This window comes from Erpetoichthys calabaricus, chromosome 1, assembly GCF_900747795.2.
Source record: "Erpetoichthys calabaricus chromosome 1, fErpCal1.3, whole genome shotgun sequence".
In the NCBI taxonomy this organism is placed as follows: Eukaryota; Metazoa; Chordata; class Cladistia; order Polypteriformes; family Polypteridae; genus Erpetoichthys; species Erpetoichthys calabaricus.
The window spans coordinates 184,324,925-184,469,103 of NC_041394.2; the positions used below are offsets into that span (position 1 = coordinate 184,324,925).

The 144,179-nt window shown below is 38.4% G+C and overlaps 2 protein-coding genes across 3 annotated transcripts in view; both read right to left on the reverse strand.

Moving 5' to 3' along the window:
• Window positions 1-2,500, reverse strand: part of atg2a (autophagy related 2A) — a 124,050-nt gene extending 121,550 nt beyond the window's left edge. The window contains exon 1 of the mRNA XM_051923210.1: window positions 2,050-2,500. Within this exon, the coding sequence (XP_051779170.1) occupies window positions 2,050-2,220 (171 nt within the window). The 5' untranslated portion in view covers window positions 2,221-2,500. The remainder of the gene's footprint in view (window positions 1-2,049) is intronic.
• Window positions 2,501-14,464: 11,964 nt separating this feature from the next.
• nxf1b (nuclear RNA export factor 1b) lies at window positions 14,465-111,734 on the reverse strand. 2 transcript variants are annotated; one of them, XM_028809795.2, is made up of 22 exons: window positions 111,625-111,734; window positions 101,406-101,459; window positions 66,685-66,886; window positions 66,414-66,558; window positions 65,791-65,874; window positions 65,508-65,612; window positions 64,333-64,419; window positions 64,168-64,237; window positions 48,019-48,107; window positions 39,323-39,430; window positions 38,898-39,007; window positions 35,199-35,235; window positions 33,943-34,011; window positions 32,651-32,706; window positions 31,082-31,189; window positions 25,203-25,261; window positions 22,698-22,813; window positions 22,579-22,621; window positions 22,409-22,481; window positions 20,113-20,295; window positions 19,945-20,005; window positions 14,465-15,039 (listed from the first exon to the last, which is right to left on the reverse strand). In XM_028809795.2, exons 1-22 carry the CDS (start codon window positions 111,686-111,688, stop codon window positions 14,989-14,991), a joined length of 1,974 nt encoding a protein of 657 aa, XP_028665628.1. In that variant the 5' UTR covers window positions 111,689-111,734; the 3' UTR covers window positions 14,465-14,988. The 2 variants fall into 2 exon arrangements, with proteins under 2 accessions (XP_028665628.1, XP_028665644.1); XM_028809811.2 differs by lacking the exons at window positions 101,406-101,459; window positions 111,625-111,734 and adding an exon at window positions 101,513-101,692.
• Between the last annotated feature and the right edge of the window lie 32,445 nt (window positions 111,735-144,179).

Sequence of the window (144,179 nt, forward strand, 5' to 3'; positions counted from 1 at the left end):
GTTTCTTTGTGCTTCTTCAAAAGAGCTTGAACAGCACATCTTGAAACCCCAGTCAGCTTTGAAATCTTTCTCTGGGAGAGACCTTGCTGATGCAGTATAACTACCTTGTGTCTTGTTGCTGTGTTCAATCTTGCCATGACATGAATCTGTCTTCCACAGCCTCACCTTGGTAGCAGAGTTTGGCTGTTCCTCACCCAGTTTTAAGCCTCCTACACAGCTGTTTCTGTTTCAGTTAATGGCTGTGTTTCAACTTACGTGTGACATTGATGATCATTAGCACCTGTTTGCTATAACTGGTTGATCAAACACCTGACTATAATCCTACAAAATCCCTGACTTTGTGCAAGTGAACCTATAAGAATTGATGCTGGTTTGAAGGCAAAAGGTAGTAACACCAAATATTGATTTGATTTAGATTTTTCTTTTGTTCGCTCACTTTGCATTTTGTGAATTGATAACAATAAACAATCATTATTTATATTTCTGAAAGCATTCTTTGTTTACAGCATTTTTTCACACCTGCCTAAAACTTTTGCACAGTACTGTATGTGTGTGTGTGTGTATATATATATATATATATATATATATATATATATATATATATTTAAAGAGATTCTGTAAAACGCTAAATTTTCCCCTAGGGGCAAATAATAAAGTTCTATCTACATATGAATAATGTTCTCTAAAAACAAAAAATCTGCTGTGTGATAAAGATTAGTATTGGAAGATTGAAAGCACTACCAAGCCTTATAATTAAATTATCGTCAAAATTAAATTAAATGAAACTAAAATACACTACTAGCACACTGATGTATCCTAGCTGGAGGAATCCCAACCCACCCTCTCTAACCCAGTAGGTAAGTAACATTTTATTTTACCTCATTATATAGAAAATCAAATTCTCTCTTTGGGAACATGTCCACAACTTTTTTAAAACATGGTAAATACTCATTAATATAATTTTAGAATAAGGATGCTGGGCCTATGAGTAACGCTCTGATTTTATTAATGGTTTTATCATTACACAAACAAGATAAGATTTTTTGCCCATTTTGCCTGTGCCTCTTTTCCTTTATCTTTTAGGTGGTGGTTGAAACTTGTCTTGCTTTTTTTTTTTTTTTTTCTTTTGTATTATTGTATTTAATTCAAACTAAATGGATGTATCTGGTATGTTATTATTACGTTTGATTAGCAGACTACTGCTGTAATATTCAGGATTTTGAACATCATACATTAGTATGAAAAAAGCCAACTCCCTGACTGTGATATACTATACAAGTCACAGTTAAGGACATCCTAAGTGTAAACAGAAACAGATGTACAGATTTAGGAACTCTTTTATTGCTTAGAACAATAAGCATTTTGAATTATGCTACCTGTAGTGGCCCAGCAAAATTCTGAATTACTCTTCAGTGTACGGTTAAAAGTAATTATTCTTTTATGTATTGATCTTGAGTGTGTGTGCTTATGATAACACTGGCTGTCAACTGTTGTGTCTTGATACATATTATCTCTCTGGGATAATAAAGTCTACCTAATCAAAATGATCTTGACAGCCAAAGATAAACGGGCAAAAAAGTGTGAACTGTTTGGGAAACGTCAGCCAAAGAAGGAGTAGGATGTTGACTTAAGAACACCTGAGGACTTCACAAAGATGGACAAAATCTACAGAGCAATGACTCGCTACTTGATCTTATATTTATAAACTCAAGACTCGCTTTTTTGTTATAATTTATGCGAAGTGTTCTGTCATGGTAGTCACGACTGTCGCTATATGACCAAATCGACATGATAAAGGTCGAATACATAAATCATCGTAACCTTGAGCCAGCCTACTTCTCGTTGTAATGTTCTAATACAACACACATAAGGGTAGAGGACGTGATGTTACTCAAACCGGGCACCCCGTAGATTATGTAACAATGGGGATACGCGCGTCCCCTATGCTCTGTGCATCCAGAACTCGGAAGTAGTATCCACATTACTTGCCTCTTAACTACATTCTTGTCACTGGCAAGAACAGTGACGATTAAGATATCAATGACTTACCCACACATCGAGGTGAATATCTCGTATGACCCCACTGCCGTTGTACAAGTCCAGACTGAGTTGATCAAGGCTGAGTCGCTCCTGCAGGAAATGACCGAGGTAGTGTTGTAGCAAGTAGCGACATGCCCGTTTCTTGATAGAGCCGGACCAAGGAAAGAGCCAACGGGACATGGGGACGGGTGACAAGGGGACAGAGTGGGGGACGGGAACCTCAGAAGGTGGTCGTACCACAACGTATTCGTTCCAGCTTCCTCGACCTGCATAACAGGGTTAGTCAGATAGAGCAAAAGCAATTTTTTTTTTCTTGTTCCTTTTGCCGTCTCGTCTTCTCCTTCCTTTCTCTTTTTTAACTGTACGTTTTGAAAGGTCCGACAATTTGCTGTCGCTGTGTGTTTATTGTTTTCATCCACACTAACAGACGCCCCTGCGTCTTTACGTCACAAGTCAGGCGGTATGCGACGGAAATGACGGAGCAGGAGATCCGCTGATAGGCGGGATGTTCTTCATAACCCCATCCGCTTTTAGTTCTGGGGCAAGGGTTGTGTTTGAGGAAGCGGATCATTGGAACTGTAGGCAGTTTTTGGTTTATGAATTGCTTACCGAGGCACATTGTATTGGATTTAAGCAACGTTGTTGTTGTTTTTTTGTATACTTTACCTACCAAGACACACTGTAGAGAAAATTACATTTTGAAGCCCTAATTATAACCAACTCTCACCCTAGGTTTGGCTACTGGATAAATGTGATAACTATCACTGCAGCTGAATGTTTTCTTATACATCAAATGTAGCCTTTATAAATCTGCAATTTTTGCCACGCATTTAGTGCCTCGTATTGTGTAATTTTCGGTTCCTCTTAGGATAGTCAGAAACGTCCAACAGTCCGCATTTTAAGCGAACGTGAATAGTGATAACCATCTAGAAGAAATCTATAGGTAGTAATGTGATGCGTGTAATTGAGCAAGATATAACCAAAGATTCTTTTATTGTGTATATTTCGCCTCCTTTTGGTTAAATCTTTTTTTTAGAGTTGAAGAAACACACTGGTAAAGACATAGTATACTGTTAATGTTTTGATAACATCTTCAGTTCAGAAGAACGCTATTTTAGAACACCTCCGTTTTTCATTTTGTATGGAAATGCACGTAGTTTAATGTCTTAATGTTTCACAGGCATAGAAAAAAATATGCCAAGGAATCGTTAAGTTTGTTAAAATTTTTGATTCATCAAAGTAGCCACTTTTTGCTGATATAACAGGCATAGCCACACATGGCATTCCTTCTATAAGGGAAATCAAACACTGGTCAGAAAGCTCTTCCAAAAACTGTTTGAGAGGTTCCCACAAGTATGCTGTACTTGTAAGTTGCTTTCCTCCTGTCCCAGTTCAACTGGAGACTGTGCTGGCCAGTCCTTGTTCTTTTCTTTGTATTTTTTAACGTAGCTCTGACATAGCCTGGAAGTATTTTTTAGGTCATATTCTTGCTGAAGAATGAACTGCTGTGCAAAAATTGCCGACCTACTGGCCGCAGACCAGAAGATATTGCATGGTGCTGCAAAATGCTGTGGTAACCATTTTGATTCAGAATGCCAGTCACTCTGTGCAAGTCAACAACTCTGTCTCCAGCAAAAGAACCCCAGACCATCACACTTCCTCCTCCATGTTTGATAGTTGGTGTCACACACTGAGGAACCATCCTTTCACCAACACAATGGGGTACAAACACCCTGTGTAATCAACTGAAGATTTCAAATTTTGACTCATTGTTCCACAAGACTTTCTTCCAGTCTGCAGTAGTCCACAGGCTCTATTTTGTCCTTTAAGGAATGGCTTTATTACTGCCACTCGCCCTGTCAAATCCACAGCACAAAGTCTCCTCTTCAAAGCAGAAACTGAGACTTGCTTTATTCGACCATTGTGAAGCTGTTCTTGAAGCTGTTGTGCTGTAAGGTGCCTATTACCTAAGCTGGTGACCCTCAGAAACTTGTCTTCTGATTGGGTTGTCACTTTGGGTCTGCCAGATCTCTTCTTATCAGAGTTTCTTCCAGTTTCTAATTGCCTTTGGATTGTGTAAGATGCCATATTCACTGACATTTTGATTTTTTTGCAATGCTCTGTCTCATTTCATTTGTTAATTGCTGTTTTTTTGTCATTATCACTGTAATATTGTCCAAGTAGTACTTCAGAGGGTGTATTAACACAGTCTGTTCCAACTCTGCTTTAAGAGGGGAGTTTTGAAGTAATCAACAGAAGCTGGGACACCTGTGCAAATTGTTTGTATCAACTTCCAAGGCTTGATTTACTTTAATTGCTGCAGAACACCTGTAGGTTGTAATCTATTATTTGTTCCCTGAAGAAGGCTCTTTTGTAATATTCAGAAATTTCCTTTTTTTCTAACCTAAACTTTAAACTTAAACCTCTGGCAGTTTACTGATTGTCTTTTCACCATTTTAGGTCATTCATTGCATTTCAACTGATTACATTTGAAGAAAAACTGGAAACACTGAGGCGTTCTAAATCTTTTAACTGGTAGTGTAATTAACTAAATTATTATACTCTCTAAATGTTACATACATAAGGTGGGATTCTCCAGAAGGATACCATCATTTATATCTTTTGTACATACTGATTTTTTGAATTATATAAATACATTTGTAGTTTTGCAATCTCGACAAAACAAAAAGTTAAATAAGATTATCACTTAAGGCTTTTCAGCTTCATTAATTTAAATATTTTCAAGAGGCTCCTGAAGGCACGAGTGAGTGTGGAGCCTACCTGCACCATCACACTATACCTGTCTGCACAATAAGTTTGACTAGGATAAAACCTCCAAATAGGACCTAAGAAGTATTTATTAAGTATCCTATTCTTAGTGTCCCAGCTAGGAGTAGGAGTTAACGCTTGAGAATGAATAACAACACAATTTTACAGTAACCTGAGCCAAAAACTGGCACTCATGATGATGTTTTGTAGCTTCCTTAGACATCATGATGACACTTTGTAGATTTGTGATACTAACCTCTCTGTGGGAATGGCCACTTTATTGTGATGGAGAGGTTTGTGTGACTCAGGGAGTTGTGTTGACAAACTGGAGTCTGGGCCCTAAATTAGAGGGAGAAGCACAGACATCCAGGAGAGGCTCAGAATGGAGCCACTGACCCTCCACATCAAAAGAAGCCAATTCAGGTGTTTTGGGCATCTGATATGGATGCCTCCTGGACACCTCTCTGTGGAGGTTTTATGGGTATGACCAACTGGGAGGAGACACTGGGACCACCAGGAGGATTTTATCTCACAGGTGGCCGAGGAACGCCTTGGGATCCTACAGTATGAGTTGACAAGTGTGACTAGGGAAAGGGACGTATGGGCCTCAAAGCTAAGACTGCCCTAGCGATCCAGTCTTGGAGAAGCGGTGGAAAATAAGATATGAGAAATTATACTAATATGAAGGCTTCACCATAAAGGTGATAATATTAGTAGTAGGAGAAGAGGAAGGAGGAGGAGAATATAATATGGTAGGATATGGTGCTAAACTGCATGTACAAATTGTTGGCACTTTGAGATGGAAAAACTGAGACACAGAAACACAGTAAATGACAGTTAATCTTGATAACAGACTTGTTTACCGTATATACTCACGTATAAGTTGGGTCTTGAAACCCAAAAAATCGATCATAACATCAGACTCTGACTTATACGCCCATTTAAAAATGCACCACTTAATTTTTTTTTACATCTCCTTGCCTCCTCCAATCTCACACGTTTCTCTGACACATCAAATTTTGTTGCTGCAGTGCCGTTACCAATTTCTTTTGCCACTTCAACGACTTTTAATTTAAAACCAGCTTCATATTTTCTTCTGATCGAACGCTCCATTGTAGATAACTTGCCTCCACTTAGCTAGCGATACCTTTTTGGTAATTGATTTTTCAAGTTTGTCCTGTTTCACTACTACACAGGCGGAGCCGCAGGGAATGGCTAGTTTATTATAAACATGATTTTTATAGTGAAGTAGCTGCCCTCCTTTAGTATTCAGTGTCATTTGCAAATGTGTCCGTGCTGTTCATCACCAATCATCAGTATGTGCATACAATTATGGGAGCAAACTCCACAGGAAAAGGTGAATTAAAAAGAAGATGGTAAAGGAAAGTTAACATTTAGAGATATGGAAAAAAAAAATATGAATTTCTGAAATTTGTTAGCATGTAAATATACTAGCACATATTTCTGAATGCAAAATAAGAGAAGAAAAAGACAAATTAAAAAACGAGATCATTTAGAAGTAAGACTGAATCATGTATTTGTGAAGCTGGTTGAAAAGAAACCCGCAGCTAACTGGGTACCCCAGTGCTGATCTTGTAAACCCCTGGCTAGAGGACCATAGAATTTCTGAACGCTACGTGGAACAAGTGTGTGGAGCTTTGTACTGTACAGTATATGAAAAGAAAAAAATCACTATCGAACTGGTGTAATCCAATCCATGGCCACTTCATCCAGAACTACTGTGACGACTGGACACAAGGCAGGAAGTAACTCTATAGTTTACAAAGCCAACACTGCCAACAGACACAATACCAGCATCAGTGGCAGGACAGGCTCCATGTTGCTATCCTTACAACAGGAGCGACTTGTCAGTGGCCTCCTTCTTCTCAGTCATCTGCTGCCATGGTCAGTCTTCACTCTTGACCCTAGCAGAGTCCTGCACTTTATGATTCCCTGGATCACAACATCCATGGATGTTACCCTCTGCCACTCAATAGTCAAAAGGTTCATTAAACCCTTCTGGAGTTAAGGTGGAACAGCAGAAAACTGCAGTCGGGCTTGCTGTCTGTGTGCCACAAAAGTGTCAAGCAGCAGCGGCCCTAACACGATGTACTAAAAGACTGCAACACAACTGTTGTAAGCTTTCACAGTCATCATTTTAAAAATTTTCCCATTATTACCTTTTGTTATTTCAGCAAGGAAGGTTGACGATTTACCCCTCCTTTAACCGCCACCTTACCGTGGTGGAGGGGTTTGCGTGTCCCAATGATCCTAGGAGCTCTGTTGTCCGGGGCTTTATGCCCCTGGTAGGACCACCCAAGGCAAACTGGTCCTAGGTGAGGGATGAGACAAAGAGCGGTTAAACAAACCTCCTATGATGGAAAACAATTTTGGACGGCGTTTTCCCTTGCCCGGACGCGGGTCACCGGGGCCTCCCTCTGGAGCCAGGCCTGGAGGTGGGGCTCGATGGCGAGCGCCTGGTGGCCGGGCCTGCACCCATGGGGCTCGGTCGGGCACAGCCCGAAGAGGCAACGTGGGTCCCCCTTCCCATGGGCTCACCACCTATGGGAGGGGCAAGGAGGTCGGGTGCAGTGTGAGTTGGGTGGTGGCCGAAGGTGGGGACCTTGGCGGTCCGATCCTCGGCTACAGAAGCTGGCTCTTGGGACGTGGAATGTCACCTCTCTGAAGGGGAAGGAGCCTGAGCTTTTGCGTGAGGTTGAGAGGTTCCGGCTAGATATAGTCGGACTCACCTCGACGCACAGCTTGGACTCTGGAACCAATCTCCTTGAGAGGGGCTGGACTCTGTACCACTCTGGAGTTGCCCCCGGTGAGAGGCGCCGAGCGGGTGTGGGTATACTTATTGCCCCCCGACTTGGAGCCTGTACATTGGGGTTTACCCCGGTGGACGAAAGGGTAGCCTCCCTTCGCCTTCGGGTGGGGGGACGGGTCCTAACTCTTGTTTGTGCGTATGCACCGAACAGCAGTTCAGAGTGCCTGGAGGGGGTGCTAGAGGGCATACCTTCTGGGGACTCCCTCGTTCTGCTGGGAGACTTCAATGCTCACGTGGGCAATGACAGTGAGACCTGGAAGGGCGTGATTGGGAGGAATGGCCCCCCCGATCTGAACCCGAGTGGTGTTTTGTTATTGGACTTCTGTGCTCGTCAAGGATTGTTCATAACGAACACCATGTTCAAGCATAGGGGTGTTCATATGTGCACTTGGCACCAGGACACCCTAGGCCTCAGTTCGATGATCGACTTTGTGGTTGTGTCGTCGGACTTGCGGCCACATGTCTTGGACACTCGGGTGAAGAGAGGGGCGGAGCTGTCAACTGATCACCACCTGGTGGTGAGTTGGCTTCGATGGTGGGGGAGGATGCCGGTCAGGCGTGGTAGGCCCAAACGTGTTGTGAGGGTCTGCTGGGAACGTCTGACAGAGCCCCCTGTCAGAAGTAGCTTCAACTCCCACCTCCGGCAGAACTTCGACCACATCCCGAGGGAGGTGGAGGACATTGAGTCCGAATGGGCCATGTTCTGTGCCTCTATTATTGAGGCAGCTGACCGAAGCTGTGGCCATAAGGTGGTCGGTACCTGTCGTGGCGGCAATCCCCGAACCCGTTGGTGGACACCGGCGGTGAAGGATGCCGTCAAGCTGAAGAAGGAGTCCTACAGGACCCTTTTGTCCTGTGGGACCCTGGAGACAGCTGATAGGTACCGGCAGGCCAAGCGGAATGCGGCTTTGGTGGTTGCTTAGGCAAAAACTCTGGCGTGGGAGGAGTTTGGGGAGGCCATGGAGAACGACTTTCGGACGGCTTCGAGGAGATTCTGGTCCACCATCCGGCGTCTCAGGAAGGGGAAGCAGTGCAGTGTCAACACTGTATATGGTGGGGATGGTGTGCTGCTGACCTCGACTCGGGACGTTGTGGGTCGGTGGGGGGAGTACTTCAAAGACCTCCTCAATCCCAGTAACATGCCTTCCAATGAGGAAGCAGAGCCTGGGGACTCAGAGGTGGGCTCCCCCATCTCTGGGACTGAGGTCACCGAGGTGGTCAAAAAACTCCTTGGTGGCAGGGCCCCGGGGGTGGATGAGATATGCCCGGAGTTCCTCAAGGCTCTGGATGTTGTAGGACTGTCTTGGTTGACACACCTCTGCAACATCGCATGGACATCAGGGACAGTGCCTCTGGATTGGCAGACCGGGGTGGTGGTCCCCCTCTTTAAGAAGGGGGATCGGAGGGTGTGTTCCAACTACAGAGGGATCACACTCCTCAGCCTCCCTGGAAAAGTCTATTCAGGGGTCCTGGAGAGGAGGGTCCGTCGGATAGTCGAGCCTCGGATTCAGGAGGAACAGTGTGGTTTTCGTCCTGGTTGCGGAATAGTGGACCAGCTCTACACCCTTAGCAGGGTCCTGGAGGGTGCATGGGAGTTTGCCCAACCAGTCTACATGTGTTTTGTGGACTTGGAAAAGGCATTCGACCGTGTCCCTCGGAGAATCCTGTGGGGGTACTCCGAGAGTATGGGGTACCGGCCCCCCTGATAAGGGCTGTTCGGTCTCTGTACGATCAGTGCCAGAGCTTGGTCCGCGTTTCCAGTGAGAGTTGGACTCCGCCAGGGCTGCCCTTTGTCACCGATTCTGTTCTTAACTTTTATGGACAGAATTTCTAGGCGCAGCCAGGGCGTTGAGGGGGTCCGGTTTGGTGGGCTCAGGATTGGGTCACTGCTTTTTGCAGATGATGTTGTCCTGTTTGCTTCATCAGGCCGTGATCTTCAGCTCTCTCTGGATCGGTTCGCAGCTGAGTGTGAAGCGGCTGGGATGAGAATCAGCACCTCCAAATCCGAGACCATGGTCCTCAGCCGGAAAAGGGTGGAGTGCCCTCTCAGGGTTGGTAGCGAGATCCTGCCCCAAGTGGAGGAGTTCAAGTATCTTGGGGTCTTGTTCACGAGTGAGGGAAGAATGGAGCGTGAGATCGACAGGCGGACCGGTGCGGCATCCGCAGTAATGCGGGCGTTGCATCGGTCTGTCGTGGTGAAAAAGGAGCTGAGCTGCAAGGCGAAGCTCTCAATTTACCAGTCGATCTATGTTCCTACCCTCACCTATGGTCATGAACTATGGGTAATGACCGAAAGAACGAGATCGCGAATACAAGCGGCTGAAATGAGTTTCCTCCGCAGGGTGTCTGGGCTTTCCCTTAAAGATAGGGTGAGAAGCTCAGTCATCCGGGAGGGGCTCAGAGTAGAGCCGCTGCTCCTCCGCATCGAGAGGAGTCAGATGAGGTGGCTCGGGCATCTGATCAGGATGCCTCCTGGTGAGGTGTTCCGGGCACGTCCAACCGGGAGGAGGCCCCGGGGAAGACCAAGGACACGCTGGAGGGACTATGTCTCTCGACTGGCCTGGGAACGCCTTGGGATTCTCCCAGAAGAGCTAGAGGTAGTGGCCGGGGAGAGGGAAGTCTGGGCATCTCTGCTCAAGCTGCTGCCCCCGCAACCCAACCTCGGATAAGCGGGAGACAATGGATGGATGGAGGTTGACCATTTAGTACAAGTGTTTGTTGATTAGTAAATGGAAAAGCACATTAGTCCGTGAGCATGGAATGCATGGAAAATGCAGTCAAATTTGACCAATTAACTTTTCAAATTTCCATAAAGCCAAATTTTGGTGAAATCCTGTAAACCTCAAATGAAAGGGGTAGAGTGAGGCTGCACTGGATATCTGAGGTTGTGTACTCCCCACAGCACCTAAAACCACTCACTTAAAATGACCGAGGGGCATACATTTTGAAAAAGCTCAAATTTACCTCAGCAAACTAAATTTTACATTCAAATAAAAATGAGCTGCTCACAAACATTCCCAGGGCATTGATCCTCTTCAAAATGAGAGCAACATCAAAAAGGTATTATTTTAACCAGGCTCAAAATTAAATGCAGCAGTGCGCTTGTAATAAACAAACCGGGTATTTGAGGAGTAGGATTGAAAACTCCAGTTAACCTCGTATACAAATGCTAACATACTTTCATTTTCTAGCCTACTTACTGTATAACTGTGTGTATGATTACCATATTTTATAAAGACTAGAATGCAATATTGTGTATATGGTTTATTTTGTTACAAGTTCCATATAATGATTTTTAAAACAAAGCTGATAACTCTGTTGCGCACACAGGATTTCAGGTTTGTAACATTTCAGTTACTCACTTGCGCCTGCACTGGTCCCCTGCCAAAAATAAAAAATAAATGCTAAAGGCGACATTTCTTTTCAATTTTTGTAGATCCATTCTAAACTATAAAATGACAGCATTGCGAAAATGCACCTATCGTCCCAGTAAAAATGACCTCTTCCCAGAAAAAGTGTTTTGAAAGCATATACACAAACAGATTAATAATAAAATAAGGTTAATATTGTTTAATTTTGATACTGGTGCTCCAGGAGTACCTAACCAGCGCAATGAGACTATATAACTGTTAGAAAGGAAACCCGATGACTGAACAAAATGATGGAAATAAGATTCTTCCTTCAGTAATAATTAACTTGAATACTTCGGTTTTAACACACCAAATCAAGTTTAGGTTTATATGTAATCTGAGGCCTATCTGGGCAGAACAAAGAGTGGATTGGAGTAATTTGTAATTAATGAGATTTCAACCAATGGCTACTTATAAGTGGCAGTACCGGACTACTGTACGACATCAATTGTAGTAGTGTTGATCACCTCAGAATAAAATAAACTCCCTCTGAAGGATTTCACTACTAGTAGCGGAAGATTCTAAAAAAGAAACCAACATTGTTGGGGAAGGGTTGTCTAAAGGCCTCTAGGATAAAATTGTTGAAAAGGCAAAGAGTAGGAGAAGGCTACAAAAAGACTTCAAAGGTTTACTATCCCTCAGCGTACTATTTAGACTCTAAAATTGAGCATCATTTAGAATCGGAAAGTGTATGGCACCTCAAAACGTTACCCAAATTAGGCCACCCATGCAAACTGGATAACCAAACTAGGAGTTCATTCCTCAGAGAGGATACCAAGAGGCCAAAAGGCATCTTTGAAGGACCTACAAGATTTCATGGCAGGGACTGGTACCTGTGCATATGACAGCAATCTCTCAAGCTTTACACAAAGCTGGCCTGTATGGCAGGGTGGCAACAAAAATCTTTTCTAAGTGCGTGCCACTTTCAGTCTTGTTTGCTCTATGCCAGTGGTTCCCAAACTTCTGTCTTGGGGACCCCCTGGGGTGGCAGGTTTTTGTTCCAACCAACTTTGGTTTTTAATTGGACTCCTAGCCTAATTAAGTGAGTTATTTCCCAGTTTCTATGTTTGGGGTCGATGAAATTACAAAAGTGCGTCTACTTTGCTTGTTTTTAATTAGGATACAATGAAGGAAGTAAGACTACACAGAATAAGGGGGGAAAAATAACAGGAAAACACTCGGGGGGGGGGGGGGGGGGATAAGCATTTAAAGCTATCCAAAAAAAACACCGTACTTCTAAATGTCTTATGAGTAAAAATCATACCGATGTGCTTTTCTGAATGCAGAATAAGACAAAAAAAGACTAACTAAATGAGATCAATTATTGTGAATTTGGTTGAAGCAAAAACCTACAGCCACAGGTGGTTCCCTAGGACCAAGTTTGGGAACCACTGCTTGATGCAGAAATACATGTGGGAGATTCTGCTGCCATATGGAGAAAGGTGCTATGGTCAGATGAGGCAAAAACTGACCTTTTTGGATTGAACTCCAAGCGCTATGCTTGGCAATAAGCAAACGCAGCACACCATCCCCACAGTGAAGCATGGTGGTGGCAGCATTATGTTGTAAGGGTGTTTTTTTTTTTCTCAGCAGGACCTGGGTGATTGGTCAGAATTGAAGAGAAAATGGATGCTGCCATGTACAAATTCTTGAGGAAAACCAGCATCTCTCTTCTGGACAGCTAGGTCATTCACCTTCGAACATGACATCGATCCTAAACATACCACCTACTGAACAACACAGTTGCTTAAAGATGGGAAGGTGAATGTCCTGGAGTGGCCAAGTCAGCACCCTACCTTAAATACAATAGAAAATCTGTTTATGAACTTAGAGTTCAGTCAACTTCCATGGTGAATGGCAGTGGACTGCTCTCTCCAACAATTCTGCAAAGAAGAATGGGCAAATTTTCCCCAGTGTGCAAAACTAGCAGATATATCCAAAAGGATTGATGGCTGTACTTACAGCAAAGAGTGGCTCTATAAGTATTACATCAATGACTGTTTTAAATTTTTTTTTTTTTTTAAATTTCTAAGTTGGTCACTTTTTCTTTTCAATAGTTAGATGCTGCAAGGCAGCACTTGCAAATAAAGCTGGTAAACATTCTTTTGAGCATGGTTTTTGAATTCAGGATATATGATAAAGTAACTACTTGAAAAAGGGTATGATGACTTTATATCTACTTACAGGGCATCCAGAAAGTATTCACAGCGCATCACTTTTTCCACATTTTGTTATGTTACAGCCTTATTCCAAAATTGATTCATTTTTTTTCTTCAGAATTCTACACACAACACCCCATAATGACAACGTGAAAAAAGTTTACTTGAGGTTTTTGCAAATTTATTAAAAATAAAAAAATTGAGAAAGCACATGTATGTAAGTATTCACAGCCTTTGCCATGAAGCTCAAAATTGAGCTCAGGTGCATCCTGTTTCCCCTGATCATCCTTGAGATGTTTCTGCAGGTTAATTGGAGTCCACCTGTGGTAAATTCAGTTGACTGTGTTGTGTGTAGAATTCAGAGGAAAAAAATGAATTGAATCCATTTTGGAATAAGGCTGTAACATAACAAAATGTGGAAAAAGTGATGCGCTGTGAATACTTTCCGGATGCACTGTAAGAATGGAGGTGTGAAAGGTATTCTGGGGGAAAAGGTTGGGATCATGAATTCCATTCCCTCTAAAATAACCACACCCATTTCTCACTTAATGTCGTTATTTTTTTAAAAATGACAAGGGATAAAAGTAGTGTTTCTTTAATACTTGTGGCAATACAATAAAAAAAAAACAAACAAAAAAAAAAAAACAGTAAAACTATAAGAGAGGTAGTCTTCAGAGGTAGCAAAGAATCAAGATTCTCCAAGACCTGCTACTGTCTGTGCCAATTTATTTGAAACTGGTAGTGTTTTACATGCAGAAGTGGAGGTGAAGTTTCATTTCTATATGTGCTATGTAAAGAGATGGAGCCACTGAGCACAGTAAAGCAAAGTAAATGTGGTTAGCAAAATTTTTTTAAAAGATTGTACATGTCCAAATAATACATTAGGAAAACTGTGAAAAACTGGATAGTTTCACTTAGCGAGAGGAAAAAAAGCAAATAGCCATTAGATCATCACACCAATAGAAATGAGACAAGAAAACAGCTGTATAATATGCAAACATAGTTTGTAATTCAAAAAAAGTTAAATAAGGCAAGGGTGCATGATCTAAAGAAATATAATAGGCTGCCTCTCTCTTTAAAATTAAACATTTCAGTATGGCTCAGAAATTTTTAAAATGAACTCAATTTGTGACTAAAATAAAAATAAACGAGATCCTTCCTTAAAGTAAATAAAAAATATAATGAGAAAATTAAGCTGTCATTATTTAATATGCTAATAAAATGCACAATAAAACTTTTTTTTTATTTTATATATATATACACAAGACCCATTTCGTAATTAAAATCTGCACAAATCAATCTATAGTCTTTGTACTGAGGATACTCAAAGACTTTGCTTAGCTTAACAATGGAAGGAAAAACTGGATAAAATTAAAAGGATGGGTAGATGGAAATTTATTCCACATAGTGGAGAAAATTCAATTCTGCAGATTTTGCACTACTGCAATGAGCACCCTCAGTGGGAAAGCCAGAATATATGTACATTGTTACGAATCAAAATCAAGTTCGTCTCTGAAAACTTTCTCAGCATTATACTGTATATACATATACACAAACAACAAGACACATGGGAGATTAAAAAAAAAAAAGAAAAGATTTTGGATTTTAATAATATACAACTACATATCAATGCTCTTAAATGAGCTGTAGTGAACACATCTTAAAAAATACAGTTAGTTCACATTTAAACTGCTAGAACAAATATATTAACAAAAAAAAAAAAAAAAGGTGAATAATTAGAGAGTCCCAAGTTCTTCTTTCCAGGTCAATTTAAGTTGGCCTACTGAAGCTTGTATTGTTTGAAAGCAACTTCAGGGATCTTTCCTTCTGCCTAAAAGTAAACACGAGAAAACATATGACATACATTAAAATGCAGGTAAATAATTACGCTTGCATTCAATAACTGCTGATCATGGCATTGCACCGCAATGCTGAACACTTAAAGTTGTCCACTCTGTGCAAGTGACAATAAACTTTAATTTAAAACATTGGTAGGTGCTTAAAGAAACATATCCTCTACATATCCACACTACGGAAGTATACAGGTACCTAATACACTATCAAATCGTTTTGAGCACACAAGAATTAGACATTACTCATAGGGGAAACTGGGATCATTAATAAAACAGTAGTATTTGCTTCTTATAAATACCAATATACATACATTTAAATAAAATGGATTACTGTTGGGACAAAATTAACAGTCAAAACAGAAAATAAAGGAAAACAGTCAAGTTCATCATATTCTTGCCGTTTAAAAATAGAAATAAAGTTTCACCCATAGAACTTAAATTGCATGCCATAAGTCCCTATAGAAATGTATATACCATAAAAATGGAATTAAACCATTGTACAAGACTGTCTTTTCATTAAGAAAAAAGGCATTGGTTAAAATCAATTGTCATTTTTGCATTTACTGTGAATCAGTTTTGTTTATCCTTTGACAACATTGTTCGAGACACCAGACCTGAGGTGTCTGACTTATTTTAGCTTGTTAAAGACAAATGAAAACAACTGCCATACCAGATTTGCTTTTATTTCAACAAGGTTGAAGTCTTCGCTTTAAGAATGTTTTCAACGTGAGAAACACTTTTACAGTTCTGCCAACATTCAATTTCACACTAATTCAAGTACAGTACTTGGTGTAGCAAGAGTGTGACATACTGCGCAGTTGTGCCCTCACTGGCTGCTATTTTGTCATGTACTTCTTAAAACTAGAGATACAATAGTTGCAATTTATATGGCTGAATCTGATCTTCAATCTGACATGAGAAACAAAGGAAATTTCGTAATCTACTTGCAGATTTTCAAGGTACTATATCCACTGTAAATGTCATATGTGCAATTCAGATTAATAAAAGCTAAAAATCTTATAACGTTTTATGCAATGTTGAAAACATTATAAACCTGCAGCAATCTAAAAGCAATTTTGTGATTTATATAAATTACTGTACATTTGTAAAAGTCTAATAACCTGGATTGCATATTAAATTATATCGTAAGAAATGTAACTATACTCAATAGAATTCTAATTATTGCTGGTACTGTCTGAATCATTCACGTGACACAACTTGGAAGAAATATGGTCTTAAACTGGATTCAAACCAGAAGAGTTCTTGTGGAGGGAAAAAACCCAAGCACACTGGGGATCGGGACCAGCTTCTAAAAATCCCAATCAGTGCATCATAGGTGTCTGCATATGTGAGCAAAAGAGAGCAGGCAAGTGAGCATGCAGCAGCAAATGTATAAATAGGTAACACGGCTGCTCCCACAGTACCAAAGCAGCAAGAAAATTCTGCTTCCTCATGCTCTGAGATAATGATTCAAACTGGATATTTCTGACTTTGAACCCCTAGTTACATGTTAAGTGTTGATTGCTAGTCTCCTTCCAATTAATCATTAACTCCACTTTAAATAAAGAAAGGCAGAATAGCAAAACATACTGCCTTTAAAATAGGACACAGTTCTGTGTTATCAGGGTAAAATGTAGTAATGCACAACTTTTACAAGTGTAAGGATTTCACAAACTTAAAATTTGCCCTTAATATTCCTGGCATGTGGAAATGAACCCAAGGAAAGGAAGAATAGATAAACACCTCAATCAGTGCCCACACTAGGATTTCTATCTAAACACTTCTTGAGCTTGCTATATATTTAATACTTTTACATACCTGTACAACAGAAATATCAAGTGTGTTTACATTAACTTCTTACTTTTACATTACTGTCATTGAAGATTTTATTTTCTGCTTAAATTTTACCTCCACATACAACTTTTTTAATACAAATTTAACATTACCCAACATTTTACATTTTTGAATGGTTAGAGCTGGTGATGGCAAAGTTTGCAAAAGAGGAGAAATCAATGCTTGTATTTGATTTCATTATATATGAATATCAACAATTTACTGAAATATAAAGCTAGTGCCAAATAACTAACAAGTGTACAGTATAAAAAAAACATTTTGCATTTTTCAATTTCATAACAAATCTGTAGTGGTTCCTTGGTAAATGGAGGTTCCACTGTACTGTATCTGTAGATCACAGTATAAGCAAATACACCGATCAGCAACAATGTTAAAATCCACCAAAATACCCCTGACCTATCAAGACATGGACTCCATAATATCTCTGAAGGTGTCCTGAGGTGTCTGGCAACAAGAAGTTAACAGCAAATTCTTTTAGTCCTGTAAGTTGTGAGGTGGGGCCTCCATGGATCAGACTTGTTTTTTCAAGACATCTCATAGATACTTGATAGGATTGAGATCTGGGGAATTTGGAGGCCAAGTCAACAAACTGAACTCTTTGTCATGTTCCTCAAACCACTCTGAGCAATGAGGTGGAGTAGGGTGTTCTGTCCTGGTGAAAGAGGCCAGTGCCACTGCAGTATATGTGGTTTGCAACAACCAATACATCCTGCTGCCATGTCTTTCCTAGGTAAATGACACACATGCACAGGGCCATCCACCTGAGCTAAAAGAGAACATGACTCATCAGCCAAGCCCAACTTCTTTCATGGTTCCACGGTCCAGTTCTGATATTCACGTGCCCATTGTAGGCACTACTGGTGGTGAACTGGGATCAGTATGGGCACTCTGACTAGTCTGTGGCTATGCAGCTCCATATGCACCAAGCTGCAATGCACTAGGTGTTCTGACAGCGCTCTCTTCATGTCCAAAATCAAGTTTTTTTCCAATTTGTGCTACAGTAGTTTTTCTGTGAGATTGGACCAGACATGTCTCGATGAGCCTTGGGTTCCTATGACCCTTTCGCCAGTTACCTAGTTGTCCTTCCTTAGTTCACCTTTAGTATAGGTACTAACAACTGCATACCAGGAATAACACAAAAGACCTGCCATTTTGGAGTTGTTCTGATTCAGTCATCTAGCCATCACTATTTGGCCCTAGCCAAAGTCACTCAAATCCTCATACTTGCCCATTTTTACTGCTTCCAACACATCATCTTCAAGAAAGGACTGTTCACTTTCTGCTTAATATGTTGCACCCCCCGATAGGTGCCAGTGTAACAAGATAATCAATGTTATTCATGTCACCTGTCAGTGGTTTTAATGATGAAGCTGATCAGTATATATATTTCATTATAGTGATATTAATTGAAATTAAAAATTTAAAATTATAGTTAAAGGACAATAGTCTTCAATTAGGACTTTTGTGGTAATTATGCACCAATTATATTTTTACTATTAATTGCACCACAAATCAGTTCTTTTTCAGGTGCTTTCCTCAAAGAATAATGGGATGAGAAGACGACATTGAGTGCCAATTTAAAAAAAAAAAAATCATTTTGCTGTTAAAATATATTAAAGAAACCTGTATTAAGTAATTCATCACCACATATTTATTTATTTATTATTTTTTTTTTTTTTAAAAACCTGAACTATTGGCATCACAATTTTATTAAACAATTTAAATGTAATTTTTTAGAAAGTTTGATTTTATCTATATGTGCTAATGATGATGAAAAATGGTTAGGAGAGTAGCAAAAATGCATGTGGGAAAAATGCGGAAAGTACATCTGCCTTGCATTAATGTTTACTGAAACTTTGCAGTTGGAGAAACATTTGCAATGTACAAGAAAATAAAAAGGTTCACATATCCACTTACCCTGTGCTCTGACCCCCAAATGTCATGCGAAAAAGAATTTCCCCTCGAGGATTAATAATGTATATCAACTCAAATACGTTGACTCTAAAAACATAAAAAACTAAGGGAAGGAGAATTTCTTGCAGATTAGGCATTGTACACGTGTAGCTGATTTATTGTTTAGTTTCAGAGACGGAAAGGAATTACATGTGTAGTACACGTTTTTCACACTTCGTAAGTGATGCTGCATGGTTCCTCCTTTTTTCAGAGGTCTGTGGAATGGTTCACAAAAAGCTGACTGTGTGCATTTGTTTTCAGGCGAGTATCTGTAAATTAAATGGCGTGCATCTCAAAAAGCTTGAAAAGGATCTATTACCTTTCCTGAAGTATATTTTATCAGCGGTAGTTAAATGTTTAACTATTCATACTAAGCAGTAGAGATCTAGGTGAACCTTTGGAGGAGCTCACTGCTGATTATCTGAGTATTTGTTTTCAGTTGTCATCGTGTCTCATTGCTGCTAAATTAAGAGGTGAATATGAGGAAAATCAAATACACTGATCATCTGTGCAACGTAGAATATGCTGCTTCTTAGTTTGGGCACAGGTACACTCTCTAACTCAATTTAATTTAAGGAAGTTATGTGATCACATGCACAAGTAATTAAAATTTAATAGGGAAATTAGCAATATAGCCAAGAAGTGTATCATACAAAATTTTAAAGACAGCATGTGTGTAATAAATTAAACCTGAAGTGAACGCTGCCTTCTGCACCAAACCTATCATGTCCCTGTATTACATCTAATGCTGCCATGACCAATTCTAGCAACCTTTGACCATGTATTTGACTAAGCAGTCAAGGATGGATGGATGGATAATTCACATTTACTGTGTTAAAACTTTAAGACTGAACACATTTTTCAGTACATTTATTGATCTGAGTCTTTGATACATAATATGCCCACTTCCCGTCACAGAACGTAGATAAGAAACATTGTTTCAAAGACATTTCCTATAAAATGACTGTACAACACATTGACAAATTCAAACAATATAATATGGAAACACAAAACTTTTAAAATGCCACATGGAAGCAAAATAGAAATTGAACTTCTTAGTCTTTAAATCAACTCACATTGAGCTTCTCAAAAACCTGTCCTGCCTGGGTATAATCCCAATCATTATCCAGAAGACATCTACAAATAAGATAAGTCACGGTTATTGTGGGGGTAAAAAAAACAAAACACACACAAGTAATGTCAGAATCAAAGGATGGAGGAGGAAGAAAAAAAACACTACTTACTTTTGGGACCATTCAAGGTTCATACCAGATCGTTGTGAAAATTCTGTCAACATCTCTTGCTGCCGTGCCGTCAATGTAGGTACAGGACTGCTAGAAGGTGTAGGTGCTGGAGTAGCAAAAGCTTTTCGAATCTCTTCCGAGGATGCTTTCCTTACAAACAACTCATCATTTACAATGCACAGCCTTTTGGGGAGAATAAAACAAGAGTGAGAGAAAGTGTAAATTTTCTGTTCTCGCTTTAAGTGACAGGCATACATGACCGGATATTTTCATACTAGAACTTAGCAATGAAGAACAGCTAGAGGCAAATAGACCAGCGTTTCTGAAGCAGGGATGGCTGTGAAGCGGTTGTATGAAACTCCATAAATACTGACTAGATAAATTCACTACTAAATTTTATGTACAGCACTGGTTCTGTTACCAGACTCCTCAACTGAAGGAGGTCTCTCTCCTGTTTTGTAATTTTCCTATAGAAGAGTCCCACACTGTGTGCAGTATAGGTGGAGTGTGTACTAATGGACAAAACGGTCACCTCAATGATATTTCACATTGTACAAAGGAAAGGTTACCTGTTTACATGTATGCAGCTATTAAGAATAATAGTGTGTTTTGAGAGCAACTGTATTCAGTGCTTAAAAGTGTTTTACTTGTATGTTCTGCAGAAAGAATTCAAGTTTCACCATGAGATGAGAGATGCATAGAAAGGTGAGTCGAAGAAGAGCAACTTTTTGGTCTAAGTCAGAAAGGTAAATTGTTACTGGATTCTTCCGATAGTCCTGCATTGTCCAAAAAATAAAAAAATAAAACTTTTTAAAACATATGGTTGCTTATATGTTCATTTGGTTAAAAAAAAAAAAAAAATACTGGAATATAGGTAAATGTATTTTGAAATAATATCTGATTTAAAGCCATATTTTCAAAAAGCTTGGGCAAAAAGTTTCTGAGCAGCCATTTGATTATCACTTGAGAGTGAGATTAAGCCAGAAGAATAGTGTGCCTGCCGCCGACTGGAGACATAAATGGGGAATGAGGGTGTATTGTGAGGTAGGTGGGGGGAGATAAAAGATTCAATTTGGAATGTTCAGTGCTTACCTCCAGAACAGCCTGGGCTGGATATTGGGAAAAATCAAAGACCTGAAGTGTGAAATTACCCAATTTAAGAACTGAGTAATTGAGGGAGTTGTAAAAAGTTGTAAATCTAAAGGAGGTCAAAGCTTGTCTCATGATTAATCCATGAACATGCTGGTGGACAGCAGTGGTAATAATAATTCTTTACATTTACAGTATATAGCACTTTTCTCAATACAAAGCACTTCACATACAAGAGTTGTTAAGCTGACCCCATGGTACAAATAGGTAACTGGGAATTGCAGCAGCACAACAAAGACCTACGTGCAAGTAGTTTGATTGAGACCACAGAGAATGACTGTCTGCCAACCTTAAATAGTTTGCCAGAACATTTTCAACAATTTAGAAACTTAAGGTGGAATGAGGCGGAAGCTGTTCTCCACAAATGTGAGCACCCATGTTTTACTTCATTTTGTCTGAGAAATTGGTTTACCATAAGTCAAACAGCAGCTGTAAAATGTAATGTTGTGGCAGGTGCACATGACAATACAACTTGCAAGAGTAAAAGGCTTGCATATACAGTAGCTTAATCTTTAACCCTTAAAAACAGATGCCGCCTGACACAGTGACTGATGAAAGAAACTCATTGCCTATACATCTCATCGTAGATTTGTAACAGTTGAGAGAAGTGGAGAGAACATACCCAGATTTAATTTCTCACTGGTGACAACTGTTGTGTGAATGGACAATCTTCAACCAAATGGCAGCAGCTCCCCAATCACCCTATGTGAATCTAGCACATCTCAGCAAAATTCAACTGCTTGCCTCTCAGTAATTCCTCTTGTCACAGCCGCATTCTGACTTTAATAGCTCATTAAATTATTACTTTAAGGAGTCACTGGATGCACCAATTCAATCATTCAGAAACTTCAAGCAGCTAATGAATCTGCTGTGGCTGTAGATTTACCCAATATGGATAATATGCAGAAGCCATAGATAAACCAAAGTCATAGGGTGGAGCTGAGTTCTTGCTCTGTGTGTCCCTCCACTGACTATATTCAGATTTTTAGAGAGCAATTAGTATATTTAAGCAGATTACTTGTTCTTGTTTGAGACTGGCTTAAGCAGGACATGGCATACTATATTTAAAGTTCTACAATATATTATACCTATGGGTGTTTATAAGAAACAACACTTTTGCATAGGCTTGACGCTTGGTTCCACTTACCCTGAATTTCCAGATGGTACAGCAATAAATGCTCGAGTAAAAGCTCTCACAGAATGGGGAGATTTGTCATCCACTTAAGACAAAATAAAAATATTAGCATTTATCAATTTGTGTTTCACCTCAAGACATATGACTAGAAGCTTTTAAAAACAAGAAGTCACAAGTCGTACCTTCTTTGAAGACTCCATTCACAGTAAAACTTAGTAACATATTCTGAAACAAAATATTCATTTTATAAACTTGAACATAAAAGTTTTAAAATAAAGGAATATAAGAGAGTAATACTCACAGTATATGCATGGACATCCACCACAAATGAATTGACATCATGCTGTGTCTTCGGGAGTTCATTAAGAAAAGCAACAACATTGAGCCGGGTGTGCTTCAACATCCTGAATCGATTGGCTTGTGACAGTAATTTGGAAAATTGGGATGGGATAGAGAGAGAGGTAAGGGGGGAGGAAAAAAAAAGGATTAAAAGATGTTGTGACATCTAGTATTAATTGTATACTTATTATACAAAGATGGGAAACAAAAATTATACCCATTATGCTTCTCTTCAAAATATTTGGCCATTATTGGTTCATCGGTTTTTGAATATCACTTAATAATTATTCATTCCATTTATATAGCGCTTTTCTCAGTACTCAAAGCAATATCCACACAGGGAGGAACCGGGAAGCGAACCCACAATCTTCCACAGTCTCCTTACTGCAAAGCAGCAGCACTACCACTGCGCCTGTCCATTACAGAAAGATGCTGTATATTTCATAATATGGTTTAATAATAATGGGCATAATAAGTTTAAGAACACCCCAGAACATGACACCAGTCAAACTTGGAGAAGGAAGTGTGACGGACCTGGGGGTTCTTTTGCTGGAGGCACGGCTGGTGACTTGCATAGAGTGACTGTCATTCTGAATCAAAATGATTACCACAGTCTGGCTGTTACATCAGCAAAAGGTGGCTGGCTACTTTGATGAATCAAAAATCTGAGTAAAATGTTGTAAACTTAATGATTCCTTGACTTAATTTTTTTTTTTTTTATTTGCCATTGTTTATTTGTTCTGTTCCACTGTAATACTGTCCAAGTGATACTTCAGAGGATGTAGTGATAAAGGCTGTTCCAACTCTGATTTAAGACAGACAGAGGTTTTTAAGTAATTAACAGAAGTTGGGACATCAGTGGAAATTGTTTGCTTCAACTTGCAGGGCCTACATTTACTTTAAATGCTACAGAACATCTGAAGGTTTTAACCTATTTGTTGTCTGGAGAAAACCCATTTGTAATATTCTAAAATTTCCTTTTTTCAGTTTTTGCTAATCTAAACTTTAATTTAAACCTCTGTTAATTTACTGCTTACCTTTTCACAATTTTAGGTCATTCATCGCATTTCAACTGATTAAATTTGAAGAAAGACTGATGTTATAAAACTTGTGTATTCAAAAAAAATGAAGGCAGGGGAGTGGTACTGGAGTAACCATACCACCACGTAAGTGGAAATTTGAACAGAAAGTAAGATGTGAAAAAATTCTCTTCTGAGTGCCTGGTACCTTTTTGCATGACTTTGGGAATGCCCCAGGGTGGCGAAATTCCGGAATAATGTTGCTAGTGCCATCGAATATTTAAATACCAGGATCAACACAATTACTGATTTTTATTACATTTCTCCATTTGCCTTTTGACGATAACTTAGCTAAACAATTTTTTTTTTAACCTATGGAGTGTTTAGGATTTTGCTTCTATTCTTTGTACAGTCATTATGTATTTTTCCACATTGCTATGTATCATATCTTAAATCTCAATAATTAATTGATCACAAAAAACCTACACTTCGGCAGCATAGGAGACAGAGACACCAAAATTAAAATTAAATGATTAAATTGCAAGATGACTAGGTGTTTAGCTTTGGATAAAAAACCCTCTACCATCTATACCAAGGATACTCCACATTCAACCCTTGAATTTGAGGATCTCCTTTGTTGATTTTTCAGGAGAAAATGAATGCTTTGTTTATATGACGTCATGGGCATTATGAGTATATGTTTAAAGACAATTCACTACTTTGGTTGAATTGAATTTTATGATTTAGGTTACTCAGTTTGTGTTAGGGACTTAAACTTGCTTGTTTATAGGGCTCTCTCCACAGCTGTAATTATATCATCACAATCACCATAGGTAGGCTAGTGGTCTCAACAGAGTAACACCTACAAGCTAAAATCAATGTTTAAGTTTCTTCTGGCTGTACTGAAGGAACCACAATTTCATTTCAAATCATGTTTAAAGCTACATTTACTTGCTTTGTAGATAGTTTTTTTTCCCCCAAAGCAACTTAGTAGAGATCTCAACATAATCCTATACTGGGAACTGTTTAGAAACAGGTGTCTCCGAACAATGTTGCAAAGTTTTCAATACAAAACATTGTGTTAGATGAAGAGTCAACTCAAAACTTGCATTTTTGTTGGTAGGGCAGCCAATCTAAAATAGTACTAGGACCCTATATTTGCCTGTCACTACTTGAATCAAGTGTAATGAAGAAGGTTGTTTTGCTCCATTTACTTGTTTGCCTATTCTGAAACTGTTTAAAAAAAAAAAATCACGAATGAAAGAAGAAAATACAGGCAAATATTTCCATTCCTAACTGGCACTAATGACACTTAAAAATACAACTGGAAAGCATACCCATTTGCTTATTGCCTCACTGCCGATTATACAGAAAGAGGACAAAATAGTTTTAAAACTATAAAAAGAGTAAAACCAAAATTAATTAGAAAGAGTTATGGTACAACTTACTGGGATCTTTAACTTTTTTTAGGTTTCGACTGTCTTTGTGATATTCACCCAAAGCATTTCTGAAAAAGAGAAAATAAGAACCTACAGCTTTGAAGATATTGCCAGCATAAGACAAAAGTTAAAGGTCACTTTAACATTAAGCATTAAGGCCTATAAATAAAATGATTAATAATTAATTACTGGAGCACTACTACAAAGGCCTATAAATAAAATGATTATTAATAATTAATTACTGGAGCACTACTACAATATGATCTCACTTTAAATAAATCTCACATTTTATATATAATGAAATTTAAGATCAGCTTCAAACTACTGTATTAATCAAAGGTATAAACATTAGTAAACAAAATTCACAGTAAACATTTTAGTCTTTTATCTAACTGTATTTTTATTTTATATACATGTATAGAATGGTAGATCTAAGCCTGACTGCTCCAGACACACCCTGTTGAATAAAGTGCAATGCTTTTCTCTATGGTAGACTTGTAAACTTGGCATTAATCTCTTTCAGTAATTTAAAACATTTTACTTCTTAGAAAGCATGCTTTAAAGTGAAGCACCAGTTTATCTCCAGGCACACTAAAACAGGTCTCATACTAGCTTAATCACTGTGTATACACTCGACATTTTAATAATACAGATGTGCAATCAAACCTAATAAACAAGATTTAAAAAAAATGCAACTTTATGACATTGTCTGCAACTGGATTTTGATCTTCTTAAGGAAAAGAGACCTGCATGGCTTAGCAGTGTCATTTCTTACACATTGCTTCCAACAACCCCCTTTACAGAGAACTGTACTTCACTCTACTCCATGCTCACCTATGACCATGCAAACAAATATCTCCTGCTCCACAAGACAATATTCATTTACTTATTTTCAGCAAAGCCAAGCAGTTGTTCATAGAACTGAAGAAGCACAAGACCGACCATACTCAAATGCACATGGGAGAAGATAACATGAAGGTGGTCAGTAGCTTTAAGTATCATAGAGTGACCATCACTGGTGACCAGAATTTGGCACAACAAATCTTGATTACAGTCATGAAGGTCCACCAATTTTTTATTTCCTTAGATATTTACAATAAAGCCCAGATGTCAACCGAACACCTTGATATGGCTCCTGCTCACAAATGCAAAGCAAAACTCAACAGAGGGGGATGAAGATGTCAAAGCCTACAAGGTTTATTACCATATTACAGAGTCACTTTTATCCCCACTCTGTTCTGACACACTGCATTGGAATATTAGTACTCAAACCAGTAGGATTCAGGGTGTATATATGCATGCATGTACTGTATACATAAATTAAAAAAAACAAAAAACAAAACGCACACACACACATTATTAGACAACTCAACAGCCACTCAAACTCACAAATACCATATAATACAATATGGCATTTGATGTGTTAAGATGTTGTATTCTCTGTTAGTATTACTGTCACTAGTTTGAGGGAGACATGCAATAAGAAATACATTGTACTACATACATAATAAATCTGAACTTCAAGATTAATACAACGTAAAATCTCACGTATAATGTGCGCAATTTTCACTCATTTTAGTTTGCTAAAACTAAACATGGAGACATCATTTTAATTATATATTTTCAAAAAGCCTACACAGTAGGAATGTATTGTAGTACTTGAATTCGTTAAGTGTATAAATCGCTTGGTTCCACCTGCAGTACCACTTTGCTGTTGGGTGCAGCTGTGTTACTGTTCTCCCCTCTCAGTTCAAACGTCGGTGCTCATCTTTCACTAACTGCTCAGTCCACATGCACATTATACTGCATTACAGCCGGTAATTTAATCTCCATCCAAGGAGTTGATAGTGGTAAGTAGGTGGTCAATGTGTTCCATCAGTAGGTAATAAAATACCAGATAGTATTAAAATTAAGTCCTTAAAATGAAATCAAGGAGGAGTTATACTGAAGCAGAAGAGCAGTTAGTACTAAAATACGCAAAAAATAATAGCAAATCAGGAAACAAGTCACCATTTTTGAATTTCTGAGTCAAACATCCAAACATGAGTCACACAGGTGCTACACCCACAGAGACGTATATTTATGGGCCGGCAGCATAGGGGGAAGAAAAAAAAGAAAAGTTAGAGCAGAAGGAGGTTAAAGAAGGGAAAGGGCAGTCACAGGAGACAATCCAGACACCAGGAAGGAGAAGGCAGCATGAGCTGGGGCTCTGTGATGGAGCGCAGGCTGAGGTGCTCTAGAGACTGATTCACCCTACTGACTAACCGTGTAGAGTGGGGCAAGCGAGATGTAAGACCTCCTAATGGATCGAAGGAGTGAGTGTGAAGAAAGACGGGAGGTGTGCCGGCAGCCAAGAAGGGGGTCAGCAGAAAGGAGTTTGTGCTGCAGAGTCTCCGCCGGCAACACCAGTGATGGGCGAGTCGGGGTGACCGAAGGTGGTGGGCTGTGATCGGTTGAGGAGAGAGACTGCATTTGAAGCTCTATTTTAACAGATTTATTCTTTATGGATTTTATCCCAAAGTTTCACTGGTTTTATGGATTTACTATTTGGGTACAGTTTTTTTTTTTGAACTGCACAATGGACACTTTTGGTTTTACTTTTGACTGTTTTTAATAAAAGCACTTGAGGACTTTCCACCATCCCCTGGCTTCAAAGAGATTTGTCAGCTCATCTCGGTCATAACTAATCGACGGTGTTGGTTCAATAGACTCCCATGTTGGAAGAGGGAGTCTGCAGTGGACCAGCATTGTCACACTATTACACAGTACCCAGGTACATTACACAGTATTGAAAAAAATAAATAAATAAAACAAGTGCTACTTGGCTTGCAGTATTATCCAGTACTATAGAAACAGTATTCACACTAGTGCTGGGCGGTATACCGGTTCATAACAAAAATAAAAAACGGCTTTTGGCATGATATGGATTTTTCTTATGCTGGAACACCAGTTTAAATAGCCTAAACAACATTCAGAATGTTGCGCAGCGGGAAACTGTTTAAGGGGGGACCTTTTTCACTGGTGCACTGCAAAATACGCATGCAACAGAGTACATGCGTTAGTGGAGGTATTGAGCGGTGAAAATGGACAGAGAATGTTCTGAAACTAAAGCTGTAGCAGACGATAAAGTTGAACATGATGACACTGAAGAACTTTTGACGAAAAAAGGTGCCGTGTTTGTAGATACTTTGGTTTTAAAAGGTCAGATGTGGACCATTATGTTCAAATGTGTGAATACTTTTTCTATACTACTGGATAATACTGCAAGCCAAGTTGTACTTGTTTAATTTATTTTCAGTACTGTATAATGTACCTGGTTACTGTGTAATAGTGTGACAATGCCGGTCCCCTACAGACTCCCTCTTCCCACATAGGAGTCTGTTGAATCAACACTGTCGATAGTTATGACTGAGATGAGCCGAGAAATCTCATTGAAGCCAGGCGATGGTGGAAAATGCTCAAGTGCTTTTGTTAAAAACAAAGTAAAACCAAAAGTGTCCATTGTGCAGTGTTCAGAAAAATACAGTATCCAAATAAATAGCAAATCCATAAAGCCAGTGAAACGTGGGGATAAAATCCATAATAAATAAATTCATTAAAATGCAGTCTCTCTCCTTGCCCGAACGCAGCACACCACCTTCTGTCTCCACGGCTCACCCTTCACTGGCGGAACCTTTGCAGCACGAACTGCTTTCTGCCAACCCGTTTTGCGCAGCCCGACCATCTGAGGTCGGCACACCTCCCGTCTTCCTTCGTGCTCACTCAGTCGCTCCTCCGATCCATTGGGAGGTCTTACATTTTGCTTGCCCCAATCTACACGCTTAGTCAGTGGGGTGAACCAGCCCCTAGATCACCCAAGCCTGCGCTCCCTCACGGAGCCCCAGTTCATGCTGCCTTCTCCTTCCTGGTGTCTGGATCGTCTCCCATGACTGCCTTTTTCCTTCTTTAAATTCCTTCCGTTATCTTTTCTTTTTCCTTCCCCCATCCTGCTGGCCCATAAATATATACGTCCCCGTGGGCGCCACGCCTTATTCACACGCCGCAGTAAGCCGCCGAAGCAATTGAGAATGATCGGGTGCGACTCGCCCCAATCACCTCATCAACTCCCAGCAGTCGTGCCCACAGAGATGGACATGGCGAACTGGACCCACTATACCACAAATAGCATTATAAATGCAAGTTGCAGTTTTATTATTTATGTATATAGCTTAGCTTGAAGAAAAGGTCCATATTAATGCAATTTGCCTTAATGACGGTTCAGTTGGTAAAGATGTCATCACCAAGTTGCACTGGTTTTATTTTATTTTGGTGAATACTGTGTAATGTACCTGGGCTTGAAGTTTTGAAGTAATAGTACAACTTCAAGTAATAATACTATTGTTTATTTTATTGTTATTATTTATTAGTTTAAATATTATGCAGTTTAATGATGGTAAAGTTGTTTAAAAAGTCACTTTAACATGTCAGTGGACAGAGATTGTTAAAGCGTAGTTTACAAAAAAATATTTACCAATTGTTTCTTTTCTAAGACATGTTCAGTGCAATACAACTTTTGACAAGCACCTCTGGATATTTTACTAAGTCTAAATCCCTCTTTGGATGTTTGCAAAATTTGTTCAATAAAAAGGTTCTATATTTTGACAGCAACTGTCATGCAATGTGATTCCTTCTCTTCATTAGTGCCTCATTAGTGCCCCATTCCTTGGGAACTATCACTTTATGGGGCCATGCAAACCTGTATTAATACTTGTGTGCACATTAAAATGTTTTTTTGTACAATGTACAATTCTCATGACAGTGTAATAGGTCATTCTTAGCCAGACTACTGCAGTAATTGCAGTGGAAAATGTGGTTAATACATGCATGGGGGAAAAAAAATACCACTGAATACCGTGAAACCGTACAATTTTGAAAAATACTGTGATATAGAATTTTGATCATACCGCCCAGCACTAATTCACACATTTGAAAATAATGGTCCACATCCAACCTTTTAAAACCAAAGCATCTCCAGACAACAGACGTGACTCCTTTTTTCGGCAAAAGTTATTCTGTATCATCATGTTCAACTTTATCGTCTGCTACAGCTTCAGTTTCGGAAATGTTCTCTGTCCATTTTCATTGCGAAATACCTCCACTAACGGATGTACTCCGTTGTATGTGTGTTTAGCGGTGTTGCAGTGAAACAGGCCCCCTTTAAACAGTTTCCTGCTGCACCACATTCCGAACATTGTTTAGGCTATTTAAACGGATGTTGCAGTACAAGAAAAATCCATATCATAACAAAAATAAAAAGCGGTTTTCGGTATGAACCAGTATACCTCCCAGCACTATTTGTAAGCTTCTTTTTCTTATGTAGGAACATCTTTTTCTCCCATTATGATCTATGTGTGAAATCTTTGGTAAAATTTCTGGAAAAGGCAGAATGTGAAAAACTGACTAATTCATTATATAGATCACATTGGAAGAATAAATTCATTTTAAAAAGTTTCTTACACAGTACAGGGGATGCTTACATTCAGATAAGATGACTGCTCAGAAGTTCTTCAAACTGCTTGATATCATAGGGTTTTATATTTCAAACCATTACATAATGATTCAAGGAAATAAAAATTTGACTGCCACAAAAAATTAAATCACGTCGCTTCATTCGGAGGCATTCTGTTGTAAATTTGTAAACAAGTTTTAGATTGCTGCCAAGTCACAAAACCCATTTTCATTTTAATTTCTTACAAAATGGTCAAATACTCTGATGAAAGTCTATGTGAAATACTGTGCAAATAATGTCTAACTCAATTAAAGGAATATACTTAAGCCCTTAAACAGTTCCTACTCAAAAGTGCCAGGTTATTCTTTATCTATTCAACAAGTTTTTAAAAAATATTTACCTTGAGGGGTTGGGTAAACTTATAGGAATGCAAACTGAAAAACTGGCTCCATCATGATATGCATCAAGCAAAGCTTGTCGATCTCCAGAGTCATACACATAGAAGTATCTGCAAGCAAGTCAATAGAATAGCGTTAGAAATTACGTTAAAAAGAGAAGGCTGGTTGATATGTACTTGTAAAAGTGAAGAGAAATCAGGAGCAGGGGAAATTAAAAATCTCCATTATCCATCACTTGATTCACCGTCAGTCTCCATTAACCATCAGGGTCGAAGAAAAAAAAAAAAAAAAAAAAAAATTGTGCATGCCAACGCATACCTATTACTATACTACTACTACTATTGTGCGGTACTGCTGCAAGCAATGCACATTGGAACAACTCTCCCTTGTGGCAGTGTGTAATGCTCTTCCCCAGCACCGCATGTCATGACACATCTTGAAATCAGTCTCTGTCACATACCTTCAGTTTTAATAGTGTTTTGCAGCTTTTCTCTTTTGTTACAATTAATCTAATATATATTGTTATGGCCAATAAACGTTAAGTGTGTGGTGCTGGAATTGTCACAAAAAATTTAAATTATTAAAACAATTTTAAATGGTGAAAATGCTTCAAGCATTGCTTCAACTTAAGGAGTAGGAAGAAAAGTGAACAAAATATAAATGTGATGCCGACAAAATTGAAAAGCATTTTGAAAAAGGAACCACTGCAGAATTTCTAATAATAGTGTTAATTACTTTTATTGCCCACAAATCTTCTGCATAGTATATATCTGTTGGATTTCTAGGTCTGCATGGCTAGTTTATTGAACAGGGTGAACTACGCTAACCTTTGCTGTGCTAGCTAAAGAGGAGTTGAACAAGTGTCAATTCCAATCATTTTTCTTGCTACCTTCTCATTGTCGATATCTTTTCACCTTTCACATGACTTGGTAGCACAATTTACCCACATCCTTCATGTTAAAAATTTTCCCACATAATTTACATTTTGCATGTCCTGTGACTACATCTTTATGGAGACAGAGATTGTATTTTTCATTTGTTAACTAGACATTACTGAACACACATCCAGCATTTTGGCCTATGCGTTATGGGCCATATCACTACACAATTGTTTCAAGATCTCATAACATTAATAAACACGATCCTCTTTTCAATATTTTACTAATTTAAAAAACTAAATGTTATTTTCTGTAAATTAAAAAATCTATGACTTTTCCAAAACCTAATGGTCATTTGATAATTTTTCAAAGCTTTCCTGGGTCAGGAAAAGCAAAATTTAATTTTTCAAAACTTCTCTAGGATTTCCACGACAACTGGAGCTAAGGAGGAGAGGGGCAGAAGACAGGACCAAGGGTCTGGAAAGATTGTGGAAGTGGAATTGTCTTGGACTAAAACTGAGTCCCAAAGTTTTCCCCTTTAAAACCAATACATATATACATTTTACTGTAGAGATTTATATGCTACTTAGTTAAAATTAGACTATTTTCATCTATTATAACCAAAATGGACATCAAATTTAATGAACTATTCATGCATTTTCCCCCTAAACTGTTACCTGAGAGAATACTTACTGATGTAAAAATCTTAAAACCAAGCTTTTGATTTCATCAGATCCAAAGTAACTTCCCTGAAATAGAAGAAATGAATGTTAGATATATGAATTTGATAGAATGGTTCACATTTAATAGAAAAGGTGACAGGTCTACAGCAGTTACAGAATAATGCAGATGGTGGCATGTGAAACTGCTAGTCAGTGTATAGTTTGAGCCTAGTATAATTTTTTTTAATCAAGATCTAGAGGATCCTTCTCTATATATAGACATTTTTCATATGAAATAATCATCAACACCATATGACATAAAAAATGAAACCATTAAGTATTACTATAAACTGTTATCAAAAAAAAATATTTATTGAAATTGTTTTCAATATAAAATATCCACACAGTTAATCTTTACTTCTATTCATTGTAACTAGTGTACTTTAACAAAAATATAAAACATTATGTGCATATCAAAATGCTATTCTGGCAAAACATTTGGGCAACACTTCAATATGGCATTTTACTAAGCTGAGGTGGACAGGAACAACTAGGGGCAAAAGTTCCAGAGTCTAAGATTCACAATACTGATAAGTATGCACTAAGAGTTACATAAAATTAAACTGGAAAGCTAACAAGCTTTGTATTTGAAGATCACTGGTAGACTGACAAGAGGCAAGCAAGGATAACAGGTAGATATCTTGGCTGCTGCAATAAGTACAACTCCACTGCTGAGTAGGGGTATTGTTGCAAGGGTATTAGCATTTTCTTGATTCATTGGCTGAAATTATTCAGGTTAGTGTGTCAGAGAAAGGATGTGCAGACCTGTTTATAAGTCACTCAATTTTGTTTTAATGTGGTCTTTTGCTGCTACCTCCAGAGGTCCAGAGTGTGTCTTATAACCAACCCTGCCTTTTCAATTAGCTTCTAGATTCAATGGGCCTCTTTGAAGTGATATTTAATGAAAAATTAAGAATGACATACTAACTGTAAAGAGATTGGCTGGAATAATGACCTACAGCAAAAAATGCCTTCTATGAATTAAATTTGGGAACCACTGCTCCAGAATTATTTAAATCATATTAAAACTGATTTTGTTCCTATGTAAAAATCACACGACAGTTATCACAAAACATGCATTAATGTATCTGAAGCCAGCAGGCCAAGTACACTAGACTATTCTAGATAAATGTCAAACTCTTCTACAAAATGCTATGTATAACAAATGCTGGTGCGAATATAAATTTTATAAAATTAATATCACAAAATTTAAATTAAATTTAAATTTAACTTGACTTGTAAACTGAAGTAATTGTAAATTACCTTGCATGGAGGAAGAGTGGTAGGCGCTTCAACATCAAAAGTAATAGGAAGAGGAAGATCATGGCCATCCTAATAGAATTATTTCAAATTACTTTTTAAAAAAAATATCACTTGAGATACTGTTTACTTTAAACAACATTTCAAATAACAGAGAGGACTTTTCTTAGGATTTCTTGCCAAAATACTTGTGTTTCTTTACATTTACTACATCAACGGTCTAAGGACTGGGAACACAAGCGAACCCCATACATACATACATACATATTTTTTCCTTTCCTATATGTAGGTTATCCCATAAAAACAGTAAGACTTGTGATTAAAGACGGAAACAATAAAATCAGAAATGCTAACCCAAAATTAAAGTCCAAGTACAGAGCAAAAGTCTTATGCTTAAGTTCCACAAAAGAAAGCACGTAGTTCAGCAATACATTTAATTTTGGAATAAACCAAAGCCGTGAGAGGTAAGCTTTATATAGTTACACTGATGACTTCACCAACCCATCCCAGTGTATTTGTTATCATGGCAACAAGCAACTCAAGACCCTCAAAATAAAACAATGCCAAAAATAATTAACCTTTACATTTTTTAATGTTAAGTCTCTTAATGAAACCCAGATCTTTGAAATAGATTCTCCAGGTCAGAACACTCCAGAAATGATGCATTACTCAATTTTACAACTTCAGGAAAACACAGGAAAATTTTTTAAATTAATGTGCATTACAACTCTCCTCTCAAGGAAAATGAATTTAGTATAACTTTCTAGAAGTTTTCTTTAAAATTGCAGCAGAAATAGCCTCATATAGATGGCGCATATAGTTGGTGCTCTGTATTTGGTTATTCTGATTTTAATTTCTTTAATTTTTTTAATAATCTATAATGTTGTATATCTTGAAAACTGGTTTAAGATTATGCACAATTGTGCTTGAATCATAAACGGAACAAATGCATTCAAGGATCAAGATTTTCTTTAAACAGGAAAAAAAAAATCCATATTATGGTAATGGTTGTAGACCATCAGCACTAACTATGCATGCCTTCTTTCCTAGGAAGGAACCTTGACATTTGAATGCCATATATTCATAAGCAAACTCAAGTAAACACTTTGGACCCAGGAGTTTACTATGTTCCATATGTGAAAAAGCTAAATTAGGTAAAGCATCAAGCAAGAATACACAAATTTGCTACAGAAGCCTGTAAAAATACAGTATGACAATATGCTGTAATCCCCAAAATACAAGCAAAAAGCATGACTTACCAATCTCAAGAGTTTTGGAAACCGTTCTCTGACAACTCTGCCAAACATTCAATCAATGAGAAAAGGATTGAGTATAAACACCATAAAAAAAACAAAAAAAAAAATCTTATCAGCTTTAGCAATGTTTAAATATATGGATTACGATAAGAAGCTAAGAACAGATTGCATTAACTAGGGTTGCCTTTTGGATCTCAAATAAAAAGTGTCAGGGCAAAAATAAGTTACTATAATTTACAAATTAATATTAGTGTAATCTTAAAAAAAAAACAAAAAAAAAACCCTAAAGTAAAAATATTCCTCCATAAAATATTTGAAATATAATGTACAACAGCCTCATAATTGCTGTCATTAACTTTATATATAAAAAAAAACAAAAAAACAAATACATATACACACACACACAAACACCCACCCCATGGCACGTGTAATGTGTACAATTTCTATATTAAAATAACCCAATAAGTTCCAGTTTGCCAAGATTAACCTCCTTAGCATTAGACCCAAGCATCTCTTGGGCTGTAAATACAGTGCTAAAAGCGTTAGCCCTGAGTGTCACTCGGGCAACGGTATAGATACGTCTCGCATACCACCCGAGGTTTACTCAGGCTGTAAAAGTGTCACCAGCGTTAGTGCCAAGTGTTACTTGGGCAACGGTACAGGAATGTCTTGCATAAGCATCAGGCCCAAGCATTACCTGGGCGAAGGTGTAGATGCATCTTCTCCTACCCTCATAATGGTGTCTTGTAAGAGATGCTGGTCATCAGCAGTGACAAAATGAATCTGTCTTCCGACAGTGAAATTGAAACGGTCAGTTAAACCGGGAATCAAAGTGACAGTCGCATCACTCGCACATGTGCAGTGTACAGTTCATTTTATTATTCATCATTATCATAATTATGTGCATCATTATTATACCTTCTACACTACTGACGTTGTAATTTGTGTTTTGCATGTTTTACAGTAGAAAGATATTTAATAAAAATTTAATTTTTCAAGTCAAAAAATGATACATTTTTTCGCAAAAAAAAATTAAAAAACACATGTAAAAAGCAACGCTAAGGAGGTTAATTTACACCTATGGCTTTTTTTCCTTGTAAAATTAAAAATAGCTTACCTTGCCAGGAAGCTGGGGGAAGTAAATCTGTTTCTTTGTACGTTTATAAAAATACTTAAATATACTAAAGATATTTTAACAACATGTTACTAGCAAACCTAATTCAATACAGGAAGTGTGCTTTAACCAGAAGAAGCAAGTCTGGGATAGTGTAATAAACCAGTACAGTTAATATACTGTAACATGCTTACTCTAAATGTTTGATTTTAAATACATATTTTAAAATGACTGATCTCAGCTTCAAAAATACTATTATTGACTATCAAATCAATGTCCATCTACTTTTACCAGCTACACGAATCAAGACACGCATGCTTCAAGAACCTTAAGGTTCTCCCCAAATTAGATACATTTAAGATAAAAAAGGCAGAATAGGGCATCTGAAATGAAACTAATTAGCAACACGAATACCTGTTGCTCTTGATGGTAGAAGCTGAAGAGGAAACTATGAAGACCAATTACCCATTAACACTTAGCATTTCACATACTTACCATAGGCCTACTCACCACCCCTGGAGATGCGTTACAAGGTCAGGGATAGTCTAGCACACAGTCACACATGCGAACACACTACAACACATACAACTACAAGCAAGAAAGGACACTGGCATAAACTGCAGTAGTATGAAGAGATATGAATACATTCATACATTCTTTGTTAAAATTTCAAACAGAGGTAAGCATAAAAATGTGAGGCACTAGGTAAAATTTAAGAGAATATAAAGAAATAAAAAGTTTGTTAGAGACATAGAGAAACATTTTACTGCAGAGCAGTGAGCATGTAAAAATTCAAAACTTTCACAGATTATTACAGTTTGGAAAAAGTACTGCCAGATTAGTAAGTAGTACTTCAAAATAACCAAGCAAAGTGTTTTCTTTAATAGTTACTCATCCAAGTATCAGTATATAATGATTATCAAAAAAAGTTATAAAAGCTAACATTTTGATACATTTCCCCCTGAATGTTTGTTCATAATTACACAACATTCAGTGGGGGTTAAAACAAACAGTTTCTTAAATTTTGGGCATTAAGAAAAAAAAATCATCTCTTTCACATCTCATAGACACCTGCATATCAGGCTCTATTGACCGGTATCCCTTAAACGGTGTACTATTTCAGGCTGGGTTTTCTGATGTCCATTTCCCTTTTAATTAAGGGGTCACACCAATTCCAGTGATAGTTTCATCTTCCACTGCTCCAAGCCAGTCTTGGCAAATATGTGGCTGTGCCTGTCTTAGGTTGTCCCTTTTCACCACAATGAGGGATCTTACCCGTCAAAGGCTAAACAGCCATCATGAGTTGATTCAGCATTTCAGAGGGCTTGTGAGCATAGTTTCTTGACATGTCAAAGGAGCCTTATTTCAAATCATACACCGTTGGACAAACTGCATCACTGTTTGAGATTTTGAGAAAGAGTTGAGCCCATAAAAGATGCATACATAATATTTATTAAAAAAAAAATACAAGTGCTAACTGCTAACTGCAGTAAAACAAAATCCTAATGTGAAAACAAGAAAGGCAAATTTACAAAAAAAAAAAAAAAGATAACACTAATAAGAGAAAGTAAAATGATACAAAAGATGCTGAAAGAATTGTAGTTAATGAAAAATGAATAAACCTTTTCTATACTTTAAAGCATTCATGCAATCAATCACACACAAATACACACTTGGGTTCTCTGGTTGAAGCTAACCATTACTACTGAGACAGAGAAAAAACACAATTACTTGTTTAAAAATAATGTACAATTGAATAACTGGTGAAAAGTACATGGTTACTTCCAAAACAAGAAATGACTACATTAAATAGTTAATGCAATTTTAAAAAGTTACTGATAAATTTATTCCAATATATGAGAGAGAGAAAAATTAAAGATTTTTCAAGGTTTTCACTTTGCTTTTAGGCCAATATCAACATATAAAAAACGGCACTTTAATGTACCAAAACGCAGTGGCACAAAGGCATTTTATGTTCCACGATATATATAAGTAAATAGTCCAGACTGCTTGCTGAACTATTTAATATCTTAGAACAAACATAACAAGATGCCAATGTAGCTAAGAAAAGGTTATATTAATTGTTTTCATACTACATACCACTTAAAGGATAATTTTCTATTGCAATGCTTAGTAAAATGCAACCCTATGCAAAATTGTTTAAATTCTGAAAAAAGCTATAAAGAAGTGTAAAATGTATATCTACATTTAATGAAACTTAAACTGGAAGTAAAATGGAATATCCATTTTAGCAGTTAGCATAGACTGTCTACTACATGCCAGTTTATCTGTCCAGAAACTGAAACAGTTCACCAGTTTCAAAAAGGGAAGGGCAGCACATTATTTTATTTAAAGATGAAGAACTTTTGGCTGCTGCCTTTTAATAAACTAATGAATAATTGCTTCAATTAAAGATTTTGTGGCAATGGTAATATAAATTTTAAATTCTAAAAAATAATAAAGGTACAAAATTATGTTTAATAATAGATTTTAGATTTACCATTAGAGAAAGGATAAGAAAAGGTTATCATTAACGGTATTTAATGATAGTCACACAGTTTGGACTATGAACTATAAAAGATACACACCTGATATAAGCAGTCTGGTCTTTAGAGAAATCACATAAGGGGTTTCCATCCAACCATAGTTCTTCCAATTTAAACCCTTTTATTCGGTCAAGCTCACGATCAGACTTTAACTGAAAAGAGTTACATTTTGTCATTCCCTTTAAATTAGGTATCGACAAGTTAAAAAAAAAAAAAAAAAAATCATTGTATTTACCAAGATCCTGCTCTCCTTTAACAAGTAAAACCTCTTACCTATTCAAATGGGCCTACAAAACTGCATCAGATTAAAATGCTGTACAGGCTAGCACCACCCACCTTTCAGGACAGTGACAACAAACAGTAACATCACTTCCACTGTTAAGATTTCTAGAAAATATACTATGCCCTCTAAAATAAAATTTGTTCATAGACCTCTCCCTACAAATATTAACAAAAAAATTGCTCACCTCATTCTGTGACAAGTTTAAAATCTTTAGGTTTGGTGCCTTGCCCACTAAGTCAGTCAGATTACTCAGTTTATAAAGTCTGTTGTTACTGATATTCAGAGACAGAAGCTAAAAGGAAGAAATTTAAGACTGTATTAGTTGACACTGACCCACATTGTCTAGGTTACCTTTTTATTCTTTTAATTCAAAGTTTGAATTACTGACATATTATGCAAGAAAGAAGCAAAGCTGTTAAAACACAACTTACTAATAAACAAAAATTGTAATATTGCTTAAGCAGTAAAGTGCATAATTGCCTCAAAATTCTACAATAAAATTTGCTGTTCTCAAGTTACACATTAAGAAAAAAACTCATACTTAAAGTTATAAATCCTCCCAGACCATATTCCTCTATAGTTTTAGTGTAACAGATTAATTAGCAACAAACAATGATTTGAAAGCCTTTATAAATGACAGTAACAGTTAACTATATTAGGAAAAAAGTTTTCTACTAGGGCTGAGACGTTATTTGATAATATTGTCCATTGCCGAGTGGCTCCAAATATTTGCAGAGATTCCCTCAAAGTGTTAAACTACAGCCATCACCTCACATGAAACCTATTGGGCACTCATATGTGCAGGAGGCGGCATGTGATTAGAGTGTCTAGCAAGACTGTACTGTGGATGAGGGAAGGCAGCCTGATTAGTGCATCACACACAAAATTTGAATAGGTGGTCGTAACTCCTTCACTGAAGCAGCATAATAATATAAGGGTGTAAAAAAATTCAGGCAAGAGTCCAGTTCTTTTGTCCATCTGCAGCACTTTGTACTTTTCTATATTAAACTGAATATCCCAAGTGTTTGCCTGGTTCTAAAGGTTGCTCAGGTCTTTTTGAATTTTTTGCTGCCTCCTCAGTCAGTGCCTGCCATCAACTCCAATTTTGGTTTCATCTAAGAATTTCACAAGTTTACCAACTATGCCAGAATCAATGCTTTTAATATAAATCAGAAAAAGTAATTGTCCAAGGACAGACCACTGAGGAACTCAACTAATGACCCTACTACATGTGGAGTCTTTTCCTCTTATCTGTACTCTATCCCCTGCTGGTTAACCAACTAGAGATCCAGTTTTCTTTTTTTACCTCTGATGCCTACAGCTTCTAGTTTCAGAATTAATCTTTGGTGTGGAAATATATCAAATGCTTTTTAAAAAAGTCGAGGTAAACTATGCCGAAAGCTTTGTTTTTGTCAACTATTCCGGTTGCTTCTTCAAAAAAAGATTGTGATCTCATCAAGATTATATAATCTCTATATCTGCACTACAGGTAGAACACACACTTTGTAAACAACCACAACATGTTTATTTGTTCTATTCTGTTGCTTTTTGCATACTGTTTTCTCGGTACTGTTTACATATTTGAAATCCTTGAAAAGTCAATAGAGTGAATTAGCTGTCTATTTGAGTACAATTTTTTTTTTTAATGCAGCTTTCCACATTTGAAATATTTTAAGCAGTGTCCAGTAAAAGCTAATTAAAAGCATTCTCCAAATGAAATTGTATTGCAATATCTAGAAATACTGAGGCATAGTATTATCATCTTTATTTACATACATTCAAATACTGATAAATATGTTTGGAAAATATTGTGATATTGAATTTTGTCATTATCGGCCAGCACTAGGATCAGCCCACCATGCTACCCACAACCAGTGATGGCCCTGTGCAGCTCTTTATGCTAATTAATGAAAAAGATAAAAATTGGAGCCAGAGCAGGCTGTTGGAGTTGCAAGGGTCATGAACAGTAACAAACGGGACTAAAAGGAGGAAAAGTGTACAAATCACAAATGCAGGATGGCATACACTGGGGGAAAATGAAATCACAGAAGCAGTTGGGGCGTTCTCCATGGCCAGAGCAATGCAGAAGTGTTAGTCAGGGATGTAAATATTTGCAGCTTCTTTCTTTTCCTACTGTAAAATCTCTTAAAGACACTATTTCATCTTTATTTTAACCTTAAAAAAGAATAAACTCTTCTATTTTGTTTTTAATTTTCATAATCCATGCTGTCCTCCCTTCTCCTCTATCAACATGATGGGTTGCTACAAAAGGAATGCAATTATAGAGTGATAATAAATCTGAAATAAACAGATTGCTCTATAAACCAAAGCAGCACCTTACATATTTTTTTTTTAAGAAGCCAGTGGTATTATCCTCCTATATCACACAGCGGAAGCTTGCAATACCAATCACCACTCAGCTTTATGTTCTATTTGAGGAATGTCATTTGTCCACGTAAGGAAAGGTAAAATATGCACTATAGACAAGCCACAATCAAACATGAAATACTATTAAGAGAACAACTGGATATTATGTTTGAGTGAGTAAAAGTAATAACTTCTAGATCCTTTAAAACAAACAAAAAAAAGTTCCTTTTTGGGTTGATATTTATTCAAGGCCATTTTATGAGGAGGCAGATCTAATCTTAAAATTCTATACAAATACAATTTTCTGCAATTTTAAAATTGGAACTTAAAGCAAGCCACCTTTGAATCATCTTCTATTACCAAATACCGCTTCATGTACTGAGATGCACCATTCTACTGTATAACATAACAAAATTACTGCATCGCAATGGTTTCATCGCACAGTCCAATTTCATACTGCCAATTATTTTCATGAGGTTTCCTAAATTGTGAAAATCCCTTCTCGTTTTAATTAATGTAAGCAAAATATCTAATTACCAAACAGTTTAAAATCATTATCTACTAGATCTGGTCTAGCATTTGACAGTAAAAGGCAGAATATGAGCAACCTAAACCTTAAACTTCCAAGATTTATTGAAGAATCTCAAACCTAAGCTATGAGGCTAATGCCAATAAAGATTTGCATATTAAAAAAAAAAAAAAGCCCTTTAGCTCTTATGTGAACCCAGCGATAATATCTTACATTTTCTGTAGTCAAAGTATCTAATATTACTGGATCAATGACTACCTTTCACTTTATAATAAATTTTAATCGCTTAGTGCAGTCTGGTAAACCTGCAGCTTTAAAATGCTCAAAATTACAATAAAAATATAAAAGAATAAAAAGTGCTATACAAGGCCCACTCTAATTAGTACACCAAACAAAACCCCAAACAAGTTTTATTTAGAAAAATGTTAAAACTTACAAAAATTGTTAAGTGGCGTTTTACTAAAGTAAAAATTAATTAGCAAATCAAGTACAGAGAGCATTACAGATAGATAGATAGATAGATAGATAGATAGATAGATAGATAGATAGATAGATAGATAGATAGATAGATAGATAGATAGATAGATAGATAGATAGATAGATAGATAGATAGATAGATAGATAGATAGATAGATAGATAGATAGATAGATAGATAGATAGATAGATAGATAGATAGATAGATAGATAGATAGATAGATAGATAGATAGATAGATAGATAGATAGATAGATAGATAGATAGATAGATAGATAGATAGATAGATAGATAGATAGATAGATAGATAGATAGATAGATAGATAGATAGATAGATAGATAGATAGATACTTTATTAATCCCGATGGGAAATACAGTGGGGCAAAAGAGAATTTAGTCAGCCACCAATTGTGCAAGTTCTCCCACTTAAAAAGATGAGAGAGGTCTGTAATTTTCATCATAGGTATACCTCAACTATGAGAGACAAAATGAGAACAAAAAAAAATCCAGAAAAATTACATTGTCTGATTTTTGAAGAATTTATTTGCAAATTATGGTGGAAAAAAAAGTATTTGGTCAATAACAAAAGTTCATCTCAATACTTTGTTATATACCCTTTGTTGGCAATGACAGAGGTCAAACGTTTTCTGTAAGTCTTCACAAGGTCTTCACACACTGTTTCTGGTATTTTGGCCCATTCCTCCATGCAGATGTCCTCTAGAGCAGTGATGTTTTGGGGCTGTCGCTGGGCAACATGGACTTTCAACTCCCTCCAAAGATTTTCTATGGGGTTGAGATCTGGAGACTGGCTAGGCCACTCCAGGACCTTGAAATGCTTCTTACGAAGCCACTCCTTCGTTACCCGGGCGGTGTGTTTGGGATCATTGTCATGCTGAAAGACCCAGCCATGTTTCATCTTCAATGCCCTTGCTGATAGAAGGAGGTTTTCACTCAAAATCTGACGATACATGGCCCCATTCATTCTTTCCTTTACACGGATCAGTCGTCCTGGTCCCTTTGCAGAAAAACAGCCCCAAAGCATGAGGTTTCCACCCCCATGCTTTACAGTAGGTATGGTGTTCTTTGGATGCAACTCAGCATTCTTTCTCCTCCAAACACGACGAGTAGAGTTTTTTTTCATCTGACCATACGACATTCTCCCAATCCTCTTCTGGATCATCCAAATGCTCTCTAGCAAACTTCAGACGGGCCTGCACATGTACTGGCTTAAGCAGGGGGACACGTCTGGCACTGCAGGATTTGAGTCCTTGGCGACGTAGATGTGTTACTGATGGTAGCCTTTGTTACTTTGGTCCCAGCTCTCTGCAGGTCATTCACTAGGTCCCCCCGTGTGGTTCTGGGATTTTTGCTCACCGTTCTTGTGATCATTTTGACCCCACGGGGTGAGATCTTGCGTGGAGCCCCAGATCGAGGGAGATTATCAGTGGTCTTGTATGTCTTCCATTTTCTAATAATTGCTCCCACAGTTGATTTCTTCATACCAAGCTGCTTACCTATTGCAGATTCAGTCTTCCCAGCCTGGTGCAGGTCTACAATTATGTTTCTGGTGTCCTTTGACAGCTCTTTGGTCTTGGCCATAGTGGAGTTTAGAGTGTGACTGTTTGAGGTTGTGGACAGGTGTCTTTTATATTGATAATGAGTTCAAACAGGTGCCATTAATACAGGTAACGAGTGGAGGACAGAGGAGCCTCTTACAGAAGAAGTTACAGGTCTGTGAGAGCCAGAAATCTTGCTTGTTTGTAGGTGACCAAATACTTATTTTCCACCATAATTTGCAAATAAATTCTTTAAAAAAATCAGACAATGTGATTTTCTGGATTTTTTTTCTCATTTTGTCTCTCATAGTTGAGGTATACCTATGATATAAAGATGAGAGAGGCTTGTAATTTTCAAGTGGGAGAACTTGCACAATTGGTGGCTGACTAAATACTTTTTTGCCCCACTGTATATATTAGCTCTACAATTAACGTATCATGTCTCTCACATCTCTCATAAAATCGAAAAAAAAAAAAAAAACCCGTAATTTTCTAAAATTATAATTATTCTCTTACAGTATACTCTTAGATTCAAAGACAACTTTTGATACCATTAACCAGACAATTCTACTATATGTTCCTAAGAATTCTGTTTAGTTTTCCACAATGAAACTCTTTTGGTTTAATCCATATTTTTCAAAATCAATGTGTCTGAAGATCCCACTTGATTATTTCAACCTGCATTTAGACACGGTGTCACTCAGGGTTCAGTACAGGGAATAATTCCTCTAATTTTATATTGTCCTTATATTTTCCTTTGGAGATGTAAAGAGGAAATGTAGTATGAAGTTTCTCTTTTGTAATAAAAATGTGTCTATTAGTCTATTAGCCAAAAGATGCAAATGTTTTTAATTTACTGATTAAGTCCAATGAAAAAGAACAGAATAACTGGGGCCAAGCATCTTTCAAAGTAGTTACTGCCTGAGTGTGCCTGCCGAAGAACTTCAAAAACATAAAAGTTTACAGTTTTGTTTTTAAGACTTTGATATAGATAGTATTAATTTAGCAAAAATAAAATACAACAACAAACAAAATAAATAAGACATTGTATTGTGATGGAAATTTAATTTTGTATTAAATTTAAGGCACCTAGTTTCCAAATAATCTACAATCTGATGTACACAGTTTAGAAATATCACAAAAATGAAGAACATTAAAGTATTAAACATTTTCTACTGGGTACAATTTGTAAAGATTAAGTTCATACAGTGTACTAAAGCCTACAGTACATGTAGCCTCGTGTTTCATACAGATAGTATACAAGTATTTATCATCTCTAAAGCTAGTTTCACTAAACCAGTATACAAGAATGGTCATTAAGTTTTGAAGCCTGAACCTGAATTGGGTATTATACAATGTTGACTTTTTATGTTAATCCAGAGATTCTATTTGTTACAATATGTGAACTACACATTTAACGTTTGTAATTTGTGGTGTGTTTTGCTTTTATTTGTTTCCGTCTAACCATTCTATCATACATGTCTGATTGATGGAGTGCTGCTGAGACGGCAGCCCTTTGGCCAGGTTTTCCTATCCGAATGACCTCTGGGTCCCTATCTGACTAAAGCCCTTCCTGCCAGTTACTGATACATTTAGAATTGGTTTTATACCTTTGCCCAAATCTCTACCTTGCCCCAATGGAAGACAAAGTTTTAGAAATAGTTTTACAACCCTTGGCAAAGATTATGCAATCACCACATTTAGAGGATGTTCACCTACCTTTTCTACTTTTTAGCAAATAAACCATAGATACAACGCAAAAAAAACTTTTGTTTAATAGGTGAACATTCTGTCTTAATGAAACATACCTCAAACAAATTAAATCATCTTAAAGACATTTTGTTTCCCCCAGATCAAGTAATGCAGAAAATGTGGAATCGCTCAATATGGAAAAAAATTATGAAATCACTTATAAAACAAATACTGGTACAAGGCTAAAAATGCAAATTAGTCTGTTAAATTGAGTGCTGTAAAAGTTCAAAGCAATGGAATGGGAGACATTTGGTTTCATACAAATAACGATGTTTCTTCATTAATATCTCCTTTTAAAAAAATTCTCCACCAATGTCAGTTTCTATAGAATGAGGATTTTGAAAATTCGGTCAAGTGTGAAAGCTTTTTTCGTAGGTTGGATTGCAGGGCTCGTTTTGATAGCCATTGCTGAGGCAGTATTTAGTCAGTATAGATGTAACTTTTTTGTGCTTTAACCTTATATAATTTCTCTTCGTGTTCACAGAGATGTTTTGAAAGGCAATATTAAAATCTACTAAGGCTTGCTTGTTTTTGGTCAATGGGGAACAAAAGGTATTGGGGAGAATAGCTTCTTAAATTTTTTTTTTTTTTTAGATTTTTTTAATGGTTTGTACAACGTATTTGTTTATTTACTTCTTGTGCAGTTTTTTATTTTCAACAATAAAGATAATTTTGCACATAATTTAATTAGATCAGATGAATCAATTATTTAGCAAAAACAAAAAACACTAATTTGTTCAGGAAGGCATTTAATTTACCTAGATATTATAACCCTTTTTTCAGTTTTACTCTCTGTCAAGGTGGTCAGGATGATCTGCATCTGTATCACAAATTAAGATTTGTTCAGGCTCTTGTAAAATTTGTATTTTTGTAGTTTGTCTGTTATTCTAAATAAAAGCTTTGTTTCCTGTATTTCTTTAGTGTTTTATGCTGATATTGTTGTGCATTTGATCTACATTCTGATTCATCACTGTTGTTCATTATGAAACTCTGGGAAGTGTTTAGCGAAGGGGAAAAAAATATATAAATAAAAAAAAAAAATATATATATATATATATATATATATATATATATATATGTATAATATTATTTTGTTAGAATTGTCCTTATGAAAAGAAACATCACTGTACAACTACCCACTGACAATCTATAAACTTAGGCAAACAGAAACACTCAAACTGGATTCAGTCTGAAAATTGCATGCACATAGATTATACACAGTACTGTGATACATACTGTAACCATGACAATTTTTAATCATATTGGCTGTATCGCTCACTAATTGGATGAAGTGGTCGCATTTAGCTAAATTATTCTTGCCGTCTGGGTTATTTGGCGTTATTGCCTTCATTATTTAATACATTCTTCATCACTGACTTATTGAACTGCTGTATTTCATGTCTCATTGCATGAGTGTAAAAGCGGAGTCCAGGATGGATGCATTCCTGGTATACTCTAAATAAAATAAATAAATTACCATTTTTAAGAAAGTGAGAATCTGAATGCCTTGTGGATGGTACAAATTTCTTATGGTTTTTCAGTTGTGATCAAAATGTTATGGGTGAAGCCTTAAAGAAACACAGACACTATGATTTGGTATTTATTTGGTTAGACAAAGAAGATGTCATGTTTTGTTTGGTTATTTTGAAAATAAGAGTTTGGATGGTCAACTCCAAAATAATCAAAAGCCAAGTGCATAAAACACAAAGCAAAACTTTTATATACACACACTATTGGAGAGAAATCTGAAACATGAAAAGAAAAAAAAAAAAAAAAACTTAACAAATTTAGACAATGTAAACAATGAAATTCACTGCAACAGACAGCAAATGTAACAAACAAAAAGAAATCATTAATTAACAGACAATTCTTACAAATTTAAAGCAGAACAGTGAAATTATTAAGCTATGATTGCAACCAACAGCTATAAAATTGCACTGTGGACCCCCTATAATTTTCTCGGTACCATATTTAATTTTTCTGTCCAAGTGTACATACAGATAAAACTAATGTCACTCAAAAAGTAGATAACCCTACCACCCAATAGTCCATAAATACTTAGAAACACTCAAATCATAAAAGGGCAGCACTCTCTGACCTTTACAGTAATGTCTTACAAACATGCTTTGCAATAAGAGTTTAGAAAATGTTACAGTTAAGTTCTACTTCAGATTGTCCAGTTTATGGATCATATGCACTTACCTCAGGAATGTATTCTTCAATAATCTTAACTACAGCTTGCATGATATTCTTGCGGTTTAAAACAGCATCAATATTTTGAGACAACAGATCTACAAAAAGAAATGCATTACGTGAACAATAACTAAAAAGGCTTGGGGAAGTATACACACACACGCACACACACACACACACAAAAACAATCAAATTTTAAATCACCTAATTAATTTTGAATATTTTGCCTAGTTTAGAAATAAATGCACAATTAATCACTTAAATCAAGTCTAATGAAGGGACACATTTGGACTTAATTATACTTAAAGTTTATTTGAATGGTGCTAAACTACAAAATTTTTTACTAAAACTCAAAATATACATGGTACTACTATGCAAACCATGCTAACATTTATTTATTGTCAGTGATCAAACTACTTAGATTGCAGAGTCGAAAATGAAGATCTACTTCTAATATTCTATATATGCTTAGTAAAAACAGTGAGTGACCAGAAGGCAAATTACTTTTTTTTTTTCCCTTTCAAATTTTATTATAGGGGAGTTTTCAAAAAGATCATCAGAACATCACAGGTGGAAACAGTACTAAAAAAAGTAAAAAATTCTATTCAAGCACAAGTAAATTTTTTTGTCTAAGTAACAATACTTCAGTAAGCACATATGAAGTGGAACTATTTGAGTGAACCAAGTTCTGAAAAAAATACTTAAGTATAAATTAGTTACTTTAGAAAGAGAAAAAAAATTACTAATTATCTTCAAATATCCATGCTTTGCATCAGAAAGCATAAAGCATAGCATAGCAATATAGGAGATTTTATTATCAAAAAGCATATTAATGATACACACATTTAAACAATGCCTGTAAAATGTATTCACCCCCTTGGAAGCCTTCACATTTATTGTTGTACAACATGGAATCACAGTGAATTTACTTTGCCATTTTTGGAACTGGTCGACATAAAAAAAAAAGAAAAAAGAATCGCGGAAGTATTCACCCCTTCAAGTTAGTATTTAGTAGTAGTAATTTCTTATCAGTATCAAAAAAAGCCAAATTAAATCCATTGTTATTGAGTATTATAGAACAAAAAAACAGGAATACTTCCAAGTAGGTGAATGAACACTCTTTGTAGGCTCTCTATGTATACACATACATATTTTATATATAACAAACACTCTCAAAAAGAGAAAAAAGTACCATAAATAAAACAGAGATGATTAAAGTATTACCACAGTCTTTCAAATACATGAAAATATTGAGCATGGGTAAAAAGAAAAAAAAGAGAAAAAATTCTCAGGAATTCTTACTTACTGGAGTACTTGTGGTACATTTTGTCAATTGGTAATTAGTCGAGATATGTACTATAAGCTAGGCGAGTACAAAACTGTCACTTACAAGTTGTGTGCCATTAATGTAACATTACTTATTCAGAGGAGCTTGGTTTTATTGTTAAGAGGGTGTTTGACCATTTCATCCTACTTTAACAGATTTTCCTAGCCAGGGATTAAAAATTATTTTATTTTGGTTCACTCTGAACAAAAATGATACATTTACTCTCCTGCTCCAGCATTCCAGCCCTCTTTCTCAACTTACTAACCAGTTAGAACGAAATAAAAGAATGATTAATAATTTCTTTGCATATGATGAAAAGCTACGCTGCTTATGGTATTAAATCAAAGACTTGACTTAACTCAGAAACATTTATATCTTTAAGTAGGTTTAATTATATTGTCTGCATCTTTTTATCAAATCTGTTGCAATATGTGCAAAAGACCTTAAACAAAAGGATTGTGAAGCTATAACTGTTAATGGCTAGCAAGCCTATGTCAAATAAAAATAAAAAATTACAAATGCAGAAACACTGCCTCTAGAAGAACGCAGTAGTCTACATATTTTACCAAAACTGTAACAATAACTGTAATTAGCAACATATCTTGCTACATATGGACGACAACTCCGGGGTATAAAGGTGCATCTCAATAAATTAGAATATCATTGAAAAGTTAATTTATTTCAGTAATTCAATTCAAAAAGTGAAACTTGTATAGATTCCTTACACACAAGAGTGATATATTTTAAGTGTTTATTTCTTTTCATTTTGCTGATTATGGCTTACAGCTAATGAAAACCCAAAACTCACTATCTCAGAAAATTTGAATATTATGAAAAAGTTTAATATTGTAGACTCATGGCCTCACACTCCATTCAGCTAATTAACCCAAAACGCCTGCAAAGGTATCCTGGGCATTTAAACGGTCTTTCTTTCTCTGTTTGCTTCAGTAGGCCACACAGTCATGGGGGAGACTGCAGACTTGACAGTTGTCCAGAAGTCAGTCATTGACACCCTCCACAAGGAGGGTAAACCACTGTTGTGATGTGAGATTTTGCAGATAAGTTGATAAATATTTTGTATGTGTTTATTTGTAACTTAGGCAAAGCAATGTAGTATTAGTGTTACATTAGTGACAAGAATTCATGTTTACAATACAGCTCCTCTCCCAGCCCCCAAGTCAGGAATGGGTCTCTTTGAATTTTACACAGAGTTGGGGGAAGTGCCTTAAACAGGTTTGGCTGAGGTTTCTCTGAAGTCTCTCAGTCAACCCCCATAGGAAAGTCAGGCTGCCTAACTGGCAAACGTTAGCTCAACAAATGGTTTTGGGGATTGGCAGCTGGTACATTTGCAAGTCATATGGGCTCCAATGTTTAGGTATAGTTTTATTGGGAAAATATGGAAGCCCTGCTGAGGTTGTCAGCTGTGGTACAAGCACAGGACCAGTGGGCCAATTCTGAACTGAGGTGTTTAGCATAACGAAGTATGCATATGGTAAGCAAACAACTCAAGGGGTGGCCTACAGGGGGAATGATGATGGTTGCATAGCTGTCCTGTCTCATGGTGGTGATGCCAGCCTAAACTGGTAAAGGTTGACGACAGTCAAAGGTTGCACCATGGGTAGAAAAGCACAAGAGGCAACTAGATCAACCCCAAATGCGTGAAGAGGGGCCACAAATTTTGGTTTGTGAACAGTTTATGCAATGGCACATGTGCTCTCATTTGGGTAGAAGTGGTTGTATTGGCACCTGTGGTATGTTACCTTTCAAATTTTTAAGTTAGTTGTACAGCTGCATATGCTTAAACAGACAGTTTGGGACAGGGGTCTAATTAGCAGTTAGACACAAAACCAGCACAGATTAAGAAAAAAAAAAATCACAATAGACTAATTTGCAGTATGATTAGTTTAGTGGAAGGTGTGGACTTGTCTCATTTTTAACCACCGGATCTGATGACATATGAAGACTGCAGAAAGCTAAAGAAACAGTTGAAGCAAGCCGGAGCAGATACAAGTCATCAGGAGAGCATCCAAGTTCTTCAAATTGTCTTTGAAATAAAGAAGATATGTAATGGACAAATGGTCACGCACAACTTTTAACACTGGGAGAGCAAATTCTGCAAATCAAAGCACAAGTTATTCAACAGACTCTTCAAAGAATTAAGACTGTAATTATAAAGACATTGTACAAAAGATTTATTGGGGTGGAGTGTTGTGATGTAAGATTTTGCACATAAGTTGATAAATATTTTGTATGTCTGTTTGTAACTTATGCAAAGCAATGTATTATTAGTGTTACATTAGTGAGAAGCATTCATGTTTACAACCCCCCCCCCCCCCCCCCAAACTGCCTAACTGGCAAGCTTTAGCTCAACAAATGGTTTTGGGGACAGGTGTGAAGGTGTTCTATTCCCCCATTGGTCTGAAGTATGGCGGTTTGGAACTGGCTTGTATCGGAAGCATTTAAGTACTATGATGCCCTATTGGCTTTAGGGGTTGGACAGAGAATCTATAAATTTGCTCACTCCCTCTCTCTCTCTCCCTTACCAAACTGATGCATGAACTGAAAAGGACAACACCATGAAGAGCACAGCTCAGAAGCCATATTGAGACAGGCATGCAGCCTGTTCTGAAGAAAGCCGACCACAAAGTGATGCATTAACTAGAGACATTTTATGTAACTAACAAGGCTGTGTGCCACCTGAAACTACACATCATTATTTAATCAGGTTGTATGGTTGCCAATATTCAAATGTACTTTGCATATTGTTATTATTTATGATTATCATCAATAATACATTGTTTAAATTGTAACTTAACTCCTGCTCGTCTTTTATGACACCTAATTGCCTGAGGTTATAGATGTAGGAGGGAAGGTGGGGAGAAGTTATATACTATAATAACTTATAAACAGTGGTAAGTGTGGGAGAGATTTGAGGCATTCTGACAAAGGCTACTTATTAATAATACAAAAAGGGGAAAGTAGAGCAATATATTACTCTACCAAGACAAAACAGCCACAAAAGGTCATTGCTAAAGAAGCTGGCTTGTTCACAGAGTGCTGCATCTAAGCATATTAATGGAAAGTTGAGTGGAAGGAAAAAATCTGGCAGAAAAAGGTGCACAAGCAACAGGGATAACCGCAGCTTTCACAGGAGTCAGTGTCAAGAGCCACCACACACAGACTTATCCAGGACATGGGCTACAATTGTCGCATTCGTTGTATCAAGCCACTCCTGGAACCAGAGACAACATCAGAAGCGTCTTACCTGGGCTAAGGAGAAAACAGATGGGACTGTTGTTCAGTGGTTGTTCAAAGTCCTCTTTTCAGATGAAAGTAAATTTTGCATTTCATTTGGAAATCAAGGTCCCAGAGTATGGAGGAAGAGTGTAGAGGCACAGAATCCAAGTTGCTTGTGGTCCAGTGTGAAGTTTCCATAGTCAGTGATGATTTGGAGAGCCATGTCATCTGCTGGTGTTGGTCCACTGTGTTTGGACTTGATAAAAGTCAGCACAGCTGTCTACCAGGAAATTTTAGAGCACTTCATGCTTCTCTCTGCTGACAAGCTTTATGGAGATGCTGATTTCATTTTCCAGCTGGACTTGGCACCTGCCCACACTGCCAAAAGTATCAATACCTGGTTTAATGACCATGGTATCACTGTGCTTGATTTGCCAGCAAACTCGCCTGACCTAAACCCCACTGAGAATCTATGGGGTATTGTCAAGAGGAAGATGAGAGATACCAGACCCAACAATGCATATGAGCTGAAGGCTACTATCAAAGCATCCTGGGCTTCCATAACACCTCAGCAGTACCACAGGCTGATCGCCTCCATGTCACGCTGCATTGATGCAGTAATTCATGCAAAAGGAGCCCTGACCAAGTACTGAGTGTGTACATGGACATACTTTTCAGTAGGGCAACATTTCTATATTAAAAATAACTTTTTTATTGATCTTGTGCAATATTCTAATTTTCTGAGATACTGGATTTTGAGTTATTACCTGTAGGCCATAATCAGAAAAATGAAAAGAAATAAACGCTTGAAATATATCACTCTGAGTGTAATGAATCTATATAAGTTTCACTTTGAAGTTAATTGCTGAAATAAATTAACTTTTCAATGATATTCTAATTTATTGAGATGCATCTGTGTATGTCCAAGGGTTGTCGTCCATATGTAGCAAGATGTGTTGCTAATTACGGTTATTGTTATAGTTTTGGTAAAATATGTAGACTACTGCATTCTTCTAGAGGCCATGTTTCTGCATTTGTAATTTTTTATTTGATGATATAGGCATGCTAGCCATTAACAGTTATAGCTTCACAATCCTTTTGTTTAAGGTCTTTTGATTTTCTAATTTATTGTTTGCACATATTGCAACAGTTTTAATAAAAAGATGCAGACAAAATTAAACCTACTTAAAAATATGTTTCTGAGTTAAGTCTTTCAGATGATATTGTAATTTATTGAGATGTACCTGTACTGAATATTTTAAAAGAAGGTTGGGAGGAAAAGGCAAACCCTTCCACAAATATTAGAATATATAACACAATTATGCGATAGATTCGGAAAGATTCATCCAATTCTAAAAAGTCACATGGAAGAGGCACAAGCAGCACAGGCTCAGTATTATGACTAGGGCATGTCTCTGCGGGAGTTCTGCCTGGGAGAACGTGTCATGGTCCTTGTCCCTACCTCACAATCCAAATTACTGGCTCAATGGCAAGGCCCTTATGATGTTAAGGAGAGGAAACAGCTTGTTGATTTTTGGTGAAACAACCCAATCATCGACCAAGTGTGCAGATTTATCATGTGAACCTGCTGAAACCATGGAAGGACAGGGAGCCTGATCCCCACTCCGATCAGCCCTGCTCATTCTTTGCTCACAAAAATAACCTTAACATCGGACCAGATTTAAGCCCCAAACAACAATGGGAGCTAGAGTCAAGTTATCTTGTCTGTCCTGGGGGTAGTGAGTGAAAAACCGGGAAGGACCTCTCTGATTGCACATAATATTGTGATAGAACCCAGGGTTATAGTTCAGGAATGGAAGTGGAACTTTAGATCAAATGTATGCAAGAACTAAGAGTAATAAAGGAAAGTTAGTCTCTCTGGTCCAGTCCTATCGTCTTGGTTGCAAAGCCTGACGGGAGTTGGAGGTTTTGTAATGACTTCCGTTGACTTAAGTCTCCTAATTTGATGTCTATCCAATGCCATGAGTGGATGATCACCTTAAGAGGCTAGGACAGGCTGAATATTTGACCACACCTGACATGACAAAGAGGTACTTGTAGGTGTCTTTAACGGACTCCGCAAAGGCTAAGACTGTGTTTAGCATCCCTAGTGGTCACTGGCAGTACCATGCCCTTCCATTTGGGTTACATGGGGCACCAGCAACCTTCCAGCGTCTGGTGGATAAAGTGCTCTGTCCTCAAAACTCATATAGTGCTGCCTACTTGGATGACGTGGTCATCTATTCCAGCACATGAGAGGAACACCTCCAGCAGGTCCAAGCGGTATTACGGGCACTAGGTGAGGCTGGACTTCGGATTGAATGAAGCCAAATATTTAGACCACAGTGTTCCAAAATTGATGCCATACTGAAATGGCCTCATCCAAAGACCAAGAGGCAAGTCCAAGCCTTCATCGGCTTAGCGGGCTGTTACCACCAGTCTGTACCCCAGTTTTCTGAGAAAGTGGCACCCTTGACCGATTTTAAAAAGGGCCCCGAACAATGTAGTATGGAATGATATGGCAGAAGCTACACCTAGAGGCTTAAAACAGGCCCTTACATCAGTACCTAACTTTTCTTTACCTTTCATACTCCAGACGGACGCTTTGGACACAGGTCTTGGTGTCATGCTGAGCCAGAGCATCATGTTCCCGAGCCGGAAACTGCTGGAACAGAAAACCAGGTATGCAGCGGTGGAACATGAGGCCTTGGAGGTCAAATGGGCGATTACACAGCTGAGGTACTACCTCTTGGGCTGTGAGTTCACCCTTGTTACAGATCATGCACCTTTATAGTGGATGTTCTTACACAAAGAGTCGAACCTGCAGGTCAAAAGGTGGTTTCTTGACCTACAGCCTTATAAATTCTTGCTCATATATCGACAAGGCTCTCCACACCAATGCTGATGCTCTCTCTCGAGCTCACGACCTTTCTGTCAAGAATACATGACTGAGCTGAGAGGGAGGCAGTGCCACATACGTGCACATGGGAGGCAGCTAAAGGGCTTGAATGAGGGTAATTCCACACCGTACCAGGGGAGGATGGAGTGCATTAACCCTCGCTCTTTATTTCCTGCAGACCAGTCACAGGAAATCCCACCTAACACCGATTACATAATTTCTGGTTCTGTGCCCAATGACCTTATTTCCTCTGCTTAACTTTAAAGCCACCATTTTGTCACTATACATCAGTTCCATCTTGAACTCAATTAAAATAAATTTTGCTTTGCCTGACCAGAAGAAAACCACAATATCCGCAGTGGCTAACCCAAAACTTTTTTTGGCTCTAATCCTTTTTGTTCTAACAATCGATCTATATCTATAGATCTATATCTTTACATGCATATACACACACGAGGGGGTACCCAAAAATAACCGGAATTAAAAAACTTTAGTCTCCTTCAAAGTACTCTCCACTGAATGAATGCACTTGTCCAACAGTTTTCCCACCAGGGGAAAACATTTTTGAAATTTCTTAAGAGGACTGTTGCCCGTTGCCTGCATCGATTTTTCTTTTGACTTCCTCCACAGTACAAAAACAAAATTTAATGCATACTCGTTCTATAGAGATTTTGTTTTCTCGAAGGAAAAAACAGCTGCTGAAACTACGGTGATAATTGAAACTGCTTTTAAAGGAAAAGCACTGTTTTGAAGGAAAATTATTAGCAACTCTAACTGCAGTCATGTCCTCATCAATAAAAATTATAAAGCTAGAGGGCTATGCCCCCTACACGCTTTGCTCGCCAACCTCTGGGTCGGTGCTACATGGTTGCCACTTTGCAGTTCTGCCACTCGCGTATGGGGATGCGGACGTACAATTTAGACAGATTGCTATTTTCATGGGAATTGTTACATGTGCATAATAGAACTAATTTTACATTACAGCAAGTTGCGTTATAAGATTTAGTTTTGTTTGGATTTGACATTAACAAGCAAATATTTTTAAAACTTACACTTTTACTGTTAAACTTCAGTAAAAACAATTTTTTGAATACAATTTTTGTCAATATCACATTGAATTTTGATTCTGTGTTTGGACTTACATCGTGACAACACAACGTATAACTGCCCATGAGTGAATTTAATTTCTTTCTCTCAATTAGATAGACTTTTTCGAAAGTTTGTCTCCGTAATTTGTTAATTGTCTTTGCAAAAGCTATTCTAACGGGAAATTATTAATGTTTTAATACGAATGGCATATCAAGATCTCCTTTGGTGTCTAATGTTATCCGTGGGAGATGTACTACATTACCTTTCTTGGATACATCTTTCTTTCAACAGTAATTCAGGTGGTGGAAGACCGGACGGTGTTAATGGTTATAGATATTCTTTGGGAAAGAAATGTCTCTGGTCTGATGAGACAAAGATTGAACTCTTTGGTGTGACTGCCAGGCGTCACGTTTGGAGGAAACCAGACACCGCTCATCACCAGGCCAATACCATCCCTACAGTGAAGCATGGTGGTGGCAGCATCATGCTGTGGGGATGTTTTTCAGTGGCAGGAACTGGGAGATCAGGATAAAGGGAAAGATGACTACAGCAATGTACAGAGACATCCTGGATGAAAACCTGCTCCAGAGCGCTCTTGACCTCAGACTGGGGAGACGGTTCATCTTTCAGCAGGACAACGACCCTAAGCACACAGCCAAGATATCAAAAGGTGCTGCAAAGAGGAATGTGCGAAACTGGCCAAGAATAGGTGTGCCAAGCTTGTGGCATCATATTCAAAAAGACTTGAGGCTGTAATTGCTGCCAAAGGTGTATCGACAAAGTATTGAGCAAAGGCTATGAATACTTATGTACATGTGATTTCTCAGTTTTTTTAAATTTTTAATAAATTTGCAAAAACCTCAAGTAAACTTTTATCACATTGTCATTATGGGGTGTTGTGTGTAGAATTCGGAGGAAAAAAATGAATTTAATCCATTTTGGAATAAGGCTGTAACATAACAAAATGTGGAAAAAGTGATGCTCTGTGAATACTTTCCGGATGCACTGTATTAATTCAAAATTCAAAAGCCTGAAGTTATAACTGTAAGGTTTTTCACTCATGATTTTCTATCCAAAAGGAAATGGTTTTGTTAACGAGTATATTTTATTTCTCCAGGGCTTGTATTTTATTGACAACAAATTGCTCGTCAACAAAATACAAATATTTTCTGGGGAAAAAAAAAATAAATAAAAAATAAAAAAAAAAACACCTTTTGCCACACTCATTGAGAGATTTACAAGGTCCATATACCTAAGCAGAATGGCGGCTGACAAATCAGTTGTGCTTTATGATTGTCATATGGCAGTGAAGCAATACAAACCTCCAACAATTACTAAGTTGGCTATACCGATACTGTATAACAAGTGAAGTTTAAGGGAAGGTTGACAAAATACCTAGCTGAAAACAGCTGGAGAAAAAAAAAATTGGATGGTTTATTTTTTTTCTTGTTTCATTCACTTCTTAAGATACCTGATGCTACTTTGGATATCTGAAAACAAGCATACATTAAATGGCCACTGTGGTGTCAAGGAGAGAAACATCAGTCAACGTCACTAAGGAATCACACAGCTCACAGCAGTCAGATGGGCTCTGCGTGGCTGACTAATGGAGTGTTCCATTCAGCACGCAACACAAAACGCTTGCCTGTGAGCTAGAGACAAGCAGGCTCATAGCTCACCACAGCGCAAATCATCTAAATTACATATTTCGTAATGCGAGTCCACAGCAATTCACCTGGCAGTAAGGGTGAATTTGCACTATGAACAGGCGGAGGATAGTGGTGACACTACACAGAGAAGGTGAGGGTTGACACAGAGAAATCAGCTGACACCACCAGGGAAGTGCACTACTTGCAGTTGTCAGAGATGGGCTCTGCGCAGCTAATGGCTGGAGCTCTCAATTTATTTCACACCACAAAACACTCGCCTCTGAGCCAGGGAACGTAGGTTTGCTGTTCCCTATAGCGCTTTGAAATGTATAATCACAAATATCCTAAGTAAGTGGAACAGTACAGAATATGCAGGGGTGAAATACTGCATTACAAAGGCCAAACTCAAAGAGCTTCATAAACTCTCGCACCAGCTGCACCAGTCAATGGAAATTAAACCACCAGATTTCATGGAGAGAGCAACAAACAAAAACTACATACACACACACCGCACATAATATAATGTACATAAAATAATGCTGTTTCTTTTGTTTTGTGACTGTACATACACTCATTGTATACTCTATCATTTAAAACTTGTTGTTCTTGTGCATTGGCTACACATATCTGGGTAGCTCAAAATCCTCATAATTACATACTAATTTTTATGGTTCCTTCAGGTGGAGGCGAAACAATGCTTTGCTCAGTAAAGCAGTAACCTATATACATACCACCCCAATTTCACTACGAGCAGGAGGTAAAATTCCGTATATAAACTTTCTTTGACTTAGACAACTTTAGAGATCAACATGGTCAGTAAAAAACAACAAAGCACTGAATAGGATTGTTTCTTTTTTTATCTATAAATACAACATTAAAAGTAAAAAGAGTAAGTGCATTACTTTGGAGCACAGTTGTGTGCTATAGCCATTTAAGGTTAAAAAAAAAAAAAAACCTACAGACCTTAAAGTTCACATATATAGTCATCACAAATTAGCTTATAACCTATGTTTGAGCATAGGAAAAGGTAGGTTAAAAAAAAAGAACCAAGAATCAGAGAACACTTTCAAGTCCAAATTGTTTGCAAAGGGTAGCAGCTTAGGAAACCAACTCAGCAAAACACAGAAAATGTACAAGACTACGTCACATGTAATAGTTTACGAAATATGCTGCTTCTCTCAACTTTAACATACCATGTTTTGCATGAGTAAATGTTACAGTGGGACTAAAGATAACTGAATTGTGCAGTGGAAGTAGTATTTGGTTATTTCAAGAATTTGTTGTTTCCTTTATTCCAGTTAAAGTCTGATGGATAATATGCAAGTATAGTGCAATTTGGTCAACACAAATGATCAGAAACTACACTATATGGCCAAAAGAATGTGAACACCCTTCTACATTATTGAGGTCATGTGTTTCAGCCTCACTCATTGAACAGGTGCATAAAAATAAAGCGCACTGCCATGTAATCTTTATTGACAAAACTGGCAGTAGAATGGATCACACTGAAGAGCTTAATGTTTCTAAACACGGCACTATCACAGGATGCCACCTAAGTTTCCCCAATGATAAGCACCAGCTGGAGCAGCATAAAGCATGCCACCATTGCAATGGAGGCGTGTTCTCTGGAATCATGCTTCACTACCTGGAAGTGTGATGAATGAATCTAGATTTGGCAGATGCCAGGGAAATGCTACATTAAGAACTGTTCAGTGCCGACCGTAAAGTTTGGTAGAGGGAGGAAGGATAACTGTCTGAGGCTGTTCAGGGTTTGGCTAGGCCCCTTGTTCCAGTGAACGGTACTGTTAATGCTATACAGCATACAAAGACAATTTATACAGTGGTGTGCTTCAACATTATGGAAACCGTTTGGGAAAGCCCCTTTACTCTGTCAGCTTAACTGTGCCCTGTGCATAAATCTCGGTCCTTAAACTGCCACATACTTGGGGGTTAATGCACCCCTGGATGCCAAATACTTTTTTGCTGCACTTAAGTAAATGTCACAATTCACAAAGAAAATGGGAAATTTTAATGGAACACATTTTTTTTCATGCAAAGATCATCACAATTACTGCAACACTGATCATTTTACACACTGCCAATGAACTGTAAAAACTTAAAAACTACTGTAACAAACAATTATTATATGTACAAGATGCAACTGACGCCATTGATTAAATTCAGTAAATCACAGAGCCAACTGCACTTGAACTGGCTGCATGCAAGCACACAGAGGCACGCACTGATGCTTGCAGGCTACTCTAGTGCAGCGGTTGAATCCCAGGGCTAGTGGTGCTACAGTTTTGCCGGGGCTGGTAGTGGTCAAGAGCTGGCTGCTCAACGAATACAGCACTGACTGATCAGCTCCGGCGTGCTAGCAGTATTGCTCTGTGTCACCGAATATACTCTGCCCCTGCATGCTGGCAAATTGCACTGAGACATGACTATTGCCAGTTGCAGCATCCAATGAATATACATTATTGAATATACTCAGCTCCGGCGTGCTGACAAATTGCATTGGGAACCTACTATAGCCAGTTCCGGCGGTTTAAGGGTTAAAGATATGGTTTTACAAGTTTGTCCTGGGAAAACTAATGTCTTGCAAGGAACCCTTATCTGAACACTACAAAACACGTTTGGGATAAATTGGAATGCAGACTTTGAGCCAAGCCTTTTTGACCACCATCAGTATTAGATCTCACAAATACTATTTTGGCTAAATCGGCACAAATTCCCCACAAAACAACAGAGCTTATTGTATGAATGTGCGTGCTGCGAGACACATTCAGTGGCACATGCGGTCTATAGTAAGGCAATTTTTGAGAATGTCCCTTCCCTCTCCTAGTAGCTCTACTACCTGGGACAGCGCGGCTGGGACACCAGGAATTGCAACTGTTAAGATGATTAACCCTTTGAATCCTGTCCTCCTCAGCATTTTTGGCACTTATAGCCCTTGCATCCCCAGCAATATAACAATTTTGAAAAACAAAAATTTTGATTTATAGAAGTAAAATTATATGATGATATTATGATAAGCCACAATGTTTCAACAACATATTGCTACTATAAAACAATCTGTATAGTATTAGTCTCGCAGTTTCATCATTTTCTACTGACCATTGTAAGGATCTAACTTCAAAACTGCACCTTTGAGTAATATGCTTCAAAACTGTTCTTCGTGCCAGAAGCAATGCACAAGAACTGTTCACATGATTTTCACCATCTTCAAATCAATCACCCCATGGGGCTCTCGCTTCTGCATGATGCAACAAGCTGTGAGGACAGTGTCCAGTGTTGAGTTTGACTAGGGTGGTACACCTACCACACCGTAACGTACATGTCATTAGGCAAGGTCAAGGAGGAAAGAAATTTCCCATTGAACAGAAGGGCAAAAGCTCTCTTTGTCTGCTTGTACTTCTCTGCATACATTAAGCATTTGTTGTTTTGAGTTGCTCCCATGTTAAAGTACAACTGAAATGCTTTGTCTTCTTTCTTGAAACCCATTAGAAAAAACAAAACTAGCCTGCAGCCAAAAATAAAAACAGCAGTGTAACTTGTGTACAGTTGTGCTTGAAAGTTTGTGACCCCTTTAGAATTTTCTATATTTCCGCATAAATATGACATAAAACCATCAGATTTTCACTCAAGTCCTAAAAGTAGATAAAGAGAAACCAGTTAAACAAATGAGACAAAAATATTATACTTGGTCATTTATTTATTAAGGAAAATGATAGAATATTACATATCTGTGAGTGGCAAAAGTATGTGAACCTTTGCTTTCAGTATCTGGTGTGACCCCCCTTTGCAGCAATAACTGCAACTAAACGTTTCCGGTAACTGTCAATCAGTCCTGCACACCGGCTTGGAGAAATTTTAGCCCATTCCTCCGTACAGAACAGCTTCAACTCTGGGATGTTGGTGGGTTTCCTCACATTAACTGCTCGCTTCAGGTCCTTCCACAACATTTCGATTGGATTAAGGTCAGGACTTTGACTTGGCCATTCCAAAACATTAACTTTATTCTTCTTTAACCATTCTTTGGTAGAACGACTTGTGTGCTTAGGGTCGTAGTCTTGCTGCATAACCCACCTTCTCTTGAGATTCAGTTCGTGGACAGATGTCCTGACATTTTCCTTTAGAATTCTCCGATATAGTTCAGAATTTATTGTTCCATCAATGAAGGCAAGCCGTCCTGACCCAAATGCAGCAAAACAGGCCCAAATCATACTACCACCATCACCATGTTTCACAGATGGGATAAGGTTCTTATGCTGGAATGCAGTGTTTTCCTTTCTCTAAACATAACGCTTTTCATTTAAAGCAAAAAGTTCTATTTTGGTCTCATCCATCCACAAAACATTATTCCAATAGCCTTCTCGTTTGTCCATGTGATCTTTAGCAAACTGCAGACGAGCAGCAATGTTTTTTTTTTTTGGAAAGCAGTGGCTTTCTCCTTGCAACCCTGCCATGTACACCATTGTTATTCAGTGTTCTCCTGATGGAGGACTCGTGAACATGAACATTAGCCAATGTGAGAGAGGCCTTCAGTTACTTAGAAGTTACCCTGGAGTCCTTTGTGACCTCGTCGACTATTACACACCTTGCTCTTGGAGTGATCTTTGTTGGTCGACCACTCCTGAGAAGGGTCTTAAATTTCCTCCATTTGTACACAATCTGACTGATTGTGGATTGGTAGAGTCCAAACTCTTTAGAGATGGGTTTTGTAAACTTTTCCAGCCTGATGAGCAACAACTCTTTTTCTGAGGTCCTCAGAAATCTCCTTTGTTCGTGCCATGATACACTTCCACAAACATGTGTTGTGAAGAGCAGACTTTGATGGATCTCTGTTCTTTAAATAACACAGGGTGCCCACTCACACCTGATTGTCATCCCACTGATTGAAAACACCCGACTCTAATTTCACCTTCAAACTAACTGCTAATCCTAGAGGATCACATACTTTTGCCACTCACAAATATGTAATATTCGATCATTTTCCTCAATAAATAAATGACCAAGTATAATATTTTTGTCTCATTTGTTTAACTGGTTTCTCTTTATCTACTTTTAGGACTTGAGTGAAAATCTGATGATGGTTTAGGTCATATTTATGCAGAAATATAGAAAAAAAGGGTTCACAAACTTTCAAGCACAACTGTAAGCTGCCTAACAGAATATGTAGACAGCAGTTTATTACATGCGTAGTCTAATAGTGTAAAGGCTGGCATTCTGGCCAACCAGATTATAACAGCAGACAGGTGTAGAGGTCTTTCGGGAATATGTCTCTACGGCAGCAGACTGCAAGATTTAGACAGAAGAGTAGCATAACAGATATGCATAAGCTGTATTTCAGAGCAGCAAGTCTGGATAGAAGACATGTGGGCCGCCATACCGGCCTTTCAGGTATGCAACACTTTGTGGCTGGCCCCAAAATCAGCTGGCTGGATTCAAAGGGTTAACTGAGCTGAGCTTACTATACAGCTGCCGGTTACATTATACATATTATATATATATATATATATATATATATATATATATATATACATACACACACACACACTTAATAAATTTTATACACACACACAAATATTTATATACATCACACACACTCCGACATTGCATTTATTAATCTTGTTACACAAAATTGAACAAGTAGAGGTGAGCGAGTAACATCTGTCATCACACAATTTCCATATTATACAGTTATTCCTTTTTATAATTCACTTCCTTTGTCTGTTACCTTTTGTTCTAGGTGCTCAACTGTATCAACGGACCATACAAGTACATATATTAAACAACTTTCATTTGGGTCTATTGAACCACAGTTACATCACTGCTCTGGAAAAAAGAAATGACTTCTGTATGGGTACAGAATAAATGCAGGAGCATTGACTGCACAAAATGTATCACAATACTCACTCTTAAGAACACAGCCTTGCTCAACTCATTCCACATACCTGGATCACTTCGGAGGTTGCTCAAATCAAGTGCTTGTTGAGTCCTATCATATCGCTTACTCATGCATTGCTGAAAGGGAGACATTATTAAAATTTTACAAAAAAGTAAAGAGCACAAAAACAAAAAAGGCTTCCTTATAGTGTTCTTAATGTCATTACTCATACCTTTAAGATTTCTACTGCCTCAGGTTTCAGGAGCTCTTGCCTAACAACAGAGGATGGTGGAGAAGAGGACCGTACCAGGATTATAAGCTTTAAAAAAAAAAAAAAAAATTAACATATTATATATATATATATATATATATCTCCATCCACTTCTGTAAATAGAGTATTTTGTAAAGTCTAAATTTAAAATTACCTGAAAAATACTAACCTAACTAAAAACGAGTTCAAGCAAAGTCAAGCCTTTTTTTATCTATTTATTAACTGATTAATGTTTGATAAACCATAACATGATTTATCTACAGAGAGATTAAAGATTCTGGCAATTTTTACAATTGTTGAAGTAAGCTCTACACATCACAGAGAGAGAGAGAGAACGTTTTAAAAAAGAAAAAGAAAAAAAAAAAGAGAACCTTTCCTTTCTAATACAATCTAAGAAAAAAGGAAAAATGTGAGACGTACCAAATACGGCAGAAAATGAACCACAAGACTAGGAGAAAGCAAAAGAACCCTATGCCACTGATCCGATACTCAAGACCCAACCAGCCATAAAACACTCATGTTCTGTATTTTTTACATCATTAAAATACACACACACACGCCAGTAGCTTCATGGCCATTATCAATACACTACTTTCCCTGGCAAATATCATAATTAATTCAAGAGCACAAAACATATCACTGCTATCACCATGGCTTACAGCTTTCTTTAGTAACACAAGGGTTCCCCTGTGTCCAAGTACTCTTTAAAATAACCAGATTTAAAGCATCACAATCCCACCAAACCCAAGTAGGATCCCTTTGTTAGTACTTGCTCACCCCGATGACCTGGGTCACTAGTAGCTATCCGCAGATCCATAGCACAAACTATAATGGCATAACATAGTGCTTCCTTGGGGACAGCAGGCTATGGCAGTAACCAAAAATGCAATTTGACCCGCACCATACGTCTTCCTCTTTATGATCGCTAATAGGACTTAATCTGTGGTCACGGGCCACATTTTCTTTTGGATAAAAATGATGAGCTAGTCAACTCTCTCCAAAGTAAAATGGTTCGAACTTACTTTTACAAAAAACTAAGAATTAAGACTCCACTATTAAACTCATTTGACAAAGTACCTTTGTACTTTAAAACAGAGTGGAAAACTAGACTTGTCAAGATCGTTAATTGACAATACCTTAAAATTTTCTTTGTCTCTGATTTTCTTGGAACTAGCTTTTAAAGCATTTGCGATATTTGAATCTTCCACGTAAAATACAGCTTTTTGGCCTTCATAATGAAGCTATAAGAAAAGACAGTTTAAACAAAAATAATTAGAAATTGTGTTTTTCTTAAAACTTAAAAGCATATTGATGATAAATATTTATAAATACAGCTTTACAACTATACTTTAGATGGAAGGGGGAAATGGAGCGTTGCACACAACCCACAATGAAGGGAAAAACTAACAAATTACTTGCCTGCACGGGTTCAAATGGAGCCATACACAACCCCTGAAGCGTAGACAGCAGCCAGGAGTTTGAATACTTTTTTCCAAATGGGATCTGTAAAAGAAACATTCCAAAAGTCCAAAATAATGTATTTAAAATACAAACCTTTCAATGTTTAAATTCCACTGACAAATAAAGCCAGAGTATTTTAGAGACCAACAATTAAAAATTAAAAAAAGTCTTATTGTTAATAAATCATTTTAAATCTTAAGTTAAGAATCGAAAAACAGCAAAATATCTGCTTGCTTAGCAATTAATGTTGTTATACTGGAATCACTGTTAAGTTCTATATCATCTGGATTTTTGGGTTACCCATCTCTGACCGCAAGTAGTAAAAGTTTGTTGCTGATGTGAATGCCATTTCATCTTTGCTGAAATTTAACACTGCTAGCTGAGGCTGGCTGCTAATTGCAGAATCACGCCTCCGTTCAAGGACCAATGTTAGAAATCAGCAAAGATAACACACTATTGGCAACAAACTTATTGCTTTCTCACATGTACTCCGACATGCAAAACTTCTCACCTCCTTAGCTATTATTATTTGGAATTAAAAAATTGTATGAATAGATAATATAAATATATACATTGCTTACAGTGACTTTAAACCAGCCTTTTCGGGAGGAACCTTCACGAGGCGACAGGCGAAGCCCACTCAGGTTGTTTGATGTTCCAGCTCTGTCTCTGTCATTATCATGTCTCTCTTCACCTCGTCGTCCAGGTCTAGTCCCATAAGGCATACTAAGAAAACAAAAAAATTTAAATTTACTATATTTAAGAAAGCCAAAATTAAGCTAACTAGCTCCTTACATATTAAGAGAGATTCTAAGCTATAACTATTACTTTGTAATGTATAGTTAAACTTACTACCGTCGTTGGCCAGAATCATGTAAACTTTCACTCATTGAAACATCACCATCATCATCATCCTCATAACGTGAGCGTGGTCCAGGAGCACCTCCACCACGGTACCGCTGTCTTGATGTCTGTTCACTGTACATCTTTCCCCGAAATGGACCTCTGCCCTTTTTGGTGCGAAATGTGGGGCCACCAACACGGTCATCATGCTCTGAGTTAAAAATTATATCAAAACAGTGCACTGAGGCCAGTTAAAGAGCAAATACTTTCCCCCAAAATACATTAGATTATTTTAAATCAATTAAAATTTGCCATTTTTACAAAACATTTCTGAGATTAATTTCACTTTTTAGGTTTCCATCAACAGCTGAGACCGATTAAACTATTTTAAAAAATAAATAAAAATTATAGCAATTCTCAACAACCCACTTGCTATACATTAAATACAATATGCAAATTTTTTTTTTTTTTTTTTTTTTTTTTTTTTTTTTTTTTAAAACTGTGCTTGTGACTAAAATTTCCTAAAGTGAGAGTTTGGCAGCACTGTCTGATAACAAGCACTGGCATCTTGTTTTTGGTATTATGGTCAATTTTTTTAGAACTCCTTTAGAATGAATTTACAACTCTACCTTTCATACTCAAATTCTAACATAAGATTGATGAATTTATACTGTAAACCTATGCAACCTACAGAATAACTAGGGGAACACAACCATAAAGCAATTTGTATGTACATTTCCATAAAAAAAAAAATTCAGTGAGACACCTTGGAAACAAAGGAACTAGCAACAACCCTAAGAGAATAAGACCTCTGTTTACATTGCAACCTACCCAGAGGATGCCAATATCTTCAACACTTTACAGTTCTCCATTGGGGAAGTAGTTAGTGATGTTACTCCACAAAAAAAAGCACCAGGGCATGTACAAACTACAGACATCATTGATTGTCTAAAACAAACCTATATTAATATGGGACAACACATATTTATTTCCCCCCTGCCAATGATCCAAAGGAGGGGGGGGGAGCAGTACACAAAATTACGTTCAACTATTTATTACAGAAACTAATTTCAACCACCTATCAAACATACGACAAAGGAAATACCTGGGCTAACTGTTTCAGGAATTCACTGGGATTTATTCAGGGTGATCTGCAATTTTTTCATGCTGGCAGCATTCACACATGAACATCTCATTCAAGGTATTAAGGACCATAAAAGGTGCACAGTGCTATTTGCACAATTTTTTAACTGTTATTTACATCATCTACTGAAGTAAACTCTAACAGCTCTTTTAGTGCCTGCACTACTGCTTGTAAACCATTACTATATGGTTTTCTCTTTTTTGGATAAATTAACTATTTTTACCTTCACTTGCGGCACAAGGAAGAATATTTTATGGTAAGGCATTTTAACAATCCCCTTTTCTGTCTAGGCATAATTTTCTAATTAATTAAAACTACATTGATGGAAGAGTAGGTAAAGACAGCAAATCATCATCTCTCGGTTTCTTTACCCCGACAATTATAAATGTCAATTCATGTGCTAGCTTACTAATTGTAACACCCAGCAATAAAGATATGAAATTAGTGTTAAGGGAAATATCTGAAATAACTTCCTGCTTTAACTTATGATCACAAAATGTCCCCAACACTTACAAGTAACAAGTCTCTGACCACTCATTGAACCTTGCATGCTGGAACATCAAAAGGTCTCAATCATGACCTAAAGAGAAAAAGGGATTCTCCTATCTCACAGGCTTAAAGGCCAATATAGCATTTATACAGGAGATTTACTTAACAAGGACCAGTATTGACTGAAAAGAGACTGGAGCAGGTAAACCCTCATTGCAGATGTAATAAGAAAAACATGGGTATGGGAATTAAATCCATAACATAATTTCACTTGAAGCAACAGATGTAGCGTTCAATACTGAAGGGTGCTGTGTCATGGCAGGGAATTTATTCAAATCTAAAGTAATTCTGGTAAACATATATGCACCTAATGTGGATGACAGAATTTATGCAAAACGTATTAGCACTAGTTACGAATATAAGCACTCATAAAATCATAACAGCTTGATAATTTAACTGCACTTTAAACGTAGACTTGGACAGGTCCTCAAATATAGCTGCAAAGATAACTGCACATTTCATTGCGGTTCTCAATCTATAAGAACCATGGAGATTTTTATATCCAAAGTCAAGAGAATATTTTTTATTCTAGCCCATAAATGGATCAAGGTTTTCATTTACTCATATTTATCCAATAAAATATGAAATTTGCTCTCAGTTGCAACCAATAAAAGACAAATTAAATAAAAACAGACAATGGGTTAAAAACTTGCACAGTATTTCTAACATATTTAGATAACCTGAAAAAACATCATTTGCTAAGTACTTTTAGCAACAGTAGTGCATCTTTACCTAAAATGGCTACATGACACACATCAAAACTTCTACATTTCTAGAATTTTATCATCTCTGATATTCATTGTTAAAAAGATGTATGCCACTAGGAAGAAAGGAATTTTTGTATCAATTTGAATGGGTTTTTAACCCTTTAACCGCCAACTCCCTAAATATTCCCCACGCCAGGCGAAATCTGAACAATTTTCGTTTTTTTACTTTTTTACATTTTTTTTACATTTTTTACATTTATTCAAGCAGTATTGACCACTAAATGTTGTGCAAGTTCTAGAAATGGGCAAACACATAATAAAACACAAAATGTACCTTTTCTCAGGCTTCTGGATTTATTGTCTACTACAAAACGGAACAGTCAAAAGTAATTCAAAAGTCAAAAGTAGTTCAGTCAATCATAGTTTCATTCCCAGTATTTGAGTTTGCTGTGCCACATGCCAAAGCAGGGAACTGCACAAAGTCCTGGATTGCTGGGACACTTTGAGCAGAAGGTCTTGACGTCTCTACGCTGACCCTTCTTTGAACAGACACGACAGCGTTTTTCTGAAAGTCCAAAGTCCTTACATTCATCTGGCAACACTGCTGAAATACTACTCATAGGATCCTCTTTGCCAGTGTATACACGAAATCTATAAATGTAACCTGAATTCTCAGCTAAGCAAAACATCTTGATACCAAACCGTGCCCTTTTCAATGGTAGATACTGTCGAAACTGTAAGCGGCCCTTCCACAACAATAAACTTTCATCAACTGCAACTGACGGTCCTGGCATGTAGGGCAACTGAAATGCTTCAAATAAATGATCAATCAAAGGACGTAGCTTGAACAAGTGGTCGCGGTTTGGATCTTTCTTATCTGGCTCATTTCTGTTGTCATTCAAATGAAAGAATTTCAGCAGCAAAGAGAATCGGTTACATGTCATGACAGCTGCAAAAATAGGTGTTGCATACATAGGATCTGTAGACCAGTACATCTCAATATCTGGTTTTCTGATTATTCCCATCAACATCAAAATCCCAATGAATTTTTTCATTTCGCTTTCATCAGTTACAAACCAAGCACGAACACGGGAATGTGGAGGTAAATTGGGATTTTTCTCAATAAACTGTGCTGCATACAGATTTGTCTGATGAACAAAATGTCTGATCAAATCAGGTGACACAAACAGCTCATAAAACTGCTCAGCAGTGTAATTGTTTACATCAACAATAAAGCCACACGTTACCTCAAACGGATGCAGAAAAGGTAGTTCACCACGGGCAGCAGTCCAGTTGAGATGCTGGGGATACACCCACTCAGCGCCGTCATCCGATGCGTCTTCATTCACAGTATCAAGCAGCGCACGTTGCTGCTCATCAGTCGCTAAAATCTTCTTCAGAACTGCTACAATCATGATCAGAACTGTCCAAAATCGCCTGCAAAGCCTCACTTGAAGTCAGTTTACGTTTCGCCATATTCACAGCTTTCACTTTCGAATCACATCACGTGATCGGCCAATACAAGCGCAGAGTTGTCGAAATACAACGTAGTAATAATACCCACGCCAAACTGTCAGTTGTACTACGTGCCAGGCATTCACATAACCACAGGCAAATGTGCCGGATAATTCCGGCAGTATGGCGTTAGCAATAAAACAACGGTGCTGGATATATCCGGCAGAGGGCGGTTAAGGGGTTAAAGGGACTGTAATACCCGATTTACTGAAGGTAAAAGATATTCGTGTAATAATTGTCTGTAATCCGTTGAGACAATTTCGTGTTTTTTTTTTTTTTTTTTTTTTGTTTTGTTTTTTTTTTTTTTAAACTCGCTTCACTCGCCAACCCCCGTGTTTGGTTTTCCAGATACACACTTTTAAGATTTTTTTTTCTTTGAATTGTTGCTATTTCATTAGTTTCACTTTTATTTCAGAACTTCTGTAAAAACAGCATTTGTAATCTTGCGAGTCCCAATATGCTGAATCTTTTTAATGAGGTCAGGATAGGTTTCTCTGTTAGGAATTTCAGCACAGACAAAACGATCTACATCATCAGCAGTTACTTTTTTACTTTGTTAAAAAAAAAAAAAAAAAATTAAGAGTTCTGCATTGGACTCCTGTCTGTAAAGTCGTGCTATTTTCCTCTCACAGTTCCAAAAGTACAAAGTGATACAAGGTGATACCCCAGCTTTTGTCTAGGTTTTTGTACAAGGGCTAGACAGAACATTTTTGACTCCTGGGGTAAATGTAGCTTTTTAAATAAGCAGACAGATAAATATATATACGTGAACAAAGTAACCAATAAATGCATGTGCGGTAAACTCCATCCATTGTCTCCCGCCTATCTGAGGTCGGGTCGCGGGGGCAGCAGCCCGAGCAGAGATGCCCAGACTTCCCTCTCCCCGGCCACTTCTTCTAGCTCTTCCGGGAGAATCCCAAGGCGTTCCCAGGCCAGTCAAGAGACATAGTCCCTCCAGCGTGTCCTGGGTCTTCCCCGGGGCCTCCTCCCGGTTAGACGTGCCCGGAACACCTCACCAGGGAGGCGTCCAGGAGGCATCCTGATCAGATGCCCGAGCCACCTCATCTGACTCCTCTCGATGCGGAGGAGCAGCGGCTCTACTCTGAGCCCCTCCCAGATGACTGAGCTTCTCACCCTATCTTTAAGGGAGAGCCCAGACACCCTGCAGAAGAAACTCATTTCAGCCACTTGTATTCGCGATCTCATTCTTTCGGTCACTACCCATAGTTCATGACCATAGGTGAGGGTAGGAACATAGATCGACTGGTAAATTGAGAGCTTCGCCTTGCGGCTCAGCTCCTTTTTCACCATGACAGACCGATGCAGCTCCCGCATTACTGCGGATGGCGCACCGATCCGCCTGTTGATCTCACGCTCCATTCTTCCCTCACTCGTGAACAAGACCCCGAGATACTTGAACTCCTCCACTTGGGGCAGGATCTCGCTACCAACCCTGAGAGGGCACTCCACCCTTTTCCGGCTGAGGACCATGGTCTCGGATTTGGAGGTGCTGATTCTCATCCCAGCCGCTTCACACTCGGCTGCGAACCGATCCAGAGAGAGCTGAAGATCATAGCCTGATGAAGCAAACAGGACAACATCATCTGCAAAAAGCAGTGACCCAATCCTGAGCCCACCAAACCGGACCCCCTCAACGCCCTGGCTGCGCCTAGAAATTCTGTCCATAAAAGTTATGAACAGAATCGGTGACAAAGGGCAGCCCTGGCGGAGTCCAACTCTCACTGGAAATGGGTTCGACTTACTGCCGGCAATGCGGACCAAGCTCTGGCACCGATTGTACAGGGACCGAACAGCCCTTATCAGGGGGGCCGGTACCCCATACTCTCGGAGTACCCCCCACAGGATTCCCCAAGGGACACGGTCGAATGCCTTTTCCAAGTCCACAAAACATATGTAGACTGGTTGGGCAAACTCCCATGCACCCTCCAGGACCCTGCTAAGGGTATAGAGCTGGTCCACTGCTCCGCGACCAGGACGAAAACCACACTGTTCCTCCTGAATCCGAGGCTCGACTATCCGACGGACCCTCCTCTCCAGGACCCCTGAATAGACTTTTCCAGGGAGGCTGAGGAGTGTGATCCCTCTGTAGTTGGAACACACCCTCCGATCCCCCTTCTTAAAGAGGGGGACCACCACCCCGGTCTGCCAATCCAGAGGCACTGTCCCTGATGTCCATGCGATGTTGCAGAGGCGTGTCAACCAAGACAGCCCTACAACATCCAGAGCCTTGAGGAACTCCGGGCGTATCTCATCCACCCCCGGGACCCTGCCACCAAGGAGTTTTTTGACCACCTCGGTGACCTCAGTCCCAGAGATGGGGGAGCCCACCTCTGAGTCCCCAGGCTCTGCTTCCTCATTGGAAGGCATGTTAATGGGATTGAGGAGGTCTTCGAAGTACTCCCCCCACCGACCCACAACGTCCCGAGTCGAGGTCAGCAGTGCACCATCCCCACCATATACAGTGTTGACACTGCACTGCTTCCCCTTCCTGAGACGCCGGATGGTGGACCAGAATCTCCTCGAAGCCATCCGAAAGTCGTTCTCCATAGCCTCCCCAAACTCCTCCCACGCCCGAGTTTTTGCCTCAGCAACCACCAAAGCCGCATTCCGCTTGGCCTGCCGGTACCTATCAGCTGCCTCCAGGGTCCCACAGGACAAAAGGGTCCTGTAGGACTCCTTCAGCTTGACGGCATCCTTCACCGCCGGTGTCCACCAATGGGTTCGGGGATTGCCGCCACGACAGGCAACGACCACCTTACGGCCACAGCTCCGGTCAGCTGCCTCAACAATAGAGGCACGGAACATGGCCCATTCAGACTCAATGTCCCCCACCTCCCTCGGGATGTGGTCGAAGTTCTGCCGGAGGTGGGAGTTGAAGCTACTTCTGACAGGGGGCTCTGCCAAACGTTCCCAGCAGACCCTCACAACACGTTTGGGCCTACCACGCCTGACCGGCATCCTCCCCCACCATCGAAGCCAACTCACCACCAGGTGGTGATCAGTTGACAGCTCCGCCCCTCTCTTCACCCAAGTGTCCAAGACATGTGGCCACAAGTCCGACGACACGACCACAAAGTCGATCATCGAACTGAGGCCTAGGGTGTCCTGGTGCTAAGTGCACATATGAACACCCCTATGCTTGAACATGGTGTTCGTTATGGACAATCCGTGACGAGCACAGAAGTCCAATAACAAAACACCGCTCGGGTTCAGATCGGGGGGGCCATTCCTCCCAATCACGCCCTTCCAGGTCTCACTGTCATTGCCCACGTGAGCATTGAAGTCTCCCAGCAGAACGAGGGAGTCCCCAGAAGGTATGCCCTCTAGCACCCCCTCCAGGGACTCCAAAAAGGGTGGGTACTCCGAACTGCTGTTCGGTGCATATGCACAAACAATTAGGACCTGTCCCCCCACCCGAAGGCGAAGGGAGGCTACCCTCTCGTATAAGTATACCCACACCCGCTCGGTGCCTCTCACCGGGGGCAACTCCAGGGTGGTACAGAGCCCAGCCCCTCTCAAGGAGATTGGTTCCAGAGTCCAAGCTGTGCGTCCACCCCTCCTTTAACCACCACCTTATCGAGGTGGAGGGGTTTGCGTGTCCCAATAATCCTAGGAGCTCTGTTGTCCGGGGCTTTATGCCCCTGGTAGGGCCACCCAAGGCAAACTGGTCCTAGGTGAGGGATGAGACAAAGAGCGGTTAAACAAACCTCCTATGATGAAAAACAATTTTGGACGGCGTTTTCCCTTGCCCAGACGCGGGTCACCGGGGCCCCACTCTGGAGCCAGGCCTGGAGGTGGGGCTCGATGGCGAGCGCCTGGTGGCCGGGCCTGCACCCATGGGGCTCGGCCGGGCACAGCCCGAAGAGGCAACGTGGGTCCCCCTTCCCATGGGCTCACCACCTATGGGAGGGGCCAAGGAGGTCTGGTGCAGTGTGAGTTGGGTGGTGGCCGAAGGCGGGGACCTTGGCGGTCCGATCCTCGGCTACAGAAGCTGGCTCTTGGGACGTGGAATGTCACCTCTCTGAAGGGGAAGGAGCCTGAGCTAGTGCGTGAAGTTGAGAGGTTCCGGCTAGATATAGTCGGACTCACCTCGACGCGGTAAACTCCGTTTTTGAAATTCTCAAGATTCTTTATTTGTCACATGCATAGTTACAGTGAAAAGCATCCTGATCCGCTTATCAAAAACTGTGCAAAGTTAGAAGAATATCAGTTAAATTAACAAAAAGTCATAGATTGAAAGATAACAGTATAGTAGAACATAAGTAAAATTATGTGAATAAAGTAGAATTAAGTGATAAGGTGCAATAGTGTAGTAATTATTGTGCAAAACCAAAGTTAGATTGGTGCATAGTTAAATGAGGCAGTTTGTTTGTTTGCGCTACTGCAATCTTCTCTTTTTTTATATTTTCTAATTTTCCTACTTTCATATCCTTTAACTTTCTCCACATGTGTATAGCGCCGTTTGTTTTTTTTTTTGAGCCTTTCTAATTTTACTGGTTTCATAGTCTCTAACCTGCTCTGCATGTGTTTTGCGCCAACGTTTGTAAACGTCATTATGAAGTTCTACTTTGTCATTTTACTCATTGTCTTAATTCTGAGCTGTACAGTACAATACATAGAACTAGGGGTGGGTGGTATGACCAAAATTCTATATCACGGTATTTTTCTAAATTATCCCGGTTTCACAGAATTCAACGGTATTTTTTTCCCCCATGCATGAGTGGATGTTAACCACATTTTCCACTGCAATTACTGGCTAAAAATAACCTATTCCACTGTCAAAAGTATTGTACATTGTACAAAAAACATTTTAATGTGTACACAAGTATTAATACAGGTTTGCATTGCCCCATAAAGTGATAGTTTTCAAGGGGGTGGCACTAATGGAGAAGGTATAACATTGCATGACAGATGCAGTCAAAATATAGAACCTTTTTATTGAACAAATTTTGCAAAAACTTAACTATAAAATTTTGACAACATATTTTCAACCATACAAAGAGGCATTTAGACTTAGTAAAATATCCAGAAGTGCTTGTCAAAAGTTGTATTGCACCGAATGTGTCTTAGAAAAGGAATAAACAGTAAATATCTTTTGTAAACCAACTACACTTTGTTAATGTTAACAATCTCTGTCCACTGACACGTTAAAGTGACTTTTTAAACAACTTTATCATCATTAAACTGAATATTTAAACTAATAAATAATAACAATAAAATAAATAATAGTATTATTACTGATAGTTGCACTATTACTTCAAGACTTTAGGCCCAGGTGCATTACACAGTATTCACCAAATTAAAATAAAACAAGTGCAACTTGGTGATGACATCTTTACTAACTGAACCATCATTTAGGTAAACTGCATTAATATTGACCTTGCTTCAAGCTATGCTATATGCATAAATAATAAACCTGCAACTTGCATTTATAATGCTATTTGTGGTATAGCCCTACGGAATCGTATTAGGGCCACAGTGAAGAAAAAAACAATATGGACACAGGGAAGAAAAAAACTAACTATATGTTGAGATTAAAGTCGACATTTCCACTTTATTCTCATAATTTACTTCATAATTAAAGTAGAATGTCGTAAACTAAACTTCTTCCTAAAATCAATGTTTAATTTACTAGATTTTGTCAAACCCCGTCATAAATTAATGTAGCACATTAAATGCTTTGTGTTGCGTTCCCCGACCCAGTTGTTAATCACTATGCTTCTTAAACTGACTTCCTCCGCACTAAGAGGAGACAGCGATCACCATACAGAATCCATTCACTTCATGATATTCCTGCTTTCTGAAAATTTAGAATGCTAAGATAAATACTTAATATCATTTTCATGATTAAATGCATTAAAGCAGGTATTAAACATGCACGGTAGTGAGGCGGTAGTGCTGCTCCCTCGCAGTAAGGGGTCCCCAGGTGTATGTTCAGTGTAGAGAACTTTATGGCAGGTGTGACGAGGTTCCAAAAAATTGGATGTATGAATGGGTATCGCACAGGTTTAACTTAAATATTGTGTAAATGTTGGGTTTGTGATCTGGTGGTCGGAGACACGAACACGGTATTTAATGCATGTTCTTCTGAGCGGGCTTTCTTTATTGCACGCGTGCTGTCTCTATCTAACGTACCAAAACTCCAGTTCCTATCCTTACTTTTTCTTTCTCCACATAACCAATCACCACACGATAAGCTTCTTTGTGAAATTAAAACTAGTTATAAACTTAGCCCACGGAGTGTTCAGAACTTTAAAAATATCTTCGTTATACATGTTTAATTATGCCATCCATTCAGGGTTGCGCCCATCCCTGAACGAGTGGCCAGTACATCACAGGGTGAATACGAGCAAAACATACACTAGCAGGGTCAATATAGCATAACAAAACCCCATATCCTATATGACTTTGAAAGGAAACTGAAGCACGCCGAGTAAACCCACCAGAAAAACATGCAAATGCAAGGCAGGGTACATCCGAGACACCCTTGCTGTGAGGCAGCAGTGCAACCTCCACACCGCCGTGCCCCCACATGATTAAATGCATGCTTTGATATAATTTTCATGGTGAAATACATTAAGTATTTATCTTAGCATTCTAAATGTTCAGAGAGCAGGAATATCACGAAGTGAATGTATTCTGTGTGGCGATCGCTGCCAGCGCCTCCTCTTAGTGCAAGAGGAAGTCAGTTTAAGAAGCTCGGGGAACACTTAACACAAAGCATTTAATGTGCTATATAACTTATGACGGGGTTTGAGAAAATCTAGTAAATTAAATATTCATTTTATGATGAAGTTTAGTTTACGATGTTCTACTTTAATGACAAATTTCGAGAATAAAGTCGACATGTTGACTTTATTCTCAACATTTCTATTTTATTCTTGACGTTTATGTCAAGATTAAAGTCGACATGTTGACTTTATTCTCGTCATAAGCGTCGAGATTAAAGTGGAAATGTCGAGAATAAAGTCAACATGTCATCACACTATTGTACAGTACCCACGTAAATTACACTGTATTGAAAACAAATAAAAGAAGTACAACTTAGCTTGCAGTATTATCCAGTAGTATAGAGACAGTATTTACACATTTGAACATTATGGTCCACATCCGACCTTCTAAAACCAAAGTATCTCCAGGAAACGGACGGGATTCCTTTTTTTCGGCAAAAGTTCTTCTGTGTCATTATGTTCAATTTTATCGTCAGCTTCAGTTTCGGAATGTTCTCTGTCCATTTTCACCGCGCAATACCTACACTACCACTACCTATTTAGAGTAGCAGCAGTGAAAAAGAGCCCCTGTGCAACAAATGTGTTTAGTGGTGTAGCAGTGAAAAAGGTCCCCACTTGAATAGTTTCCCGCTTCGCCACGTTCCGAATGTTGTTTAGGCAATTTAAACCAGTGTTGCGGTATAAGCAAAATCCATATCATAAAAAAATTAAAAACGGTTTTTGGTATGAACCGGTATACCACCCAGCACTACATAGAACAGAATAAATCCTCAATACAGTACAAAAATAAAAATTCTAGAAGTACGGAGTAGAATTTCACATTAGATGATATCACATAATATGACTTGGATTTGTTTTAAATCCTGGAGACCTCATTCATCAAGCTGCCTCCCTCATTTTGCCATTCCGCACGGTGGCGCAGTGGGTAGCGCTGCTGCCTCGCAGTTGGGAGATCTGGGGACCCGGGTTCGCTTCCCGGGCCCTCCCTGCGTGGAGTTTGCATGTTCTCCCCGTGTCTGCGTGGGTTTCCTTTGGGCGCTCCGGTTTCCTCCCACAGTCCAAAGACATGCTGGTTAGGTCGATTGGCGATTCTAAATTGGCCCTAGTGTGTGCTTGGTGTGTGGGTGTGTTTGTGTGTGTCCTGCGGTGGGTTGGCACCCTGCCCAGGATTGGTTCCTGCCTTGTGCCCTGTGTTGGCTGGGATTGGCTCCAGCAGACCCCCGTGACCCTGTGTTCGGATTCAGCGGGTTGGAAAATGGATGGATGGATGGACATCTGAAATAGCACTAATCCGATGAAATTCATTCCCACGTCCCCATTCATCAGGGATGACTTTACCTTAGGCAGGCAATCTACAATTTAAAGAGATTATTATTTTCTTGGAAATTGTTACATATGCATTTTACTTTAACAACTTTTGTAAAAACAATACTTGTTTCTTTATTTCCTGCCCCACACGAGGTTACATCTCTTTCTTCCCAGACGTATAATACTGCTCGTCTTGTGAAGGGTGTTGCAGCTGAACGTACGCTAAGGATATGCCTTTGGATCATTTGCTGTCTTTTTGCTGCTTGCTAGCTGCCTCCTCTGCCTGTCGCATGTAGTTGTTTTAAGAGCTGGGAACACATGATGCTTGCCTGCCAAAAGCAATCCAACAACTGCTAGCTTAGAGGTCTGTTGACTTGTTTTAAATGATGGCTCACTGCTTGGTCTCGCGTGACGCTGTAAAAGCAATACCTGTCTTATTTCTGGCCACGGGCGTTTTTGAATTCTTTTTTGTAGGATGTATAACGCTGCTCGCGTTCGGTTGGGGTAGCTGCTGTCGCAGTTTTCTCCACGTGTATAGCGCCGTTTTTTTTTTTTTTTTTTGGAGCCTTTCTAATTTCACTGGTTTCATAGTCTCTAATCTGCTCTGCATGTGTTTAGCGTCAACGTTTGTAAAAGTCTTTATGAAGTTCTACTTTCTTTTATTCATTGTCTTTTAATTCTGAGCTGGATTGGACGTGCTTTTTTTTTTTTCAATTCCACTTGTTCCGGGCTGATAATTACTTTCCTTATTTTCTGAATTTGCACCTCGATTATTCTTTTTTGCTCTTTTTTCTGTCCAACGCATCTGAGTCTCTTTTCTCCGCGGCCGATTGGATGTGCTTTTTTTTTTCCATTCCACTTGTTCCAGGCTGATCATCACATTCCTTATTTTCTAAATTTGCACCTAGATTATTGTTTTTCGTTTTAGCATATTTTTTTCTCTCCATCGCTTTTGGGTTTCTGTTCTCCGCGCTTTTCATTCTTCGTTTAATCGTCGACGTTTCATTTCTACCCTATTCATTTCATTTCTACCATATTGACCTTATACACTTTATATGCACTGAGAGCCCTGGGGCTGTGTGTGCTGCGTGACTGCCTTTACACTACCGATTTGTTTTTTTTTTTTTTTGATATTGCTTGTAAGTAGGGTGTGTCTTGCAAGACTCTCGTTCTATGTTCCCGTGAGACGCACCGTGGCAGGTCTCTTTCGTCTCGCGGTTCTTTAAATTATCTTCCGCGAAGATCACGTATCGTAGACTATCAGGACAGGGGACAGGATTTCTTTTTATAATAGAGAGATTGCCCTCCGACACATACCAAATCATCATAGTTACTCCAAATTTGATTATTGCTTCATTAATAATTACTTGCTCACTATCCCTAACATAAATCAACTTGCAACTGGTTTCTTAATCCCTACTTATGCCTATTTCACATTACGCAACATTTTGACGTGGACTATGCCAGATTTGCCAACCACAGTCCCCAATTTCATCACTGCACCATGTCAAATTACACAACTAAAAATCGTAGCCCATGTAAGGTTTACCTACAGTGGGGCAAAAATGTATTTAGTCAGCCACCAATTGTGCAAGTTCTCCCACTTAAAAAGATGAGATAAGCCTGTAATTTTCATCATAGGAATACCTCAACTATGAGAGCCAAAATGAGAAAAAACAATCCAGAAAATCACATTGTCTGATTTTAAAGAATTTATTTGCAAATTACGGTGGAAAATAAGTATTTGGTCACCTACAAACAAGCAAGATTTCTGGCTCTAACAGACCTGCAACTTCTTCTGTAAGAGGCTCCTCTGTCCTACCTGTATTAATGGCACCTATTTGAACTCGTTTTCAATATAAAAGACACCTGTCCACAACCTCAAACAGTCACACACCAAACTCCACTATGGCCAAGACCAAAGAGCTGTCAAAGGACACCAGAAACAAAATTGTAGACCTGCACCAGGCTGGGAAGACTGAATCTGCAATAGGTAAGCAGCTTGGTGTGAAGAAATCAACTGTAGGAGCAATTATTAGTAAATGGAAGACATACAAGACCACTGATAATCTCCCTCGATCTGGGGCTCCACGCAAGATCTCACCCCGTGGGGTCAAAATGATCACAAGAACGGTGAGCAAAAATCCCACAACCACACGGGGGGGACCTAGTGAATGACCTGCAGAAAGCTGGGACCAAAGTAACAAAGGCTACCATCAGTAACACACTACGCCACCAGGGATTCAAATCCTGCAGTGCCAGACGTGTCCCCCTGCTTAAGCCAGTACATGTGCAGGCCCGTCTAGAGAGCATTTGGATGATCCAGAAGAGGATTGGGAGAATGTCATATGGTCAGATGAAACTGAAATAGAACTTTTTGGTAAAAACTCTACTCGTCGTGTTTGGAGGAGAAAGAATGCTGAGTTGCATCCAAAGAACACCATACCTACTGTAAAGCATGGGGGTGGAAACATCATGCTTTGGGGCTGTTTTTCTGCAAAGGGACCAGGACGACTGATCCGTGTAAAGAAAAGAATGAATGGGGCCATGTATCGTCAGATTTTGAGTGAAAACCTCCTTCCATCAGCAAGGGCATTGAAGATGAAACGTGGCTGGGTCTTTCAGCATGACAATGATCCCAAACACACCACCCAGGTAACGAAGGAGTGGCTTCATAAGAAGCATTTCAAGGTCCTGGTGTGGCCTAGCCAGTCTCCAGATCTCAACCCCATAGAAAATCTTTGGAGGGAGTTGAAAGTCCGTGATGCCCAGCAACAGCCCCAAAACATCACTGCTCTAGAGGAGATCTGCATGGAGGAATGGGCCAAAAATACCAGCAACAGTGTGTGAAAACCTTGTGAAGACATACAGAAAACGTTTGACCTCCGTCATTGCCAACAAAGGGTATATAACAAAGCATTGAGATGAACTTTTGTTATTGACCAAATACTTTTTTTCCCCCACCATAATTTGCAAATAAATTCTTCAAAAATCAGACAATGTGATTTTCTGGATTTTTTTTTTCTCATTTTGTCTCTCATAGTTGAGGTATACCTATGATGAAAATTACAGGCCTCTCTCATCTTTTTAAGTGGGAGAACTTGCACAATTGGTGGCTGACTAAATACTTTTTTACCCCACTGTACTTTAAAACCATCTTCCAGCACTTTAAAAAGTATTAGCTGCAGCAGGTTTAGCAGTAATTTGTCATTTTTCCATTTTACCATGGTATAAAAAAAAATGAGACATCAAAACAAACAGGCTTCTATTCTGCTTGTGTGCCACACAGCCCACGAGTTGCCAGATGTTCCCGGCACTGTAGCAGTGTCTTGTGAAGCATTCATAGCACAGTGCATTAAGCCTCCCCATCGCTACATTCAATTTACTGTACTGCCGGTTGAACCCTCATTGGTTCTCAACTCCTGCATGTAAAGAGCCCAGCACTGTGACCAAACAAAGTCAGAACGGTTTGATTTTATCCTAGCCAATCTTTGACTATTTGGTCTCAGTTGTTAGGTATACAGTGATCCCTTGCTATATCACGCTTCGCCTTTCGCGGCTTCACTCCATCGCGGATTTTATATGTAAGCATATTTAAATATATATCACGGATTTTTTGCTGGTTCGCGGATTTCTGCGAACAATGGGTCTTTTAATTTCTGGTACATGCTTCCACAGTTGGTTTGCCCAGTTGATTTCATACAAGGGATGCTATTGGCAGATGGCTGAGAAGCTAGATTGCTTACTCTTCTCTCTCTCTTGCCCTGACTTTCTCTGATCCTGACGTATGGGGATTGAGCAGGGGGGCTGTTCGCACACCTAGACGATACGGACGCTCGTCTAAAAATGCTGAAAGATTATCTTCACGTTGCTATCTTTTGTGCAGCTGCTTCCTGAAACGACATGCTGCACGGTGCTTCGCAAACTTAAAAGCTCGAAGGGCAAGTATTGATTTTTGACTGAAAAACAATCTCTCTCTCTCTGCTCCTGACGGAGGGGGTGTGAGCTGCCGCCTTCAACAGCTTTGTGCCACGGTGCTTCGCATACTTAAAAGCCAAACAGCCCTATTGATTTGTTTGCTAGAGATTGTTTTCTCTATCTATGTGACATTCTGTGCTCCTGACACGCACTCCTTTGAAGAGGAAGATATGTTTGCATTCTTTTAATTGTGAGACAGAACTGTCATCTCTGTCTTGTCATGGAGCACAGTTTAAACTTTTGAAAAAGAGACAAATGTTTGTTTGCAGTGTTTGAATAACGTTCCTGTCTCTCTACAACCTCCTGTGTTTCTGCGCAAATCTGTGACCCAAGCATGACAATATAAAAATAACCATATAAACATATGGTTTCTACTTAGCGGATTTTATTTCGCGGGTGGCTCTGGAACGCAACCCCCGCGATGGAGGAGGGATTACTGTATCACATTAGGTGATCGGCTTTATGGGAACACACCATCAACTGCCTCAGAGCGGCTAAGATTATGTAAATGATGGCTAAGACTGAAAATCACTGCAAAAGTTGTCAAATGTGGCATAGGCTTTATTAGCAAAACACAAAGATTTTTTTTTTTTTTTGAGACCAATGCATCCTCAGAGAAGAAATTCCCATAGGAAAAAACTGGAAAACATTGAAAGCCATTTTAAGAGGACTAATTATTTCACATATTTTTCAAAAAAAAAAAAAAAAACAAAAAAAAAAACAAACTAGAGTCTATGAAGGCCTCAGAACGGATTATAAAGAATTGCAAAATAGATCATGAATACGGCAGATCTCCTGTGGAGGTTCTCTATAGGAAAAGACTAGCCATGCAATCAGAACTTAATCTCCGGACGTCAAGAAAAACTAAACAACTTTATTTTAAAAATTGCCACATTATTAGCCTTCTCTCTGTGTTCATAGTAAGATTCTAGTTCAACAAATCCATAAGTAGGAAGTTTGCAATGCAACAATAAAACTTACGCTACTGGAAATAAAATTAGAAATCAGAAAGAGACAACCAACACATACATTTGAAGAGTTCTAAAAGTCCTAATATTCCTCTCAGTAAAAGGAAGACTAGACAAAAGCTTGAGTTTTTCGATAAAATACATTTACCACAGCTCAATGTTCACTGTGCAGAAAAAAAATGATAAATCTGACACTAAGAAATACAAGCCATAAACTCACTCCAAAAGAAGGAAAGCTGTAGGTCCAATTGGCTATCCAGTGGAATTTTAGTTGAAATATCTCAACTAAGTCAGCTCCATTATTAATAACAACATTCAGAGAAGCTAAATAATATAAAATTCTACCAAAAAACATTCCTGGAAGTATTTATAACTGTTCCACCAAGTAAAAATAAACACATAGACCAATTTTATTCCTGAATAACAAAGTGAAGATAATAGCAAAAGTCTTATTTAGAAGGATTGAGAAAGTGCTTCCCTCTGTAGTATCACAAGACCACCCCAGATTTATTAAAGCAAAATACTCCGATTTAAACCTTTCACACCTGCTTAATGTAATGTACGTGTCCTCTAAATCTGATTCACAAGAAGTTTTACCATCTTTGGATGCAGAAAAATGATAGGATAGAATGGACTTATTTACTACACTGCACAGATTTTGGCTTGGCCCCAATATACCTGCATAGATTAGAGTACTTTATACAGTACCTTGCAAAAGGATTCATCCCCTCAGTTTGTCCCATTTTGTCTCAATACAACCTGAAATTAAAACCTGATTTCTGGGGAGTGACCACCATTTGATTCAAAGTATTTTTATTGTGATGCAAAGAATGATTAAGACAAACAAAACTCTGTACAGCTACCTTTTGCCACACTTACAACTGCAAGTCTCTTGGGGAATGCCTCTAGTAGCTTAGCACATCTAGCCATTGGGAATTTCACCCATTACACAAGTCAAATCTGCTCCAACTTAGATAGGTCATGTTGGTATACAGAAATCTTCAAGTCATGCCCTGAGGTCTGGGATTTGACTAGGCCATTCCCAGGCAATTAAATACTTCTTTCCCTTTAAGCCACACCAGTGCAGCTTTAGCAGTATGTTTAGGGTCATGCTAGAGGGTCACACTTTGTCCAAGTTTCAAATTTTGTTTTTTTTTATTAATTTTATTGTAATTATTCCATACAAATAGATCAATTTATACAAAAAAGAATTGAAGACAAATCAAACCCCACCCTTGAGAAGGAGAGCATGGCCAAAGGAGAATTGCTTAAGGCTTTTTAATAGGGCAAAAATAAACAAAAGAAAGGAAAAAATATATATGGGTAAACAAAAAATGGAGAAGGGAAAGAAATGCGAAAATAATTATTTCTTCTTATTCTAAAATATTATTGATTAGATCCTGCCAGGTTTTGAAAAAATTCTGTGCATGTCCTCTAACTGAGAATTTGATTTTTTCCAATTTCAAATAATACAAAACACAGGTTTCCCACTGACTTATCAGAGGAGAGTTAGGATTCTTCCAATTTAACAAAATAAGTCTGCATGCCAAAAGTGTAGTAAATGCAATCACCATTTGCTTGTCCTTCTCCACTTCAAGTCCGTCTGAAAGAACACCGAACACAGCTGTTAATGGGTTAGGAGGGATTGTGACACCAAGGCTGTCTGAAAGGCACTTAAAAATTTTGGTCCAAAATGATGTTAATTTGGTGCAGGCCCAAAACATGTGACCCAATGAGGCAGGAGCTTGGTTGCAGCGTTCGCAGGTTGGATCTTGCCCTGGAAACATTTTGGACAGTTTTAAGCGAGACAGATGAGCTCGATATATAAATTTTTAGTTGAATAATTCTATGCTTTGCACACATGGAGCTCGAGTGAATTCTCTGCAATGCTACCTTCCACTCCTTTTCTGATATATTAATTAAGAAATCTTTGAAAGGAAGGGACTCTAATAAGATTTTACATAATGCGGAAATGGTGTTTAATTCCTCAAAATTGAGCAGTATTTTTTCCAGCATGGTGGAGGGTACGAGAATAGGAAAAATCTGGCAGTTTCTGTTTAACAAAGTTTCTAATTTGAAGACAGTGAAAGAAATGTGTAGCTGGGAGGTGGAATTTGGTACGTGATTGTTCAAAGGATGCAAAGATATTGTCTATGTAAAGATCTCTGAGCAATTTAATCCCAAATCTTTTCCAGGTATTAAAAACTGGATATGTTTGTGAGGGTTGAAAGAGGTGGTTCTCTTGCAGAGGTGCCACAGATAGAAAGCATTTTAAGATGGAAAATCTTTTAAGTTGGTTCCATATTCTGAGTGAGTAAAGCACAATTGGGTTATTAGTATATTTGCGATAACTTGCATTTACTGGAGCGCAGAGCAGGGAGTATAAAGAAGTACTACAGGATTTTACTTCTATTGCGGGCCAAGCCTGTGTATGTTCATTTTTTTGTGTCCAGGTTTTTATAGCTTGTATGTTTGCTGCCCAGTAATAAAACTGAAAATTAGGTAAAGCCATGCCACCTTCTGCCTGAGGTCTTTGTAGGGTCGCTCTTTGGATACGTGAATGTTTTGAGTTCCAAATAAATGAGGTTATAGTTGAATCTAATTGCTTAAAACGATTTATTGATATATATTGGAATGTTTTGAAATAAAAAAAGTTTAGGAAGGATATTCATCTTAACAACGTTAATTGTTCTGGCTAGAGTGAGATGAACGGTTGATCATCGATGCAAGTCTTGCTCAATTTTTTCCATACAGGCGGCAAAATTTTGTTGATAAAGAGCTTTAGGTTTACTTGTGATATTTACACCTAGGTATTTAAACTGATCTGCTGTGGTAAAAGGTAGGGTTCCAATCTAATATTATATGCTTGTGAATTCAGTGGAAAGAGTATACGTTTATTCAGATTAATTCTGAGACCAGATACCTTTTGAAATTCTGTGACTGCTGTTAAAACTGCAGGCACAGTGGTTTTTGGGTCTGATATATATAAAACCATATCATCTGCATATAGAGAAATTTTCTGTTCCAGTCCTTCTCTGATAATCCCCTTTATCTGATAAGAATTTCGACAGTGAACCGCCAGTGGTTCAATGGCGATTGCAAACAGCAGTGGTGACAAGGGGCATCCTTGTCTAGTGCCACGGTCTAGCTTAAAGTAGTCTGAACAAATGTTAATACAAACTGAAGCTTCTGGATTGGTATACAGTAGTTTGATCCATGCACAAATATTCGGGCCAAACCCAAAATTTCTCCAATGCAGTGAAAAGGTAGTTACATTCAATCATATCAAATGCTTTAATACTACTTTAGCGTTTAAGGCTGTTAGGTGAGAGCATACTTTGTCTTTAATTCGTGATTCAGGCCTTTAACATTCCAGCTCACAAAGTTAACTGTCCCATCATAGAGACATTGATTCTAAGTTTTTAATGTCATTTTATAGTCTTAACTGGTAGTGAGGCAGTTTTAATCTTAATTTCACATTTCCCCATGAGTTATTGCCATAAAGCCCATTGTTACATTGATATTTATAGTTAGAAGGATTAGAATAGATTAGTTATAGCCTGCTCTCCTTCTCTCCCCCCTTTATCCCCCCACCCCCCCATTTTGCCTCCCAGCATGAGGCTGGATCCCACTTCGCAATGTCCCAAGTCCTCTGACATACAAAGAGACAGAGCACATCCAAAACAAAACAAGCCTCCCCACCACCACGGCGTTTGAGAATTAAAACAAAGGTAGAGATAGTATTTAGACTTCAGCTGCAATAGATATCTGCCAAAAATATAATCATTAACAGTCAATAAGCTTAAAATAAGGAATGATTTTAAAAATTGGTCTAGGATAAACATAGTAGATCCTAATGCAATAGTAGAAATAGCAATAAACCAAGGGTATGAAATTAAACAGTCTACTTTAGGGTAGTAAAAAAAACCAAACCCTACTTTAATTACTTCCACACACTCGCGTCTATAACTGTAATTAAGACATAAACATATAGTGTCCAAGTAAAGAAAAGGATGTATAATTAGAATACCAGTCTCTTTAAAAGTGGATCCGACAGCAAATGATAAGTCCTTCCCATGCCATGACAGAATACGGCTCCTTATTGACTTTCAAAAGAGTGTCGGGAACAGCTTCTTTAATTCTTTTCAGCTTCCTCCTTACTTGAAAATACATAATATTGGTCTTGAACTTCCACTTTCAGTTTGACGGGATGCAAGAGGCTGTATTTGATATCGGCTTTCTGTAGCAGCTTTTTAATGTTAAAGTAGGCTGTGCGTTTTGCAGCTGTTAATGCTGAGAAGTCTGGGAAAATACGAGTAAGATTATTTTCAAATATTATCTCTTGCTTGTGTCTGAGAAGTGCCATCACATCAAGCTTACATCGTAATCGCTCGAAGCGGACAATAAAAGACCTGGATTTAAGGGTGTTTGATCCGAGTATGCGATAAGCTGCTGCTATCTCGGTAACTAATTTAAAGTCATCTCCAATTATTTTAGAGAGTAATTCTACTGCAAATTTCACTGGGTTTGAACTTTCTTGTTTCTCAGGTATACCTTCAATTCTTATATTATTTCTTTTGCACCCATCTTCCAGGGCCGCAAGTCTGTCTCCAAGTTTTTTGAATTCGGAGCTATAGCTTTTTCATCGGCGTTAGATGCCAGTTGTTCCGCTGTTTCAACTCGAGCCGTGAATGCCTGCTTAACATCCTCCAGCTGATCTGTAACGTCATTCATCTGATTGGCAAGTTTTTTCAGTTTGGATCTATTTTCTTCAATGTGTTCCTCTAATTTCTCCACTAAGCCTTTAAAGGTCACGTCAAACCGTTTAAAATAGATGCATTTCCCGGTCTTGGTTATCCTTCTTAAGCTCCTTCTTAAGCTCACTTATGGCCGTAGCCGTGGCAGTGGCCAGTGCAGAGATCATCTCTTTCATCATCTGTCTTAGTTCAGACAGTTCGCTTCAGCTGTCCTGCTCCGTGAGTGGGATTGCAGCTCCCCAAGTTTCAAATCTTAAACAGACAAAACAATTTTGCCTCAAGAATTGCCCTGTATTTAGTGCAATCCATCTTTCTTTCAACTCTGACCAGTTTTCTTGTCTCTGACAATAAAAAAATAAATCCCCACAGCTGCCACCAACATACTTCACTATGGGAATGACATTCCCATGGTGAAGGGAAGTTTAGGTTTGCGCCATACATGGCATTTCCCATGTTGGCCAAAAAGTTAAAATTAAGAACATTCTTCCAGATTTTGGGAAGTCTGACACATGATGTTGGGTAAACTCAAAAAATTGTTTTCTTGTGTTTTTTCTTTAAGCAATGGCCTTTTTCTGGCCACTCTTTCATAAAGCCCTGCTCTGTGAAGTGTACAGCTTAAAGTGGTCTTATGGACAGATACTCTCTTCTTTGCTGTTGATCTTTGCAGCTCCTTCAGTGTTAATTCCTTAGGGTCTTTCATGCAACTCAGATTAATGCCCTCCTTGCCCAGTCAGTGAGCTCTGTTGGGCAGTCTTCTCATCAGATTTGTAGTGATGCCATACTCTTTCAATTTTGTTATAATGAATATTTAATGGTGCTCTGTGGTTTATTTAAATGTTTGGGATTTTTTTTTTTTTTTTTAAATATACAAATACCCAACCCTAATCTATATTCATCCACACCTTTTTCTCTGACTTGTTTTGGGTGCTCCTTGGTCTTCATGTTGCTTGCCTAGGGGTGTTGTAGAGTCAGGGGCCTTTCAGAACAGGTCTATTTTTATAAATACACTATGATAAACTAGGGGGCTTTGCTCGCCAACCCCTGGTGTTGGGAATGACAAAGAGCGTGATGTATGAATGAGATATAGAATAGTGTGAAGGTGTAGATGATGCAAATAGAAAGCAAACAATAAAGTGTGTGGCACAGTGTAAAGGTTTATTTGAAAATTTCTTTGTACACGCCGTTTAAGTGTAAAAGGTAATTCCAGCTCAGAACTTGTAAGGTCATTTAAGATGGTTATTGTTGTGATCAGAGTCAAGTTTGTCAGAGCTTAGAAAGAGTTGTGTCTCTCCAGGAAGTAATGGAATGACTTGGGTATTAATGTTTTCCACATTAATATTTTTTGGACATAATATAGTGCGTTGTGTTAAAAGGGGCATTTGGTCTAATGAGATTGCTGTTCCAAATGTCTCTGTAACTAAGTCGTCGCAGATTAAGGCTTGAGGAATTGTAATAATATGTGGCTGAAGTCCATCTGTATTGGTGAGTGTACCATCTCTCAGTTGTAATAAGCAATTGTTATGATCTGGTTCTGGACATCGCATCTTTTTTACTAACTGTATCTTTTGAAAGCAATGCCAATTGTCTGCGTATTTTAAGGTGCACTGAACAATAGCTGAGTGCATGGCATCTGGAAGAATAGCTAATCACTGTCTAAAATCTCCTCCTCATAAAAGTACCTTTCCTCCAAATGGAATATTATTATTCATAAACGTTTGTAGAAGTTTATGAATGGTGTTGAGTAAGTGACTTCATGCCATTGAACATTCATCAATAAACAACATTTTTTCAAGACGGATGTCACGTGCAGTGCCACCGTTAATGTTCATAGTGGATACCGATTTGTAGGATGTAATGCAATTGTTAAAGATTTCACTTTCAGGTACATCGTTAGTTAGAAGCTTTTGTAGATATTCAGTATATGAATGTAAAGGAGGCAGTCTAATTTGACCCTTTTGACAACAACGTGTAAATGTATAACTTGTATTGCCAGTTGTTTCTTCAGGGAAGTGAACTGAATGACAATGATTGCAAATGACATTCATTAATCCGAATGAATTTTCCTGGTGTATGTTTTCCTTGTGTAGTTTGAGAGGCGCGTTGTTGCATGTGTAGTATTTGGGACGTGTTGTTTTGGAGCTGTAATCGATTTGCCTGTGCTGTGTGAGAAGCCCGTTGTAGCCTTCGCTGCCATTAACGTATGTCTGAGACGGGAGGTGTTTCGTTTTGAATCCGTGCCTGTTGTGATGCAGCACTTTGATTGATAGTTTGCGTAATGTGGATCTAGGATGTAGATTTGTGCATATTTGCGTTGTTGATTTGTTTCAGGGTGCACTGTTCCAATGCGATGCAGTATTTGTGCACATATGCGAAAGCAGTATGGGCCATTGCCTTTTGGTGGCCTGATATTTACTCCGGTATATGCAAAAGCAAATGAACTATTGTAGGATCTAATGCAGTTCATAAAGTTTTTACTTTTAGGTACATCGTTAGTTAGAAGCTTCAGTTGAGCTTTGCGTTTTTGGAGTAGAGACATTTTTTCTTTTAGAAATATGGATAAGTAATAAGGAGTATTGCACTCACTGTTAATATGGAGCCTTTTCTGCGGTTGAACGGTTAATAGTGCCTTATTGTAATGAGATCCACCTATGCTGCATAGCCGTCTATTTTGTTGTTTCTTTCGTGTTTGTTCCTGTTATCATTTCCTTTTCGTTTTGTACCCGTGACCGTGTATTCATGACTTGTTTCTTTCTCAGCATGCGAAATATGGATAAGTAATAAGGAGGATCGCAGTCACCGTTAATATGTTTCCTTTTCTGCAGTTGAACGGTTAATAGTGCTTTATTGTAAGGAGATCCACCAATGCTGACACCTATGCTGTCTAGTGTGAAGGTGTTGATGTTCACTTTAGAATATGTGGCTTTGGGTGTCACTTCTTATGGATGTGTGTGTGTGTGGGGGGAGGGGTTGAGGATTGTTGTTGCGCGAGCGTCTTCTTTCTTTTTGTGTTCCTGTGTCTTGTTGAATCCCCCTCTTTGTGTGTGTCCCGTCCCTTGCTTGTAGGGTCTGTGGGGTGGTTTTGTGTTCTTTTTTTTGTGTTCCATGGGCTTGTTGAATCCCCCTCTTGGTGTGTGTCCCGTCCGGTGCCTGTAGGGGGGGGGGGGGGTGCCTTGCTGTTGTGCGCGGGCCTCTTTTTTTTTCTTTTTTTTTTGGGTCTAGTTTCGTGTGCAATGTGTTTCGTGCTTTACTTGCGTTTGAATACTTTTTTATGTGCCTTTTCCTTTTTTCGGTGCTCTTTGCGCCTCATTTCTCCATTTTTCCTGTGCTCACTCCTTTTTTCTGTGGTCTTGTCCGCCTCTCTCGCCCTCTTTTGTCTGCCTTTCTCGGCTCCTCAGCCGACTCTCGCGGACTCTTTTTGCGCCTGCGCAGTACGTCTTTTTGCAGCTACGGCCCATTGCCGGATGTGCCTGCGTCCATCATCCGGTTTAGCATTCTCGGTTAGTAATATGGATAATGTGACAGTTTGACTGAACATGGTTGAACCCTAATCAACTAATATGTGACTTCCAAAGTTAGTTGGTTTACTTTTATTTTTTATGGTTTATTTAAGGGTTTCATAGGCACTCACAACTAAGTTTTTACTTGTTTTCTTATATACATATGCATACACAACACTCTCTACCAGTCAAAAGTTTTAGAGCAGCTCAGTTTTTTCAGCTTTTATGGAAATGCACACAATGACTATGTTTCATGAAATCAAGGCATAGAACAAAAACAATGGCAAATGAAGTGTCAAGGGATCATTAAGTGTACAAAATTTTATTCAAATTTTTGATTCAAAGACCCCACCTTTTGCTGATATAACAGCCAAACTGTGGTAACCTTTTTGATGAAGATCACTCTGTGCAAGTCACCAAATCTGCCTCCAGCAAAAGAACCCCACCCCCAGACCATCACACTTCCTTCTCCATATTTGACAGTTGGTGTCACACATGGAGAAACCATCCTTTTACTAATTCAATGGTGTTTAAAACACTTGCATGATGAACCGAAGATTTCAAATTTTGATGCATCGGTCCAAAAGACTTTCTTCCAGTCTGCAGTAGTCCACAGCCAGTATTTCAAGGCCTTATTTTGTCGTTTCAGGAATGGCTTTCTTACTACCACTCCCCCTGTCAAACCTGCAGCACAAAGTCTCTTCTTTAGAGTAGAAACTCACACTTGATTTTTTCGACCAATGTTCTTGAAGCTGTTGTGCGAAGACGCGACTATCACGTAAGCTGGTGAACCTCAGAAACCTGTCTTCTGATTGGGTTGTGACTTTGGGTCTGCCAGATCTCTTCATATCTGAGTTTCTTCCAGTTTTCAATTGCCTTTAGATTGCATAGGACACTGTACTTAGAAGTGTAGGCTTTTCATTTAGAGAAAGTGCCAAAAAAAAAAAAGTGTCTAAGGGTAATAATGCTCTGTATTATTTCATTTGTTATTTGATGATTTCTTGCCATTATTACTAGAATGTAAAACATTCTACAGTGTAATATTGTCCAAGTAGTATTTCAGAGAGTGTAATAACAAAGGCTGTTCCAAATCTGCTTTAAGACAAAGGGTTTTCAAGTAGTAGCTTCAACTCCCACCTCCGGCAGAACTTCGACCACATCCCGAGGGAGGTGGGGGACATTGAGTCCGAATGGGCCATGTTCTGTGCCTCTATTGTTGAGGCAGCTGACCGGAGCTGTGGCCGTAAGGTGGTCGGTGCCTCTCGTGGCGGCAATCCCCGAACCCGCTGGTGGACACCGGCGGTGAAGGATGCCGTCAAGCTGAAGAAGGAGTCCTACAGGACCCTTTTGTCCTGTGGGACCCCGGAGGCAGCTGATAGGTACCGGCAGGCCAAGCGGAATGCGGCTTTGGTGGCTGCTGAGGCAAAAACTCGGGCGTGGGAGGAGTTTGGGGAGGCCATGGAGAATGACTTTCGGACGGCTACGAGGAGATTCTGGTCCACCATCCGGCGTCAGGAAGGGGAAGCAGTGCAGTGTCAACACTGTATATGGTGGGGATGGTGCGCTGCTGACCTCGACTCGGGACGTTGTGGGTCGGTGGGGGGAATACTTCGAAGACCTCCTCAATCCCATTAACATGCCTTCCAATGAGGAAGCAGAGCCTGGGGACTCAGAGGTGGGCTCCCCCATCTCTGGGACTAAGGTCACCGAGGTGGTCAAAAAACTCCTTGGTGGCAGGGCCCCCGGGGGTGGATGAGATACGCCCGGAGTTCCTCAAGGCTCTGGATGTTGTAGGACTGTCTTGGCTGACACGCCTCTGCAACATCGCATGGACATCAGGGACAGTGCCTCTGGATTGGCAGACCGGGGTGGTGGTCCCCCTCTTTAAGAAGGGGGATCGGAGGGTGTGTTCCAACTACAGAGGGATCACACTCCTCAGCCTCCCTGGAAAAGTCTATTCAGGGGTCCTGGAGAGGAGGGTCCGTCGGATAGTCGAGCCTGGGATTCAGGAGGAACAGTGTGGTTTTCGTCCTGGTCGCGGAACAGTGGACCAGCTCTATACCCTTAGCAGGGTCCTGGAGGGTGCATGGGAGTTTGCCCAACCAGTCTACATGTGTTTTGTGGACTTAGAAAAGGCATTCGACCGTGTCCCTCGGGGAATCCTGTGGGGGGTACTCCGAGAGTATGGGGTACCGGCCCCCCCTGATAAGGGCTGTTCAGTCCCTGTACGATCAGTGCCAGAGCTTGGTCCGCATTGCCGGCAGTAAGTCGAACCCGTTTCCAGTGAGAGTTGGACTCCGCCAGGGCTGCCCTTTGTCACCGATTCTGTTCATAACTTTTATGGACAGAATTTCTAGGCGCAGCCAGGGTGTTGAGGGGGTCCGGTTTGGTGGGCTCAGGATTGGGTCACTGCTTTTTGCAGATGATGTTGTCCTGTTTGCTTCATCAGGCCGTGATCTTCAGCTCTCTCTGGATCGGTTCGCAGCCGAGTGTGAAGCGGCTGGGATGAGAATCAGCACCTCCAAATCTGAGACCATGGTCCTCAACCGGAAAAGGGTGGAGTGCCCTCTCAGGGTTGGTAGCGAGATCCTGCCCCAAGTGGAGGAGTTCAAGTATCTCGGGGTCTTGTTCACGAGTGAGGGAAGAATGGAGCATGAGATCGACAGGCGGATCGGTGCGGCATCCGCAGTAATGCGGGCATTGCATCGGTCTGTCGTGGTGAAAAAGGAGCTGAGCCGCAAGGCGAAGCTCTCAATTTACCAGTCGATCTATGTTCCTACCCTCACCTATGGTCATGAGCTATGGGTAGTGACCGAAAGAACGAGATCGCGAATACAAGCGGCTGAAATGAGTTTCCTCCGCAGGGTGTCTGGGCTTTCCCTTAAAGATAGGGTGAGAAGCTCAGTCATCCGGGAGGGGCTCAGAGTAGAGCCGCTGCTCCTCCGCATCGAGAGGAGTCAGATGAGGTGGCTCGGGCATCTGATCAGGATGCCTCCTGGACGCCTCCCTGGTGAGGTGTTCCAGGCACGTCCAACCGGGAGGAGGCCCCGGGGAAGACCCAGGACACGCTGGAGGGACTATGTCTCTCGACTGGCCTGGGAACGCCTTGGGATTCTCCCGGAAGAGCTAGAAGAAGTGGCCGGGGAGAGGGAAGTCTGGGCATCTCTGCTCAAGCTGCTGCCCCCGCGACCCGACCTCGGATAAGCGGGAGACAATGGATGGATGGATGGTTTGGACACCTGTGCAAATGGTTTGCTTCAACTGGCAAGGCTTAATTTACTTAAAATTTCTAAAGAACATCTGTAGGTTGTAACCTATTAGTTGTTTCCCTGAAGGACCATTTGTAATATTCCGATATCTTTCTGTTTTTTTTCAGTTTTTGCTAAGCTAAACATTAAACTGCTGACAGTTTATTGCATATGTTTTCACCATTTTAGGTCATTCATTGCATTTCAGCTGATTAAATTTGAAGAAAAAACAGTGATGTTCTAAAACTTTTGACCTGTAGTTAAGAGTGTGTGTGTTTCTGTATGTACATATAAACAAACACACATACAGCATATTTTATTTTCATACCATGTTAACAATTTGGACTATATATATTTTTAAGTCCATTACATAAAGTGCAAATGAATATCCATTTTAATTTCAGGATGTAATGCAACAAAACAGGACAAACACTGAGGGGGTTGAATAGCACTGTACTAGTCAAGAAGCCTCAGTCTATATGAATAACACAAACTCAGATTACTTCAAAGTAGAATGAGGTACTCAAAAAGGGTACCTATTATCAACGTTTTCACCTTAGCCACTGAACTATTCACTACTCACCTCCAGAAGAAACTGGCGATAAAGGAGATTATGAGAGAAAATATCACTATATGCAGAAGATATGGCGTATTATGCATCAGACCCACAATTACATCTTCCATTAGTCTTAAATGTCTAGAAAGAAAATTATAATTTCTGGATTCAAAATGAATTTGCATAAAGTGTGCTTTTCCAGTGAATTCTCAAGTATATCATACCAGACTTGATAGCTATTTGTTCCTAACATCAAAACCGTTTAAATATCCGGGGATAACCACCACCAGTATAAAGATCTTTTTCAATACAACCTTTTAAGTACTGGGGTGGGGGGAATTAACAGATGTTTCATCCTATACTATACCATAGCTGGGAGAATTAATACTGTCAAAATGAACAACTTCTCTAAGCTGCTACAGTGGATATAAAAAGACTACTCGCCCCTGCCAAAATTGCAGATTTTGTGTAATTGAAAATAAATGAAACAAAGATAAATCCTGTAACTAATACCACCTTTACTGCAGACTTGCAATCTATACAAAGTAGGTGAAAACAAATCAGAAACAGTTTAGTGAAAAGAGGGAGACAAAAAAAAAAAAAATCATACAAAAATCTGGTTGAATTAAACTAATACTTAGAATGAATAGAAATACTTTTTTGTATTCCTGTTCCGATTCATACCTTTCAATGATGAAATCCCGTTCATGTTTAAAAAGCTCTTTGCAGTCCATGGCTTTTACAGTCTGTTGCAACAAAGAGGATATCAGAATAATCCCAAATGAACAGCCAAACTTTGTGAAGTAAATCAGAGCCACTTTAATTGATGTCAGGTGTATACTACCTACTATTTGAGATGAGACTTATTGTGACTGGTTGATTCTGAATGCAGCCACGTCCTTGATTATTAATGAGGGTGCACACTAATTCAACCATTAATTAATGGTTATTAATCCCCTTGGGATTAATAAAGTATCTACCTATCTATCTATCTATCTAACCATGTTTATGTAGGATTTCCCCCCCCCCCTTTTTTCACTAAGCAGTTTCTAATTTGTTTTCAGCTTCTTTGTATAGATTGCAATTTTGCAATAAAGGTGGAATAAGTAGACAGGACTTATCCTGGTTTCATTGTTTTACTACATAAAATCTGCAATTTCGGCAGGGTGTGTAGTCTTTATATATCCACTGTATATCTATTCTAGAGAGTGTCCATATATATCTCTCTCGAACAATTCTTTATTAAAATTAGACTCAATCATAAAATCATTCCTCTGGAATTTAAAACAGTCACAAATCCAAAAGGTGACTCCAAAAAGGTCTTTTACTGCTAGGCAGCAAATATACACACAAAATCTAGGAAATTAGCAGAAATTCATGAATTTATACCAGCTTGGCTTGGAATTGAAAACAAATCCGGTTTTAAATCTTCTTAGGCTATTAATTGTCATATTATATTTAAAAATAAATACTTTTGTTCCTCTTCCATTAAATTTACATTTATTCAAATTTTACTAATCCAACATATTTTTGTATGTGATTTATAGGTTTACACACACATACATAAATACATACACAATGCACAGAGTACAGATATGAATAAAAACCATGTACACGTCTAGCCGATTTTTATTTATAAATGTATATACACACACACACACACAAATGCTTGGGAAACAATCTTCTCACGCCAAAGACGCAAAGCATTTGCTGACAATTATACTTTTTTACTAGAGCCACTCTCTCTTTCAATGGGTTCATTTCAGTTGAGACCTGTTACAACAAGTTTAAGAATTAAACACCATCCTAAACAATCAATCCTCATCATGAGGAGGTTCAGGTTGGCAGTGGCTCAAGAAGCAATACCTCAGAGTATCTTCAGAATATACTATGTTCAAATACTCTTGAAAAACCAATGGTTATTTAAACTAGCTATGAACTAGATGCACCAGTCATACAGTACATCTCTTATACTGAAAGTCTGTAATAATGCTAATTAACAACTCAAGTAACAGTTCAGCAATTATTAATACAACACTTAAATCAGTAATTTCAAAAAAAGAAACAATACACAAAAAATAAACATACTTTGACAAACTACAGTACTAACAACAACCATGACAAAGAGATGCACACAAAATGCTTTGGATGATACCCATGTTTCTTGTTTAATTATGTACAGGCAGTCCCTGGGTTGAGAACGTCCGACATGTGGACTACCCATGATTACAAATGGACTGCCCCAACTCCATAAAATCATCCTCTTTAATAAAATCCGTGTGCGTCCATGTGTCTGTGTGTGTGCGTGTCTTCTGGTGAAGTGCAAATGTGCGGGGCACTCTTTAATAAAGGTCATCATTGCTGGGGAGAGTGCCGATTGGGTACTCACGGCCGTGCGCATAAAATCTGTTGCTGGGGAGACGCCACACATACAATAATCAGCTGCACGCCAGCACAGATTAAAATACTTGCTGGGAAACTGCACAGTACTTGCTGGAGAGACGCCACAGCCACGATTATCAGCTGCACGCCACACATTACATCAGTTCCTGGGGAGACTCTGCTGATTGCCCACTGTTGTGACAGAAAATTAAATTCATATTACGGACAAGGTGGAAGTACAGGGAAGGGCGGAATGAGTGGCAGAGTCACCGGCCTCTAGCAGATGCTTCAAAGGCCGCCTGACGCGTCACACAAGACACAAAGGGTGGGACCTGTAAAATATCGCATGGCCGATCCAATCGGATTTCGGTAAATGAGGTATCACCTAAAACATAAGGCACGAAAAATCCAATCGGGTACCGAGACACAGAGACCAGCTTCCCCAAAGAGGTGGGATTAGTTTTTGTTGTTGTGCAAGTGTTCACTCTGAGGATGTCAGACTTGCGATTAAGAAGCTTGGCCCGGTAAAGTGTGAAGTGTCAGTTGTTGAAGAGGTTTTCCTAAATATATGAATTTTCATGATATTACAATAGGATGACTTTTAAAAGTAGATTTATTTTCGCGCACATAAAATCCATTGCTGGGGAGATGCCACACATACAATAATCCGCTGCACGCCAGCACAGATTAAAATACTTGCTGGGGAACTGCACAGTACTTGCTGGAGAGACGCCACAGCAAGCTAAAATAAAGAGAGGCAGGATAGGAGATCTTCAAACAGACAACACATCAATCAACAGCCACAGAGGAGAGGATAAATGTAATATTAATTATACTTGCTGTATTGTCATATACGTTTCTATTTTTATTATTATTATTTTAATTTAGGCTTCTTGCAAAAATACTGTTCTAGCGCCCGTTATTGTAACGGGTTTAATGTCTAGTCTTATAATAAATTCTAACATGACAAACTGTAATAAATCCTGCCTTACAAACGAATGCTCGCCTTTTCTACACGAGTGACACAGTTCGTTTGGTCAAAATAGATATAAGTAAAGCTAATTAAAATTTAAATTCAGCGGATTCAGAGCAGTATTTTCATTGCCTTTTGTTAATTTTTATGACAAATAATGATGAGATCGTGGATAAAAAATGCAATCAATTACAACAGAACATTCTATAAAAAATATATGTTAAGCTTATTTATTTATAGCCTTCACTTCAGATTACAAGCGTCATGAATCACTTGAAAGCTCATTTTGTGCTTATTTGTTTTCTAGGATGAACTATGGCATGGTTATTTGTGCAGTTTAGAATGATTGATTGTGAATGCATGAACAACATCACAACTCATTAAATCTGATCACAGACCCGTTTGTCTATTACGTTACCCTGGAACAATGCCACCATACAGTTACTGAGGGCTTCAGCTACAAGATCATTTATGATGAGAAAGAAAAGCTCTGAACAAAACATCCCTTAATGCCTAATTGACTTGTGTAGTAAACCTGCTCTCTCCAGCAGCAGAATCAAACCCTGACTCATTCTCTCCAACAAGTCCATCAAATTATCAAGTTATAATGTTACCTCAAAAACGAATGTTAACATTTAATCATCCTCCTTTTTCTTTTTCTAACTGTTTTTGATCCCCCCCCCGTATGGTACTGTATTATGTACAGTATTATGTACAGTTCTGTATATTATGTTTTAAGATTATTTTTTATGTGAAAGTATTTAAGTGTTTTACATGCACAGTAAAGTAAAATAAATAAATAGACGACTAAGGCAAACATTTGAATAATTGACATTAAATAAGTCCCATACATATGCGTTCCAACTTACATACAAATTCGACTCGAGAACAGAACAAAAAAAATAAACTGATCTTATTCTTAACCCAAGGGCTGCCTGTATATGTGATCCCATAACACTCCCAAACTAAGCATAGGAGTTATACAATTTAATTCACTTATAAACAGAACTGAACTTACACAAGAAGCCTTTTATAGTTGGGATACTTTGGTTAAACCTTATTTCATTCTCCTAGTGAAATTAATCAATTTCAGTCTCTAATGTAGAGTATGTGAATAGACACGTCCACATAATTATTTCTGAATTTACCTTTACTATGATGTTGAAAAATGTAGTAATATTTGCATTTCTTTGTAATTAATCACTCAATAAGAATTTATAGTCATGTTTCTTAACTTTGTGAAAATACTGGCTGAGTTATTCCTTTTGTAACTACTAACTTGCACAGTAAATATACTACCACATGTAGTACTTCATCCAGAACTGTAAAAATTTATGAGCAATGTCAAGATTTGCCATTTCCAGTAATGTGCAAGAACAATTATTACGCTAAGTAGCTCTAATCCAATCAACTCTGCTTAAACAAAAGGAAGTATGTAAGAGCAATGTTTTAACAAAGCATGCATAACACTGCACCTCTCTACTTTAAATGGCTCCAAGTCTAAGACGGGTTCTGCCTTGTGCCAGATACTACTAGAGTAAAGTCCAGCCTTCTGTAATCCCAAAACAGCCTAAACCAGCTCTGAATATGGAGGACAAAAGAATGGACCAGTTGCAACATATCGAGAACAGTGCATCTCTGGGGCCGTTACACAGGATATTTGGCCTGGAATACAGGTTTCGATCAAAGAAACCTCTCAACAGTTTCAGAATGTGTGTTTGTATAAGAAACATGAAATTGTCATAAAATCTTAAAAATCTTGTTAAACATAAAAGTGTGTAGTTGAATTAACTTACTACATGTTACTAATAAACTAAGAACTGCACGACAAGCTTGAGGGTATGGAAACATCAAAAACAAGCATAAAAAACGACCACGCAAAAATAGCGCTTATTCCGCGTACATTTGGGCAGTTTTAACTCCAGGTTCCAAAGCAATCTAGTCAACTTTTGCAATATTTACCTGGAGTTGGGTTCCCTCCAGTTCAAGACCTTATAATAGATTCAAAGGAAAAAAGTCCTTGGTGTTCTTAATCGTGCGACACACTAGAAAACAACCTGTGCGCAGAAAAAAACTTCACTAAACACGCACACACCACAGATTCCTATTACGTTTCAGTTCCGGTGTTTTTCCTTCTCACACCACTTTGAGTAGTAGGTTTTGGGAAATTATTCGTAGAAGATTACAAGATGTCCAAAATTATGCCCATCACCGTCGTCGTACACCCCGACCATCCACAAAATACTAGGCAAATGAACGTGGATGCAGCAGCCGCTGCACTGTAAACGTACTAATAGGCACTACACACCATGGCATCGGACCGATTACACATCTACACCCGTCACAACTCTAGCTTACAGCCTTTGTGTACATGCACACAGCACCACCGATATTACCTGAGTATCCAATCGGCAAGAACGGTGCCTCTTGTCGCCCATCATAGACACCATCTGTGGGGGGAAAACCAACTCCATTTTAGTCTGAATCTTTAAACATCGCTTACCATTAAAATATCGACCCTCTTCAGCCATAGCCATGTTCCTCCGCCACTCCACAATGCGCCGACGCGCGCCACAACCTGCTGTGGGAAAATTTCAACTCTCTTTTTAACAGATTTGTGTACGTTAATAAATGATACTCGGGCTTTCAGGGATTTGTACAGGGCGCATGCGTCGAGGACCACGCACACGAGTTCTATGGCATTCTCCGTGTAGTAGGTTGTCCGTACAGCGCCCTCTAGAGGTAGTCATCCAAAACAAGCAAAGATTTAACATCCAGGATATACGTTTATAATCGGAGCAAGTGAGAATTCTTTAAAGTGAAAAATGCAGCTGTGACCACTGACTAAACTGAGCTTTGCTAACTGTGCAAAAAAAAAAAAAAAAAAAAAAAAAAAAAAAGACACTAAAAAACTATTGCTTCACAGAACTGCCTTTACGAGCATTCCTCGTTTCACTGATTCTGGATTTGAATAATTCATTTTGTAACTATCACTTTATTAGAAATACTGATGCCGGAGCGTTAATCAATTTCTAAAGCGGATATAGTTTGAGAAATACTTTAATTGTAAGTTGTTTTCCATACTAACAAAAGGTAAATATAAAACAGTATTAAAAGAACCTAAAAGTGAAAGCTTTACAAATGTGAGTTAATAAACGTTTCTATTTCATCAGCCTGAAGTCGCTTGTTAATGCCCACTGCAAATCGTCACTCAAAGTGGGATTATACTCTCGACCCGATAACTAATCTAATGATTAAAGTTTATTTTGAAGTCGCTATCCATTCTAATCTTTGAACGCACCGCCCTAAACGCGACGTATGTGGATCATACCGAATTCACCGTCTTAATCTTCATTTATTTATTTATCTGGTTTGTACAATGCTATATACTGTATACGCTGCCGTTCTTGATTATATTCTGTAAGTGCCTTGAGCATGGGAAAGGCGCTATATAAATAAAATGTATTATCATCATGAGTCAAGCGCGATTCGTTATATTTTTACCCTTTCTTATAAGTTTTATAAATATAAATACACTGGATAGATAAGTGAACGCTTGTTGCATGGTATCCCACGTTTGAAAATGTGGGGCTTTAAGCCCGTATGCTATTATAAATAAGAAAACAAACAAATAAACGGAATCGTCGAATACCTATAAGACGTTTCTTGTAGCTACACCGCAACGCTATCAGAGACTATATAAAATTATGTGGGGATCTCAAACTGATCAGATATTGAGTAGTGTGTATTGGATGGGTCTGATCATACATGGAGAAGCACAAAACTACTGTCCATTCGCTTTATAAACAAGTGACAGTTGAGGTCTTCAAAATGCAATTTGCTTGATAAAAAGGGGTTTATGGAGAACCATAAAATTTAATGCTACCATGATTTCATAAATTGCTAATTCTGTGAATGCTTAAAATGCTGATAACCAGGAGCACACACGTTAAATGAACACTTAATAGCCACATACTGTAAAGTACTTTTAATGAGACTTTCAAGAGAAAAAAATCCTTGACATACACTGAATGCTCCAAAACTCTATTCAGAAGGGATTTCCACTTTTTTCTTTTGTCGTTTATATACCTGCTGATCCAGTTCACAGTTGTCCAGGTCTAGAGTTTATTCTTGCATCAGTTGCCATAAGGAAATAAACCATTATCATCTGGAAAAACAACTCCGAATATCACATGACCTACCTTCATTTTTATACAGGTATTGAAATATAACTGTAAAGCTTAGTCTGAGATTTACCATTTAATATTTTATCTTTTACCAAAAAGAGTATACCAAGCAGTCAATGTTAAGTGGTTCACATTGTAATTATATCAATGCCTAAAAAAAAATTTAAAAAAAAAATACCTGGCCATTTGTAAATTAGGCACAGGTGCATATATCCACGTGGGAATAATATCTTCCACACAAATAAAATACTATCATCATAACTGAAGTTTGATTATTTTCTTAATTATGTGGGGTTTAATTTGGGTGCACAACTCGGAGATGGACATGTAATACAGAGGTCAGCGTTTCCACCTCACTCCTTCTGGGCTTCATTTCTAGTCCAAAATACCATCTTTGTAAATCTTGTCCGAGTGTGCCTGGCTGTTACGCACAAGTGTCTTTACAATAGGCTAGCATCCCATCCACGGTTGTTTTGTGCTTTGCAGCAGATACCATAGTTTGGAATAAAGCCGATTTGGAAAATGGAGGAGTGCAGTTCTCAAATGGGTACTCAGTCTGGGCCCTATAGATCAAAAATATTTCACACCATCCAGTTTCTTAGTTACTAACCAATTTAAGGGTTAATGGAACATGCCCTTTCACATTCTGTTCTTGAACATACTATGTGGTGTCAGAAATTCATGTCAAAATCTGTTTTTACTTTCTGGGAAAAATTAATACAATATGAAGTACAGTTTGTCAAATGCTAAATCTCCATTTCTAACTTTTATAAAAATGTATTCCTTTGACCAGGATTCACAAATGCCCCAAATAAAATAGAACTCTGGAGCAATTCTACATTCATGAAATGACATACTCACAACCACAGCAGGGGTGCTCAACTGTGCAATTAGATAATTAGATTAGCATGTTAGTTTACATTTTGTGCAAAACATTTTCATTAAAATAAGTAATTTCTTTTAGGTTACTGAACAGGCTATATTTAGCGGTTCCTATTGTGTGTGTGTGTGTGTGTGTGTGTGTGCACGCGCGCATGCATGTGTATTCACCCGTTATTCAGAGGTGTTAAAATTAATCCAGCCTATAGTTTACTTTTCCAGAAGGAAAAATTGTTTGGGGATGAATAAAACTCTGCATCTTCCTTCCAAAAAGGAACTGAAATAAAAATTGCCACCTATTGATAAATAGACATACAGGTAAAAACAACATAGAAAAAGAAATGGCTAATCAGCTAAAACTAATTTATGATTTTATGACCTTCTGCTTAGCAATAATAAAAAAATAAAATTGTTAGAAGGAAAATAAATTAGGAGGAAGCAAAAACAAATCATGAGGAATAAAAGTTATAATAGTGCATCTTTTTGAAATTCAGAAAAATCACACTATAAACATTTATGAAAGAAAGGTCTAAAGTTACTTCAGTAAACAACACACTCATTTAATTAAAAAAATGGAACTTAAGACTGCAACCACTGCAATCTTTCTAGACCAAGAAATGCTAATCCGACATTACAGCATTCGATTGTAATAGGTTAATTGTAATCTGATTGTAATGGGTAAATGATTGCCTGCTGAACTGTATGTTATTAATACCAAATGAGACAAAATTATTTCACACTGATCATACTGTTAAATTGCATCCATTATTTTCCAAGTGGCCACCTGACCAGAAGTGTCATTTTTTATTTTTTATATTAAAAATGACACAGAGTCACCTATGGCATAGTACGTGAGAAGTGACTTACAATGTTATTGTAAATGTAGAAAGGAATCCATAAAAGTTGCCTACAAACAACTGCAAACAAATTCAAGCCATTTTTAATAACAGAAGGCCAACACTGTTCCCCCAGATTACTAGGAGGCAGTTTATGGCCCATAAACAGAACATTTTGGACCATGTTTTCCTTTTATGAGAACAGGTAGCCCAATACCTACTATAAAAGTTCTGGGGGCTACGGTGGTATCAAAGGGAATTCTGGCTTGTTAGCCTTAAAAATGACATGGATCTTTCCAGTTCCAAAGAACATATCAATGAATCTAGAAGTTAAAAAAAAAAAAAAAAAAAAAACACCACAGGGACCCTTGTAGACTAGAGAAAGTATTTCACAAAGAATGCTTATCAAGTAAGCCTCACTTAAATTGAGAAGCCAGTTTTATTTTTAGTAAATTTAGTAAATAAGCGTTTTCTCCTACCCTGCTCTGTCTCATGCTTAGTGGAGAGTTTTGGATTAAGAGTTCATGAAACTCCAATTTAATTAGAAACAAAACTTTGAAAAAAGGCTCAAAGTCATTTTTTTAAGCATATGTATTATTGTCGAAGTGTTGTTTAAATTCATTTTGGTTTGTTACAAAGTGATAAATCATTATAACCTAAACTACCCATTGATAATGCCAAGAATTAACCATTCGCAACATTTAAACTATCACTCACCACCTTCTTTTCTTTGATGGGATTTTTAGAGCATCTATGATATTGTTCCACTCTTAGATAAACTATCTGATATGTACATTGCAAAATGTAACACAAAAAGTTATACCGTTTATTGAAAATAAAAATAATTAAAATTCACATTTAAATTACTCTTTTAATCCCCATTGCTCTTTGTCAGAGAGAGGGAAAACATAACAGAGAGCTTCAGAGTAATGTAATGTAAAAGGTAAAACTTCAAGTATTCACTGTAATTGTATGTATAATAAAGGGTAACAGATTCGATTGCACACCTCAATAATTAAGTGCATTCATCCTTTTAAAAAAAATAAGAAGTATTCAGTATTGTTCTCCCACTAGTTCTTAAATGACAACACAGACCCCTTGGCATTTACTGATTACAGAATTACAAAAACTAAAAACTTTATATGCAATTAGTTTCAGCCATACATTGCACCATTGTTCAAAACATTAGCATCCATCTATAGATCTATCATAAGAGTCAGACTGACAATGCAAATTACAAATCATTCTGCCACATCAATGTACAGGTAAATCATTTAAATAAGACTGATGTGTAGGGCCAGCTCTACTGTACAACCAGACTTTCTAATGAAAGCAAAGTCCTTCAGCAGGAAACACTGTACCAGTGATACAACCAGCAGCTATTTTTGGTCCCTAAATACACAATATGTTTGCATGTAAATGCACTGTATTATTCCACTAAGTCAGAATTATGTTCATTTACCATATTCACTTACTGCCAAATGGGCTTCAGACTGGTATAGAATACTAACATGTTTGAATAATGACATTCAAACTAGTATGTTTAAAATCAAACTGGAAAATTGAAACAATTTTTTATAATGAATAAAGCCATTAACAGTTAATTATAATTAACATCAGTCTGCTATAGATTTCAAAGCAGCCCCCTCCCCTCACTCACTCTCTCTCTCTCTCACACACACACACTAGCAGTGCACATTTCCTTTTTGTGTTCCTATAGATTAAGTACTATTTCTTGTGCAGCTGCTGAAAAGGCCACCACTATCTGTTACATATTCTTCTATGTTATAACAACTAAACAAAACAATTTTTTCCAAGTTGTTCCATAATACACAATGCAACCAATCAGCTTCATCCTTAAAAGTCACAGGAATTTAATCTGTAAATTCTTCACTTTCCTCTGTGCTTTCTGAGCAATGATAGATGTTCTTAAGAAGTGTTTCATGAAACTGTTTATATATCACAACTGTGAATCGCCTAAACCTGCCTTGAGTTAACAAAAAACACACTGCATAATTTCATAATCATCCATCCAATATCCAACCCGCTATATCCTAAGCATGATTTGTGAAATACCAGAATCCAAGAAGTTATACCACCTGCCAGATAATGAACCAACCTGTGAAGGAAGAGGACCAGAAGCATTTTATTAATGTTCTGTTACTTTGACACAATAATATCTTTTTCTCATTCAACCCCTTTGTCTGCGATACTTGGCAACATTGTTTCAGTTAAGGTGGTACAATAGGAGGCACTCTTTATTACAATGTAAACAGAAACAGGCAAAAAAACTCTCCAATATGAAATTGAGCAAAAGTTCCCAAAGCATCCAAAATGTGAACTGTGTGAAATATGCAAAGAAATGCCACATAAGAACATTAAACTGGATCAGTCGATTATGTCTGTATTTGCTGGAAAAGGATATGAAAATAATGTACCCAAGAAAACGGTTTTTAGTAACAGAAAAGTACTTCATCCAAGTCTTTAGTATGTGGGCAATTCAGAGCCACATAAAATGTCAAGTTACACCCTGCAACTTAGAAAGAGAGAGAGACGGAAATACTACCAGTTCAACACTTATAAAAAATGATAAAGAAGAGGAGTGAACACACCTTGAGACCACATGACATGTGAACTACCTGCAACGGAGGCATAGGCTAATCTCTGGTGTTCAAAGAAATTCAGGTCTGGAATTGCCTGAATCATTTAGAAACTCAGTGGTAAACAAACAGCAGAAAACAATGACTCTTGGTTTGTACAAGAAACATTCAAGCGCCATATACATAAGCTTCCCTTAATATAGCCAAATAAAGTATGTGCGCAAGGACGTTAACTTTACACTGCCAGTTTCATACATCCCATTTTGATTTTTTTTTGGTCATATTCAGAACAGATCAATTTTCTGTCACAAACTGTGAAATGACAAATGTAATTTAATTATTGGAATTCCAATTGAAATCTACAATCATCAAATTACTGCTTGTGTTTGAACACTCATTTTTGAAAGCAAAATTATTTTTCTTCACTCTTTCAGTGACACTGACAGATGATGAGGAAAGTTTCCCCGCATATAAAAGAGGAAAAACATTACAGAAACAAAATGTGATGAATTATTTCTTGATAGGGCTGAAAATGGTTACAAGAAATCATGAGAAAAATCATAATAGGAAGGGGGTGAAATGTGTTTTTACTTTTGTTAAAAGAGGTTAAGGTCACACTATTGACATACGTATGACATGTTTAGGGAGACAGTCATTTGCATATGCTGGTAATCTTTGCATATTATCTATGGAAATATCAAGATCAAATATTGGTTGCAAGTAAAAACAAGAATGCAAAAATGTAATAAATATTTCATTAAAAGCCAGATTTTAAATGTAGCAGGAAAAAATGTTGCCATGTGGATAGTTTTCAGAAATGGCCCAATTGCACTTCTATACATGGGTGGTCTGTGCTCTTCTTGAAAGTTACAGTGCAACTCTTCACACCAAGCAAGAAAGGCAGTTTCTTTACTTCCAGAACCTGCCAGTGGAAATTACAATGCACAATATGGTGTAATTAGTGCATCTTCACACTCATATAGATTTGATCTAAACACCCTGGCTTCCTGGCAAAATACATAGTGGTCCAGTATCAATGGATATGGCAAATTGCAGAAGTGTACCCTGACGGAGATCATTATCATAATCTAGTTAAGTTACTGTCTTAGTTTAAATGTTGAAATTGAACAAGCCCAACTTGAAAAAAGATTAAGCAACACAGCCCCAGACACTTAAAAGATTGAAATTTGTTGTCTGTCAAAGCCCTTATAATTTTATAATGGGTTTGTACTTATAAAAAAAGAAACAACTTCTTAAATACAGCTCCAACAAGACAACATGACAGACTCATGATAGCAGAGGTGTATAGCAGTGACCTGGACTTTTAAAATTCCTACTTCCTCAAGTATGCCACGTCAAATATAGTCATACAGTACATGTAATATTGAACTTGTCTCATGTACCTTCTACTATTTGTTGTACAATTTGAAATGAGAAGGATCTTGAAGAGAAACATCACTTTTGTGAAACTGGCAAAACAAACTTTTACACAGACTTTTCAAATGTTGTAGCAAGTTTAGGAAAAGGACTGTCAAAGCCGCACACAATGTTACAAATGGCGCCGACATTTCAAATCAGGGAGACTACTTGATTGAAACAAGCAGAAGACAGCAAAACTGGATAGTTATCACATTGAGAAACTGCATGCTATGTATTTTTTGTCAAGCTGCCGATTAAGCATGCATCAGCAAAAGTTTGGATCACAAAATTTTGACTGAAAAAACTACAGATGCATTATGTTGCTGTAAAATTTGTGCCACATCTTTTGACAAATGAGCAAAAAGTGAACCATGTCATAGTCATTTAGGAGTTGCTACATCGTTCAAATGCTGATGAAAGCTTTTCTGAAACATGTCATACCAAGTGATGAAACAAAGGGTGTACAGCCTCAGAATATATTTATTTGCTCCTGAAGTTGAAATCCATCATGTAAGGTCACTAATTTCAAACGATAGAAAATTCACCATGGGACCTACGTGACATTCTATAAAACAATTTCCAGGATGCATTCCAGAAAAGAAAAAAAACACTGAAAGCAGTATGTAAGTAGAGGAGGGGAATACTTTGAAGGAGACAAGCCTGAATATGATGGAAGGATATTTTTTTTTTTTTTAAATTGGTTTCTTTTTGGCCAGACCATGTATATTCATTAGATTTACGAAAAACTGCTTAAGGCAAAAAATGTTTGGATCTCAAAAACCTGAGCTTCTAGTGCAATAAAGAGAAGCAAATAAACTGGGTACATATTTTAGAATTAAATGAACACTTAGTTTCCATCTGAGATCCAGCCATAAGTCAACATAATAAGATGGATTTCTTGGAAATACATTCTACACTTTGTCCTCCCAGAGTTTTACATTAAATTATTACCTTTATTAAGTTTATCACATAATTTGAATCATTAACAGGAAATGCATACATAAGTTGTATGCATTACTCACTAAAGGTCATAATCTATGCATTTCTACTGAAGAGACAGGAAGAACGTTTGCTTACCATGTTCAAGGCCACTACGCTTCAAGAGCAGTGTTATTGTCACAGGATAATAGCGCAGCATTAATACTCTTGCTTACAATAGCGTCAAAAGAAATCAGTGATAACCACTGGAATGCATGGACTCGCGAATTATAGCAATAAAAAGGATACCAGTACAGTAACAAATTACTGCCTAACAGAAAATACAAATGTTTTAAAAGGAGAGGGTTTAAAATATACACTACCCAAGGGAAGAAATCCTCGCCAAATCTAACGGCTTATATCCCAACTTGTTGTCAGACAGACTTATGGAGTATGAATGATGAACAATGCGCCCAGTAATTTCTAAAACTTTCAGGTCACTTCATATTATGTAAATGCTTTTGACAAATGTTTACCAAAGTCATCTTCTGTGTTTTAGGAATGCTTCATCCAAAATTACATTCAAATACATATGTTCAGTGCAGTGTAAAACGTGTGGATGTATGCTTTTTTTGGTTCAAATCAGCAATATATAAAGAAACGTTTTCTGTACTTTCCCCTTTTCTGGAAAATGATTCGGCTTTTCGTCTCCATCCATCCATTTTTTGAAAGCTGCCCGTTTAAGCGAATGGCACGTTGTAACAGTTCGTTTAGTAGCTTAGTATTTTGCAGCTGGTATCTGTTGCCACCCAGCTGTGAACGTCCATCAGCCTGCACTAAAGAACAAAGACGTGTGCCACGTTTTTCTGCGGCTCGTATTAGTAGGGCAGAAATTCACATTTGCTTATGTCCTCAGGAGAGGAACAATTGTTTACCTCACTTAGGTGTAGCAGACATGAACAAACATTTGTGATTGAAGTCGAGCGTTTAGGACGACGCCATATCAACCAAGGATGTGATGAGGGAAGAAGGTAAGATCAGCGTCCCCCTTCGCAAAACCGCAACCTTGAATTGCAAGTGATGACGACGTTAAGGCGTTCAGAAGTGCAGACCCCGGGTAGTTTGTGTACGGAGCAGAAGGAAATACAATGGGAACTGACGAATATGAAATGTCTCTGGTATAAAGTAAAATCACTAAACATTTTTAAGTGATGCGATATTGTTTACCCCATGGATCTAAATGTATCCCAAGCATATAGTATATTTTGCAGCAAAACGTTGTCATCCGCACTTGAAGACTTTCAGTAAAGGCAACAGCAGTCACGACGCCAGCTCAAGCAACATAATTTCTAGAACAAACTTTTAATTGGTGTTCTTTTTAATCACCGCTGCACCGTTGTAAGATCTACAGTGCTATATGTAAACTATATGAACAAAAATCCTAAGTACAAGAGAAACAACACACTTGTGCACGATTCAAAATTTCTCCCCGACGCCAAAAAGGGGAAACAAAACGTATACAGCATCATGTTGAAACTGATTGAGCTACAGGAAGCAAAAAAAAAAAAATCTAACAAATAATAAAAACGGTAATATTTAACGGTTTTATTTTGATAAAACTGAAGCCAGGGAGACCATAACTATGTTTATTAATTGCATTGCCTCCCCAAACCCATGGTTAAGCGAGGCAGCAAGCTGACTTTATGGCAACGTCTGTTAAATGCTTTTCTTCTCCTCGGACACCAATGGGAACTCTGAGAATACATAAAAACTTACGCTCTTCGAAATGCACTTGTCGCACCACCTGGAAATTCTGAAATCTCCGCCGTCTGAATGCCATCCGAGCCCTTCTGCTCCAGGCGCTAAATTAGAAAAACACCGTTAAAAATGGCTTGTGCGACAAGGAGAAATCTCTCCGTAACTCAACAAGCAATCGTCTCTGACTCCGCCCACTGCGCTAAGGTCTTCCCGCCTAATTTTTGGTTAAAATTACTAAACGAGCTGTGACCCTTCTAAATACAGTATGGCGTTGTAGAACGAAGCTGTAGTTGTTCGCAGAATAATTTAAATACAGATTTAGCACTTCCGTTTCACCATCATACTGTGTATTAAAAATAAATAGAACGAAGAGAGTGGCAAACACGTGAAATACTCCAGTCTTCTCTCCAATTTACTAAATATGTAAAGCTTGTTTTTTATAGCTAGATAAATTATTCGAGTACGACTTGTTAGGAGATCTTACGATTACGTTCGTATGCGCGAAAAGAGTGGCACACGCGGTTAGTTTTCCATCAAACTCCATAATTTCTCCTGGTGGAACTTTACCGTCTGAAAACATTATGTATCGCGCAAAACAACCTTTTCTTTTTCTACATTTGGCGTTCAATCTGCGCCCTTTTAGCATGAACAATTGATATTGATAACTTCGTAGTAATGAGGATCGCTCATGTTTGGATATTAATAATGCAATTATGCAGACAATGCAATCATTGCAAATTTGTTTCATGTATCCGGCCCTGAACTTAAATTGCCACAAAGCAAGTGTGCGTACAACCGCTGAAGCATTTGTTGAAATTTATTCTGCAAGAGTCATCTTGTTGGGAACCCGGGCCGATTCCAACGACGCGGTGCAGCACAAGATCCAGTTCCAGATATGAAGCCAATGCAGCGCAAGGCACAATCACGCTGACCTGGTTTATAGTAGCCAATCAATCAATATAGTTGGATATTACATGAGTATTGCGAAGAATTCAGCGCGACAGACTGATGTGGTGCAGTGGCGTCAAGAACCATCGAAATATCAGGGAAGCTGAAATCAGGATATATAATATCGCCTGTTGTATACGATCCTGCGGCTATCCTATTGGTGGATCGGATTTTTCTTACCATGTATTTATATTGGGAGACAATTCCGACAACGCATGATGTTTTGTATTGAAATATTCGGACAAACGAATGAGTAACAAAAATAATAAAACGAGCGAGTGGGAATGCACTGCGTAGATTAGCATATTGATGGCAAGCCCTCATGACATTTCTTCTACATGCATAATCCTATTTAATGTAATATACCTGAACTCTCACTTGACACTTCCACCAATAACAAAGTCTATTGAAGAGCTTTCGAAGTCTTTTGAGAACAGTCCAATATTTGGATGAGCTTATACTCCATCAGGACGTATGAAATACTAAGACTTATTATATTACGTTTCTAGGGAGCAGTATGCTGCAGTAATTTCAGACATGAACCTTTTCAAGTGACGGTAGATAGGTGGACTTTTGAGGCACTTACTGCCTTCCTGGTGTGGTACAGTCCAGACTCGTAAAAAGTAAGCCACCCGATATCTGCTGCAGGGTACAACGTTTCAAAAGGGCCAAGCAGTGTGCTAAAGTAAAAAGGAGGCGTGTCTCCAGCTGGGCGGGGTGTAAGCACTGTGTTCCCTATGAAAATAAGTTAAAAATTAGTTTCTTTTGTCATTTAGTCGGATGGCACCTTAGTAACGCCACTGACCTGGTGTACGTTTGTTTTTACTTGTATTAGCAACGGCTTTGGTTGAGAGTCGATTGCATCTCCCCAGATAGGTCACAATGAACACATTTATTTTATTTCAGAGAATAGTGAGGCTTAATATTTAGATCTGTACAATTTAGAAAAGAACAGCAGAAATTAAACCTTTTGTAAAGTATGCGCATACTATATATTTAATACAATTAATGTCCGCACTTCTCAACGTCAGTCTTAAAATTAGGGAAAAAAATCAATGTGCTACTCTTACATGCAATCTATTTGTTTAATTAGCTGGCCTTTTTCTTCTCTTATTTCACATTAAGAAAAATGTTCTAGTGTTATATTTATATTTGAAATAAATTCAGGAATTTCTGTAAAAATTGTTAAATTGTTTTATTTCTAAACTAGGGAGGAGTATTGTGGACTCAAATCAAATGGCACTGAATGCTGACGTTTTTTTTTTAATCCCCATCTCGTTCATTGTTGGCACAGAGCGCTGTGTCAAAATCTCAGGTAAATACAAATACACACTTTATGTCTACTCATTATGTAATATTTTAACTTGTAAAGACACAGATTTGTTTAAACAAACAGGAAAACAAAGTAGTTTGAAACTGATTAACATAAATGGACCACAGCGATATCTATCCATTAATTAACTGTTGAACCATGGCTAGTTCACAGCACAGGAGAGGAAAACAAAAACTCCATTTAGCGGCATCCCTTGAGAAAATAAACTACTGAAACTGCTTTTTCAGATTTTGTTCTTTTTAAACATTTTGGTTAGTTATGCCTTTTCCTACTAATTGGCACACAGGAGATAAGACAATTAAATATTTGCTCCAGTGTCTGCATTGTTCATCACCAATTGTCAGTATCCGAGTACAACTAAATGAGCAAACATCACAGGAAAAGGAGACTTTTAAAAGTATATGGTAGAAGAACATTAAGCATTTATAGCTATAACAAAAATATGTATTTATATCAAAAAATATACTTGGTATACTAGGACTCAATACAAAATAAAAGAAGAAAAAGTATAGCTAATAAAACAAATACATCAGTTGTAAGTAAACAAGATCTATTGATTTGTAAAACTGTTTGGAATGAAAATCTGTAGCCACAGTGACTGAACTTGAGAACCACTATTCTAGATAAAACTGTCACCTTGGATAAAGTACATTGTACAAAACAAATTAATTTTTGATGTTATTAAAAACTTTCTATTGTTCTAACATTTTAAATATTCATTTTTAAAAGTTTCATTGCCATGTCAGAGGACTGGGACTCTTGAGTGTGGTCTGGTCTCATCTGGGGCCTCATGTATAAACAGTGCGTATGCACAGAAATGTTGCGTAAGAACGTTTCCACATTCAAATCACGATGTATAAAACCAAGTTTTCCACGGTACCTTATACCCTGTCGTACGCAAGTTCTCCGCTTGGTTTTGCAGACTGGCGGCACCCAGCGTCAAAGCAGTGCTACTGTTCCTGTGTGGTTACCCTTTCTTAGATCCACTTCCATGACGGCGGCTTTATCAAATACACTGAAATTAACCACATATTGTTCATTAATTTAATGCATCTGATTGTAATTAACCTGTAACAATATAATGGTCAACAGAATGGTCAAACTATTCTAAATACCATAACTGCTTTAGCGTTGTTACTCTCACTGCACCTTCTTCTTCTTCTTTCAGCTGCTCCCATTAGGGGTTGCCACAGCGGATCATCTTTTTCCATATTACTCTCACTACACCACTCGGATTATTTATATCACTGTATCTGAGTGTGAATCACAGATCTACAGCGATCGGAAAGAGAATTATCGGTATACAGCATCAAGCACTCACTGCCTCAGCCATTCGCTATTTGAACTGCTCTCATCCGACCAACGCTTCACAGCCTTTCCTGTTCAGACATCACTGTTCACAAACAGTTTCATCCCAAGAACTATACACGCACTCAATCGTCCATCAAGTGCTCCTTGTAGAACTGTTTGTACTTGCAAGTTACCGTGAGGTAATTGTACTTATGATACAGTTATAATATTGCACAACCTGAGCCACTTTATAAAGCGCGTATTTACATATGATGACGATATCATTTTTAAGATGAAATGCAGCAAAATATGTTTATTATATTATACAGATAAAACTTTAACTTTAACTACACGGTACCGCAGCGCTAGCGAGCTTGAGCTTCGTTCACGGTTTGTTTCTGCCTCGTGCTGTTTTCATGCTGGGGCTGGTGCGACACTGGAAGGATAGATGGATAGAATAATTAAACATTATGAAGATATTTCGATGTTCCTTAAAAGTTTTGAAGAATCGGCATTCTAAGCTTACAGATGGCTTAACGTCTATTACAGAGCTGATTGTGTGACGATTGGGTATTTGGAGAAAGAAAAGTCAGGACAGGAATTGGGGGTTAGTACGTTTGAAAGAGACAGTACTTCTGTAATAAAGCATTTCATTGAAGGTCACGCATGGAGCAGCAAGCATCTTGCTGTAAGACATGAACAATCACTGCGCCACCGTGTTCCCATGTTTAATAACATGCTTTAACTCCTATCATCATGAAAATGATATCACGTATACTTCTCAGTATTTTAATTACTCAGAGAGCTGTAATATTACGAACATAATGGATCCTGTGTCCTGTCGGAGGAAGAGCACGTAGTGATTCAGGCACATAGAGCACATATAAGATCAAGTACACAACAAAGCATTTAACGTGCTACTTTAGTTACGATGGGATTTGAGAAACTAGTAAACGATTTTCAGATGAAGTTTATGATTTTCTACTTTAATGACAAAATAAACTACATGATTAAAGTGGAAATTTCGAGATTAAAGTTGACATTTCGTGCTTTTTTCACACTATGTGCCTTTTTTTTCACTGTACCCTAATAAGCTTTCATATGACACTCAGACGTTGGGCTACGAGTCGCCTTTTCAAGCTGACTTTGATATCTGACAACTTTTTTTTTATTTCGGGCACTGTGCGACTTTGTGAACTTGAGCTTTTGAGTTTCTCCGACACGCTATGTCACTCGATCAACTTCCTTTTGTTGCTTATATAACTGTTTAAACCAACAAATAGTACATTTTTCTTTGCCTCCATTTAGTATTTACTGAAATTCTTCTATTTTTCCTTGTACTTTTGCCATTGCCTTTTCACAGAATGCTGGGCTTAAGGGCTATTTATATTGATTTGCATATTCAAAGAGGCGTAATTCTGGGAGGAGTTGGGGCAGGACAGCAGGCGCATGCACATGCGTTTATTTCCATGCTGAGCGGGATTTATGTAGCGGAAGAACACGGAAGTTGGCGAATGCACAGATTACTGCATCTGGATTTTTCTGTGCATAAGCATATTTCGGCTTTTGTGCTTACGTCATGTTATAGTGCGAATTCTACGCACAGCATTATGCATGAGGCCCCTGGTGAGGCAAGATAAGTTTGAGAAAGTGAACAAGTTATTATTTATGTATTTTTATCCCTACAATTATAAGTGCCAACTTTATGGTAAGCTCCTTAGCCATAATACCTGGCAATAATGATATGAAATCAGTGAAATAATGTACTGCTTTTATTTATTACAAAATGTTCCTAAATGTTCATTAGCAGTATTTCCCTGACTTGTCATTGACATCATAAGCTGGAATGTCAAAAGCCTCAATTACAATCTGAAAGGAAAACGGCATTCTCCTGTCTCACAGGTTTAAAGGCTAAGATAGTATTCTTACAAGAAATTCACTTAATAAGCAAGGACCAGTCTTGACTGCAAAGGGACTGGATTTGGCCACATCTTTCATTCTAGCTATAAAATGAAAACCAGAGGTATAGGAATTTTAATATATTAGGCAATCTGATTTGTAGACTTAGACATAGTATCAGACCCTGAAAGGGGCTAGGTCATGGTAATTTGAAGTGATTCTGATAAATGCACCTATTGTGGATGATATTCAAAATGTATTTGTAACCATTCTCAATATGAACACTCAAAATTATAATGGCTGGTGATTCTGTGTTTTAAATCCAGACCTGGATAGATCTTCAGTTATGGTGTCAATAACATCCAATACTGCAAGGGCAATCACATAGTTTGTAATGAATAATAATAATATATCGGACCCGTGGAGATTCTTAAATCAAAATTCAAGAGAATATTCCTTCTTCTCTCTAGTACATCATAGCTACTCGAGAGTTGAGTATCTCTTCATCAATAGTAATTTACTGTCCAATATCAAATCTTGTTAGTATGACGCTATTGATATCTTTGATTATGCTCCTCTTATCTTGGAGCTCAAATCATTATCCCTACACACTTCTCTCATAACTGGTGTTTTAATCTCCAAGTCATTAGAAGATGTGAACTTTACAGAATATCTCCAAACAAGCTGATTATTTTTCAAGAGACTAACAAGAGAGGCTTCCACAGGAACAGTTTGGGAATTTAAAGGTGATTTTTAAGGTCTCATTTCATATCTTTCTCATAGAAATAAAAAGGAGACTAAGAAGACATCAGAGGTAATTAGTGAGATTTCCAGAATAGTTCATAAATACACAGTTTCTTCAAATAAGGCACTTTACAGAAAGAGACAGGGTCTACAATTATAATTTAAACTCTTAACAACAAAACAAACATCATCTTTAAATCTTGACATCATTACTACAAACATGGAGAGCAGGCTAATAAATATTTGGCTCAATAAATCTACAAGCAGAAGTTTGTAACTTAATAACAGAAATTGCCAAGGCAACTAGAGCTAAATCAGGGACCATAAAAATATAACTTACACATTTAAGAAGGACTATAGGTCCTTATGTTACTTTTGTTACTTAGACACAATCCAAGTTACTATTTGATACAACAGAAATTCCACAGCTCAGTACTCTTAGCGCAGAAGAACTTGACAAACCTCTGTCACTCTCAGAAATACTGGATGCTATAAACTCACTCCAAAGTCTGAAAGCAGTAGGCCCTAATGGCTACCCAGTGAAATTTTATTTTTAAAAAATCTACATTAGCTCCATTAATAAAAAATTCATAGAAGTTTTTACCTCAAGCTTACTGGCAAGCATAAATTACAGTTTTTCCAAATTTAAAAAAAAAAAAAAGCTTACTATAATGTGCATCATATCTTTGGATGTAGAAAACCTTTTGATAGAGTCAAGTGGGACTATCTATTCACTATATTGCACAAATTCAGGTTTGGCCCAAATATACCTGCATGGATAAAATTACTTCATACTAGTCCAGAAGCCACAATTCATATTAACAACATAAACTCAAACTACTTTAAAATTAGAATGTGGTACTCGACAGCGGTGCCCTCTATCACAATTGCTTTTTGCAGTTGCTATTTACATCAGAGATAAAGGGTAATGGGGATTATTAAAGAAGGACTCAAGCACAAAATATCACTATACACCGGTTATATGGTACTTTATATATCAGACTCACAAATATCTTTACCATTAGTCCTTAATGCATAAGCAGAATATGAAGACATCTATACTCAAAAATTAATTTGAATAAAAATGTTTTTCCAGTAAATTCTCCAGAACATCATGCTAGATTGGACATCTATCCATTCATCAAAACAGTTTAAATATCTAGGGGTAAACATCAGAAGTAATTCTTTCAACACAGTTTTGGTAACAGTATGAAAAAAAAATCAAATAAATAAGACATTAACAGAGAGTCTACCCTCCATCTCACAGCAGAGAAAATTAATACTGTTAAAATGAACTTCCTCCCTAAGATTCTATATATATTTCAGAGCATCTCTATATACTGTACATTAACAAAGCATTCTTTAATCAACTAAATTACATTATAACTTTGTTTATCTGGAATTTGAAACATCCATGCATTCAAAAGGTGACTTTCTGCAAAGACCTAAAGCAGAAGGTAGCATGGCACTACCCAACTTTCAATTTTATTACTGGGGAGCAAATATACAGTACATACTATAAAGATATACTATAAATACCTGGAAATCGGGTTAAATTCATTAACTTTCACAATTAATACATTTACAAAAAACTGGTTAGCAATGTAAATCAAATCTGATTCTACTTACTCTTTATAAACCCTGTTTTGTGCCCCAGAAAATACTAATTTTTGACAATATACCAGTAATCCAGTCATCCACCAATGACTTAGAAAATGAAACCAATCCAGGTCACACTTCAAGGCAGAGAAGTTTTTATATGTTGCTCCTCTCTATATGATACAAGTATTCACCTTTTTCAGCCTTTTCAAACCTACTCAGCCTATGGAAGATGCTCAGAGTAAAGGCACTTAGAGAACTGTTCTCAAACCTACTCAGTATTTAGCCTATGGAAAATGCTTGGGATTGAGACACTTAACATTCCAGCAGCACAACTTTTCCACTATGTTCAAATTAGAAATTTTGCTAAATGAAACCTACCCAATTTTCCACACTTCCCACAGATTTCTATTGCAGAAGCTATACTGATAAGCCTTGAAGACTCAGACAACACTTCAACAATACATAAAATCATTTCAAAGGATATTCCCTTCAGTGATCATAGGGAACCGTGGGAAAAAGTTCTTTCAGTTAACATCACTGAAAAACAGTAGAAGTCAGCCATGCATAGAACACCCTCTAGCGCTACAGCATCTGCATCAACCATGCAATAATTCAACTTAAAATCTTTCCATTATAATTATCTTGCTTAAAATTGTCCAAAATGTATCCAGAGCAAGATCCAAATTGTGAGCGTTGTAATCAAGCTCCAGCATCATCACTAGGTCACATGTTTGCAGAATACACCAAATTAACATCATTTTGGAAAGACATCTTTAAATACTTGACAGGTAACTTTGGTGTTAAAATCACTCTTAGCCCATTAAAAGTTATATTTGGTGTACTCCCAGATGGGTTTAAAATGCATATTGACTAATTTATTATAATGGCCTATAACATACTGTACTACTAGCACGTAGACTTTCTTGCATGACTGGAAGAATCCCAGACCACCTTTTATAAGTCAGTAGGTAACTGCTGTTTTGTATTATTTGAAATCTGTCCAAAATTTTAAAATCATCGCAACACTTTATTTAAAAATAGATTAAGTATTTATATAGGTGGGAAGTGAGGTTTTTTTCTGCATTTGGCTCACCTTGCTTTCTCTTTCTTTCATGTAAAGAATCTGCTAATTTTATCTGTTTAATTGTATACTATGTTATATTCTTGAAATAAAATGTATATGTGTATGTAAGGTTTATTTTACAATAATGTTGTCTGATCTTACACCTCATTACAGTGTTTGGGTTTCCAGTCTATTCCAGTGGGAACTCCCTGGCTACTGGGAGCTCAGGTTTTATTAATAGAATGTGTTTGTGCTATTCATGATAGTTCATAATCAGAGAACTTCTTTCTCCATTTTAGAAACATTTCAAGAAGAAATTCATTTATTTCCACATAGGACAGGGAGTGTCCATACCCAGCAGAACTTGCTATTATAACAAGGAGTAGAATCAGTAGAATGGTGTTTAACCTGAACATATTAATATTTAACATGGAGGTAAATATAACCATGTTGGAAAGAAGAGGTATAAATGTCACCTTTTTGCTAACAATTGAGACCTGTCCTATTGGTGTTGTTTTCTGACCTGCTTCCTTATGTGCTTCATAGTCTTAATGGAAGTAATGTTCATACAGTTAAGCAGTTTGAACCTTAGACACTGTATGTCCTGCTCACACCAAGCACCCTCACTTCTGAAGTTGTGATGAATTGTGAAATCTGACAGTAAATCCTTATGAATAGAAAATTGCTTTGCTCATTTTAATGATTTTGCATCTTACAAAAAATATAGGCGTCTTAAATTTTGTAAAAACAATGGAACAATGTTGTATTTTAGTATACTACATAGTATTATGTAAAATGATTGTACATATTGGTTAAAAAAAATCAGGCTAGTGTTTTATAATAATGTTTTAAGATTTTTTGCTTTTATTTATTCAAGAATAAAAAGAATAATTTGCCTGGAAAAAGTCAGTCAGTCATTTTCCAACCTGCTAAATCCCAACTACTGAGTCACAGGGGTCTGCTGGAATCAATCCCAGCCAACACAAGGCGCAAGGCAGGAACAAATCCCGGTCAGGGTGCCAGCCCACCGCAGGCCTGGAAAAAGTTCTGTATTTAATTGCAATATTCAAATGAGTACATTTAAGATTGTGGCAAAATTATATAGTACACCAGTAACGGTGCACTGCATACTTAAGCATTCATAGTATTCATACTGTTTATCTGTATGTTTAGTATTCGTTTGCTCAGAGGTTGATGCGCTTACTCCTTCCTGAGCAGCTCTTCTTTTCTCCACTCTAGCAGCCCGCTTCTTCTCTTCTTTCATCAGCTTCTTTTTGCGTTAAAACTGATTAAGTCAGTGTTTATGTTGCAATTACTTAGTACATTTTCTTTAATTTTTCACTTAAGCTGGCACTTAAGTTTTTAATCTGCCTCAAGAATGATTTAAGATATGAAGAGGTAGAGGAAGTGGCAGGGATGAGAACAGCACCCGTATGCATGCGCCGCATGGTCGCCCTGCTGGCCGCTGTGAAGAGTTGATTCTACAATAAAATAAAAATAAAAAGAGCAATAACCTTGGAAGTCAATCACCACCCCGAAAGTGGATAGTAGACGTCACATAGTATATGTTTACCAAATTTCAGGTCGATAGTTCAGACGGCTGCGGTGGGCTGGCGCCCTGCCCGGGGTTTGTTTCCTGCCTTGCGCCCTGTGCTGACTGGGATTGGCTCCAGCAGACCCCTGTGACCCTGTAGTTAGGATATAGCGGGTTGGATAATGGATGGATGGATAGTTCAAACGGTTTGCAAGCTGCGGGTGATTTAAAATCCTGGACAAACAAATGAGCAGCCACGGTAGTGTATTATATATAAAGATAAAGATAGTTTGCAATTCTAGCACAAGAGCTTTTCAGAACAATCATATAATGTACTTTATATGACAAATCAAACACAGACTGAGTGAGAACTTTACACACAACCAGGAAATCAGACTCCCTCTAAGGCAATTGATTCGTAGGCAAGTATTTTTACTTTATTTACAAAAGTAAGTCAGATGGAGAAATGGTGCAGTTGGTGGCACAGCTGTCTCATAGACACTGTATAAAATGTCATCCTGTATGTTGATATTTTGCTCATATTCCTGTTTTCCTCAACTATGCCAAGATGTGCCTGTGGAATACAGGGTATGTGTTTTGCAATCAGGTTCAGACTATGACCCTTAGAGGCCCTATTCACTATAAAATAGTTGATTTTTCAAAATTAAACAAGACAAACATGCATTCTTAAAATAAATGGGTTCTTTGTAGGTTTTCTGTTTTCAAAATATTAGGCAAGTGATCCCGTTTGACCCAATGAAGTATATTCACTTCAATGTATTCTAATAAAGAGCTCTTCCACCAGAAAGAACAGCATTTTGTACTCTAACCAGAAATACAACATAGTTAGAAAGTTATATACAGTACACAATAAAAAAGTAAATCAATCTGCCATGACACATTGTTTTTGTTTTTTTATGATTTTAGCTGTGTGAAAAGAAGTATTTGTGTTGAGTATTGGCTAATCATCAGTGTTAGAAAAAATGTATATAATCCAAGCCTTACATCTGAAAATGCATGCTGCATCTTGCCTTTTACTGTTGTGTAATGAAGATAAATGTGACTGAATTTTGTTTTTCCTGTTTTATTAAGATTTGCATGCAGAATAGTGGAACTGCTGTAGTTACTGCACAGGTTTTGCTGGCCTCCTAAGCCCATGCTTTATGTGCCCATTGATTAATTCAGGAATCTCTGGTGGACTTGCACACTATCCAGGTGTTGGTTACTGATTTGCCCCCGGTATTGCCAGGATAGTCTCCATTTCCATTTGCCCAGGTCATAAAACTGGATTAATGAAGTTTAGACAATGCAGGGTAGTACAGTGGTTAGTACTCTGTTTGACCAAGCAGTGGTCCTAAATTCAAAATATACAACCGGTTTCTGTCTGTGTGGAGTCTGCATCTCCTCCCTGATTCTGGGATGTCAGGTAAATCCACATAAATGACACGGTTGCTATGTTTCAAAATTGAACTAGATATTCTAAACCAGTTTTTCTCAACCGGGGTTCCGTGGAACCATAGGGTTCCGCAAAATATTGTTCGGGGTTCCGTGAGAAATGGTAATGAAGAACAGTGGCAAATAAATAAAGTTGAACAGTGGAAGAAAATAATAAACCTCCTGTAAAAGGAATAAATTCGAGTTTGCGTTAGTTGTATTAACAGCCACTAGGATGCGTGGTAGTGCTGTCCGTGCTTCACTTATCATACAGCAACTAGCGCTAGTGTCGCTTATAAGTTAACTGGTGCTGGTTAGTGCAAGCAAGAAATAGATAGATAGATAGATAGATAGATAGATAGATAGATAGATAGATAGATAGATAGATAGATAGATAGATAGATAGATAAATAGATAGATAGATAGATAGATAGATAGATAGATAGATAGATAGATAGATAGATAGATAGATAGATAGATAGATACTTTATTAATCCCAAGGGGAAATTCAAAGAAGTTCAGTCAGTCTCCGGTCTCTTATCAATCCTATGTGTTTTCTAGCGTGTAGGTATGTATTCACTCATTAGTTTGTATGCCCTCTCTTCCAGTTTTCCAATTTATTTCTTTTGTTTGCTTTTATTTAGGCCGTGTTTTTATATTACTCGAACAACAGTTTGAGTATTCTAACTTAATAATTTGCGTTTTTAAATACAGTTTGAGCTAATAAGCATGCGTTTTAAAAGTGCTCGAACAGGCGTTCGAACGCGATTGTCATGCACCAAATCTCGAGGTGGCGACGCTAGAGCACATATGAAACTTAACCTTAAAAATACTTCACTCTCTGAACATAACACCAAAAGTGTATTATCCCACCGTGTTTTTTTGCAGTTTTATCAATATTGTTCCATAGTAATAGCGGTAATTGTTATGTTGATGTTAATATTTTAATCATTTTTATAGAATAATTATCGCAAAGTTACTAACTTGTTACTTTGAGGTTATGTTGACCAGACGCAGTTAGATGTAGTTCACGTCATGCACACGCAGTTTTTACATTTCATTGTTCGAAAAAGTGTTCGAGTAGGCCTATATTGAATTTTTGTTCCAGTACATTTTGATCGAACAGCTAATGCACTTTAAAAACATGGGCTGCTTTAGTTTTATTAGTCAATGTTTTATTTATCATCATCTTCTTTTAATATTTTTCATTTTATAGAAATTTCTAACCATAAAAATGTGGCACAGGTTTCACACTAGAAAAGTAAATTTTAACATTTGTTTGGCACATACATTTGTATATATGAAAATTGCAAATAGATGATTAAGTATAGCACTTATTGTTATGTTATACATGTCTCTAGAACATGAATATTATTTCAAGGGTTCCGCAAGGGCAAAAAGGTTGAGAAATGTTGTTCTAAACAGTGTGGGTTTTCAGATGAATACCAAATGATGAACTGACCCTAAGGTTTGTTACTAGCTTATTCCCAATCTCACAATCCTGAACTGATCTGAATTAAGTGGATTCTGACAACGCTAATTTATGTTCAGTTTGGACAATAAATAAAGTGGTCATACAAATTTTCAAGAAATATGGAAATCTTAATTTTTGCTCCTATGACATTTTTCACCATAAACAATGCACATCAGCTGTAACATTGGGGGGGGGGGGGGCACCAAGTAACTAAAAGCTTTATAATATTAATTAAAAACCAATACTACAGCATTGTATTCCATCCCAAAAACAAGGCTATATAGCCTGTGTCGTTGTAAATTGCAAAATACTTTGGGAGGAGGCTGGTACTTTCTGTGAGTATACTGTTCTGATTTTTTTAGTTAAAAATTTACATTACCACTTAATTTCATTATTCATATTAAGAGCCTTTAGAACTTAATTAAAAATGTCATACCTGAAAATTAGACATGCATACTTATTTGTGCTTTATTACCCGATCTGTATTTTTAAGCGTGTATACTTTAAGCGTTTTATTTGGAAAGGCACTATATAAATATATAGTATTGTAATGTGTGGACACTTTAGTGAACTCTGCCAACATTCTTCATTCCACTCATTTTTCCTAAAATTCAAATCGCCCATAATTTACCATATATTTGCTTTATTTTCCGTTCTACTGAAAATTAGCCAATTTGTGTATTTCCTACAGTAGATATGGGTAAGTTAATCTTAAATGTAATAAGTATGCCAGGAATCACATAAAACTAAAGTAAATTTAAAACAAATCCACTGGTGCAAATGCAGATTTAAGCCACAATCTGAATCCGAGAGCATCTGTATCAACTCCAGTTCCAGGTTTAGGCTGAAAATGTACAATGACAAGAAAATGATTTAATGACAACTTTGTTACACCCCTGTCCATTAATTTTCAGCTTCTGCATCAGAGTAACGGCTTAATACTTTTTACAAAGCCAGATGCACTGGTAACATATGTACATAAATCCAAATGAGTAAAATATAAACATATCTAAATAATGCAGAACTTTTCCTTTATCGTTTGTAATATGAAAGTTTTCACCTGTTAGGAGTAACATGAAGGTTGGAACAGAGCAGTTACAATCTGAAATACTGCAACATGAGCACGAGAGGGCAGCTAGCCCTAGTTTTTTGAAGCGGGCGTTAGGACAGAGAAACGAGTCAGAAACAATAAGTGTATACAGTTTGGATGAAGAATCACCAGAAACAAAGCCGTGTTTTTTTAGAACTTGCATATTAAATAAGCATTTGCCTCTAATGTGCCATTCCAAATTGTTTAACATCAGGCTTCATCTTTATCATGTTAGCCTAATATATACACATTAAGAGCGGGCGATTAATTTTTTCCAAGTCTGTTTTCACACACCATCGAATTAGTTAGTTCTGCATTTTAGGGGTTAAGGTGGCAAACGCAATGAACTCCTTCACTGTGGATCACAGTTTTGGGGTGCTTAATGTATCCCACTTGCTCGCGTCAGTTTTAAAGACGTCACGTAAACGTTAATGATTTTTAAACATCAAATGCACAATCTGACTATGCTACTGGTTAATATTTTTCCCCATTTATATTTAGTTGCGGAGTACGATTCGTTTAACCAAAACAACTTTACTCCATCCATTTTCTTTATTTCGAGTCTGTGTGGAGATCGAGGGTATATATTTTTATATGCACGCGGGCATGAAGTTCATCACTGGGCAAACTCGCCCATACCAAAACTCGTGTATACGTCACTGATTTTAACAAATCCGATAACAAGTAAAAAGTCTTTGGGATGTGGGAGAAAATCATGCCTAATTAGAGAGGACAAACAAAATGGAAAATCAGAAAAGACGTACACACGTAGAACAATTTTCAAAATGTAAATCACACAACTGAAAAAAGTTTAATAAATCAGCGGTTATGACAACCTCCCACCATATCTAACACCGCTTTTCCAGTTTTTCCTCAGCACCAGGAGAAGGCTGCAGCCTGCCGTAACAGCGGGCACACCTCCTCATACTGGGCGAATTTCGTAGCACTAGTTAATCTTATTACGTCTTTAGGTTGTAGTAGATAAAGGAAATACACGGAGAGGATCCACAATACCGCTAACCTACCACAATAGTTTTTACTTAAAAAAAAACACGAGGAATAGCATGAGTTTACGATGTTCATTTTGAAGCGCAAAAAATCATACATTTTCATTTACAATAGATGTATTTGAATTATCATGCACAATTCATTTACATCCATCCATCCATCCATCCATCCATCCATCCATCCATCCATCCATCCATTGTCTCCCGCTTATCCGAGGTCGGGTCGCGGGGGCAGCAGCTTGAGCAGAGATGCCCAGACTTCCCTCTCCCCGGCCACTTCTTTTAGCTCTTCTGGGAGAATCCCAAGGCGTTCCCAGGCCAGTCGAGAGACATAGTCCCTCCAACGTGTCCTGGGTCTTCCCCGGGGCCTCCTCCCGGTTAGACGTGCCCGGAACACCTCACCAGGGAGGCGTCCAGGAGGCATCCTGATCAGATACCTGAGCCACCTCATCTGACTCCTCTCGATGCGGAGGAGCAGCGGCTCTACTCTGAGCCCCTCCCGGATGACTGAGCTTCTCACCCTATCTTTAAGGGAGAGCCCACACACCCTGCGGAGGAAACTCATTTCAGCCGCTTGTATTCGCGATCTCGTTCTTTCGGTCACTACCCATAGCTCATGACCATAGATGAGGGTAGGAACATAGATCGACTGGTAAATTGAGAGGTTTGCCTTACGGCTCAGCTTCTTTTTTACCACTACAGACCGATGCAGAGCCCGCATCACTGCGGGTGCCGCACCGATCCGCCTGTCGATCTCACGCTCCATTCTTCCCTCACTCGTGAACAAGACTCCGAGACACTTGAACTCCTCCACTTGAGGCAGGATCTCGCTACCAACCCTGAGAGGGCACTCCACCCTTTTCCGGCTGAGGACCATGGTCTCGGATTTGGAGGTGCTGATTCCCATCCCAGCTGCTTCACACTCAGCTGCGAACCGATCCAGAGAGAGCTGAAGATCACGGCCTGATGAAGCAAACAGGACAACATCATCTGCAAAAAGCAGTGACCCAATCCTGAGTCCACCAAACCGGACCCCCACAACACCCTGGCTGTGCCTAGAAATTCTGTCCATAAAAGTTATGAACAGAATCGGTGACAAACGGCAGCCCTGGCAGAGTCCAACTCTCACTGGAAACGGGTTCGACTTACTGCCGGCAATGCGGACCAAGATCTGACACCGGTTGTCCTGGTACCCCATACTCCCAGAGCACCCCCCACAGGATTCCCCCAGGGACACGGTCGAACGCCTTTTCCAAGTCCACAAAACACATGTAGACTGGTTGGGTGAACTCCCATGCACCCTCCAGGACTCTGCTAAGGGTGTAGAGCTGGTCCACTGTTCCGTGACCAGGACGAAAACCACACTGTTCCTCCTGAATCCGAGGTTCGACTATTCGACGGACCCTCCTCTCCAGAACCCCCGAATAGACTTTTCCAGGGAGGCTGAGGAGTGTGATCCCTCTGTAATTAGAACACACCCTCCGGTCTCCCTTCTTAAAGAGGGGGACCACCACCCCGGTCTGCCAATCCAGAGGCACTGTCCCTGATGTCCATGCGATGTTGCAGAAACGTGTCAACCAAGACAGCCCTACAACATCCAGAGCCTTGAGGAACTCCGGGCGTAACTCATCCACCCCCGGGGCCCTGCCACCAAGGAGTTTTTTGACCACCTCGGTGACCTCAGTCCCAGAGATGGGGGAGCCCACCTCTGAGTCCCCAGGCTCTGCTTTCTCATTGGAAGACATGTTAGTGGGATTGAGGAGGTCTTCAAAGTACTCCCCCCACCGACCCACAACGTCCCGAGTCGAGGTCAGCAGCACACCATCCCCACCATATACAGTGTTGAAACTGCTTCCCCCTCCTGAGACGCCGGACGGTGGACCAGAATCTCCTTGAAGCCGTCCGAAAGTCGTTCTCCATGGCCTCCCCAAACTCCTCCCATGCCTGAGTTTTTGCCTCAGCAACCACCGAAGCCGCATTCCGCTTGGCCTGCCGGTACCTATTAGCTGCCTCCAGAGTCTCACAGGACAAAAGGGACCGGTAGGACTCCTCCTTCAGCTTGACAGCATCCCTCACCGCCGGTGTCCACCAACGGGTTCGGGGATTGCCACCACGACGGGTACCGACCACCTTACGGCCACAGCTCCGGTCAGCCGCCTCAACAATAGAGGCACGGAACATGGCCCATTCGGACTCAATGTCCCCCACCTCCCTCGGGACATGGTCGAAGTTCTGCCGGAGGTGGGAGTTGAAGTTACTTCTGACAGGGGGGCTCTGCCAGACGTTCCCAGCCGACCCTCACAACACATTTGGGCCTACCACGCCTGACCGGCATCCTCCCCCACCATCGAAGCCAACTCACCACCAAGTGGTGATCAGTTGACAGCTCCGCCCCTCTCTTCACCCGAGTGTCCAAGACATGTGGCTGCAAGTCCGATGACACGACCATAAAGTCGATCATCGAACTGAGGCCTAGGGTGTCCTGGTGCCAAGAGCACATATGAACACCCCTACGCTTGAACATGGTGTTTGTAATGGACAATCTGTGACGAGCACAGAAGTTCAATAACAAAACACCGCTCGGGTTCAGATCGGGTGGCCATTCCTCCCAATCACGCCCTTCCAGGTCTCACTGTCATTGCCCACGTGAGCATTGAAGTCTCCCAGCAGTACGAGGGAGTCCCCAGAAGGTATGCCCTCTAGCACCCCCTCCAGGGACTCCAAAAAGGGTGGGTACTCTGAACTGCTGTTCGGTGCATACGCACAAACAACAGTTAGGACCCATCCCCCCACCCGAAGGCGGAGGGAGGCTAACCTCTCATCCACCGGGGTAAACCCCAATGTACAGGCTTCAAGTCGGGGGGCAATAAGTATGCCCACACCCGTTCGGCGCCTCTCACCAGGGGCAACTCCAGAGTGGTACAGAGTCCAGCCCCTCTCAAGGAGATTGCTTCCAGAGTCCAAGCTGTGTGTCGAGGTGAGCCCGACTATATCTAGCCGGAACCTCTCAACCTCGCGCAAAAGCTCAGGCTCCTTCCCCTTCAGAGAGGTGACATTCCACGTCCCAAGAGCCAGCTTCTGTAGCCGAGGATCAGACTGCCAAGGTCTCTGCCTTCGGCCACCACCCAACTCACACTGCACCCGACCTCCTTGGCCCCTCCCATAGGTGGTGAGCCCATGGGAAGGGGGCCCCACGTTGCCTTTTCGGGCTGTGCCCGGCCGAGCACCATGGATGCAAGCCCGGCCACCAGGTGCTCGCCATTGAGCTCCAGAGGGGGGCCCCGGTGAACCCGCGTCCGGGCAAGGGAAAACGCCGTCCAAATTTTTTATTCATCATAGGAGGTTGTGTTGAACTGCACTTTGTCTCATCCCTCACCTAGGACCAGTTTGCCTTGGGTGGCCCTACCAGGGGCATAAAGCCCCAGACAACAGAGCTCCTAGGATCATTGGGACACGCAAACCCCTCCACCACGATAAGGTGGCGGTAAATCACCTTTCAATGAAAACAGAATTTAATACTCTGTGCATTTTCCCCACCCTCAAACGACCGATGAATGCGAAGTCAACAATAAGCAACCTAGTGAGCCCTTCAACAACCACCAGTAATTACTCCGCCCATTCATCTAAAAGCTCACGTGTGATTGGTTAGGGGTTGGAGTGGTTTGGAATTGATGGCCTTCTGATCATAGACATAGAATTACTAGACACCTCATGACCAGCAGCATCGTACGTCAACGTCGCCGCCATATTGCGGGTGGCACTGCTGTGGCGTGAAGTAATGTATAAAGATGCCTCACACATGTGCTGCTTGGGATTGCACAAACCGCTGTATGCTCCAAACCAGATCACAGGGATTACATTTCATAGGTCAAGCTGAACAATTGTTCTGGTTATATTTGGCCATTAGAAAATCCCGTTTTATAATCTTAACTTTAACTACGCCAGGCTAAGCTAGCAAAACTATGCATTTATGTGCTCAAGTGAGCCCCCAAACAACGTTTTGGCTAAACGTATTTAGTCACTAACTATGTAGATTGTTGTTAGCTTTTAACATTTCTCAAACTTTGAAAGTTTCCCAAAGAAATCCACCTCAGGAAGCAGAGGGAGGTAGCCCTTAGACAGGATTATGAGAAAGCTGTCCTGTGATGTGTGCTGTGCTAGTTTGGTAATAGATGCTGTACCGGCATCCCATGATCAAAGCTACCACTTGCTCACATTAAAAAAACAAAGGAGGTTTGATGATTCCTTCTGAGGGTACAGTCAAGGTGGTCAAAGAAGCTGAGCGTGTTATCCAACAGTCGACATTAGAGCAAGCTGTCAGTGTATCTTTGATCAATCAGTTTGTTTGGGATGAGATTGGTTCAGATGATGTATTTTTTTCTCAAGGAGCACATTGAGGAAACACAGTTTGAAATTGACAACCATCATTATATGCTCTTTAGTTGTGTCTGTCTTCCACAAACTAAGGTTGCAAAATATTGCCAGACTGAATTCTCAAACTACAGAGTGGCAACACACGGAAAAAGCTATGTAAGACAGTTCTGTTTCATGGATTTTAGATTCTATCCTGTATATATTTAAGTAACCACATTGTGTGTGTGTGTGTGTGTGTGTGTGTGTGTGTGTGTGTGTGTGTGTGTGTGTGTGTGTGTGTGTGTGTGTGAGAGAGAGAGAGAGAGAGAGAGAGAGATTAAGAGAGGAATGAGTGAAATTTTTTCGGAAATTATTAAGCCAATTTGTATACAATACAATTGTTTATTTTTGTCATTGAATGTATCATTTCACTGTTAAAAGAAAGACAAAAGCCAAGCAAAATGACACCTTTTATTGGCTAACTAAAAAGATTACAATATGCAAGCTTTCGAGGCAACTCAGGCCCCTTCTTCAGGCAAGATGAAAGACAAACAAAGATAACTGGCAGTAACAGTGCAAAATTCACAGTTGGTATGCCAGTTTGAAAAGATAAGTTTTGAGGGTAGTTTTAAAATGTGTTATTGAATCGAGCTGACGGATATGAGAGGGAAGAGAATTCCCGAGTTGAGGAGCACTATGAGAGACGCTCAAGCTCCCATAGAACAGAGTTTGATTTGCAGTACAGAAAGTCGAGCTGCAGATGAGGATCTGAGTGACCAAGAGGATTGTAAGTCTGGAGGAGATCAGTGAGGTTGTGGAGAGCTTTAAATGTTAAGAGCAGTATTTTGTATTGTATTCTGTAGTTAACAGGGAGCCAGTGAAGTTGAGAGAGAATAGGTGTAATATGTTCAGTGGATTTAGAACAAGAGGTTATTATCCTGGCAGCAGAATTCTGAAGAAGTTGTAAGCGATGGATAAGTTTTTGTGGGATGCCAAATAGAATAGCATTACAGTAATCTATACGTGACGTGACTAGGGCATTAAACAATACTTCAGTATCGTGTTGCATAAGAACAGGACAAAGTCTAGAAATGTTTTGGAGATGAAAGAAGGCAGTCCGAGAAATGTTACTTATATGGGAGGAATTATTTAATAACAATAATTATTATTATTATTTAATAATTGTCATTATTAGTGTATAAATGGATATAAATAATTGCATTTAAACGATTCGCCAAAATCTGTTGTATGTAAACGATACTGTTTTAAACATTATTGTTTTTTCATCAGGAAACCCGGTTTCCACGTTTACCTGTGTTAGTTTAAATGGCACTTTTGCCACTCGCAATATGGCGTACGCGCTGACGTAGCATGTCGACTGGGCAACACAATGAATGCGGCGTCTATCTATATATGTCTATCCTTCTGATCATAGACATAGAATTACTATCGCCGCATGACCAGCAGCATCGTACGTCAATGTTGCCGCTATATTGCGAGTGGCACTGCTGTGGAGTGAAGTAATGAATAATGTGCTGCTTGGGATTTTACAAACCGCTGTACGCTCCAAACCAGATCCCGGGGGATTACATTTCATAGGTAAGGCTGAACAATTGTTTTGGTTATATTTGGCCATTAGAAAATCCCGTTTTATAATCTTAGCACTCAAGGTCACCGTACAATAAAATTAAACATTAGTAAAATTAAAACAAGAGAATGATAAATCAAAAAGCAATTATTAGCAAACAAACAAAGATAACTGGCAGTAACAGTGCAAAATTCACAATTGGTATGCCAGTTTGAAAAGATAAGTTTTGAAGGCAGTTTTAAAATGTGTTATTGAATCGAGCTGACGTATATGAGAGAGAAGAGAATTCCAGAGTTGAGGAGCACTATGAGAGACGCTCGAGCTCCCATAGAACAGAGTTTGATTTGTGGTACAGAAAGTAGAGCTGCAGATGAGGATTTGAGTGAGCAAGAGGAGTGCAAGTCTGTAGAAGATCCGTGAGGTTGTGGAGAGCTTTAAATGTTAAGAGCAGTATTTTGTATTACATTCTGTAGTTAACAGGGAGCCAGTGAAATTGAGAGAGAATAGGTGTAATATATTCAGTTGATTTAGAACAGCAGGTTATTATCCTGGCAGCAGAATCTTGAAAAAGGTGTAAGTGATGGATAAGTTTTTGTGGGATGCCAAATAGAATAGCCTTACAGTAATATGTGAGGTGACTAGGGCATTAACCAATACTTCAGTACTGTGTTGCGTAAGAACAGGATGAAGTCTAGAAATGTTTCGGAGATGGAAGAAGGCAGTCCGAGAAATGTTACTTATATGGGAGGAATTATTTAATAATAATTATTATTATTTAATAATTGCCATTATTAGTGTATAAATGGATATAAATAATTGCATGTAAACGATCCACCAAAATCTGTTGTATGTAAACAATACTGTTTTAAACGTTATTGTTTTTTCATCAGAAAACCCGGTTTCCACGTCTACCTGTATTAGTTTAAATGGCACTTTTGCCACTCACAATAGGGTGGACGTGCTGACGTATCGTGTCGACTGGGCAACACAGTGAATGCGGCGTCTATCTATATATGTCTATGCTTATGAGGACCAGAAGTGGCTTTAGGATGGTGGTTCATCAGCTGGGCAGGGAAAGAGGAGAGAGAGTTAGAGGGCAGAGCCAATCCCTGGTTTGGTGGGGACGTACAGGTATTCAAGCCCATAACTGTCTCCTAGGGGCACGTGTGTGACACTATGTATTTACACAGAAATGTATGCCTCTGCATTCAGATGCTGCATAGTTCTATGTCATAATCGTTTGACCAATTTTGAATACAACTAATCTTATCCTATTGCATAGCCCATCACTCAGACATAAATTACGCAATAACATTACAATACATCCTTCTTTCAACAGTAATTCGGCTGGTGGAAGACCGGACGGTGTTAACGGTTGTAGACATTCTACGGGATATTGTAAGTTGATGTTTTCATCTTCTGCATTGTCACCACCAACTGTTTCAGTGTAGTCTATTGATGTGCATTTAGCCAATTTGCCAATTTGATTGTAAAAATTTATAAGCGCTGAGAGTGCAGGAACTGTGTCTGACAAAAGCATTCACACGAACGAGAGGTGAGAGGACCAGGTGCATGGGCTGTTAACCTGAAATGGTTGAGAGGAGGATGGGACTTGAAAAAATCTCTTGGCAATAGTCTTGTGCCGTTTTAAGATTTTCTTTTATAATACAGAGATATACTGTATATGGTAAAAAGGCTCCAGTGCCAGGATTCAAGAGTTTACTCAAGAGTTTATTATTTAAAGCAGAAGGCAGGAGTTCTAATTTTGTGTCGAGAAAAAGCAGAACATAATTCCTGCATGGAGTTTACTGCCTGGAAGTTGTGTGCAAAATGAAAAGCTTTCTTTTTAGAAGACACTTAGCTTGTGATTTATGTTCAACCTAGAGACTAGAGATTAACAGAAGTTTCTTTTTCTTGTAAGTTGTATCTTTTTTCCTAAATTGTATAATAACTGCTAACTAGCACACAAGTCGAGTTTAAAATGGACAATGCAGAGTGACCACTTCTCATTTGACTCTTTCGTGTTTTTGTATTCCTGAAATATTTGTGTTTTTTTGAGAATCTCAGTAGAAACACTGCTGCTACCACACAGATAAACTGTTCCCAACAGCACTGCACACAAGGCAATGCCAACATCCATGTCATATTAGTGCGTCACACTGCACATCAACAATGACAATTTAAAGAAGAGGAAAAACATATACAGGTATGGAGAAAATGTACATATTCCACACAGACAGAAACCAGGCAGAGAACTGAACTCAGTTCCCTTGAGGCAGCAGCACTAATTACTACACAGCTGTGCACACCATTTTGATGACCCCTAGCAGCACAAAAAAAAAAAAAAAACATGTTAATTAAATTTATGGCTGAATATCAGGGTAAATTAGGATTTCAATCTCTTTGCGGTCTTGGTAAAAAAACAAACTTGCTTGTCCATGAATACAAATTGAGAATGTAGCACACACATACAGTATATTCATGTAGGAGTTTGCTGAAATCTTTTAAAATTGATTTTTCATTATGTCTATTTTGGTTATTCTTATGAAAAAAACATTTCTTTTCTACATACCTAACTTGTTATATAAATTGTCTATTAGTTATAGACTAATGTGTCAAGACTAATAAACGTAAATGGCTGTACCAACTGGCAGTTGGAGAAGAGAACTAATAAATCACCCAAATGTGGCAAAGCAGTTTGTCATATGTATTTCCAAAGCAGAGAGTAGACTAATGTTTTGGGCAGAAGTCTCAAATATTCTGGGTGCACAATATTTTTCAGTGCTCACAATAATCTCTGGGCACTTTAATGTGTCCTTAACATATTGAATGATCATGTGTCACCCCGAGATGATAACCTGGAAGAAGACATGGTCAAGCAAAGTAAAGTTCAGAACCTTGATCAAAATTAAACTGGATCTACTAAAAAGAAAAGGACAAGACAAAAACCCATTAGTCAAAAACAAAGCGAAAACCAAAAACAAATGCTACAACTAGGGCCTACTTTGGACTTAAGTTAACTGACAAGGATTCTCTTGAAGTTGTTTTATCCACCAATGGAATATGTGTAATATAAACTCTGTCAGATTTATAGAGTAACACCTCTTACATATTTGGCTTGTTCATGGTTAAAATAATTGTAATTCTTTACATTTTTATAGCACTTTTCTCACTACTCAAAGTACTCTCCATGCTGGGAGGACCCAGGCTATGAACCCATGATCTCCTTACTGCAAGGCAGCAGCACTATCACTACGCCACATGTATGGAATCATATCACCTGTAAACAGTGCCACATACAGTTAGGTCCATAAATATTTGGACAGAGACAACTTTTTTCTAATTTTGGTTCTGTACATTACCACAATGAATTTTAAATGAAACAACTCAGATGCAGTTGGTGTAGACTTTCAGCTTTAATTCAGTGGGGTGAACAAAACGATTGCATAAAAATGTGAGGCAACTAAAGCATTTTTTAACACAACCCCTTCATTTCAGGGGCTCAAAGGTAATTGGACAATTGACTCAAAGGCTATTTCATAGGCAGGTGTGGGCAAGTCCATTGTTATGTCATTATCAATTAAGCAGATAAAAGGCCTGGAGTTGATTTGAGGTGTGGTGCTTACATGTGCAAGATTTTGCTGTGAACAGACAACATGCGGTCAAAGGAGCTCTCCATGCAGGTGAAAGAAGCCATCCTTAAGCTGCAAAAACAGAAAAAACCCATCTGAGAAATTGCTAAATACAGGAAACCAAGATACTATTAATGAAAAGTGAAATTGTTGATATCCAAAGCAAAATATGAACATAATGGCAGAAACTGATTCCTCAAGTTTCATAAAAGGTTATTTTATACACATATTGAATGCAAAGGCTTTTTTACCATTATCATGCCCCTGCTATTCCTTGTAGGTTAATGTACTGCTGGGATACATGTGAGTGTAGCAGGAGTTGTTTCAATCATTGTCCCCTACCAGTGTGAATCATACCAAATCTAAGAAGCAAACTCCAATCGACACAATCACACTATAGGAGATCACTGCTAGTTTATATTCCAGCATGGAATGACGTTCTTGTCCTTATCAAACTCAACCTCACTTTCCCTCTACTAAACTTGTCACCTGGAGACACAGGGTTGGTGATCTGTCACAAAATACATAGCAATAGTCATTTTTCATGAACGTCTCCGTTCCTCCTCCAAATCAGTCCAAAACCGAGGTGCAAATGGCAAATCTCTTGACCAGTCAAGTTAATTATGGTATCCACAAGTTTGACTGCTAGGAGTGATTTCACTCTCTGACCTACATGAGGCATGTCACATCTGAGCTTACTCCTTTTGCAAGTGCAAATTTAATCCTTTTAACGTAACTGCCCAGCTACTGGATTTCCCCCAAACTATGTGGAGGTTTTTGAAATGTGTCTCCTTGCATGTTTACTGATTTAATCTTGTCTTAGGTCTTTAGGAAGACATTATTGTCTTGCGCACACATTAGACAATACTGGAGGTATTTATTCAGTTGAGGACACAATAGAGTATAAAATAATGAGCTACTCCAAAGAGCTTGTGGTCAGCTCTGGCTCATAAAGAGGCAATGGATTGTTTTGGCTAGTTTAAAACAATCAGAGTAGCAGGCATGCACACAAAAGTACATGGGTAAGGATCTCTGTAATGCTACATCATTGGGGAACTGATCTTCTGCTTCAGTTAATTTGGTAAGTGGTCCTGCTGTTTAATCACCTAGTGTGCACACTTACCTAGGTATGAAAATGAAGACATGGTCTATACAATGTGTGCTATTCATACATTCAAAAATTTCATATTCATATTTTATGTGGGCAATGGGAGTTTCTTAGACTTTGAACACTTTTCTGATCATACAGTGTTGACTTTTTTTGAAAATCTGCAATATTCACATGAACTAGATCATTGATTTTATATAATTCAACTCCATCCATCCATCCATGATCAAACCTGCTGAATCCGAACACAGGGTTACGGGGGTCTGCTGGAGCCAATCCCAGCCAACACAGGGCACAAGGCAGGAACCAATCCCGGGCAGGGTGCCAACCCACCGCAGGACACACACAAACACACCCAGCACACACTAGGGCCAATTTAGAATCGCCAATCCACCTAACCTGCATGTCTTTGGACTGTGGGAGGAAACCCACGCAGACACGGGGAGAACATGCAAACTCTACGCAGGGAGGACACCGGAAGCGAACCCAGGTCCCCAGGTCTCCCAACTGCGAGGCAGCAGTGCTACCCACTGCGCCACCGTGCCGCCCTATAATTCAACTTTGAGTTTAAATTATTGTAAACCATGTACTTGCTGATTAGGGTTTCACCCTCTTTCTATATGACCACAATGTCCTCTTCTGCAAGAAGAGTATAGAGCCATAAAAATTCTGTGCTATATAGTGTGTGTAAAAATCTGGTGGATGATGTAAGTTTGGAAAGCAGAATTCCAATTATTCATATTGGATTTTTCAGTGAAGTGGTTCTTAATGTCATGTTATATGCATTCCAGGCATGTATCTCTGTTATTAATACATTACAACGTTCTAATCTTCCCTTTTTAATTTGTTTTAATGGAGTAGTACATCCCCTTTTCATGAGAACTGCATAGTATGTTCACTAACTATGGAGCAGTCTGCTAAAGGAGCTAGCCTAAGACTTTCTGTTCATAACTTTGTGGTTCCCTGAGATTTTTTTTCAGAGTTTTGTTCCCAGGAACATCAAGTTCTTTCCAAAATATTTGTGTATGTGTGTGTGTGTGTGTGTGTGTATGTTTCAAAGTACGTGAGCCAAATCTTGCACATTGTGGGAGCAGGCACATTCCCTTCTTCATTTGTCAGCAAGCTCAGCTGTGTTGTTGGTGCTGGCTCATTCTTAAAGCTTGAATAAACTTGTCTTTTGCACACCTTTATTGTGAAACTCTTAGCCGGGATTTATCAGGCCAAATTAATCAGCTTGTATTAGTTCAGCACATTAAGATGAGTGTTCAGTTGCCTTTCTAGATCTTTGATTAAGGGCATGCTTGTATGTAAGAAAGAAACTACAAAGCAACTCCTCTTCTGTGTTTTGGGAGGTCAGTCTATGTCAGCGTTTCTCAACCTTTAAGTATTTGCAACCCGAGTTTTCATAACAGTTTTAATCGCACCCCCCCTAACGTTTTTTTTGAAAGGAGCTCACTAATACCAATTTATTCTTTTTTTAATTAATGATATATCATAGATGCATATTTTATTATACCTACTTAACTTTTATCGACATTTATCTAACTCTATATTTATTTTTCTAGTATCAGAATGTAGTTTAAGTTAATTTGTTTTGGTTTCAATAGATGTATTTTTCATATTTTTGATTCTTGTTTTCTTTTCGCGCCCCCCTTTTTGTTACTTCGTGCCCCCTAGGGGGGCCCGCCCCATAGTTTGAGAACCACTGGTCTAGGTTTTAATCCTTGAGTAATATCTTATTCAGCAATGTGTCTGTCAAGCCAACCATATTCTCTATCTAGTTTATCCTAATGTAGGGTAAAGGGAGGTCAGAGGTCAGTCCTAGTGGGTTATGAGTCCATCACAGGACACATTCATGCAAACATTCATTGATGGTCTAATTTATAGCTGCCAATCAACCTAACTTAACACATCTCCAACAACTGGAAAGGAAAAAAACAACAGAGTAGCTAGATAAATCATAAGTGGACATGTGAAAATTGGAAAAACTCTATATAAGACTGCAACTGGGCCCTTATTTGAACCAAGGACATTGAAGCTCTGAGGTGTCAGTGATATTGATAGTGCCACCAAATTCATAGTTCTTTATAGCAAAAATCATAAATCATGCGGAAGACAAAATTAGCACATGTGAAATTAACGTGAACTATAAATGTTCTACATATTGTCTATTTATACGTAACTTAAAATATCTATTTTGACAACTGTGAAGAGTTGTTGTGTGGGAGTATTCATTTTGTGACTTCTGTATATTTTGTGATCTGAAATTAATTTTGTGGTTTCTTTTCATTTTTCTGCTGCCATTTTGTAGAACTACATAAGTACATAACATAACATATAACATAAGTTATTTGAGGGCTAAAGACTTTCTGCATGTGTATTTTTGGCTTTGAATTTGGGTGATGTTTCTGGCTTGTCATGTTATTTATTTTCATTTCCTGGCTTTTGTGACTCTTGCTTTGTCCTTCGATCACAGAATTGGTTTTCGCCATCTCCTGCTCTGTTCCAAACCATTTCTCTCTGCTTTTTTCTATGTGGGCAGAGCACCAACACTGTTCATACACTAGTCTGCTAACAAAGCTTAGATTTCTTCTAGGATCCCCAGCTTCCTCCCACAATGATTCTGTGTAATCAGTTGGCCATATTAAATTATACTGTCATTAGGTGTGTCAGTGTGAATGAATGTGCCCATGTCTCCAGCTTTGGCTCCATTCCTGCTCCAGATTTATCACTTAAAATGAAATATTACAAGGGGCCATGCAATTTAAAGAAATTTAAAGAAGAATTCTATACTAGATACAGTAAATGTTAGTCATACAAACCTAATACAATAACAAAGAGATGGTTTTTGATCATAGTTTTGACTTTTATTAAAATTCATATTGATTTTAGAATTCAAGTGACATTCAGTGAATATACATGTTCAGCAAAGAAAATTGAATTTTGGTTTACTGCTTTCACTTATGTATTATTTTTACTGAATAACAGAATAATTTTCTAAGACATATTTTTTGATGCTTTCCATTGTCTAGATATTTATTTACCATTAAACTTAAATAGTAACATGTTTGTATGTATTCTTGATTTCGCCTTTATTCCATATGTTCCGGATATCCTGTTAATTTGCTTGGTTATAGTCTTATGATAACTGTGGGATGTAGTAGTAGTAGTAGAAGTTACCAAATAGACCTGATGTTATTTTAGAAGAATTCAGTGACTACAACTGGCGAGCATTGCTGGGTTAAATGGTCTGTTCTCATCTAGATTGTTCTAATGTTCTAATAAACACAGATTTCATAATAACAGGCAATTTATTTTGAAACTTATGAGGGTTTGTACTTATCTAACATATTTACAATATTATTGTATTGAAATTTGTAGTTCTGTGGAGTACTACCTTCTTCTACACTACTTACTAATTTTTCCATGTATCCACCAAACTCCTGTTAACAGGGACCATTCATTTATCTTATTAATTCTTTTCAGAATTTTAAATACTTATCAAATTTTAACCTTGAGCTGAATAAAAGTCCCCCTCTTATTCTCTTCAATCTTTAAGCTGTACCTGATGGTCTGCTGTGATGTGAAGAATGATTGTCAACATGCTGTTTTCATTTTACCACATTTCTTCCTCCGGCAAATGCAGTATCCTTCCTGTTGACAGACAATTCTAAAACAGCTTTTTTTTTGGCATGTCTTTGTCATTCATTATAGTAGTTCACAGAGCATTATGAAGCCTGAGTTGCGAGGGAGCTGGTACTGAGCTGGTACTTACGCTGAAATTCAGTATGTGTTCACATTGAGTTAACAAGCTTCGTATTCTGACATTGTAATGCAACTTAGAACTGTTCCCAACCAAGTTTCATTTGGTGCAAAACTGCTCAGTGTGTGCCAGACCTCCACTTTCCATGATCTCTGATCTGTGATTAGAAAGCAAACATAAAACATGCAAATAATTATTTAAAATTTAAATACATGTTTTCTAATGTGTGAATGTTTTTAAAGTACATTATATCAGTTTGCTTGTAACATAAGTACTTGTTCACCTATCAAAACTGTAGCCATGTCACAGCAAGTAATGAAAGTGAGGGGGTGAACAAGTTGTGCTTTTTACTGTTGGTAAAATAATAAGACTCATAATGTTTAATTTGTGTGAAAATTTGGATTATGTAGATAAAGCACAGCTTTAAAGTGAATTAAACTTTGTGAATAAGACTGTTTTATAAAGCTAATACAGCAATGCTAGCTTTATTTTTTCTTGTGTGTTTTTAAATCAGGGGGTCCCAAACTTTTTTGCCCCTTTACACTGCAGCAACTCTTCAAAAGTAAATTTACCCCCACCCTGTTTAGTTCAGTAATTTCAGTTTATTCTCCTACATCTTGCCTGAAGAAGGGGCCTGAGTTGCCTCGAGGCTTGCATATTATAATCTTTTTAGTTAGCCAATAAAAGGTGTCATTTTGCTTGACTTTTCACTACTCCCACCATAATAAACTGATTGACAAAGGAGACATTTTAAAATACCATTTTCAACATTTTTAAGTTCAAATAACAATAACAATAACAATAATAATAGCACATAATGCTATTTCACTTATTCACAATTAATGATGAGCAGATACCAAAATACAATATACCAAAATAAAACACACTTGAGTCGGTGAGAACACATCAGTTGGTGAGGTGCTTGTTCTTGCTTATCACCTGCCATTTTGGATATTCTTGGCACGGTTGCTAAAAGAGCAAGTTTCATGTCATCCTTAACTTTAAATTTTCTTTATAACTTCAGTTTTTTTAACAAATGTACCCCTTGAGTAGGTGAGATTTACCCACTGGGGGAAAATTTACCCCTAGTTGGGAACTCCTGCTTTAAACAAATGTTTAACAGGCTAGTGTTTGTTTGGACAAAAGGTTTGGAGGAGCACATGGAGATGACTCATAGGAATGAAGAAATGCCTTTCAAGAAGAAGAGGATACTGGTGTGTATGCAAATAAGATTTCAGGATATTGGCTTATATACAAATGTAAACGCAAACACTAATAGTGTTTTAAGTAGTATACTAAAGCAAAATTACACCTTTTATTGGATAACTGACTAGATTACAGTATGCATGCTTTCAATGCAGCTCAGCTCAGGCTCCTTCTTCATTGTATCCATAAATAGCTAACTTGGTACATCACACTTCTACTATAACTGGTATATTGTAAAAGCTTTAAGCTTAGGCAAATTAAGCACTATGCATATACTTGAAATAAGTGCTTCAAACTTTTTAGTCAACATTTTATTGTATTTAGCTAAACGTAGCTTCACTGACAAATAACAAGACCATTGGAAATGATCAGTTGTTTGAATTCGGCTGCTGCAACTATTGATTATTCTTACATTATTTGCTACCAAAATATTCTATAAAGGAAACATATGGAAACATTTTTTGACATCACTGTTAGGTTAGCTACCTGTGGTGTCCCAGCGTCCAAAAGCATCACAACTATCCTAAAATGAAAAATAGCGGTGCAGCTCAGAACAACTCGGCTACCTTAATAAGACAAAGACTGCGGCAGCTAAAAGGCCAAACAAACCATTTGGCGTGTAGCTTACTGTTTGGACTTTGATTTGAATCATTTAGATTGTATATTTTCTACTGTTTTAACTTCTAGTGTTTGATATACATTGTTTCTCTACACATAAATATACATTTAGATTGAAGTAAAGTTTTACATTATTTCACTGAAACTGCCTTTGATGTTGGCTGACGCTAGCAATCATTGGAGAGTCGGAGGATTGAGATACTTATCAAGGCTCTGTAAGATCTTAATCCAGGTATTAATAGTGTTAAAACCTCTCGTGGATAGCCAGTCTCTGTTAAGAACAGATCTGTCCATACAGTGCTGTAAACTGAGAGGAAGCTTGGTCTCAGCCATTGCAAAGGTATTGCAGAGGCTCAGTGCTGAATCATGTCCAAAGGTAGCCTGCCCTCCAATTTAAATACTATACTTTGAAAAGCATGCTTACAGACAGTTTTGCACTTTGGTACTTTTCAAATGCAAACTTTTATAAATCCTAACCATTTTGAAAAGAATGAAAATTTTCTCGCAAAACATCAGGGGACTGGTAGCCAGCTGCCTCTTTTTAACTGCTTATGTCAGCAAGGAGTGCAGCATGCTTACAGTGGCAAGCATAAAAAATAATCAATAAACAGTAATCAGAATAGCATTATGAATTGTGCTTTTAATGGTCTTACAGATCTGCGGTATATGCTGTATTTACTCTATTACGTATAGATTTAACATACTGTACATCTGCACATATACACGCATTACAAAGTAGTTGGCTTATAACAGATAAAGTACTTTATTGTAGTATGACATAGGAAAGGACAGGAGTACAAACACATCTAGCAAGTGAAATGCTCTGCACAGGACTCTTTATTGAAAGCATTGTTGTTTACTGCCTCAGTGCACACCATCTGTCTTCA

What these genes read in the sequence shown, in the direction of transcription:
- nxf1b (XM_028809795.2), bottom strand. Translation starts at nt 111,688, where the DNA reads ATGGCATTCAGACGGCGGAGATTTCAGAATTTCCAGGTGGTGCGACAA. An exon ending in AGTTTACCCAACCCCTCAAG is followed by an intron (nt 25,262 to 31,081) that starts GTAAATATTTTT and finishes TCTCTTTTTCAG; the next exon opens with AAATGCTTTGGGTGAATATC. An exon ending in TGGATGTCCATGCATATACT is followed by an intron (nt 22,622 to 22,697) that starts GTGAGTATTACT and finishes ATTTTGTTTCAG; the next exon opens with AATATGTTACTAAGTTTTAC.